The sequence below is a fragment of the Arvicola amphibius genome, chromosome 2 (assembly GCF_903992535.2).
Source record: "Arvicola amphibius chromosome 2, mArvAmp1.2, whole genome shotgun sequence".
NCBI lineage: Eukaryota > Metazoa > Chordata > Mammalia > Rodentia > Cricetidae > Arvicola > Arvicola amphibius.
This window is the reverse complement of record NC_052048.2, coordinates 79608124-79752302: the sequence shown is the minus strand read 5'-3', so window position 1 is coordinate 79752302 and position 144179 is coordinate 79608124. Positions and strand designations below refer to the sequence as shown.

Sequence of the window (144179 nt, the reverse complement as noted above, 5' to 3'; positions counted from 1 at the left end):
CCAGTTGCATGACAAAGTCAATAGTCTGATTTTCGGGGCATTTAAAGATTGGAGTAAATATCCAATATGCCTCACAGAGCTTTTCCAGAAACCCATGGACAATTCATCAGGTCATTGAGTAACTTAACTACCCTGTATAAGTCTTCTAACTGACTCTTTCAATCCTCCCAGTGTTTGGCAAAAAAAGTGTCTAATGCCCCTCTTACCTTAAAAGTTTCCAACAGGCTGATAAGGGCCTGTGGCTTCTCTTGAAAATGGAGGATTGACGTGGTGTATGTGTGTGTGTCTTCCAATTATACAAGTCACTGGTAGAAAATGAAAACATAAACCATGAATGATTAAGGAACTCCTCCACCTTCCCAAGACTTAACATCATAATTGCTGAATACCATACAGCCCATAGGCCATGCACCTATCTTTTTAAAAAGGTAGATGGCACCAGAACAATGATTGCCAAGGTTGTCCCTCTGGCCTCCATATGCACATGACCACATGTGTATGTGAATCCCTTGCCCAAGGCTCCTGTAGACAGTAGAAAGGATTTCAGTTATTTATTTCATCACTTGACAAGCAATTAAGAACACACAGGTGATGTGGAATAACTTTCGGGGTGTTAGGAACCAAAGGATTTTGAATTGCAGCCTTGCAGTTCATTTACCCAAGGTTACAGAACTTATTTCAACTTTCAGTATCTCAGATCCTGCATATAACATAAGGAAATGATTATGTTGTCCTCACATAGTTATTATGAGTTTTATAACCATGGGGAATATGTAAGAGCATGCTTGGCATGCTGAGAACTTATTGAGCAGATATTTAGGAACAAGAAATAAGAGCAGAAGAAAAAGGTCAGTCTAGTTTCCACTAGGCACCTTTGTTCATCAGTAGGCATTTCTACACACTAAGCACTGGAAGATGGGAGTATAACAGCTAGACAACACTGCCAGTATTTATAAAGAATTGGAAGAGGCCAACAGAAAAGCAAACAACAACAATGCAGTATAATAAGAGGTAACTGAGGTAGGCATCTGGTAATTGGGCAGGCAAGGGAGGCTTATCACAGGAAACATTTCCTCTACAGATTATGTGATAAAAAGTAATCCAGGCTAGATGAGATCTAGAGTCAGGGCTCCAGTTATAATGGTTGGCTAGAGTGGCTTTGGAAGGGCAATAATATCCTAACTTGTCTTCAAAGTTGTATTCTGGAGGTGGAAAAAATGGTTTAACAGTTAGGAGTGCTTGCTGCATTTGTAGAGGAACTGAGTTCAGTCCCCAGCACCCACATTAGACAGCATACAACTGCCTGCAGTTCCAGCTCCAGGAGATCTGACACCTTCAAACTTTAATGGACACGGACGGACACACACACACACACACACACACACACACACACACACACACAAAGAAAGGAAGAAATAAAGAAGGAAGGAAGAAAAGAAAAAAAATAAGCCAAATAACAGTATGACCTAGCATGGTGCCGCATGGCTTTAGTCCCAGCACCCATGAGGCAGAGGCAGGCAAGATAATTATGAATCTGAGGGCAGCCTAGTCTATATAGCAAGCCTGAGGCCAGCCAGGACTACAAGAAATAAATAAAAGAAATTTGGGGTGTATGTTTATGTGTGTATCTGTATCAAGTTAGCCTCAATCTCACAATCCTCCAGCCTCCAACCCTCAAGTACATCACCATGGTTGGCTAAATATGGGTTCTAATTGCTCTCTGTAATCTCAGATTTTTACTGCTTCCAGAGGAAATAAGTTAATGTAAGTGAGATAGACTCTTACGGATGACATTCACAATAGAGAAACTTTGGAGCAAATCATGTGAGTATCAAGATATCAGGCCAGGGGTTATGATCACAAGGTTACTGCATGTCTCACATGCATTGCACCGTGTATTTGTCCTTTGGGGTCAATTCTGTAGAGACTGGGCTTGAGTATATTAAGGATAATTTAATCTAAGGACTCTCATATCCTAATTCATGCATATTTTAGGAAAGAAATCACTTTCATAAACCATCAGAAGAATCTTAGAGCAAATTTACAGACAAAAAGTAGCTTAAGCAGGGCATCTTGATGTACACTTGTAATCTCTTCACTTAGAAGGCAGAGTCAGGCTGGGTGTAATTGGCATATGCCTTTAATCTCAGCACTCAGGAGATTTCTGAGTTCGAGGCCAGCCTGTCCTCGAACTTTTAGAGAAAGTTCCAGGACAGCCAGAGCTACATAGAGAAAACTTGTCTAAAAAATAACAACAATAAGAAAATAAAACAAAAAACCTAAGCAAACAAAAAAGAAAGTAAAGGCATGATCAAGAGTTCAAGGCCAACTCAAGGAATGGAATTAGAATCTGTTTTTAAATTGTTAACTTTAGGAGAAAAAATAAAATAAAGAGAAGGCAGGGGTTAGGAATATGGAAGGGAGAAAGAACGAATGAAGTAAGGAGAGAGGGAAGAAAGAAGAAGGAAAGGAAAAGGAAAAAAGTGGGGAAGACAGAAAAAGAGAAGGGGCAATAGGGAAAGACAGTGATTGCTAAGAAAGGTACGGGATTTCTTTAAAGGGTAAAGAAAATGTTCTAAAATCAGATCTCAGTGATCATCACACAAGCCCATGAATGCAAAGGAAAACACCAAACTATAAACTCCATTTTGGTGAATTCCATGCTGTAAGATTTCTATCTTGATTAAAAATTTATTACAGCACTTGATATGGTCAAAAGACAAAAAGCTATCTGCTATCTCGAATGAATTCTGACTAGGCAGATTTTCTTTTTCTTTTTGTATTTTTCATGCTTTTGTGTAGATAGCAAACTTCATAATTTGTTATGACTGTTGATTAGCTAAATGTAAAATGCCTAATATAGTGCCTAACACATAGTAAACACTCAGAGTGTGGTATTTATGAATGTTCTGAAACTAAAAAATAAATCCTGGCACCACAGCTCAGGGGACAGCTCGAAAAGAAAGTGCGAAGAATGTAAGAGCTGAAGGAGGGGGAGGAGTATTTCAAAATGCAGATTTCTGTGCTTGCATAGGTATAGCACTCAGAAACTCACAGTAGCTATGGTTCTTGCAGAATCTGGCCCAAATTCCAGCATAGATGATTCCAGATCCCTTTCATTACTAAGGAGCTACCAACAGTTAATAGCTGCTGAAGGAAGGAGAATGTCACACCTGTAAACTTCTCAGATGGCCAACAACCTGAGATCAGGCCAGGGACCTAGAGGAAAACCAAATTCTGGTCTGCTAATGGAATGTAGCAACAAAATGCCTAACAAATTTCTGCTCTGCCCACAGACCAGTGTCTTGCTCAGCTACCATTCAGAGAAGCTTCTCCCCCCCCCCCCCCCCAGTAGATAGGAATAAATACAGAGACCTCCCGCTGGTCAATGTGCATAGAGTAAGAGACCTTGGAACACCTGGTCCCAAATGGGATTGCTCCATTAAATTCCTCCCCTTAGGGCTTAGGGAACTCTGTAGAGGAGGTAGCAGAAAGATTTTAAGAGCCGGAGGGGATAGAAGACACCAAGGAAAGCAGGCCTTCCTTAACACAGCAGGACTGGTGCACAGGAGAATTCAGAGACTGTGGAAGCATGCTTAGGGGCTGCACAGGCCTGGGCCTGATGGGGTCCCAATGCTGAGCACATTCACAACCCAGAAGCTATCTTTAATTGATAAACACTAGCAAATGAAATTTTTTCCCCAATGGAATCTCACTTGGGATAGCAACTACTCATGAGGTCAGGTCCCATGACCAATAGTAGATGGCCAAACTGAAATGGTTGCTTTTTGGGTTTATTTATTTATTTATTGGGCTTATAATGCTTTGTTTGGGCAATTTTCTTTCTTTCTTTCTTTTTATCCTACTGGTCTTTTGCTTACATATTATGATTTCCTATTTTGTATTTTTGTGGAAATTCTGTTTGCCAATGTGACTTTGTGTCTATATTTGTTTCTTGCGCTTTTCTTTTCTCTTTGTTTTTCTGTCTGTTTGTTTTGTTCTACTCAAGTTGTTTTTTATTTTATCTATTATTATCATTATTATTTTATCCTTGCTTGTTTTTTAATGCAAGAGAACAAGAAAGGGTGTGGATTTGGGTGGACAAGGAGGTGGGGAGGATCTAGGAGGAACTGGGAGAAGGAGAACCATAATCAGAATCTATCGTATGAAAAAAAACCCTCTATTTTCAGTAAAACAAACAAACAAATGGAAAACAGAGGCCTTGTTTATAATGTTCCTCACAGACTCTGTCAATTCAGAACAATATACTTGAGTATGTTTAGCAATTGTTGAATTAAATAACTATTAAACCATATAATTGTTGAATAACTGGAATACATAAAAGCAAAAAGTATGAAATCTATTACCTACTTTCAAAATGCTTTCTATAGACACAATGAAAACATTACTAGATACATTTAAGCTGAAAACCTTGAGCTGGGGAGTCAGTGGGTAAAGTGTTTGCTATGTAAAAAGCCTGAAAACCTGAGTTTGATCCCTAGGATCAATCCCAAGACCTAAAACTAATAAGTTTTTAAAAAGCAAACATACACCCACTATGTTATATCCACAGTCCCTGGTGCTTTGAGACAGTCCTGAACATGTGGTTCCTTGTACCTGTCTCTTGAGCTGATTTACAGGCAATATAACAGAAAGCATAGAAAAAAAAAAAAAACTTCTATAAACTCAGCTTGGGCAAAGCCTTGTTGTCAAGTGTGATAACAGAAGTACAAAACAACAAAACACAATAATAGTACTTCATCATAAAGATCCTTTTGCTGCAAAGGAACTACTGAGAAAGTCAAAAGTAAACATTAGCTTCAACAGTATATGAAATTTGACCTTAAAAAAAAGGGAGCTGAGCAATGGTGGCACACACCTTTGATCCCAGCACTCACGAGGCAGAGGCAGGTGGATCTCTGTGAGTTTGAGGCCAGCCTGGTCTACAGATTGAGTTTCAGCACAGCCAAGAACAGCTAAGGCAACAGAGAGAAACCCTGCCTTGAAAAAACAACAACAAAAGATTCCCCAAAATAACCACAATAACAACAACAACAACAACAAAACATGGAAAACTCTTAATTATCTAGGCATGAGGACAATATGCAGATTTAGGAAATGTTCCATATTTTCAAACATAATAGCATTTTGAACACAAATATCCAGCTTTAATACAGAAAGTAAATCTAAGCTGGGTGGTGGTAGTGCATGCCTGTAATCCCAGCACATGGGAGGCAGAGGCAGGCAGTTCTCTGTGAGTTTGCTGCCTGGTCTACTGAGTGAGTTGCAGGACAGCCAGGGCTGCACAGAGAAACCCTGTCTCAAAAAACAAAGAAAGAAACAAACAAAAGTGGATATGGAATTTTGTCATCACTCTTGAGGATTTTAAAATATAATTTTGCTACATTTATTTATTTGTGTGGTGGATGGCAGCACATTCACATTCTATGGCAAATGTGTGTAGGTCAGAGCACAACTTGTTAGAGTCAGTTGTTTTCCATCTTGTGGGTCCTGGAAATCAAACTCAAGCTGTAAATTTTGACAAGTGCCTATACCCGTATCTTGTTGGCCATTATCTTTTAAATAAAAGATTTTATATGAAAAAAATAAAGAGAAAAGAAAGTAAAAATTAGCCCATAGAAGAAAATATTTGCAGATAATACATCTGACGAGATAATCATCTAATATATATGAAGAAGTCCTACAACACAATAATAAAAAGATAAACATAGTAATTAATAAAAGTCAAATAATCTGAGTAGACATTTCCCAAAGAACATGTAAGAAGAGCCGATAAGCAAGATAAAAGGTGCTCAGTTCCATCAGCTATCAGGGAAGAGCAAAGCCAAGACACACAGATCCCATGTCATATCCAGCAGGATGGCCATGACCAAGGACAGAACAAGCCACAGCAAGGACATGAAGGTCTGGGCTTCCCTCATTGCTGATGGATTAGATGGAGTGGCCTTTTGGGAAAATAGTTGAACAGTTTCTCAAAATTGTTAAGAACGGTGTTATTGTAAGACCCAGAAATTCTAATCTGGTATGTCCAAGGAAATATCCCAAATAACTGAATACATATAGTCACACAAAAATCTGTAAACCAACGTTCATACAGCATTACTCATAGATGATAAGAAATGAAAATTCCTAAATTTCTGCCAACTTGAAAAAGAGATAATTGCCGGGCGGTGGTGGCGCACGCCTTTAATCCCAGCACTCGGGAGGCAGAGGCAGGCGGATCTCTGTGAGTTCGAGGCCAGCCTGGTCTACAAGAGAGCTAGTTCCAGGACAGGCTCTAGAAACTACAGGGAAACCCTGTCTCGAAAAACCAAAAAAAAAAAAAAAAAAAAAAAAGAAAAAGAGATAATTAAAATTTGGAAATAAGTGGGAAATTATTCAGTAATAAGAAGCAATAGAATACTGATTTATGTTATAACAACTATGAACCTTGAAAAACTTACATAAATGAGATAAGGCAGCTAGCCATGAAAGGACACACACTGTATGATTTTACTTGTATATAGAGAATGGACACACACAAAGAAAAGCACCATAGTGATTGCCTAAGGGTAGGATGATGGTTTCAGCTGTGTGAATATACTAAAAATAAATGAAACAGCTACACAACAGTACCCTTTCCATGAATGGATTCTATGGTCAATGAGTTATATCTCAGGAAAGTTGACTTTCCGTTTTTTTTGTTTGTTGTTTCATTCTTTTGACACAAAGTATCACTCTGCAGTCCAGGCTGGCCTTGAACACATGGCAGCGTCCCTACATAACTTACCCAATGCTAGGACTGTGAGTGTGACTAGAACACTAGCTTTGTGGGTTTTGTCAATGATGTTCTTTTTTTTTTTTTTAAAGAGCATAATGGAAGACAAACAAAACAAAACAAAACAAAAAAATAACCACCTAAAGTGTAAAATCAAAAGGTTCATACTTCAAAGTAACTTTAAGGTAGCAAAACAGGGAGTACAATGTTTCTGTTTTTAGCTCTGATAGTTCTTAATTTTAGCAAGATCTCAGGCCTGCAATACTATGCTGAAAGTATTTCATCCTCATAGATAGAAGATTGGTCCTTTTCACGAGAACCATCTTTAATGTGTTTATTTTGTTTTAAAAAATGAATTATCCATTAGGTAAACATAGTATCATTCTCCTATTTATTTTTATGTGATGCTTGTTTTCCTGATGTGTCCTACTAAAAGAGAATTATAGTTTTATTTTAGTAGTTGTGGTAACTATGTAAAGATAGACTTTTTCCTGGCCTATGGCCCTCACAATGATAGAGATTGGGTTACTACCATGGTATAAGACCAGACTGCTTGGGGTTGGAGAGATGGCTTAGCAGATAAGAGTGTTTGTCTTCTAAGCAGACAGGGTTCAGTACCCTAGCACACACATGTTGACTCACAAAATCTGTAATTCCAGTTCTAAAGGCTCCAGTGCCCGCTTCTAGCCTCTAAGAACACATGTGGTGCACATGCATACGTGTAGGCAAACATCAATACACATAAAATAAAAAAATCCAAAAAAATCAGATTATTTTGGGCTCTTAGTCAATGTGAATTTATGAGGAGTACTAAAACTCAGTTGTACAAAGCATAGAGAAGGGGAGAGGGGCTGCAGAGAGGGCTCAGCAGTTAAGAGCACTTGATGCTCTTCCAGAGGAGGGCTGTGTATATGTTCAATTCCAAGCAGCCACATGAAGGCTCACAAACTTCAGTAACTTCAGTATTAGGGGATTCGATGTTATCTTCTGACTGCCAAAGACACATAAGTGGTGCAGAGGCATACATGTAGGCAGAACACCTATACATGTAAATAATAAAAAAAATTAAAAAATGATAGAGGTATAGTAGTACTATTTCATGTTAATCTGAGCACTAAAGGAAATGAGTCATATACTTAGCACACTGTCTAGAACACAGTTAAAGCTAGAATAATAATTGTTGTTATTTATTTATTATAGTAACAGTAACAGGGGATTGACATTATTAAGAAATGTGTGAACAGAGCTACGGAGATGCCTGTCAGTAAAGTGCATGCATGAGGACCTGAATTCGGTCATCAGCACCCATGTAAAAGCTGAGTGCACCTGTTATCCCAGCATTGAAAAGGAGGAAAGCAGAGAACCTCTGGGGCTTGCTAGCCAGCCAGTCTAGCCAATCAGTGAGCTTCAGCAAGATATGTTATCTCAAAAAAGGTGGAGAAGCAAACGAGGAAAACTTCCAACATTGACCTCTGTCTCCATTTGTGCACACATGTTCACACAATAAAATGGGTGAAAACAAGATTACAGTGTGGCTGAGAATTGAGTAATAGAATCAAAAAAGCAAGTATTCCTGAGTTTGATAATTAGGTAAATATACTATATATTTAGTCAATGTACTTGGATACTTTTCACACTTACTGATAGAATATTCTTGAGAGAAGCTTGCTATGCATAAACGGTGATGGTGCTTGAGTATTTTTAAGAGACCATAATGTGAAAAAAAAAAAAAAAGAGACCATAATGTGGCTCAAGTAATGCTGCAGAGCCTGGAATTTGAAAGGGAGTGTTGGAGTCTCTGCTCTTCCTGTGAGGATTATCCCACCAATATTCGTATACTAGCAACCATTTTAGAAGTTTGTTTTTTTTTTTAAATCACTTTTATTGTGTGTGTGCCCATATGAGAATGTGCCGTTGCATGAGTGTGGAGAACAGAGACCAACCCGTGGGAGTCCTTTCTCTCCTGTCTCCTATACAAACAGAAATCAGATTGTTAGGCTTGTCGGCAAACACCCTTACCTGCTGAGTAATTTTGCCAGCCCAGTATTCTAATATTTTAAAGTCTATATGTGTGTATACTTTGTGGAGGTGAGGTGTTGGGAATCAAACCAGCATTTTCTAACTAAATAATCTATCACTAACCTATATACTTACCTCCAAAGATCACTTTAATTTCTGCTAGTACTAGTAGTACTAGTAGATTAGTAACATTAGTGCTAGTAGATGTGAAATAACTAGACAGTAGATTTTAAGATGTAAAAGACTTAACACCCTGGAGTTTATTTGTATACTTTAAAAACGGGCATTAACTTTTATCTGGATTAGCCAGACTCTAGCTTTCTAAGTTCTCTGAAGACTCTCATTGTCCTCTCAAACGTTTACTCCTGACATTCTGAAGTTATCACAACAGGCAAATTCTCTGGAGTGTGTCAGTGTTATACATTTCTAGGTAGCCAATTTTACATCTAATCTATATTCTTAGGATAAACAATGTCAGAGAAAACTGACCAAGCAGAGCCCTCTCCATTTCCTATACTGCGATATGGGAGAGCAACTTCTCCTCACTGTGCCTCCTTTTCTTCAGTTTCCTCCTCCCCATCTTCCTCTGGGGACTGAAGGATTTAAGACACATTAGTGCTCTACTACTGAGCTACATCTCCAGCCCTCGTTTTCTTCACCTTAAAATGAGACTAATACTTACTTACAGAGCCAATGAGGATTAAATGGATTCCCATATGTAAACTGCATCAGGCACATAGTACAATGTTGCTTTAGTTATTGTTACTGTGGCAGTAGTGAGAAAAAGGTCAGAGTTTCTGGAGATGCCTCAGGACTACAGATAGTTACTATACTTGTTGAAGAGAAAGCATTTGTTAAAGTGTGATCTTGAAATTGTACTTGAGCTATTCTCTAAGGGTGGAGAGAGTGTTGTGGGGTATTGACCAGAGAAGACTGATAGGACATGGGTTAAGTCAATAGAAAGTATTTATTAGCCATCTGGCAATGACATTGGGTGTTCAGGGTCCCAGTGGAGCCCTGAGTTTTTCTCAAAGTGAGCCTTTAAGGACAAAAACCATGTGCTTGGTTGACATAGTTCAGTTAATGAGAACAGTTGGCCAGAAGTGGAACTACAGACTCTAAAACGCAAGGTTAGTACATTTTGAAACTTTCCCAGAACTATATGGGCTTTGATGGATTGGGCATTTGTTTTGGTTTTGGCAGGTGGCACTGTCTATGTTGAGTTCTAAGCCTGAATGATATTGCCATCATGGAGTTGTGCTTAGGTCTGAGACCTGTTACAGTAAGTGCGGCTAAGATCTGCTGGTTTAGTATTGGTAAGAGTCACAGGCTGTGGGAGAGAGGGAAGGTATGGATGTGTGGGTGGGGGAATGAAACAATGGGGAAATAAACATTGAAGCATTAAGGAGACTAGAATACAAGAAAAGCAAGAGACATGCTGCTGATCCCTGCACTAAAACTCTGTGTTTTAATTTCCTCGAGGCATTGATTTAAAATATGCTCAGAAATTGTTACTACCTTCAAGCATGTTGTTTAAACCTGTTTAGTTATCAGAATTTCAACACTTGTCTTCACTTCTATCAGGACAGAGGCTGGTTTATAGAACTGATGTCAACAATCTCATAGTTAGAGGACTGCCACTAGCACTTAACATAAGTGTAAACTTGGTAAATCATATCACATGATTTTACCACTTGTGAAAAGGGGACAATTATTGACCTCAAAAGATGTGAGGATAAAGTATTCCTAGCACCTGCTACTTAAGAGATACATTTTCTTTTTACACTGTGTCAATGAAAAAGATTTATAAACTATGTTTTTAAAGGTTCCAAACTAATATCAGTGTTTTCAAGCCGTTACTAAATTAAGTATGTAAATTAATTTTCCTCCCTTCACACATAATACGCAGTGTAGTTTACAATAATTTTACTTGTGCACATCTTTTGAACGGGAGAGGGACAGGAGGTCGGGATCTTCAAGAAAGGGTTTCCGCTGTGTGAACCACAGTGCTTTCCCGAACTTGCTCTGTAGGCCAGGCTGACCTCGAACTCAGAGATTTGCCTATCTCCGCCTGGAGAGTGTTGGGATTAAAGGCTTGCGCCACCAGCTCCCGGCTTTTGAGCACATTTTACTAACAGCACTCTCTCTTAAGCCTTGGGTAGCCAGATACTGACAGATCGGTTAATCAGACTAGATCGTTTCCAAACACCGCCTTTGGAGGCTTGCCGGGCGTCCAGTGCTGCAGTCGGGCGTTAACAGCTCTTAAAGCAGGGTCGCAATGACCGGAAAAGGCGCGCAACCTAGATAGTTCAACTCGTCTTTTTCATTAGTTCTGCCACCCAAATTCACAGTTCGATTAGGGCAAGCCCGGAATTCCGTTCCACATTAAACCGAACTGCCTCGATTCGCTACGAAGGGTGGAGGATAGCTCCAGAAACCTAACTGCTAGGGATGTGCAGTCGAGCCGCCGCAAACTGCAACCTACGGGTGGTTAGTGTGGCACCTCACCCCCCCCCTCCCCGCCGGAAGTTTTTGAGGCTCCAGTTACTAGGTCTGGGAGTCACCTTGACCCTCTCAGAAAGGTGGAGAAAGTCCTCGGCCGGAGACGGAGTGAGTGAAACCCAAGACAGAGAACACTTTCGTGACAGAAGGCGCCCTCACATTTCCCTGTTTTCAGGGGTCGCTAAAGACCGAGAGTTTTAGGGTGACAAGAGCAGGTGGCAGAACTCCGCCCAGCACACGCTCCTCTACCTCCAGCGAGCACGCTTCACTCTCTCCCTGAGATCCCGCCTCTCAGGCGCGCGCGAAGAGTTGCTGCGCGGTGCACGCTGGGAGTCGTGGTCCAGCAGTGGATAGTCGCCTCAGGATGCTCGGCTGTGGCCTACGTGCCCCATGGTGCTGTGCGGCGCAGGCCGCTCCCGGATGTGTGCCTGTCGCCGGAAGAGAAGGCGGCCCCCCTCTCTCGGCCCGGCCATCTTGTGGGAAGAGCTGAAGCAGGCGCTTTTGGCTCGGCGCGGTCCGCTGCAATCCGTGGAGGAACGCGCCGCCGAGCCACCATCATGCCTGGGCACCTACAGGAAGGCTTCGGCTGCGTGGTCACCAACCGATTCGACCAGCTATTTGACGACGAATCGGACCCCTTCGAGGTACTGAAGGCAGCAGAGAACAAGAAAAAAGAAGCCGGCGGGGGCGGCGTTGGGGGCCCCGGGGCCAAGAGCGCGGCTCAGGCCGCGGCCCAGACCAACTCTAACGCGGCGGGCAAACAGTTGCGGAAAGAGTCCCAGAAAGACCGCAAGAACCCGCTGCCCGCCATCGTCGGCGTGGCCGACAAAAAGGAGGAGACGCAGCCGCCGGTGGCGCTTAAGAAAGAAGGTAAAGCCGGGCGAGGCTCCCGGTGCGGGAGCGCCGGGCTGGCGGGCGGACTGGCGGGCGGGCGGGACGGGGGCGTGCGCCGTCGCGGCGTGTGCACTGGAGGGACCGCGGAGCCCACGCCGCCCGCGGCCGTGGCCGTGGCGGGAGCCTTCCCGCCTCGGGCCGACTGAGCGTGCTCCGGGAGGGCGGCCCGGGCGTTCCCGCCGATTCGGCCCGGGCGCTCGCCGCCTGCCTCTGCCGGGCACGTTTTCTGATCGGCGTGCTCCTGGGTGCCGCTGCCCGCTCTGGGCTCCTGCCCAGCCATCTTGTCCCACAATGGCGCGGACCCTCGTGGACGGGTCGGGGCTCGGAGTGTCCACTCGGGCTGCGTCTCAGTTTGGGGCATGTTCGAGTGGAGGAATGGGGCTGTTTGGGTCGCATGTGTGCTTTTTGGTTGCATCCTGGCGCTCGCGTGCCAAACTTAGTGGGACTTGCTGGCGTGAATGGAACTGGTGGAAAGGAGAGGAGTTTGGCCCCACGCGTTTTAGAGGGACTTTTGAAGGAAGACCGGTCACTAGCAGGACCGTTCTCGTGTCGCGATCCCTTCTTCCAACTCCCTTGAGCCTCCTGGTCCTAGGGCTTTTCCGAGTGCCCAGCCTGGCACGTCCCGGCAGCAGAGCTCTTTGGAGTCTGCAGCTTTTCCTCCGCACGTGCGTGAAGCGTGGTCAGGTCTTCATTGGCGGTTAATAGTCTCTTGCAGGGCGCTGAAAGTTTTGTAGTGGTTTTGATTTTAGCATTCTTCCCCAGTCCTGGCTAATTGTGGGTGAAAAGGCAAAGCAATTAAGGGTCAAGAAAAAGTACAAAATCAGTAGCAGGTAGGTAGGTATACAATTTAAGCTGTGAATCTTTGAAGTTGCCATTATGTGGTAACGTTGCCCCTTACTGCCACGTGCTCATGAAGGGAATTGTTTAGGTTTTGAATTAAGGTATCTTTTTGGGCAGGGGTCTTTTTGTAATGCGTGGAGTAAACATCCAATACCTAGTTGATTGAATCAAAGGAAAACTTCTTGTGCTTAAAAATGATAGATTTGGAAGGGCAGCATAGCTGGAATGTTAGAAGAACTTCACGTGGGGAAAAGTTCTCAGCCGGTTAAGCTTCTTGACATCACACAATTTAAGGTATTTAATTTTTGTGTTAAGGAACACTGGCTGGTGTATTTTAAACTGTTTACCTCCTTGAAACACACTAGGTTGATGTGCTCACTCATTAAAATGTTCAGCGCATTAATCTTAATTTAAATTACTCAGGTTTCACCACGAATCCAATATACAATCTTACCTGGAAACTAAGATCGTAAGTCATATGTGTAGGGAATTTGTATTTATGGCCAGGATAGTTTGTCATTTACTTAAGTCCTTCGGAAAACTTCCACCTTACTGATCGACATTTTTCCTTAGTATTTCAGAAGGGTTTTTTTTTTTTTTTTGATGGGGGGGGTGATATTGAAGGTAGAACTCAAGACCTTGCTCATGCTGGGGAAAAGCTGTGCTTCCTTGGTCCTCAACTCTTAGATCACTCTAAAGCCAGAGTTACTTAAAGTTACATACAAGAGTAAGAATGTCAGTTCTGTGTATTGGATGGTAGTTGGTACCTTTAAGAAAGGAATTGTTAATCCATGGTGTGTCCCGGGTCTTGATAACACAATATTGGAATGTTATGGTTTCCTTACATGAATTTTTTAGTTTTTGTCTATCTGAAGAACTTTAGAGTTAAGTGTAGATCAGGTTTTTGGATTAAAAAAAAAACTGGATTGTACCACAGTTAACACTTAAGGTATAAATAGGGTAAGTACATCAAAAGAAGCTTACATGCCTTAAAAAATCATTAGATTAATTTACTTTTTGTGGTGATATTGGTAGAATCCAGCGTTTTGCGCACTAGGCTCTCACTAAGCAACACTTGCATGATGAGTTTAATAAGTTTTTCTGATTACGGGGCCTCGTTGAATATTGGGTGGGGATCCAAGCCATTGTTCCTTGGGTGTGTTTAGCTTGGTTATCATTACAAGGACTGAGTTCCATAGCTCCACCCTAACACACTGTACCTCTGATGAAATTTATGTAAATGTCTTGGTATAAGGTCCACATTTAAGGCTTGTCATAAGAATTTACAGAGAATAAACTTTAAATATTAACTGCACGACTAGAGATAATCTGAACAAATTGGTATATCCTGATGGTGTTCCATTTTCTTTAAGTCACATAACTTAATATTTTACAAAACAATTTTGTGCTGTTTTTAGACTGTCAAAACCTATGGTTTAGTAATTATGGTTTAAGCATACCTGAAATGGTAGGCATATATTGAATCATCAACTTGTCCTTAAGACTATCAATAATTCAATTCATATTGGCTCTTTTTGTTAGTCTCCTACGTTATCAGAAAAAAATGGAGGCAGAAAAATTAGTTATGCTTCCAAAATGTCACTTAGTGCCATAAGTTCTCCATTTTCTTTTTTTGCGGGTGGGTACTGTGACTGAACTCAGGGCTTTGCGTGTTACTAACATTCTAGACAGTCGCACCCTTCAAACTGCTAAATGAAGACCTTTGTGTGATTTGTGAAGATGCTTTGAAAACAGATACTTGAAAGAGCAGACCTAGAAAAGCTTTCTGTCCATACTAATAAGTATTTCCTAAAGGTTACATAATAGTGTTAATGTTAGACTTGGAAATATGTAGAGATTTGTATGTATGTACTTGGACTTTGACTGTTAATGAGGAAAGCCATAGTTTTTCAGATTAAATAGCTCTATTTGCTTGTTCGGGGTGGAGTTGGGATGTGGCCTCTGTGATTCAGATTGGCCTTGAACTTGCAAACCTGCCTTGTCGCAGTCTTTTCTAGTGTTAATATCGTAGGCACCACGTGTCCACCTCAAATAGCTATTTTAGAGTTGTTTTTTTTTTCTGACTCAAGAGTTCTTTATTGCCCCCCTTCAGATTATATAGAAAAATAATAGTGTGAATTTCCCCGTTTTCTGGGGGGCATATTTAGTGCTTGGTTGTTTATGAATGGATACTGGTATTAGCTTTGAATTCTCTAAAGCCAAAAATATTTGTACGTTTAAAATTTGACTGAAATATTTGCAAGTTTAAAATTTTGTCATGGGAGACTTTGACTTTTTAGAAAGTAAGGTGTGATGGTGCCCAGTGATTTCCAAGTCAGTTATGGCATGTAGATAAAGTTTGAGATGTGTACTGTTGAATGAGAATGTCCTGAAACAGTTTGTTATATGTGGTTGATGCCCATCAGCCTTAATAGTCTAGGCTAAACTTTTGTATTGTAAAAATGATTTGCTTATGCTGGTTATTTGTCATAAGGAATAAGGCGAGTTGGAAGAAGACCTGATCAACAACTTCAGGGTGAAGGGAAAATAATTGATAGGAGACCAGAAAGGCGACCACCTCGGGAAAGAAGATTTGAAAAGCCCCTTGAAGAAAGGGGTGAAGGAGGTGAATTTTCAGTTGATAGGTAAGCCTTAAACAAGTTTCTCTTGCTTTGTCCCCTTATAGTAAAGCTGTAAATTGGGCATAATTGCCAGGTAGTAGTTGGGGTGTTTGCTTAGGTATATTTCAGAGAAATGAGAATATGTGTTTTTGTATTTACATTTATGGATAACATGTTCTAAGTAATAGCTCTTACTAGTAAATATTTTAGTTGAGTCAATGGCCAATTTCTTTTCCTTCCTCTGTTTAGATACTGAGTTTAAAAGGACAGTGCTATTGTCTGTCACTCACTCATGCAGGCTAGATAAGAGTATTGGTAAACACAAGTATGACTGAGTCAGTGAGTCAAAAAGTGTGTACAGCAGCAATGCTTTAGAAATAGCAAAAGTTTGTAATTCTTACTTTATATGACTAGAAATAAACTTTGGATTTTTACACCATGCATTTAGTTGTTGGGTTATGAACCAGTAAGCATATTCTATATTTTTGAGTATTGGAGTGAATTTTTTCTGTTTCTGAAAATATCAGAGATAAAGTTTTTAAATTTGTTTTGTAGACCGATTATTGAAAGGCCTATTCGAGGCCGAGGTGGTCTTGGAAGGGGTCGAGGAGGCCGTGGACGTGGAATGGGCCGAGGCGACGGATTTGATTCTCGTGGCAAACGTGAATTTGATAGGCATAGTGGAAGTGATAGATCGTAAGTTTTACTGATTGTTGTATGTTTTAGATTTAAATGTGCTTATTTAATAAAAACAAAATTTGAATTTCTAGAACTAAAGAGTATAATGTTAACTCAGTTTTGTTAGTTCTTTTTCGCATTACAGTGGCCTGAAGCATGAGGACAAGCGTGGAGGTAGCGGATCTCACAACTGGGGAACTGTCAAAGATGAATTAACGTTGGTATTCTGATTTTTTTAAGTTAAATAATTATTTAAATTAAATAATAAACCAAAATTCTAATTCTTATTATTTAAATAATAATAAATCAAAATTTAAGTTACTAGAGGCTTATTAATACTTAAGTTTTGTTCCTGAGATCATTGAAGTTCTATCTCAAAGCTATAACCTTATAATGTCTTATGGGATGTTTATATTAAAATAAAAATAATTAAGTATATTAATAACTTTATTTTTGTCATGGATATATGTAGCTTTTTCTGAAGCCCTGTGATGAAATGCTGGGGGTATTGTGATATTATGACTTTAATAGTTTGAACTCTAGCTGTTGTAGTTTTCTCCTTACAAAATTTGATAAGCCTTCCACCTTTTTTGTTTCTGGATTTTTTGAGGTGGATCGTCCAGGCTAGCCCTGAACTTGTTGCGTAGGTAGTTACAAGTGTCCATTTTTGTGTCTGACAAAGCCTTTAAAGAATGTGTGAACTTTAATAATTGTTTTCTTAGAGGTCTACTGGAGAGTAAAATGGATTGAAAATTAGTAGAAATACATAAAGGATATAAGAGTTTTACTTTGCTATGAAGGACTTTTGGCTACATGGTAAATGGACCTAGATGCCTTTCTTTTTCTTTCTTTCCTTAGAGAGTCTCCCAAATACATTCAGAAACAAATATCTTATAATTGCAGTGATTTGGAGCAATCAAATGTGACTGAGGAAACACCTGAAGGTGAAGAGCACCCAGTGGCAGACACTGAAAATAAGTAAGTGGTTTTGTGTGAGGATGTAATGCTCCAGCTAACATGGAAACTTGTCTGCCTTTTTACCAATAAAGTAGCTGATTTAGTGGCAGTTATTTGATAGCACAGACATGAGACTTTCTTGCTTTGAGACATTGTTTTACAGTGTAGTTTAGGATGGCCTAGAACTCAGTATTCTCTTGTCTCACCTTCTAAGTCCTGGGAATACAGGCATGTACTACCATGCCTGACTTGGTGATGGTTTGGTAGTTTTACTGTTTTTGTATACCGTAGCAAGGTTAAGGAATATATGTATTTTAAATAAAATGTTTAAGCCCTAATCACAAAGATAACCTGTTGTTACCCAGGGATGAAGGAAAAGGAACAAAGTACTTTGCCTTTGAACTTTAGGAAGGGTAATTCTAGTGATAGATTCTGAGATTCTGAATAGGTAGGGTGTGTGAAAAAACTAAACCAAGCAGTGTGGTGGTGCACTCCCTTTTAACTACAGCACTCAGAGGCAGAGGCAGCTGCATTTCTGAGTTCAAGGCCAGCCCAGCCTGGTCTACAAACTGAATTTTAGGATAGCCAAAGCCACACAGAGAAACCCTGTCTCAAGAAGAACCAAATTGTTGGTATAAGAGGTATTTGTAGTGTTTAGTCATAGTTCAAATAATCTCAGCATTTTCAGTTATAAATACTAAAGCAAGACAGAAGTTGAAAAACAACCTTGTAAAAAGTAGGTTCAAACTGAAAAGCAATGAGAAGATGGTTTAGCTTGTTAACATTTAAAAAAAACTTCGTGTGTGAGCCATTTGCTTGTTTGTGTGTTAAGTGCACTGCATTTGTGCAGTACCTACAGAAGCCAGAAGAGGGTGTTAGAGTCCCTGGAACTGCTGGACTATTAACTCATGCTACAGTAAACAACAGGGTGTGGATGTACTTTTGGCATAGTGATTTTATTTTTGGGGGATATCTGTGGAACTCAATCTACTGGATGTGACGTGAGCATTGCTGTCTTGAAATCATGGCAGCTTTTCCTTAACTAACTTATGGGGCTTGCCAGGTGGTCTGAGAACCCGTACCTTCTCTGAGTATGTATAAGCCATTATTGATTGCTAAGGTATGGGGGAAGCACTTCTCTGTTGGTATTATTGCTCATAGGCTTTCCATGTTCCTGTAAATAATGAAATGCATTGGTCCACCAAGCAGGTGGAATAATTTTCTTAACTAATGGTACTTGATCTGAAGTGAATATATGTTTATTCATTTCTACCCTGGAAAAGTTAAGCTTAGCACAATATATGCTAAATGGCAAAATCGTTGGATCTGTTTGTAGGTTTTTATTCTTTAGTGAATCTCTATTTCCATTGTGGTTGTATTGATGTAAATTTCTGAGGGTATTTTCTCTGCATCCTCACCAGCATTTCTTGTTAATAGCCATTTGTGTCTAGGGTAAGATTATCTCATTGTGATTTTGATGGTGTTTTTAGTCAGGGTCTTATGTAGCTCTGACTGCCCTTAATAACTAACTATATAATGGAGGATTGCTTTGCTTTTGTATGCTTCTTCCCAAGAAAAGGGATTACATTTGTATTTAGTCATGTCCAGTTTGCATCACTAGGACTCTTAACGTCAGTACCTCATACATACTAGGTATTCACTACCATCTGAGTTACACCCCCAGCCCTGTGGTTTTCATTCAGTTTAGCACTGATAATTACTGATGTTGAACTGTTTCCGTTTTTTTTTTTATTCTTCCATTTTGTGTAACAGTCCTAGCTGATATAGAACTCACTTTGTAGAGCAGGCCCGTCTTGAACACAGGCTGCCTCTGCCTCCTAACTGCTGGCCAACCCTCATTTACCCATTTGTAAAAAAATGTATGTTATGTTTTTTTTTTTTGTTGTTGTTGTTGGGCTATTTGTATTTGTTATATACACTCTCTATTAGTCACTTGATGAATGGGTTACAGGTATGTCTTTTATTTTTAATCCCATTAGTCAGATTTTGCTTTTGTTTTCTTGGGCGTTCTTTGGCTGGACCAATTCCCTCAAGTATTCCCTCCATTTTTTTGAATATTTATTTATTTATTATGTATACAATATTCTGTCTGTGTGTATGTCTGCAGGCCAGAAGGGGGCACCAGATCTCATTACAGATGGTTGTGAGCCACCGTGTGGTTGCTGGGAATTGAACTCAGGACCTTTGGAAGAGCAGGCAATGCTCTTAACTGCTGAGCCATCTCTCCAGCCCCCGTATTCCCTCCATTTAAACTCTTAGTTTTAATTTTATGTGTATGGATGTTTATCCACATTCATGTGGTACTTATGGAGGTCAGAGAAAGTTATTGGATCTGGAGTTGTGAGTGATACACTGTATGTAGGTGCTGAAGTTTGAATCTGGGTCTTTGGGAAGAGTGGCTAGTGCTCTTAACTGCTGAATCATTTCACCAGTCTTGTTGGGTTTTGAGATAGGGTCTCACTGTTGTAGTGCTGGCCAGGAACTCACTATGTAGTCCAGGCTGGCTTTAGTTCACAAGGAGATCTGCTTAACTGTCTCTAGTGTTGGGATTAAAGGTATGTGCTACCACACTCCCTGTGCAAGTTTTTTAGCTGTTGAATTGGGACCTCTGAGGCTACCTCCCCCCCCCAAAAAAATGAAATGTGAAGTGCTGTTTTGGTGAACAACTGTTAATGGTGAGAGGAAGAATTGTATTTTGTGGGCTTGTTGGAATAAGGAAAACAATCCTTGGAATATATGAAAGTAAATGGGATTAGATGCTTGTTTGAATTAAGAATTTGGGTATGTGTTTTACTTTGGAGGGGTAAACATAATGCGGATTAATGGTAACTCACAAAACTAAGCACATCTTTTTCCTGTTTTAAACATATTTGAATTGTTTTTAAGGTGATCTCAAGACTGTAAATGTTGCTCAGAAGGAAATGATACATTCATGGGCTATAGAAAGTATTCCTCTACTTGGGACCCAGGAGCAATTAGGGATAATTGTTCTAATAAAGATGATGGTCATCACTTCAGAGTAGTTTATTCTTATAAAGTAGGGGGAAATGGAATTAATCTTTTATTTTCAGGATAAGTTTTTGTTTGTTTGTTTGTTTGTTACCTTGTTTTGTTTTCAAGACAGTGTTTCTTAGTCCTGGCTGTCCTGGTACTTGCCTTGTAGACCAGGCTGGCCTCGAACTCAACTGAGATCCACCTGCCTCTGTCTCCCAAGTGCTAGGATCAAAGACGTGTGCCACCACCGCTTGGCCAGGATAAGTTTAAGAAGCAAAACTTAAGTAGTGTTTAAAGGTAGGTGTCATGGACTGTCAGAACTGGCGAGTCATTAGGAAAGTTTTCCAGAGCTTTAGTTCTGTCATCTGTAAAAGTGACTTGGTAGCCTTGATATCCAATATCCTGTCAAGATTGAATGTCAGTTTGTTTCAGGAAGATGTAAGATAGACTGTCCAAATATAAAGAATTGCATAAAGATATTTTAGCAGTGATACTAAACTAAATCACTTGCTATCTTTGGAAGGAAGCAGAGTTCCCAAAATAGCAAATGATTTGTTTAGTGACATTTGGATTTAGGATAAGATAATGGATTCCTAGGCCTATGCTTTATGTAAAAGAGGAACAGATAATTAAAATAGTTAAGATTTAGGAAAAACTTTTGATATAAATATTGAAACCACTTTGTTTTGTGGACAGCTCCATTACTAGTGAAACCTCAGTCTCCTGTCCATGTGTTAGACGTTGGTTTGAGAGTTGGAGTTACATTTAGATTTGTAGAAATCAGGCTTGTATACTTTGCTAGAGTGCTAGTTACTAAAGTAGAAGAGCAACAGATAATGGTCTTCTTTATAGATGAAATGAAAATGATGGAGTTATGCAGTTGGTTCAGTCAGGAAGTTATCTGCTGCTCAAAACTTTTAGACCGGACTTCAGATTCTCTAGCACCCACATAAAAGCCAACCTTAATCCTCCCGATGGGTATGGGAAGATGTTATAGAGCCATCCAACCTAGCCAGTTGGTGAGCTTCAGGTTCAGTGAAAGATGTGGTCTCAAAAAATAAACGAGTGATCATGAAAAATACCAATACTGACTTTTAGCATACCTTTGCGTGCACGTGCATGCATGAACACAGATATGCACCATACACAGGAGAAAATAGACCATGAAATTAATTAATGAGAGGGTACAGTATAGTTAACAAATGTGTCTTATGGGTTGAAGAAAGCAAGTTGTAGCTGGGTGGTAATGGCACACGAACACCTTTAATCCCAACAACACTCAGGAGGCAGAGGCAGGCGGGGATCTATGGATTCAAGGCCAGCCCGGTCTACAAGCGTGTTGCTGGGTTATACAAAAACCTGCTGTTCTCTGATAGTCTTTGTAATGGGTCCTAACAGTCAGGGTCAATTTTCTTGTTATAATTTGAAATATATTTAATTAAAAAAATGTGTATAGGTGTTTCGTCTACTTGTATGTATGTATGTGTACTATGTGCTTGTCTGTTGCCTATGGAGAAGAGGTCTCCGGATCTCCTGGAGCTGAACTGCATATGTCTGGAAGAGTAGCCTGTGCTACTGTCATCTTAACATCTTAACCTCTTATCCGTATTTCCAGTCCTCCAAATATTTTTCTACAAAGTAGTAACAGTCATCAGACATAAAATTTAAATGTATTTTTCACAGGGAGAATGAAGTTGAAGAGGTTAAGGAAGAGGGTCCAAAAGAGATGACTTTGGATGAATGGAAAGCTATTCAAAATAAAGACCGAGCAAAAGTAGAATTTAATATCAGAAAACCAAATGAAGGTGCTGATGGACAATGGAAAAAGGGATTTGTTCTGCATAAATCAAAAAGTGAAGAGGTAAGTTGAAATCATTTGAATTGTGACTCAAATTCTAATTTTGTTACTTTGTTTTGCAGGTAACTTTTTTTTTTTCCAAGACAGGTTTTTTTTTTTTCCTGTTTAGCTCTAGCTGTCCTGGAGCTTGCTCCATAGACCAAACTGGCTTCACAAAGATAACTCCTGCCTCTGTCTCCCAAATATATGCACCACTGCTGCCCAGCTAATACAGATAACTTTAAAGCTTTAGACTTACTTTAGTGTAGGTAACTTGCTCAGAAAAAAAATAACCAGAACTCAGAAAATGTTAGTATTTTCCTTTTTATGGAATGGTGTCTTAAGACTGATTAGAGTTTCTTTTACCTAAGAAATATGAAAACTAATGCAAATACTTGAGAAAGTCATGCTGATGGTGGCTTATGTGAATATAAATTTAACCAAATTATTTCTTGCAGCTTTGGCTGGCCTTCTGATACATGTATTTATTCATGTCATGAATTGGGCTGTCAAAATCAAATCCTGCCATTCTAAGGTACAATTAAATGTTAGGAAGACAGCCTGAGATTGAATAAGATTTATTCACTTCTTTTTGACATTGGAGATTGAACCCAGGACTTGGAACATGCTAAGCCTCTGGCACTCAGTTTCTTAATACTTTTTAGATTACTAGACATAAAAATGGCTGGGACCAATATGGGAGACACTATTAAATTGAGGTTAAATAGTTGGTTTTCTAAGTTTAGAGAAGGGATGGTTTTTAATATTTACTTCATAAAAATATAAATGAGGAAATTGTCTTGAATATCAGGTCTTAAAAATACATTTTGTTTCATTAGAATGAATATTTTCTGACACAGATCTAGATTAACTTTAATATATATTCTTATAAAGAGATAAAACAATTTAAAACTTAAAATCTATTGGTTTAACTACTATTGACAATATATGCCATTAATATGAGTATTTGTTTCCATTTTTTTAAAGTTAGAATGAATTTTATTTCTTACAGATAAAAAATTGCTAGTGTCATATGAATAGATCAATATAGGTGGAACTCCTGATTGAAGAATAAAAATTATTGTAGGAATTTCCATTTAAAGTAACACATGGCTTATGTTAATTTAAAAAATTTTTTACCTAGGCTCTGGCTGTTTCCATTGAAATCTAGTTGTAATACTAAAAAAAGAAAGCTGTAGAAATTCATAATTTTAAATTGCATGCTGTTCTTAAAAGTGTGGTAAGAGCTTAGCAGTACCCTTCCTCTACTGTTTTTCAGTGTACGAATTAACCGAGTTAAAGCTGTATCTGCCTTGTGAATGCTACTTTACCATTAGTTAACTAATAGCTCATATAGAAAAACAGCATAGTGTGGGTTTGGTACTGTGGTTTCAGGCATCTCCTGAGTTTTAGTATCCTCTGCAAATATTGGGGACTGCTGTATCATGCAAGGTAAGATATGATAAGAAAATTGTGAAAATTACAAAGTACATAATTGCTTCTGAAAAAATTGGAACTTTGACTATCTTATTTATCAAGTTACATATTTGGGCTCATACATTTATTGTGCCTTTGTGATGTGAATACTTATGTTAATATGGGCTTACTGATTTATTTCATATCTGTGTGACAATAGCAGGGTGGTTCTGAGGTTATTGCCTGCAATTCAGAGAAATTTGTGATAAGGGAAATGAATTCTTATTTCAAAGTCTCTACCTGACCCCCAGATGAATTTATTGCCTGTAGAGCTAGAAGTGGATATATTCATTCACACAAAGTACAGAATTGTTAGTTGGTCTTTTTTTTTTTTTTTTTTTTTTTTTTTTTGGTTTTTTGAGACAGGGTTTCTCTGTGGCTTTGGAGCCTGTCCTGGAACTAGCTCTTGTAGACCAGGCTGGTCTCGAACTCACAGAGATCCGCCTGCCTCTGCCTCCCGAGTGCTGGGATTAAAGGCGTACGCCACCACCGCCCGGCTGTTAGTTGGTCTTTTAAAGAGAAAGTACATTTAGAAAATTTTTTGCATTACTTAATAGTAATTACCATTTTAGGCTCATGCTGAAGATTCGGTTATGGACCATCATTTCCGGAAGCCAGCAAATGATATAACGTCTCAACTGGAGATCAATTTTGGAGACCTAGGCCGCCCAGGACGTGGTGGCAGGGGAGGACGTGGTGGACGTGGGCGTGGTGGACGTCCAAACCGTGGCAGCCGGACTGATAAGGTGATTTTAAGATGTGTTTTTCTGTTTTATGCAATTTAGAACTTGTAAGAGATTGCTGACTAGATATGTTTGGAGGGTGTGGTGGATAAACAGAACTAAAGAAAGAAGTGATTTATTTTTCAAGATACAACATTTTGCTTTTACTCTGTGGCTCCAGCAGGCATGGAACTCTGAACTATGTGGCCAAGGTTGTCTTTGAACTCTTTGATCTCCTGTGGAGTGCTGGTACTAGACACATGCACTACACCTGGCCTTAGTTCTCTTTGTTTTAAAGGACCTTAATGATAGTAGTGCTGCCAATGAGGTGAATTAACCATACTATTGAGTTCTTATTTGTGCTTGTCAGGGTGTTGTGTTAGGTTTTTTTTTTTTTGTTTTTTTTTTTGATACTGGTATAATTTATTTATACTTGGGGTTATTCTCACTACTGAGTAAATTGAGATACAGAAAATTCTTTGGATTGTTACTTTTCCTGAAACACTAGTCTATGCCATGATATAAGAATGGCATGTAATTTCTGTCCTCGCTGTCTGTCTGTCTATCTCTCTTAAATGGGTGCTCTACCAGACTGTTCCCAAATTTGCCATCAGGCTTCACTGTCCCAAAAGACTGTCTGTAGGTCTTTATATCATGTCTGGCTCTCAGACAAGTTCTTGAGGATTTTGAGTGATGCCCAAGGAGTTGATTTGGAATTCAGAATTGCCTGTTGACAATATTAGACATTAACTATGTCCACTTTGAAAAATGAACCATAGAATCCTGAATTCATGGTATATACATTATTTTATTTTGGGTGCCTGTTCTCTCTCTCTCTCCTCTCTCCTCTCTCTCAACTCACTGTAGACCAAGTGATTTTTGCTGTCCAAGTGCTGGGATTGGCAAAGACGTTGTCAAAGGTGGCGGGGGGGGGGGGGGGGGGGGGAGTTTGTTTGCAGAAATGTATCAATCTGTGGTAGAACACTTAACCCAGTAATATATAAGCTCCGCACCTGATCCCTCACATGTCAGATAAATAAATTGGAGAAACATTGCAAGTGTGTGCATAGTTTTAATCTGATTTATAATTTTATTTTTAAAGTAAAAGCTTCGATCTATTTTTATGTGATGTTTTAACCTGAAGACTTAGAATTCAGTGTCTGAATATAGGCTAGTAGGCTATTTTTTAAGATTTGAAAATTGTGGTTAATTTTTTGATTTTTTTTTTTTTTTTTCTCCTCAGTCAAGTGCTTCTGCTCCTGATGTAGATGACCCAGAGGCATTCCCAGCTCTGGCCTAACTGGATGCCATAATACAACACTGGTTCCTTTGCGGACCCTCCTGTTCAAAGCTTTTGCATGCTTAAGGATCCCAAACAACTAAGAATTAAAAAAAAAAAAAGACTGTCATTCATACCATTCACACCTAAAGACTGAATTTTATCTGTTTTGAAAACGAACTTCTCTAGCTACACAGAAGTAACAAATATGTTAGTCAGTTTTGTATTTAGAAATGTATTGGTAGCAGGGATGTTTTCATAATTTTCAGAGATTATGCATTCTTCATGAATACTTTTGTATTGCTGCTTGCAAATATGCATTTCCAAACTTGAAATATAGGTGTGAACAGTGTGTACCAGTTTAAAGCTTTCACTTCATTTGTGTTTTTTAATTAAGGATTTAAATGTTCCCTCAATTACAAGCTGGTTTTAAATATTAGACAAAATACTGGTTTTAGTATCTGCTATGCATTTTCACACATGGTCAGCTGGGACATGTAAACTTCTGATTTACCAGATTTTATGCTGCGTGGAATACTAACCACTGTGTATTTTAACTATATATTTTTATTTGGGAGTTAAAATTTTGTTTTTCACATTTTATGATAGCTGATATATACTAAATCTTTATACAGAATTATCAGTACTTGAACAAACCCAAAACACATTGGTTTATTAATTCTTGGCTCATGCATGGTTTATTAGGTTAAAATTATACCTGATTGACTTATATTTACTTTTAAAATGTGTGGCTTCTCCATTTTAAAAGTAAAACTAAACACTGCTTTTGGAGCTTGTGTAAGTTACTTCTTGTTAAAGACACAGCCTGTGTTCAGTGAAATAGTTTTGTGGGTGGGTTTATGTTCCCTCCAACAAGGCGGTGGGGTAAGTTAGTTTGGTTAATACCTAATAGTTAAACTTGTATAAAATAAGAGTTTGACCATTTGGTCTTTGTGTATGAAAGACCCCAAAATCAAGATGGTTATCTGTAACCAACAATCTCTTATTGTTTTATAAAAACCAAAGGGCACTTATTGGTTAGTTTGCTAAGATGGAAAACTATCTTGTATTTCAAAACCAGCTTTGCTTTTAGGTTGGAACAGCAACACCATGCATAAAATACAAAAGTCTTGTCTATGATTTTGTCCTGGGTGGATAGATAAATGCTTCACAGAAAGTGTTAAGTATCAGTTTCCGTTTCCTTCATTAGAAAATTAGGTAATTAATGGATACTTTGAACAGAAGCATCTTCGCTTGTTAAAAGTACGTACATGGAATTATCATAAAACATGTTTTCTAGGATATTTTTATTCACATTTATTAATTAACCAGGGGAGGAATTTTATTCAAAGCTTTAAGACTTATCAGTTGTTAGTATTTTCTTTTAAAATCTCTGTTGTAATTTTAGAAAAATGGATATTTCATTCTTACATTTCCTAGTTAGATGACTGGTTTTTATGCACACCTCTAAAAGATATTGTATAGGTCATTTAGTTACTCATTTAATTGCATTTACTTATGGTTGCCAACGAATCTGACAGCTTGGAAAGAAGGTATTTTTTTAAAATAGACTTGTGCTGATACTTACGCTGCACGTGTTCTGTACCAAGGCTTCAAATGTTCAGACACCCCTCTGTAAGGTAAGGGTTAGTTCATGTGGACTTGTTGATCCTTTGAGACTGCAGCATATGCACCATTAAGTCAGTATGTTTAAACTTTAAAGTGTCTTAATTTACTTTTTAACAGTAACATCTTTATAAATCCCATTTTCCAGCAACATGTATAAAACACCACCTCTTAGAAACACGGTTTTACTTACTGAGTCATTATCACTAGAAAACATATAGTGGCATTTACAACATTGTTGCATGCTTTCAAAGTAGGTTGAATTGGTTGAGGTAGTTCTGTTTCTATCTGATACCTGTGAATTCCTTTCAGTTCCACTTTATGTCAAGAACCAAACGTAGACTTTCTGTTTATTAAAAACAGCAATTTATTTTCATGCTCATTTTCTGAAAGATATAAAAGCAATCACATGGGAGCCCCTTTGTATGTTTCCTGGCTTCCCTTTTCTTGATCTCTGCACTGTCAAGATGCTACTTTTGAGATTTCGAATGTTTCGATAATGTGCGATTTTAATTTGAACCTGCTGAGTCCTATATTTGCGAGTAATAACTATCGTAATAGCAAAGTTGGATAATTTAGTAATTTTAAGAGCGGATATAATAGTTGTCTTAAATGCTTTTAAATATAAATGGCATCAGTTGAACTTTTTAGGATAGTTCCAGCTTGGATTAAAGGGAGGATATAGTTTATTAGTTGAATACTATTTGGAGTTTTTCAGAGATCTTAAATGTACCAGCAGGTACTACAGTTCATTTTATTCAGTTCAAGGCATGTAATTTCCAGAGCTGTAACTATATTTGGTTTGTTTTGGGTATGGGTTTGAGGAGAGATTACTACATATTCCTTCTGATTGTTATTTTTATAATTACTAAAGGTGATGATGAAATAGAAAAAAATGTTATACTTAGTTTGCAAATGAAGTGTAAGTAGTTTTTGTTTTTTAAAAACATCTTCAGAGCAATAGCAGGTGTAAGAAACCAGGTATTAAAAATTAAAAATGAGAAGCTGCCAGAACATTACTGATGTTGACTTTGAAGGTAAGATAAAGCAGGCACAACTGTGGACCGGCGATCCAACAGTGAGCTAACTGGTATGGTATACCTATGATGCATGTCATTTTGCTTCCCTATCCCCACTACTTTAGTGCTGGTTATTGGTGCTGGGCAAGTATGCTGAGCTATAGCCACAGCACCAGAGTAAAGGAAAAGTTTAGGAAATATATTCTAGCCCAAACCTTTGTGATTGTAGTGAGATTACTATGTAAATATTCAATCTGAATGTCATATCTCCACATTAACTAAGAACCCAGAAACCAGACTACTAGTAAGCTTTGAAGAGTGTCTAATAACAATACAGTCAAGTATTACCTTATTGAATGGCCTTAGTAATTATCTGCATTGGCAAAACTAGTCGACAGGTGTTTTTAAAGGTTTATTTGAAATGCTAGGGATTTGTGTATACTAGACACACATACTGCCACCAAGCATTCCTCTACCTTGTCAAGTTTTGTTGGGATAAATAGCTGCTTTCCGAAGTGTGAATAGGTTTTGCTAGCTATACCCTTCCTGACTTGACTGCTGTTCCTGATCATCCCAGGCCAGAATGTAAAAGCTCCTTTAAAATAAAAGTTTACCTCTATATGCCCATTAAGTCATGCTACTATTAAAACAGTCTGTCACTTTAGTCCAAAGTGTGGTTGGGTATGATGTCTTATCTGGTAGTCACTTATCCATGGTCAAAAGTCTGTAGAGGCAATATCTGCTAGTTTTTTTTTTTTTTTTAATTTATGTGAGTGTGTCTGTGTCAGTGTCTTTGAGCATGCCAGAGTGTAAATGCCCATTCAATCCAGAGGAGGACATTAGATCTCTTAGAACTGGAATTTGAACTCCTGCCTTTAATTTTGCTGTTTTTAAGCAAGATATTGTAGCTTGCATTGGGTGAATTGATTATAATTGTTATATTTGTTCTCCCCAAAATTTAGTAATGTCTTATTCGTTGAAATTTATTTTCATACACATAAAAATCTGTAAACTCCAAGTTAATTTATTTGAGTAGGATTTTGTCGGGGACTAAATGTTTCTAGCTAGTGAGTACCAACTGAGACAATTTAAAAATTTTTTCTCTATATTTTTGAGTACACACAAAGATTCTTTTACATTTGGAATCCACAGAGATTTAACGTTTGGTTTGGTGGCAGTTTGTGCCGAAGTTCTTGACGGGACTCTTTTAATAATTCAGCATTTAGTAATGAATAAAATATTAGATTTAATAAGGCGTGTGATAGTGTTGTCCCACTACATACATGAAAATGCTTAGATCTCCATGATTTGTGAATTAAATGACTCTTTAAAGATAGGCAATTTGATGAGATTTGAGTGTTTTTTTCTTTTCTAGAGACAGTCCTCAGGATTGAAACTGAGCATCTCCAGCCTTGGTTTTTTGAGTGGCTTATAGATAAGCATAACTGTAACTTGCTTTTGCATATTTCTGAATTTCAGAATTTTTATTAGTTTCAGGTTGATTTCATATACCCCTGTAAGTGTATTTATGAAGGGTTTCCTTGTGTGTTAACATACAACTTTGTTGTGTGGAAGACCTGACCAGTTCATTACCCTCTTGTCGACGCTGAGGTGGAATAGTAAATCATATTCTCAGTTATGTAGTATGTGCCTCAATTACTGTGTTTTGTTTGTAACAGTTTATTAAGCCTTCAAAAGCCTGTGATACTTTGTCACTATAGCAGAAAGAATCTTGGTTAATTTTTATTAGTATTGATAGGTATAGCTTCTATGCATCCCATTTTAAAAGGTATGGGGTAGAGGTAATCTTTTCCAAAGTAGAGGACATTTCCAGTAAACTTGACTGCGAAGCTTTATCAGCACTTTGTAGTTACAGGAGAACATGAATGGTTTCTTTTTTCAGCTTCATCGGCCACTTGATTGAGAGTTAAGTACAGTTTTAAAGTAATCACCTCCCTGAGAAAGGTGGAAGAGATAGAAACATGGCAATTTTCTGATCACAGGAATTGAACCTAAAAATTGAGTTATCCGAGGTTGAGGGAAAGGAGTGTTTACTGCAGTTTTGAGGGAATATAAATTGGTCAGAAGTCTTTGTTGTGATGGAAAAGTTATTTCTGCTTCTATGTGAATATTAGTGAAAGGGGGTGATTAGGAAGTGAATTATTAACAGGGTCTTTAAGTATTTAAGGTACTTACACAGTTTTTAAATACAGGGTTGCAGTCTGTTCCTGGCTGGCCAGGAACTATGTAAACAAAACATGCTGGCCTTGAGTTGTAGAATTAAAAGCATGAGCCACTGCACTGGACTTGGTGTTCTAGTGAAAATATTCTTGAAGGTTTGTGAGAGGTTTATGAGATCAGTTGTCTAGAGTTACTGGATATCCATTTTCTGAAACAGTAACCACAAAGTAGTTTTGATAACTAGAGTGAAAAGAAAAAGACAAGACTTTTTTTTACTGACTTTGAAAAGCTTCTTCATGGCACAAGATTAAGACATGTCTTTTTGACTTAAATAACTTAAGCCATACTTCAAAATGTAGAAATTGGGTAAAATTAGGAGGGGGGAATCTTCTCCGTTAAATAGTGTTTAAAAGGCATGCTAGGGTTGGTGGTACTTCAAACTGAGTTACAAGTAATAAGCTGAAGGCTAGTTTTGTTACATAGCAAGGACCTACCTTCAAAGCCAGCTTTCCACATCTCCCACGTTAAAAAGCATGATTTATCAGTGTGATAAGTTTGATTTTGTCAGCTTGTAACAAGCAAGCAGAGTTGTCTGGGAAGAGAATTGCTCATATTAGTAGTCAAATCTGTGGTGACATTTTCTTGGTTAATGATTGATGTGGGAGCTGTCATGCCTGTATTTCTAGGTTGGTTTTTTTTTTTTTTTTTTAGCATGCCAGCGAACAATTTCATGGTGTCTTGCTTCAGCTCCTGCCTCTAGGGTCCTGTTCTGACTTCAGTAATCGATGAACGGTGATTGGAATGTATAAGACAAACCCATTACTCTCAAGTTTGCTTTTGGTCAGGGTTTCATCACAGCAACAAAATAAACTAAGATGGTTACAGTGAAATGTTGCTGTGACAGACAGACAACTTGTTGCTTTGGGGGAAGATTGTGGACATGTTCATAGTTTAAAGGGCTGTTGTGCGGGAGTTTGGAGTGCTGAGAACAAGTCAGTAAGCAGCCTTCCGCTTCAGTTACGCCTTGGCTTCCTTCAGTGCTAGTCCATGATTTATGGTACCAATAAAAAACAGACATACAGAAGTTGGTCCCAATAGTAGAATTTGAGTCTGCACAGGCAGATCGAATGTACTTGTATGGGCATGTTCACTTAGAGTGGAAAGCACAGGCATTGCATTGTGCTCTCCCTTCCCACAGCCAGACTTACCAGGTGGTTCTAAGCCATCCTATGGTTATGTGTATGAGTGTTTTGCATATTAAGTATGTGTACCATGCATGCTCTAGTCATAGAGGAACAGCTACCATCTTAGTGTTGGGAATGGAACCTGTGTTCTTTGCAAGGGCAAATAGCTCTAAACCACTGCTGTTTATATTGTATGTTTTTAATCAGTTTTATGCCCTATCTTAGTCTTAGGGATAGCAAAATGTGAAAGGCAAGTCCTACATGCTGCTTGCTAGCATGCACAAGACCACGAGTTTTATTGCCGAAAGAAAATGTAACACAGAAGCCAGTGGCACAATGCAGTTTAATTAGCTTTTGTTTAGAATTAAAAATTATATAGAGTCAAATTCCTTGAACTCTACAGTATTTTCATTGTACAGAAACACTAGGTTTCAAAGGACCACCATTTTAATTCATTGTTGAGAAATACTGTGTTCTAAAGATACTAAACTGCTCTTAGCTATGTTGATGAAAACTTGAGTGTTGACCGTTAGAATTTTATTGAATATTGTCCAGCTGCTCTGATTAATACTGGCTAATTTGTTCTGTATTCTTTGCTAATATGGTGAAAATACTTTAGTACTTAGTTTACATTTCTTTAATTACAGTTGACCACAATTATGTACTTCGTGTTATCGAAGTGCAGCCTTTCATGCCTATTTGTACGAGAGCCTTATTAGGAACCATTTTCTATTTGTGTTTCATAGTATTATTTTGGTGTAAGCTGTGAATTCCAGCTTGATTCTTTCCATCACTCATGTTGCCGGGAAATCCAACCCAAGTTCTTAAATGTGTTTAGGCTGCTGCTATATCTGTTTTAGTCTGAGTTGCGTTTCTTTCTTAGGGAAGAAGGAAGGTTTTTATATGAAGCTCTTATCTGAAAATGCTTTATTCTGGAAGTTTTACCTTTTCAAGTAAAGCTTTCATAAACTTAAAGTGGACATGAGTCTGCAAGCTAGGATGAAAACAAACCTTGGGAGGGCTTGCTTGGTCTTTGCTATTGGAACAGGAAGCAACTTTCTGGTGACTCAAGAACAGACCCTGCTTAGAACTTTTTTTTCTTTCTCTAAACCCCTGCTCCAGGACATCATGGGTGAGCTGTAGTTGTAACTACTAAAGGGAGCTGAAAAATGGTGGTAGGGTTACAACTAGTGGTGAGAGGGTGTGAGATGGTTTGACATTCCACTTAACCTGAAAGATAAGAGTAGGACAAAACCCCTGGCTTTTGGGAAATTTCAGGGCAGTGTGAGAATTCCTACCTAAACTTGAGGTCTAGACAGTTTGTCTAACAAACTCCTGGATTTCACTCCCACACCTTCAAAATAAAACCAAAACATCCAAAATTTTTCATGTCCCTTAGTGTTGTACACTGATATTTCAGTTCATTTATGAATTAAAAAGTAGATTGGTGGGATATATTTTAGAATTTAAAAATACCAAGGGATAAAAGACTTGAAACTTGGAGTTTTATCTGGGAGTCAAGCAAATTGTAAAAATTACTTGGGAAAGTTTACCTGTTGCTCTGTCATTTGGTGAGCTCTCTCATACAGCAAAGTGAGACTGCTTAATGCACCTTAAAAGTGAAAGGTCCCTTATGTGGATTTTGTTTGTTCTTTGTAAAGCTTGTGCTAGAATAGCTGGTGGGAAGCAAGCAAGCTGAAATGGCCAACAGAAATGATGACAGATGACATGCACTATACTGGGAAGACTTTGCCAAGTTGTAGATTAAAGTGACATGGGAGTCTTGATGAGGGAAAGCATGGAGGAGGCATTGTTAGGGTTGGGAAACCTTGATAAGATTTCACTATTGTCTGGGGACCGGGGAGCAGGGAGAAAAGCAGTTTGGTAGGAGAAAACTGAACAATGCTGTAACAGGCTGGCTGGCTTCTGGGAAGGTATCCTTGTCATGGCAATCAACTAAGGGTACTTGATGGGTGCCGAGATGCCAAAGCTGATGGCTGGACAGTAATTAGTAGCGTAGAATAGAAATGTAATGGAAAGCCTAATCTTTTGAGAAGAACTACTCTTCCAGACTTTCCAGAGTAGCAGGAAGCAATGATTATGAGCAAGCTGACCAAATGTCTTTAACTTCTAGACTTGCATAGGAAACAAAGGCTGAAAACAGGTGGCAGGACTAGGCTTTATGGACACATTGCTAATTTGGTAGGTTAGGAAAGGAAGTATAGATTTGCAATAGGTAACTATTAAATGAAGATACCAAGTACAGACAAGTAGTCACTGTAGAGAATAGGATGGGGGTAGAATCAGATTTGGCATTTTAAGTAAAAAGGTTTTGGATCTTTTGTTCCATCTTTTTGGTAAGGAGAATTTTTAGAATGGCACTTGACTTACCCAGTGGTGATATAGAAGAGGGGGCTGAGTTAGGTCATAGTTATAGATAAAGAAAACAGCAAAGTGCAGGTTCTTGTGGATTGAAATTTTAGACCTGAGGTATCAAAGGCAGCAAGTCCCTATGGTGAAGCTAGAGACAGCTTGTCTGCACTGTCCCGATACTACCCAAGATTGTGACCACTGGAGTAATTATATTAATGGGATACACTGACTTTCTAGGCATCAAGTCTCATTACTCATGAGGGAGTCATACCCCATCTTTAACTGATCCAGAGTCAGCCTCTCACCACAGAAGGTGAGTGGGCGAAGAGAACCTGATGCAAAAACGGAGAGAGAGATGTGTTGGTGCTCCAGTTCTAAAGAATCAGTTGGAGGAGCCTCATGTGGAGAGAGATCTTCCATGTTGGAGGGTAAATAGCCTTCATGGCTGGAAAGGTAGTCCACTGGGGCAACTGTCAAGGAATTGGTCAGGTTGCCCAGTTTTGAGTCAGGTTCTCTCCTTCCTAGCATCTTGTATAGATTCACTAGTTGTCTTGTGTCAGCTGTGAGAGTTCCTGTAGGTAGTGGACTGGAGGCAATATATATTGTGTCTTCCTTGGGGGTAGAGTGACTTAGGATCCCTTGTCTTTTGGGGCAATAGGGTTGGAAGACTGGGGTCATTTGGTAAAGGACCTCATTGATGATCAGGGGCTCAGGCTCTTCAGGAGTGGGCCAGGCCATAAAGAGATTGTCCATGGATAGATGGGTCTTCTCCTGGGAGAAGGAAGAATGGATATATTGGTCACTTTGACAACTCTGGATTTTCAAAACATCATACTCTGTCCTGTCTCAGAGAAGCTGGACCTTTAAACTTTGGAGGGGCCAGACCCAGATACCCATGCCCCACTATCACCATTGCAAACTCCAGTTAAGGACAGACTCACTGTTTAACTTAACATTTAGTCTCTGAGTCAAGCTATACCATTTGATTTTTTTTTTTTTCTTCTAGTGGCAAGGGCATGGAGGCAGAGATGAAAGGCTAGAGGAGAGTCTGGAGAGAGGTGGGTTCTCTATTGGAGGTGGTAGAGTGAAATTAATATTGAGCCTGCTGGTTTGTTGCCCCCCACCCTTCATTGCTGAGAATCAAACTCAAGATTGGACATGCTAAGGCAAGTGCTTTACTACTGAGTCACGTCCCCTCCCCTGTTAGTACTAGAAAAAGCGGGATTTAGAAATGGGCAAAACTACTCATGAAGGACTTTTATTAAGGACAGCATACTGGCTAGCCTGGATCTCTGCCTCCCTAATGGCATCATCATGCCATTAAGGCCTTTAGGGCATGCTAAGGGGTTTGGGCTTTGATGGAATTAAGTGGTTTCAGATAAGGTAATGTTCTTGTCAGACTGGCATTTTAAACATTTGCTTGAATAGGTTTCCTGTAACAGGTTTTCATCTTTCCCTCTAGTCTTGATATTTTTTCTCTTAATTTTCTCAACATTTTTTTGGTCACCAGCACTACTTGTCTTTTTTTCCTTTATATATTTTACTGCCAGTTTTCAAGTCCAAGTCCTTGGCAGTTGATTAACATTTCTTCTACCAGGCTTTACAGCTCTTCCATTTTACTCTGTTCCACACAGTTTGCCTGGGCTTCCCACGGTAGAGTTCCATGCCATTACTCTTAGGCCTATATGAAAAGATTTCAGCCCCTAGTCCTCCTTTGTATCTGTTTCCCACTTTACTTCCACATAGTTTCTTCTTAGTGTCACCCACACGTAAGCTGTTTGGCAAGTTCTGAGGATGAGTCCCAGCTTTGATAGTCATGGGAAATTTTGATCAATCTCTCTCTGCCCCTGTTTTTCTCATTTAATAAATGACAAGTGGCACAAGAGAGAGTCTTGGTATAATTAGCCTCTGATTTGGCCACTTTTGGGGGCATGGCACGTGTCAAGAGAGAAGTGATGAGATTGAAAAGTTCCATGAACGGCTTCCATCGTTTCTTTTAAAAGTCAGTCCTCCCCTGATCATCCTCAAGCTGGTCCTGGCATGTAGGTTTGCCTTGGAACACGCATATATGCATGGTAGCTGTGCCAAAGCAAGGCTGCCACATTTGGGAGAGATTAACAGGATGGGAGAAGCTTTTTTACTAGGTGAGCTGTTCTGCTGCTGGGGCAGTACTGACAGACTACTCCCCTGCACGTCCTTGGAGCTGGCTTCTAGAATGTGTCAGGGAAGGTTCCTTTAACCTCATGGTTTAGGAACACCATGGGCACCAACTTTAGCTTGTATAAGACAGCATTCCAGTGATCCTCTCTATAGTTTGGCCGTTACCTTCAGAGCTTTAAGGTATATATTTCTAATTCTATTTTCTGCCTCAATCAAGTACAAAGTGCAATATGTTTTTTTTTTTTTTTTTTTTGAAACACTGTAGAGGTCAAACTATGTGGGCTGTGGGGTTGTCTTAAAGTCTTCATCAACTAAATTTATAAAGTCTATTCATAAATTTTATTTTGTGGGTATGAGTGATTTGCCTGCATCTATGTACTGTAACCCATGTGTGAAGTACCTACAGAAGACATCGGACCCTAGGAGTGGTAATTGTGAGCCACCTTTTGGGTGCTAGTAACTGAGCCCAGGTCCTCCTTAGCAAGAACAAGTGCTCTTAACCATTGAGTCATCTCTCCAGCTCCTAAAACTGATTATTTTTGCAAAGTTCATAGGTCAAATAGAAGACTTCCTATTCTCAACTTCACTCCAGAGGCAGCCACCATAATGGGCTTATGTATTTGGCAGACTTCTATAAAGGCCATCTCCCTCATACCCAGGAAAACTACGTTAAGCAAGTGTTACAAACTGACTTTTTAAAATTTTTTTGTGAGACTCAAGGATAGCTCACATTGCTCCTGCTTTAGACTGCCTTGTTCAGGGATTATATGCACATACATATATGCATTTGTGAGTTAAAAACTGTTAAGCATATACAAGTCTTGTCTCTCCTTTATACATGTTTTACTTGTACTTTATTGCTGTGATACATGTGCTTCTGCCATGTGACTTTGGGCATGTGTTTATGTGCCAGTTCTGCTATTTTACTGTCTAAACTTTTGCATATCTTATTTGGCATTTTGTCCAGCCTGTAGCATCTTTGTGTGCCTCTATTTCCCAGTCAATGTCCATAGGGAATGTGAAGGTCTGTGTTTCACCACCCCAGAGTTGCCTCATATTGTGTTTTAGGCTTAGACTGTCAAGCTCAGTTGATTCAAATCCTGGTACTTGTATCTTCTCTAATGCCAGCAAGGCACCTTATAAGGCCTTGTGGTTTAACTGTGTACTCCCATAGATGATTGTATCCAGTGAGGGCTAGTGTGTGGACCTGGTGAGCCTGTTCACCTCTGAGGTAAGGGCCACTAGAAATATTCCTCATCCTGTGTTTAAAGGTCTGTTGTATGGTGTAATGTCTTCATATCCTGCTTGAAAATGGATTTAGGATCCATTGTTTATCACAGTATTGGGCAAGTTATTTGGCTCTCTGCTTCAGTTTCTTCATCTGAATAATCAGGATAATACCATGACTTACAGCTGCCAATAAACTGTTGATACATGAAATTAAAAGTGCCTGCTTACATAGGAAATAATATGTAGGTTACATAGAAAGTATTGGTGCACTATAATTGTGTACTTAACTAGTACATACATAATATAGTGTATTGTGAGTATTCATCTATCATTGTCATTATTCTTGCTATTGTAATTTAATGGAAACAAAAGCCCCTCAATGGAAAGAAGTCTCCAAGTATGACTGTTCTTGGGAAGAAAATGAAAAGTGGAAAGTGGACATGGTGGATTATGCTCATAATCCCAGCACTTGGGAATCTGAGGCAGGAGGATATCTGTGAGTTTGAGACCAATCTGAGCTAGAAACACTAGCTCAAAAACAAAAGCTTCAAAAAAAAAAAAGTAAAAAGCATTTGACTCACATTGTTTCCTCTATAGTAATAAAATGTGAAATGCTGACACTTGGTACTCAGATAGTTGGGCAAGTTACCCAAGATGCACATATTACCATGTGTGCAACAGAAAGCAGGTCCTCCAGAACCAATTGCAAAGATGCTGAACTGCAGTGGCTTTAAAGCAGAGGTGATTAGGAGCAGTTCCTCTAAGCAAAGGCTGGGTCACTGGCTTCTGACTTCAGGGCTCACAACAACAGGAAAGATTGGCATGTGGTTTCCTTTCTTGCCCTTTAGATGCCACAACTTTGAGTTCTCCAGAGATACCCCATCTTCCTCCTCTAGGCAGTGACAAAGCCCCTTTTAGTTTTTCTTTGCAGTGCTCTTTCACTTGTATGCTGAGCTTCCTCTTCCATAATACCCCTTCTTTATGCAATGTCTTCCCACAAAAATTAAAACTCCTGTGTTCTGTGCTCCCACAGGATTGGGAAAGTCAAATTCATTTGCCTGTATTTGGAACAGTCAGTTTACAGGGTGCTGTTCCAAATGGCAAATGATCAAACTCTCTTTCTTCTTTTGAAATAAATTGAAGTAAGGAGAGCATGAAAGCTCATGGAGGCATAAAGCCTGGTAGGTCTTAAGCGCATGGGCTTCAGAAGTTCTCATGCATGGACTGTTTTTGAGTCCAGAAGCAAACAGTAATGACTCATTATCAACTCAGCTCACCCGCAGAATCTTATTCCTGGGAGGATTTCCTTAGATGTAGTCATCACTAGCACTATACTAGCTGCCAATGTGACTTTGTACCTTACCTCCACAATGGGGTACTTTTTTACCCAAGTGCTATTTGCTGGATCTGGAATGGTTCTGCAATACCATTGAGGTCTGAGAGTAGAGAGGAAAGCAAATGCCCTATAAATAAGAAAACAGTGATATTTGGTTAAATATGTGTCCAAAGGTACAAGTTCTCACTGCAGTTATTTAGGGGATAGGATTCTTTTGTATGGAAAAAGTAAAAGACAAACCCTTAAACATTGTCCAAGGCTGGATGACAGTAAGTTCGAGTTGCCACTTAGAAGTTGCTAAATAAACTAAAAAATGTTGCTCCACTTAGTTTTTAGTAATCGCTTACTATTTAGCCATGCATTAATTCAGCAAGTAACATTAAATATGTTAGTACAGTAACACATGCTGGGAATAGAAGAGCAAAGCTTGGGGATCTTGCTAATGAGCTAACTAAAGTATAGAGTTTGTAATACATATTTGTATTGAAAATATTTTTCGTTTGTAATGAATATTTAAAATAGTATGCAGAATAGTGTAATATCTTGAATATAATCATGTTTGAAATGCCAAGGAAAGGGTATTCTAGAGAAATATCTGTTAACACTGGTTACAGTTTGATCAGAAGAAATAAAGAGGTCCTGTGATGAGAAAATATTCAAGAAGCTTATAAATGCACTTGACAAACTATTGAACATTAAAGAATCAAAACCAGCCTGGCAGTGGTGAGACACACTTTTAGTCTCAGAGGAGGCAGAGGCTGGAGGATCTCTGAGGCCAGCCTGGTCTACGGAGAGAGTTCCAGGATAGCTATGGTGGTTACACAGAGAAACCCTGTCTCAAAAAGACACCCCCACCCATTTCAACCAATTTAAAGTATAGTTCAAAGACTGATAAACTTTCATGAAGAAAGGCCAGCTATGATTTAACTGTTAGTGGTTCTCAACCTTAATGCAGCCCTTCCATACAGTTCCTCATGTTGTGACTTCAATCACAAAATTATTTTCATTGTTACATCATAACTAATTTTGCTATTGTTGTGAATCATAGTGTAAATATCCAATATGCAACTTCTGTGAAAGGGTTGCTTGACCCCAAACTGGGTTACAAGCCACAGGTTGAGAACCACTGTGTTAGATAGCTAGATATGCTATGTGGCAATGGTGTGTCATAGCTTGGATGTGATTCTCTTTGACTCCTAAGATAAACTTTATCAAAGTATTTTTAAAAATTAATTAGTTGGTTTTGTCTTTTTATGTATATGAATGTTTTGCCTGGTGCCCACAGAGGCCAGAAGAGGGCATTGGGTCCGCTGGAACTAGAGTAACAGGCAGTTCTGAGCCACCGTGTGGGTGCTAGGAAATGCACCATTTGCCCACTAGAAGAGCAGCTGGTGCTTTTTAACTGCAGAACCATGCATCCAGCCTTTTACAAAGTCTTTAAGGAGCTTTGCTTTGGTGATATCTTTAGGTAGAGCTGCCAGACAAAGTGCACCAGCTAGGAAAATGCCAAGTTAGTTGTATTTGGAACCTATTACTTGGCATTGGTGATCTTTTGGTAGATCTGCCAGACAAAGTGCACTGGTTGGCAAAATGCCAAGTTGGTTGTATTTGGCACCTATTGGCAATCTGAAGAAAGCTTCACGTTGAAGAATGAAATGATTTTCCTTTGCAAAATAATGTTTTTTAAAATTAATTTTAAAAGATTTAAATATTTTATATTGGTGTGAGTTCACATGTGCTATCATACATGTCAAATCAAAGACCAACTTGGGAGTGGGTTCTAGGAATCAATGAATCCGTCATCAGACTTGGTGACAAGTTCCTTTACCCAATTTTTATAAAATAGATAGGTAAAATAAAGTCACCTATGGTTTGTTTCCAGATATAACCACCATTTAATACTCTGTTGTGTATCTTTGGGGTAGAGTGTTTATCATCACTTGATATTCTATTTCCTCCTTTTTCCTCATTTCAGGATCTTGATTTGTTGGAATGACAGTGAATGCAGCTAAAAGGCCATAAAGTTAGCCACTCTTGCCTCACTGAGTTCTGTCTATTGAGATATAACTGCAAGTATCATGTGTAGCCTTCAAGCTCTTTAAAAGACTGACCACTTTTCTTTTCTCCCCCGATTGTAGAATATAATTGCTGTAGTTTCCACAGCCGTGAGATCACAGGGTGAAAAGTCACACAGATGCTATAGGATGATATAGTGCAATATATCATCTAAATTAGGATAGTGCAATAGGAAATTTGTTTTTGTCACCTTTGGAGCTACCAAAGGAGCCGTTAACCCAGGTAAGAACCTGCTACGTGCTTATATAGATTCAGGCCAGTAGAGTACACACAACCAATTACATATTGAGAGCTTGTTAGGATGTTCTAATAGGACCATAACTACTCATACCCTTGATGGAAGAATAGTCCTTGACCTGGGAAAGGAATTCTTGGTGTGTACCTGTGGGAAGCACTGCGTAGAGTGACGAGGTAGAAGGAGACCTTCCTAGTTAGCCAGGTGAGCTGAGTCACACTAGTGCAGTGTCAGATGTCGCAGGCAGACTACCTGCTCCTCCTCAACTGTGTATGGAATATGTTTCTGTGTATGCATTATTTCAAAATGTAAAAATACTGTTTGCAAAATTTAAAAACTAATATTACATCGAACTTCAATATCTTTAGTGGATAAACAGTAAGTTATTTGCATGTGGTTTAGTCTCACTGAGTATAGCATGTAGGCTATTTGAAATATTTTCCTTATGACCAGTATATCAGTAAGCATATTTTCATTAACTATATAAATACATATATGATATATTTTGAATATATTTGGAATTTTAAAGTTAGAGGTAAACTTTTAAAAATTTAACATACATTCGGCTAAAAAGGTTGAATAAATTTATTCAACTACCAGTGATGTATCTACCTGACCCACAGTAGCAATGACTTATATTTTTAAAATACATTTACAGGACTGGAGAGATGGCTTAGTAGGTACTAGTATGTGTTGTGCAGGCATGTGGATCTGGTTCACTTAGAACTCAGAAAAACCAATTAAAATCAGTCATGTGTGCCTACAAGCCCAGTGTTGGGGAGAGGAAACAGGAGGATCCTGGGAGTTAGCTGGCCCACCAGCTTATCTTGAATGTCAACTTTAAGAGTCAAGGAAAGACCCTGAAAGGGAATAAGGCTGACAGCATAAAGGAACACATCCAACATCCTTGCATGCCCTCCACATATATATGCATAGCTGCATGTTTTCCCATATGTGCATATACGTATGTATAACACACACACACACACACACACACACACACTCAACACACGTATTAAATTGGGGGGGGGGATAACCAACTCAACTCACTTTTGCCGGAAGGAACGAACTGAGAAAATGCCCACCGTGATGATAGCAATGCAAATGCTTGATGCCACAAATGCTTTCCAGTTTGCTTTGCCTGGAAAGATAGCAAATCTTGTTATGGTGTTATCTTCAGTAAATACTTCAAAAGTCTGATTTTTGTGAATCATCTGGACCTTAACCCACAGTGCATGGGTACTTGGGTTTAGGAACAAAGCCAATTTAATTTTAACTATTCTGTTAGAAGGATACTATGAGGACCCAATTATATATTCAAAGAGGCACTCAAGCCCTACAAGGGCTTCCCTAGCTCACAAGTGTGGAAGGAGTATACAATGGTGTATATATGTCTCACAAGGGTGGTATTTCTACTGCATTTTGAAGATGAGTTGGCACTGTCTTCATGCAGGCGGTGTGGTGGGAGGGCAGCATATAGCTCAACAGCAAGTGTGAAGTGCTTGCAAGGAAGTCAGTCCAAGGAGAAAGGGCCTGTGCGAGAGTCCACAGTGGACTGGCTGTCTGTAGCTTCTTACCCTGTGGACAAAATTCCCTTTGGTTTCCTTGAGGACTTTCCCCAGCAGCAGTGAGAGCTGTCATCCATAGGACATAAGTCACTCCAGGCTGCAGGCTGCTTATTGGAGATGAGTTTTGGGAGTGTCTGTATGGAATTTCTGAAAGGAAAACACAGCTGTGTAAAGGAAATAAGCAGTGTGGGTACTCACTTATTTTTGTTGCATTGTTTGGTTTGAAAGAAGCATATTGCTGTTTTAACAGCATCAAAATTCATCAACACTTAGTACTCAATAGGCGTGGTCATTTATGAAGCCTTGTTACTATAGCAAACAGTTTTTTCATGATAAAGATATTCTGAAAGAATTGTTATTTTTGCTTCAGAAATTATTTAGTTGAAGCAATTCTTTTATTTTCTACATCTGTATTTTCATATATGTTTTTATAATTACTGAGATTAGTGTAAAACTATTTTTAAGAGAATAGATTTTTTTTCTTTTTGAGACAGGGTTTCACTGGATAGGTCTGTCTGTCTGTCCTGAAACTCACTCTGTAGGCCATGATGGACTTGAACTCCTAGAGATCCACCTGCCTCTGCCTCTTGAATACTAGGATTAAAGATGTGTCACTACCCACCCTAAGATAATAGACTTTAAAAAAATCTATAGCAATTAATGAAACATTTACTTGAAGGTCTTTTACATTTATTTTTTTATTAAAAATTATTTAATTTTATGTGTATGGGTGTTTGCCTTCATGTATGACTGTGTACCAAGTGTGTGTGTGGTGCCCTCAGAGTGCAGAAGAGGGCACCAGCTCTGAAACTTGCGGTGCATACAGTGGTAGGCTTCCATGTGCATGCTGAGAATTGGACTTGTATCTTCTGCAAGAGCAGCCCATGCTCTTAACTGCTGAGCCATCTTTCCAGCCTTTACTTGAAGATTTTAGACTGTGCTTTTGCTCTTCTTTTTGTTAGGCTCTGGTCTTGAACTCACAGTGCCTAGCTTCAGTTTGACATAAAACTATTAAAAACTAGAGACTTCCTTGGTTCCCAGGTGGCACTTCTTATGCTCTAACCTTCCTATAGCTTCTCTGCAAGACAGAGCGTGTGGAGTGGTGATGCACTGATGCTGTCTTTTGCCTGCAGGAAGCACAGGTAGTTGTAGCCTGTAGTAAACAAGCAGTCTTCTGCAGTGTTCTAGAGTGGGTTTTAAGGTGCCCTCTCAACAACTGGGGAGGGATGCTGAGTGTGGTAGTGCCAGCCTGTATTCTCAGCATGTGCGAATCAGGGGAGGGCTGGAAAATCAAAGTCAGAGGGGGTAGGGTAATCTGTAGCTTTGCTAAAAGTGTTTGCCTCCTATGCACAATCTCCTGGGTTTCATCCTTAGCATTTGCAAAGCCAGAAATTGAACAGCAGTATCTGCTGGCTCACTCAGCCTGTGCCTATGCTGAGGACAATAGAGGAAACTGTGTCTAACTTCATACATGGGCCCATGGACAGTCACAGATGCCTGTCGGCTGCTCTGAACACACAGCACCACTTCAGAGAATTTACCATGTGACAGGAAGAACAGACTCTGCCCACTAGTCTGTTCCTACTTATTATGGGTAGGTAGTAAGAAGGAGCCCTGGAATGTTCCTTCTGCCACACTGAAAAGGGCTGAGGCCTGAGCAGATCATTTCATAGGCACTATCAGGACAACCGCTGTATTTTACAACCTGTTGAGAAAAATATCTTGTGGAAAATTCCAAGGTCTGCTATAGCCTGGTGAAATAGCTTACACAAACTTAAGCAATATGATTAAGTGGGTGTGTGTGGGGGATTCCTATTCCTAAAGGAGGAGATTTAGTTTTTTTTTTTTAAAGGAAGAGTGTCTGTTGATTTTGCAGGCAGGCATCAGGGAGTCAGCTGTCCAACTGTGTGATATGTCCTGAGCTAGGGAAGTGAGATGAGACACAAGCAGAAAGGAGGGGATGACTATGGTGTGATGGGCTTGTTCATTTGCACATACATATTTGAAGAACAAAAATAGCAGCTGATGTGGGGAGGTGCGAGCGGTGGAGTCAGCAGTTTTGTTGGCAAAATAGGCTGAGTTGTGTAATGGGAGAAGTCAAGCAAGAAAGACTGGTCCTGCTGCCTCTGGGGTGATTCCCAGGAGAGATAAAGGGATCCCTTCAAGGCTCAGTGGGTTTCAGTGGGTGGAAATTTAAACGGGTGGTTCAGTGACAAATTCAGATGAATTTAGAAGGGTGTGATCACTGCTGACCATCTGAAAGACTGTAGCAATGAAATCAAGAAGACCAGGCTGAACAGATGCACTGATACTGGGAATGAATTCAACCACTTGTTATTCAATGAATACCATGCTTAGTAAGTGCACCTATCTCTCTGGCTGTGTTCTAGAAGAGAGAAATGGTGATCGAATTGCCATAGCTTGTGTCCTTGAATGCTTAGACAGTTTTGGACAAACAGCCAGACAGTTTCATGTGTCTTGCAGAAGGGAGGTGTGCTTACTGTTGGAGCACTAGCGCATATGGCCATGCCAGCAGATATCCAGACAACAGGCTGTGCACTGAGATGCTGGGGCACTTTCAATTCTTCATCTCACCTCACTTGTCCTTGTAGAGCTAGAGACAAAGAACTGATACTTCCACATATGTTTGTACTGCTCTGTGGGACTGGGTACCTAAACCAAGCAGACAGGGTTGGGCCCCTTTCTCTTGGCACTGGCAACATTCCTCCTGCTATCAGGTCCCTTTTCTTTCCAGATGTCTTGTTTCTTCTTGATCTTTCCCATCTAGAATGGATCTTGAATTTAGTGCTTTCTGGTTGCACTGTCCTACTGTAGTGTTTATTTAGACTTTTCCAGCTCTCGGCACACTGAAGGCTCTGAGAATAAGGAATGGGGCTTACTCACCAATATGTGCTTACTGGATTAAGTGGGAATATAATCTAGGCTAGTAAAAATCAGACTGTGAATCTTGCCTTTTAGCTTATTTAAAAATAGCGCTGTGTAGGCTCTAGAAGCAACAAATCTGTGACAAAATAAAGTAGGTTATTTTCAACATCTACAGCAACAGCTTCAAGGACCAACAGACCACATTGATCTTTGTGGCTGTAAATAGGCATTGCTTTAAGTGTTGCTGAAAGGAAAATAATTTTGGGGGCAAATATAACAGGAAGGATCCCAAATAGCCCATGAAAAGGCCAGTTGATTCGCCAGCCTTTAGAAGGCCTCTTAGAACTGTCTCATCCTGATGAGCCTGGTGACAGATTAGCCAGCAAATGACAGAAAGTCGACAGAGCTGTTAATTAAGAATGAGTCAACTCACAGACAGAGGTGGAAAGATCATTGAAAGTGCAGGTCCAAATAAAAAGACCCAAGCACGTTTTTGTGTGTGCATTAATTTCTTCCCTAGAGGAATATATACAGAGTAGCCCAAGATATTTCATTTTCTCTCAAAACTAATTATAAAAATTAACAGTGAGAGGCATCACTGAGGGAAATGTCAAGTGAGAAGACAACGTCTCTCAAGGTTCCTAGGCAAAAAGCTCTCTTGCATCAACGCTCTGGAGCCTGCCACTCAAGCAGTCTTGCATTCTTGAGCCCATAACTTGAGCCGATGAAGGGATGAAAATGCCCCTTCTTCCTACAAAATGTTCCTGAAACAGAAGGCCAAGACACAGCAAAAAATAAAAACAAAACATTTACGATTAGATCAAAGAACTGATGATCAGATCTTACAAGTGATTAATTCCATGAAGGAATGATTCATGAAACCATTTGAGATAATGCTCCTGCCAGAATTGATTGTAATCATTTTGCCTTTTGAGCCAAAAACACAATTATAGTTCATAAAAAATTATCTAAACTGTGCTGTATATTATCCATTCCAAGAAGAAAATAATATGATAGTAATTGCAAACATGAAAAGTTAAACATTATCTAAATGTTTTGGAGCTCAAGCATTTATATAGTTAGCACTGAAGTGCCTTTACTGTTTGTTTCATTAAATTGCCAGTTCTGCTTTTAGAATCAACCTCATCAATGCCATAATAATTCTGAGCTGTCTTAAGTGTCATAACCTCTTATTTGTTTAAGAACTCCTGCTAAACCATGAGTTTTGGGTTGCAAAGCTGGATTTCTTTTTGCCTTTTACCTGTCTTTATGTGTTTGTCCACCAGTTTAACAGAACCCACAAGTGTTACTTTTGTAATTTGCTTTGAGAAAGCATCTCACTGTGTAGCCCAGGCCTACTTCTTGCCTTAGCCCTCCTATTTTGGTCTTTGTGAGCAGGCACTATGAGAGCCTGGCCCATTCACTTCATTTCTTTATCTTTAACAGTTTGCTTAGCGTGTAACACATATTCAATAATTTTGCATGCGTGCATATGGGTGTCAATTTTTCATAATTCAACTCATTTCACAAGTGCTGACTTGGTACTAGCACTTGTGTGTAGTGAGGACATGCTCAGTTTGTGCTTTCCCAACGTATAAACAGGAGGCCCCTCAGCACTTGGTTTTCACACATACCACAGAGCTCAGGCTGCGCAGCAGAGTCTCGTTCCTTCCAGTATATTCTGTAATAGAGGATGCAGCCCATTTGCTCCTGGGCTGGGATATGGGACCAGGAAATAAAAAGGCTCTTTCTTTTCTCTGCGATGGCAATGATATGAGGGCCAGTCAAAGGTGCTGAGGAGAAGGACACAAGAGGTTTCTGTCACCCTCCAAATCCAAGCCACTAAACCAGAAGCTTGAGGAAAGATCCTAAGGTTCACCTTTGTGCCTGGAGTCACCCAGGGTGGAGCGGCAACCTCCTTGGTCCTCTGACAGTGCATGCACCTGAATTTCATAACAGATGTAGGGATTGATGTTCTCTGTACAGGAAAGGGAGTCATGTTAATACCCGCATCCAAATCATTCTTAGCTTTTCTTAGTTTGAAGAAAGAGCAGTCTGGACTGAGAATAAAGGGATGGACTAGGTTACAGTTTCCCAGCATCTTCCTTTTTTTAAAAAAAATATTTATTTATTTATTATGTATACAATATTCTGTCTGTGTGAATGCCTGCTGGCCAGAAGAGGGCACCAAACCCCATTACAGATGGTTGTGAGCCACCATGTGGTTGCTGGGAATTGAACTCAGGACCTTTGGAAGAGCAGGCAGTGCTCTTATCCTCTGAGCCATCTCTCCAGCCCCCAGTTTCCCAGCATCTTATTTTCCATTATTAGGTACCACTTCCAAGAGATGTAGGGTTTTTATTTATTTTTTTGATAAATTCTATCTATGTAGCCCATACTGGTTTCAAATTCATAGCAATCCTTCTGCCTCAACCTTCTTAGGCATACATTACTATGCCTAGTTTCTTCATTTAAGAGAACAGAGTAATTGTTCTTAAAAGGGAGATAAAGGCCTTTAAGAAGCTCTGATGAAGATTTAAACATATCTATATAAATACAAGCATGCAGAATATTGGATTCTACAAATGAGTCCCTTGTTTATATGAAGCCGCTGGAGTTTTGCAGATATAGCACCTCAGAGGCTTTCCTGTGGCATACTGGTTTGTGACTAAGGGGTGCATGTAGTGGAGTCCAGCCTCTGGTTCCTGCCCTTGGCTCTCTTCCAGTTAGATCTCAGTTGCCTCACAACTTTCAAGATTAAGGGGATTTCCTGGATTTCCTTTCTAGCTTTGGAAATGCTATACTTTGCAATTTTCTGTCAGTTATGAGGAAAGTAAGTGCCTCTTTCCACCCAAAGTCCTTACCTGTGAAGAACTGTAAGTCCTTATAACACTGTCCATGAGGTGCCTTTAAAATTTCAAATCTTGCTGGGCATGGTGGTGCACACCTTTAATCCCAGCACTGGGGAGGCAAAGGCAGGTAAATCTGTGTGAGTCCGAGGCCAGCCTGTTCTACAAAGGGGTTCCAGAATAGCTAGGGTTACACAGAGAAACACTGTCTTGAAAAACCAAACGAAACCAACCAACCAAAAAACACCCCCCGATTCCAAATCTTTTTTTCCTCAGCTCATTTTCAGGTGTGTGTGTGTGTGTGTGTGTGTGTGTGTGTGTGTGTCTGTGTCTGTGTGTGTGTATAAAGGGGGTTGGTGTGTCCAAGGAAGCTATAATAAGGAAGGCATTGGATTCCCTGAAGCTGGAGTTACAGACTGCTGTGGGTAGTCTAACATGGCTCCTTTGGGAGAGCAGGAAGCGCTCTTAACGTTCGAGTTATCTCTCTAGCTAGCTATAGTATCAAATGCTTAGTGAGTCTGGTGGCTTACTCGTGTACCATACTCTTATAATTAGGACTTAATGTCTTTTTGAGCTGCAGAGGCATTTTACCTCACACAGTTATTGCCTAATATTGCCTATGCGTGCGCTCGCACGCGCGCGCGCGCGCGCGCGCGTGTGTGTGTGTGTGTGTGTGTGTGTGTGTGTTACATGAAAGTCCATTAAATCATCCCACAACCATTGTTGGAAGAGAGCTTGATAAGATCAGATTTACATGAGAGTGGGCACCAACTTGAGCTCATAAACCAGAGAAAAGTGGAGAAGACACTTGCCACCTTAGTCTGCAGAGTGCCATGGGATCCCGGCTGAAGGGCAATTAAGGATACGGAATCATATGTCCTTTGGAAGGGTCTGGTAACTGCCTCTTATTTCCAGTGTTTGGTTAACTTTCTTGTCCCATGATTTGGGAAGAGCCAACCAACCCACTGTGCTGTGGAGATCTGGGAGTTCCTGATGAGCCTTGCAAAGCAAAATGTGAGCGAGGGCACTGCTATACCAATCGAAAGCTGTGGGATTTCCCCCTGTGAACTGCTTGCCCTCAGTCAAGGAGGAAAGATTGTCTTCATTGACATTTCCCTTTGACGAAGAGCAAAGCCTTCCTAGCAAACATCTTCCTGATTCTGATCTTAAGGAGATACATTTTTGGATCATTTTGTATGAACATCCCCCCCCCCCAGGGGTGTCTGCTCCCCACCTTCAGTGGAGGAAGTCCACACTTGGAAGACTCTCTTTTCCTTTGCAATGGGACCCAATTTCCAATCTTATTTCATGTCACTATGCTGACCTTATATTCACAACACCCTTGGGCAAAGGCCTTGTCTCTGTTTATAAGCTATTTTACGGACTTTTTTTTTTCCTTGCAGAGATTTAGTTTTACCTCAGGTGTGGGAGAAAGTAGGCATCTCTTCCACAAATAATGTAACTGAGAATCATTCTAGACACACCAAGACAAGCATGTGCGAGAGGGACACAGCTACTCCAGGTATCACGGACACTGAGATACGGTGGGCAGACAGCATAGACTGATAGTCTCTAGCTCCGCCATTCCACAGTCCAGGAATCACGTTTATTCTGACTCATTCCAGAACTTCTGATGCTGTCCATACAGCCAGAGTCAGAAAAAGCTCGTAAGGGGAATAACGTCTGAATTTGTGGTAAGTAGCAATTAGTGAATTTTTCAGTTCAGCAGAAAGTAATAGCAAACCAAATATTTCCAAGTTTCAGAACAATCTTAATGGGTTATTTTGCAACTTTATTCTGTTGCAAGAAAAATTTTTTTATTCAAATGCATTATTCAGAAGTGATTCTGAATATTTCATTTTATATCCACTTTATGGTATTTATATAGAATTATATGATTTCCCAAAGAAAGGCAAGGTTAAAATTGCCCATGAGGGATGAATCTTGATATATATATATATATTTGTTTTGTTTTGTTTTTTTCGAGACAAGGTTTCTCTGTAGCTTTGATGCCTGCCCTGGAACTAGCTCTTGTAGACTAGGCTGGCCTCGAACTCACAGAGATCCTCCTGCTTCTGCCTCTCGAGTGCACGCCTTTAATCCCAGCACTCGGGATGAATCTTGATATTACCTCCCAGTTTAGGCACTGTTTTTCCTGTACATGTGTCATTTGATTTGATGGCTATGATAGGCCCTGAGGGAAACTGGCATCACTACAGAGCCTCCAACTATCCCAGAAGCAAGCCATAAAGTTGCTCTCAAACCTGATGCTACATTCTGGAGCGTGAGAATGAATGCATGCCTTCAATTCGACCACTCAGGAGGCAGAGGCAGGAGGATCTCTGTGAGTTCTAGGCCAGCCAGGACTAGAGTGAGACCCTGTTTCAAACAATAACCAAAACGGATGCCTTCTTTTCTTACCATTTCCTTTCAGGGTTTGAATCTTGCTTTCCTGAGCAACCAAGGAAGTGCACATATACTTTTGGATGTATAGATATTGAAACCGGCAAAAATAATCAAACTGCTTGTCTTATAGCTTATAAATTTCTCTTCTATGAGATAAATGGTTTCTAAATGAAAAGTTCTAGATTCTCAGTGGCTTGCTCTTCTTTCTCTGGGTGCTCACTGTATGCAGCCTTGTATACTGGTAGAAGTCTGGGCAGGCAGGCCATATATGAGGCACCCAGTCAAGACCAGCTCATATGTTATTGTATAATACGATATTTTTCTCCAAGTAAACCTTATTAAGCAGGTTGTATACATCCCTAGAGAGGAGTAATGATGTTCATGGTGGTACAACAATGTAGTTTAGTGTTTTGAGCTCGTAAATCTATTCAGTTCTTATTTCTGACACATTTAGTAACAATTCTGTGGAAGCTAAATTATTTACTACTTGAAATATGCTGTTCAGAGCATTTTCTATATATTAATACAGTCAGTTCTCATAGCCACTCAGATGAGGAAAGATGGGCATAGCAGAAATCTGCCTAAGGTCTCCCAACTGTTAGAGAAGGAGCCGCGACTCAGACCTGGGTAGGCTGTCTATATAGCCAGACCATGAACCACAATACTGAACTTATATTTAAATTGCATTAGGTTCTCTCTAGTCCTTTTAATGTGCTTTCAGATACTCTTTCTCACTTTATTGCAACCCCTGACAGAAATGTCAGTTAGGAATAGAGATCCCCATTTTCACATAATAGTTCAAATGACAAATAGCAGGAGTGGGAATGAGGATCTCATGGTGTTGCCCTCTGTATGATGAGTTTAAAATAATGCCTCAGAATTATGTATTTTATAATTTCAAAATTTTCTTATATCTTATTTTGCATAAAAATAATGACTCAGTGCGCAAAATTGTTTTGAGTTAAATGACTTTACAAAGATAAATGTATCTTTAACAAGTTAGGTTTCTGCCATACTTATTTGGTTCAATTATTTTTTCATCTTATTGGGCATGGTGCTAGGGGACATAATTCTCCCATAAACATAAGCCTTCTTCAGTCAGTTGGTCCTCAAGTTAGTCCTGAGGACTGCCTTTTTGTTTTTTCAAGACAAGGTCTCACTATGTAACTCTTGCTGTTCTTGAACTCACTATGTAGATCAGTCTGGCCTTGAACTCCAGAGATTCACCTGTCTCTGCCTCCCAAGTTCTGGAATTAAAGGCATGTACCACCACATCTGGCTTACAGAACAGTCTTGATGGACTCTAGGTTCCCACTGTTTAGGATTCTAGTATAACATGTAACCCTCTGTAATTAAAGACAAAATTGCTTTGTCTCCCCAAATGTCTTAGGGCTTCTACTACTGTGGTATAACAACTTGTCCTAAGGCAGCCTGGAGAGGAAAAGGCTTATTCTATCTCACTATTTGTAGTCTACCACCTAAGGAAGTCAGGGCAGGGGCGCAATAAAGGACTCATTGTGTGGTTCTAGAAGCAGTAACTGAGCTATGGAAAAGTGCTGCTCACTGGCTTGCTCCCTACAGCTTGCTCAGTCTGCTTTCTTATAGCAAGAATCACCTGCCCAGAGGTGCCACCTGAGATGGGCCATCCCACATCAATTACTAAGACAAGACCCCACAGTTTTGCCTGTAAGCCAGTCTTAGGGAGACATTTTCTCAATTGTGATTCCCTTTTTATCTGTTCTCAGATAGCTCTAACTTGTTAACACGTTGACATAAAACTAGACAGCCTGTCAAACAAATGGGAATTTGGTGGCTCTCTAGAAGGAATGTGAGCAGTGAGATACCTGAAATCAGAGCAGACGTGTTGTAGGGAGGGATCCGCAGCCAGTGTGGGGGAAAGCTCACATTCCTTCCAGGTTCTAGAGCCCTCCATTCCACTATGTACTCTCGAACAGCAGAGACGGCTTTCCCGGGAGGCTGCCAGGTCACCATAATGTTGTCTATGTTCTCTGACTTAGCAGATACCCAGGAAGGAGCCAGCAACTCTTTGGAGGTGAGGAAGAAAAAGGACAAAATCAGAACAGATGAAGATAAAAATGGGAACTGGAGAGACATCGCAGTCAGTCAAGTGTTTGAGGATGCTGATTCAATCACCATTACCCACTGGGGAAAAGCCAGGCGTGGCTGGTGTGGTGCTGCACACTTGTACGCCCAGTCCTGCGGAAGTGGAGACAGGACGATTTCTGGGATGTCCAGCCAGTCTAACTAGCCTACCTAGTAAGTGAGAGACTTTTTTTTCAACAACAAAAAACAAGATAGATCGTGCTTAAGGAATAACACCTACCTAAGGTTATCCTGTGGCTACATGTGCACACTTGCATCTGCTCATACATGAACACACACACACACACACACACACACACACACTAAAATAACACACGACAGCTTATCCCAGCTAAGTTTTAGAAATCATCAGTCTTTCTTTAGGGACTTCCAGGTCAAGGTTTAAGTTCATGTTTTTCAGTCCATGGAGGATTAGCCTCAGCAGCTTGTTCTATAATCCAGGGTAGCTTTCATTGTGGATTTATTTTTATTTGTATTTACTTACTGAAATCCCTCAAAGTGCTCACTCTGCTAAATATAATATACACCTTTTTAATGACCGTCCACTTGTCACCTTAGACATAAATGTATCGCTGAGAAGTAGCTTTGCTCGTGTCGTATTCTCACAAAACACACCGTGATTTGTCAAACCTTTTCACTTAGTTTTCTGTTTCTGGAAAGGATTCATTCTCCTTCTTCATGTAAATCTAGCCCACTCCTTCCCACTTCTGCTAAGCCCTTTTCTCCTCTGCTCTCCAGTGACCAGCAAGAGTATCCTGACACAGGACACAGTGACACTCACTGCAGCACCTCTGTGCAAGACCATCCAGGATATACACGCACAGGACTGCTTGGCTAGGGAGTGTCCCTCTGACTGATCCCCAAAACAGATGGATGAGAGGGGGGTGTAGCCCTTGCCCATCCCGAGCAAGAAACTCTGCACACGCCCAGAAGGTAAGACAATGAAAGAGCACGTTGACACTTCACCAAGGGTAGCTAGCTACCCTCACCTCAACTACACTTTCTATTTCCCTTTCTGCTTATCAATTTGATATGTATAAAATCATACGTGATTAGAGATTTGACTTTCATGAGTCGAAACTACTCAGTGACTTTCCTTCTTTGGCTATTAGTAGAGTTGGCTCATTTTTCTGTGTGTTTCTGCCCTTTTCTGATTTGCAAGTAGCTTTGATGAATCTAATTACTATCCAATTTTCTACTCTTAAAGCAGTCAGTTAGTTCTCTGACAACTTTGTTATACAGTGGTACTGGTAAATTTACCACAGTTTTGATTCTGAGTCTTGCTTGTAAATTTCCACCACTCTGGGGGTATGAACACATTCAACTACATTTTCTTCTATTGGCCTTGACTTTTTATGCTTAGGTTTTCAGTCTGAAATATAAGCTAAAGGTTATTTTTAAAGAAGGGAAATGCTATTTATTTCTGTTTTCCAGGGATGGTGTGTTTACATTGTAGACTGTGCAGACACATCCCACCTGCTAATCCTTAGATATTCACCTTTTCTTTCAATTCTGGGGGCAGTGACTTCCCTGGGGCTTTACTTGTCCCATGGAAAAAAGAATTGGCTAATGGGAAGAGTAAGTATGATCAAAGCACATGGTAAACACAGATGAAAATATCATAATGAAACCTATGAATACACACTAATAAAAGTAATAGAAAAAGTCTTCTTGAATAGAAATGAAAGATATTTTATGCTAGCATTCCAATTAATAGTGGAAACATTACTAGCTAGAAAAAAGCCTTCATACCATAAAAATAAAATGTTTAATTGAAGAATAATAGAAAACTATAAAGCAAAAGGCTCTTAGTGACAACAAAAGAAGTTTCCTATGTACAGACATTTATTTTAATCTGCAGTGGGAGTTGGGAGGAGGGAAGGGGGAGGGCATTGTTGCCTTTTTAGTTTGTCTCTTTTTTACTTGTTTTAGAACAGAGTTATCACTTTCAAATGCTGCATATGCTTACCTGAAAGTTGGAACTATTGGCCCTAATTTTGAATATATGTCTATATAGATTCAAATAGCCAATAATTTATTTATATTGTGTGTCTCTATTCACAAGTGATTAGACATTAATCTTTCCTGTACTGTCTTTATTTGCTTTTATTAGTAAAATAAAATCAATAATAAAATAATTGATTGCATAAAATAGATTGGACAGCTTTCCTTATTTTCTATTTTCTACATAATTGCATAAAATAAGATTATGTGTTTTTTCAAGGTTCAATTGTAAAGTGGTTTGTGCCTGGGCATTCTTAAAAAAGCATAGAGGTTGGGGTAAGCTAGCTCTAGCTTTCGGAATGTTATTATGACTGCCTTTATTTTTGTGTGTGTTTTATTTTGTATATGTGTGTGTACTTACACGCAAGTGTCGAAGCATCTGTGTGGAGGTCAGAGGACACCTTGAGGAGTTGGTTCTCTCCTTTCACCATATGGCCTCAGGGCTAGAACTCAAGTCGTCAGGCCTGGCAGTTTCCTTTTCTGCGACTCATCTTGTCAGCCCGAGGAGATTGTTTTAAAATAAAATTTATTCATTTCATAAATATTGAGTGCTACAATTTGTGAGATCATTTGTCTGAGGTTGTCTTTTTCATCTCTGCTTTATCTAGAATTTGCTAAGCAAATCAGCTTGCATCTTGCAGAGTCCTTCAGCCTCTGGGTCATTACTCTTAACAGGCACCAGTCTGTGATTCCTTCCCTAGGATGTTCGCCATACTGCAGTCTTCCCTTCTGTCAGTCACCTTTCAGACTCCTATCTTTATGTCAGGTATGGTGACACACACCTTTAATCCTGGCACTCGGAGGCAGAAGCGGGTGGGACTTTGTGAGTTCGAGAACAGCCTGGGCTACAGAGTGGGATCTTGTCTCAGAAAAACCACAAAATGAAATTACTTCCTTAGCGTCAATCAGAATATCCTAGCTCCATGTTTCCTGAGAACCTCCTTGTAGAGTTCTGATGCTTGTAAGGTACCACCTAAGAGAAAGGAGGCTACTTTTTCTGTCCTGCTCTGTTGCTTGCTGGGTGTCTGTTCTTGGATTGCTTGGATTATTCTCATTAGTGGTTACTTTGAATGCATCAGTATCAAATTAAGGAGAGAAAAACACTTCCTCATTTGACCAAGAGTGAGAACATATTTTAATTTTCTACTTCATGTTCTCTGTCTCTGTCCTCTGTCTATGCCTGTGTGTCTGTCTGTTTGTATGTTCTCTGTGTGTCTGTCACATGAGCTGAATATATCTCTGTGTTTGTTTGTTGTATGTGTCTGTATGTAGTGTACATGTCTGTGTGTGTGAATGGTGTCTGTGTCTGTATGTATGTCTGCCTCTTCAGTCTGTATTTATTGAACAGCACAGAAAGCATCACACAGGGAAGGAATGGGATATTTAACAGAAATCTTTAACAGAGTTGTACAAGGGGTTGCCGCTGGCTCCAACTGATCCCGAATGACCCAGATAACAAACATCATTCTTTATTAACCAATATCCATAAATGGTTGCTTTCAACCTTCATAGTAGATTTTAGGAGGTGGCTTTCAACTTCTGTCTGTATTTCTGCTTTCAGCAAATGATACACATGCCATCCCTGGGTCAAGGGCATGGAAGAGTACATAATTTACAATTACACTTCTGCAGGGACTTAGGTGCTAGACATTTATTACATGGGAAATCCAAAACAAGTAAGGTTGGTTTATTATATTGTTCTTGTAAAAGGCAGGTTTGAGTACACAGTAGGCTAGCAGCCTTACGTGACTTCATGGTGTATTGTTAACTCTGGCTGTGAGGTCCAGTAAAAGTACCAGTCTCTTAACTACATAAGAGATATATTCAGAATATTGTATCCTCACACTGGATTTTACTTCACATTCCTGACCACAGTCTCTGACATCTGTGTGGGCCACTGTGCTCTCCAGGTTTTATGTCAACTTGATACAAAGTTGGGTCATCTGGGAAGAAGCGATCTTTTTTATTTTTTTAAAAAAGATTTATTTATTTATGTATTTTATATAGATGAGTGCTCTACTTTCATGTTCTGTTACCTGGTTGTAGGCCATTGTTAAGAAAATGCTGTACTATTGAGATACAGGCCTAGTCACTGGATTTTATATGTATGTGTGTGCATTCTGTACATGTTCGTGTGTGTATGTGTAGATGTGTGTGCATATGGCTGAGGACAGCCCTGGATGGTGTTCTTGAGGTCTCAAACACCTTTTGTTTTTTGAGACGGACTCTCACTGGCCTGTTATACACCAGGTAGGCTAGGCTGGCTGCCCAGCAAGCTCCAGGTTTTCATGTATCTTTGCCTCCCAGTACTGGGATTACAAACATACACTGTCATGTCTCCATGCCTGGCTTTTCAAATGTCAGTTCTGAGGATGAACTCAGGTGCTCCCGCTTGCGTGGCAAGTTCTTTATTTACTATGATATCTCCCCATCAACAGTGGGTTTTTGATACTGGATCTCAGTGTGTAGCTGAGATTGCTATGTAGCTCAGGCCATTCTCAAACGCAAAACCTTCGTGTTTCAGCCCCCTGACAGCTGGGATGAAAGGCCTGCACCAGCCACCATGGCTAATTTTGATGTAGCTCATCTTAAAAACAGCACAATACCACCACAGAATCCACTTTTAAAAAATTCTGTGTACAGGAGCCAGAGAGATGGCTTAGCATTGAAGAGCAATTGCTGCTCTTGCAGAGGATCCAGGTTTGGTTTTCAGGACTGCATGGCAGTTCACAACCATTTGTATGTAACTCCAGTGCCAGGGCTCCGACTCCCTAGGCACTAAGCACAGTTGTGCTATGCATACACATAGGTAAAACACACAAACAAACAAAAACAAATCAATCTTTAAAAAGTCTATGTACAGGGGCTGGAGAGATGGCTCAGAGGTTAAGAGCATTGCCTGCTCTTCCAAAGGTCCTGAGTTCAATTCCTGGCAACCACATGGTGGCTCACAACCATCTGTAATGAGGTCTGGTGCCCTCTCCTGGCTTGCAGATATACACACAGACAGAATATTGTATACATAATAAATTAAAAAAAGTCTATGTACAATACTTATCCACAGAGGAGAAACCTGAAATATGAAAAACAACAGGGGGTGTAGGATGCTAAGCAGGTAAGATGCTGGCTGTTAAGCCTGAATTTGATCCCTAAGATCCACTTGGTGGAAGGAGAGAATCCACCTCCAAAAGTTATTCTCTGACCACAGGCACACTGTGACATGAACACAAACACAGATACTAAATAAATAAATGGAAAAAATAAAATAAAATATTTATTTATTTATTTAGGGTTTTCAAGACAAGGTTTTTCTGTGGTGCCCTGGCCATCCTGGATCTTGCTCTGTAGATCGGGTTGGTTCAGAGATCTATTCACCTCTGCCTCCCAAGAGGAAGGATTAAAGGTATGTACCACAGTACCCAGCTTAAATAAGATTTTTTTAAAGGAAAAGAAAAAATGTACCAAAAGGGGGAGGGCGTTGAAGAAAAATTTTTGGTAATCCAATGATGCAAAAATGACCTCTGTTAATATGTCTATGGCTTCTACTAGGCTTTTTGTTTGTTTGTTTGTTTTTTGTTTTTTGAAACGGGGTATTGCTGTAGCTTTGGAGCCTGCCCTGGAACTAACTCTTGTAGACCAGGCTGGCCTCGAACTCACAGAGATTCTCCTGCCTCTGCTTCTCGAGTGCTGGGATTAAAGGTATGTGCCACCACTGTCCGGCTCTGCTTTTTGTTTTTAAGTATAGAAAGAAATCTGCTCATATAAATGTAGATTTAAAGTGGAATTATCTGTGTGCGTGCATGCGTGTGTGTGTGTGTGTGTGTGTGTGTGTGTGTGTCTGTGTGTGTGTTATCTCTCTCTGTATTTCTGTATGGCCTTGAGTTCCCTATGTGGACCAGGCTGTGTTTGAACTCATGAGGTTCTGCCTGCCTCTGCCTTCTAAATGCTGGGACCATGTATCCTTTTAAGAGGCTACTTTTTTGCTTGTAATGTAAATCTTCCCATGGAACAGTTAGTGACATGTTAGGGTGTGATTAAGACAGGCAAAGGTCAGACATACTTAAACAATCTGTTCTCTATTGTATGTTTAGGTCAGCTATATTGTACTGCTTCAAGGAAAATTTCTTTTTAAAAAATCTATTATTTATGTATACATGTTGTGCATGCACATATACCATAGTACAGGTCTGAAGGTCAGAGGATAACTTGAGGGAGTCAGTTCTTTCCTTCCACCTTGCTGGGTCTTGGGGATTGAACTCAGGATGTCAGACTGGGGCAAGTGCCTTTACCTGTTGAGCTATCTCGTCAGCCCTTAAGCAGTTTCAATGAACATCTGCATTTACACTTCTAACATTCTATTATTTCATAAGCTATTATTTGCAGTTTAAGCTTTACTTGCATTTTTTTCTTTTTTTTTTGAGACAGGATCTTACTACAGAATCTATACTGGCTTCTAACTTGCCAACATCTTGCCTAGGCCTCCTGCTTGGGTTACAGGTGTTCACTATCACACCTACCACTTATGGTGTTTCTAAGATAAAATTATTTCACAGTGTATGAACTTGGAAGGTTTTCCCTATAGTTAGAGAATCCATCTTTCCCTTCACGCTTTTTCCTTGGGTGCTTTTCCTACCAAACAACTTTTCATCTTCTTCAGGAAGGGAGCATTGCTGCCAGAAATGTGGCTCTTGAGCTGTCTTTGCAGCTGGGTGTGGTCAGGTGAGTAGTGAGGGCCAGCAAGTAGCAGCAAGTGCAAAGTTGCTGTGCACTGAGCTGAGCTCCTGCACACTGGGCCACTCCCTTCTGCCTCCTCTCTATTCTGCTGCCTGCAAAGAAACAGCTAGAGCTCTGGCAGCCTTTGGACCATTTCCATGTGAGGACAAACGTCAGCTTTGGCAGAGAAAAAGAGAGAGGAGCCTGGAGACTGACTGACGTCACCACCCTGAGCTATCATGTGAGAGGGCAAATGAGCCACAGTAGTAAGGCCTTCAGTCAGACCCACTCTGAGGAGCAATTCCTAACTCAAATGCTAAATCGAGCTGATATCCATGTTTACTGGTATTTTCTTCTAGCTATGTTCATCACATGTTCTTAAAATATAATCAAGACTTAATGTTGCATCTAAAACATCAATGTTTTGGGACTGGAGAGATGACTCAGCCATTAAAAGCACTGGCTGGTCTTCCAGTGGACCCACGATAGGTTCCCAGCAGCCACGTGGAGCCTCACAACCATTTGTAACTCCAGTTCCAGGGGATCTGATGCCCTTTCCAGCCTCCATACACACTGCATACAAATGTTATACAGACATCCATCCAGGCAAAAGAACTATACTCATAAAATAATACACCTTAAAATAATATAATCTTTTGGCAGAAATTTTTTCAAGCTGATGATTGCTAAACCTGTGTATATATAACATTATAACACTAAATTATAAGAGAGGGTCCAATTACAGTGTTTTATCCTGTTAAGATTTTTCTTTATCTTTTTTACAGTGCAGACCTTGAGACATAGCATAAGAGCCCTTTCTTAGCTAATCTTGGTCTTTTCTTTGAGGAAGTAATTATAGAAGATATGATTATAATTGTGAGACTCTATATCTAGTTGATATTTTTTCTTGAAGACAACTAGATACATATTTAAATGTATATAATAAAGAACAAAAGTTGATCACAGTTTCACTAAGGTCACAATTTCATTTTAATACTCAGTTTTTAAATATGTCTATTTTTTGGTTCAGAATTTAGCAATATATATTATTAAATTTGTAAAAACTAGCCTAATTGGAATATATTACTCTAGTATAATGTTACTAATACATATGTAAGATTGTAATCTTATAGTGGTTTGCAAGACAGTAAGTATAATCTCTATCTTATGAAGAAATTGAAGCTCAGAGGGTTAATTATAATTCATTTGCTCAAGGACATTGCCAAGGTAACAGGAAAAGGCAGCTGTTGACTCCAAAGTCTAAACTCTTGGCTGCTCATATCACACTCTGGCCTGCACCTGCAGGAAAGAGAAGGTGAGGGAGAGAGCTTCCCACAGGCAGTGTTAAGGTGACTAGGTACCTACCAGTGCCACACAGGTCCACTATGTTAATACGAGTGGGCGCAGAAGAGCCTTTTGAACTGGCTGCAGACACAGATGCAGTCCAAGCCCCAGTTCTGGGAATGACCCCGGTCCAGGAGGTGTGTGCTGTAATGTTCTGCAGTGTAATTTTTCTTGTTACCTCCTGTAAGGTCACCTGGTACTGGAGGATTTCCCCCCTTGCCTCTGAGGAACTCAGATTCTGCAAACGAACATAGGTACATAGTCTTACTCTCAGACAAGATCATGGATGCTCTTTGTGCTGGGACCACCCGACCCGGATGCAGGTGACTGACTCTAAGTGCTTTATTTATTTATATCTTCTCATCTCCACTGTACACTTTCATTCAGTGATTCACAATCTCACACCTTCTATTTAGTAAAAAAATTAACATTTTCAAAAGATAATTCTTTAAAACACTCTGATTTTTCTTTCTTCAAAATAAAGCTTACTGATGGTAAATACCTCATAGGAGAGCTCTGGAGTCTGACTGTAGCAGCACCGGCTCTGAGCTGTGAATTTACCAACACTCAGATCTTGGGGCAAGCACTCAGTTCCTCTGGATTTTTGTTTTAAAATTTGTGAAACATGCTCATTGGGAGACACACAGAGACATACTCAAAGAGATGCTCAGAGGGACACACTTATGGACAGACACAGAGAGACACTCAGAGAAAGCCAGGCATGGGTGGGGAGTGGTGGGAGAGGGTTCATTTTTGTTTGTTTGTTTTTTCAGACAGGGTTTCTCTATGTAGCCTTGGTTGTCCCAGAACTCTATAGACGAGGCTGGCATCAGTCTCACCTGCCTTTGCCTCCCAAATGCTGGGATTAAAGGTGTGTTCCACTGCCTCCTGGTGAGGATGCCTTTTTAGATATAGAAAGTGCAAGACTTCTTGAAACATCAAAACCACCACATTCAAGAGCTAAAGCAGCAAATGACCCTTAGGAACTTGAATTAGCCCTCTGTGCTAGGAACCTAGCTCCAAACTGCAAAATTCTGATTGAGTTCATTTGGGAACAAAGTCACACAGTAAGCAGAAACTGTTATTTTTCTCTTGTTTTGTACAATGGTCAAGGCAAATGGAAACACAGACCTGAAGAGCTGTGAAGTCTAACCCTGGCCATGCCCATTCCTGCCTACTGCAGTGGCATAGTTTTCTGGGCACAGTTGTCCATTCATGGCAGGAGACCATTTACTGGAAGACACACCTGAGGACCAGCAAATGCCTTGCGTACCAAGAGGCTGCATAATTTGATTTTCTATGCAGTTTATCTCTCAGAAGTGTTTGAGCATGAACAGCTGGTGCACTTCAATTCTTTCACTCTAAGTGAATAAATTGCCATCCTGATTGCAATTTGGATTCTGAGACATTTAGTACTGGAGAGAGAATGTTCTGATTTGCTGAGTCAAGTCTTCTTATTGGCCCACTAGCTACATTCTTACTGTAATTAATCAAAACTCAGCTTTGTATATTGCCGTTTCTGGAGCTTAGTTAATGCAAGTCTATTGGGGGAAACTTTCAGTCCATAAGTCCTAAATTAGATCTTAGCCTGGTCTGGTGTACTGGATGAAAACAGCGCTGATGGGGAGCCTTTGGAGAATATTCAGCATTTCCCCGAAGTTATCATTTCAGGTGTCCATTACGTCCATCACAGTCAATCTCATTGCCTGTTGTGAGGATTACATAAGCATTTGCTTGCTTTTAATTGTGTTCCCCAGATTTTTGTTTTTTTTTAAACAGGATCTCACTGTGGAGCCCTAGCTGTCTTAGAACTGACTGCATAAACCAGACTGACCCTCAAACTTTTGTTAGTGCTCCTATCTCTGAGGTTATAGGTGTGTGCCACCACATCCAGCTATGCAAATGTTTTTTAAAATCTGATGTTCTAACAAACATTGTATTAATAAACCTGGCCTTCATCAGAGGAGAAAAGCAATAGATGAAATAAATGCTTTTTGGGGAAGTCATCCTCTGGCAGGAATGGAGCTGTGTGAGCAGTTAACTTCTGAGCAATGACTTGGTGGAGAGAGCTTGGGACAGTGTGTGATAGATACACTTATCTCTGAACATATAGGGCCGGCAGGAAAGGATGCAGTGAGAGATAGCTGAGGGGGATGCCTTGCTGTAACTGACACTTGCTTTCATCTATAGTGTTTTTCTCCCTCTGCTGTGATGTGTTGTTCCCTCATGACACAAAATAAGGAAATGTAAAGAAACAGGGAGGAGGTTCAGGCTGCTGCAATTTACAGATGGAATCCAATCACCCTCCCAACCCAAAGTCGCAAAGCACCTTCTCCAGCTGTGGCGATTATTATGCATTCTGACACACAGCGTCAACAGAAGGCATGCATTTAGTAATTTGGGAAGGGTGGGGACAGGCGTTTTTCTTCAAGAGCCAGAAGGCTCTGAGTCACGGGAGACAAGCCGTGAACTCTGAAGATAGCCATCCTGACTGACTCTGAAGATAAACATATTCGTACTCCAGTGCTACTCATTTGCGAAGGTGATAAGGGAGAAAATAACATTTTGTTAATCACGAGCTTTACATTCCTTGTTATGTTTAGATCTTCTTGCTTCCCTTTCTGAGGTGTGAGCCTGGCTTAGAGCAGCTGAGCAACCAGCTCAAGCCGTACCTAGAGAGAAGATATTTGAGTCTATAGAACGCCCCCTGGTGGATGTCAGGGAAGGGCATTATCTGGAGTGTGCAGTTGCCAATCCTCGTAGGGTTTCTGATATCTGGATCCCTTCTAGTAGCACTGAGTACAAATAATAAAAAGAAGAAATCTAATCACAGAAAGGGAAGGCCATTAGAGTTTTGTTCATGTCAAAGGAGAGTAGCAGAAATCAAGACCCCTTTGAAAGCTCAGGCGTAGGACACATTAGCCACAGCTCTCCTTTCCTTTCGTTTCAGCTTTGGATCTTTGCTGGTTTTGTGCATGGGTGATGCTGGGGATTGAATACAGGCCCTGTGCATGCTAGTATGTGCTCTTAATGCTGAACTGTATCCCCACCCTCGAATCGCAGTTGGAAGCATCTTTGATTTTTCTCACGTCTCTGTGTAACATCTATTGCACACAGTTATTTTATCGCTCTGAAACATAATATCCCTATTTTCAAAATAAGGATAGTCAAAATTCTTGACTTTTTTTTAGCTGTCAATGAAATTTCTACTAATGTCATAAATGATCATAAAGTCCATATAATTTGTGAGTTAACTGAATACGGGGCTAGCAGGACAGCCCAGTGGGTAAAGGCATTTGCTGACAAGCCTGATCACTTGAGTTCAATTTTTGAAACACACATGGTGGAAGGAGAGAATAGACATCAATTCTATAAATGTCACATGGACATGACCCAAATAAATAAGTGTAAAACAACAACAACAACAACTCCCCCCCCCAAACTGGTACTTTCATTTTGGAATTTGTGACTTACAATCAGCAACCCCAGTCCAAAGTGTAGAAATAACAGAAAGGGTTCGTTTGTTTGCTTTCCTGAGATGAGGTCTCTCTATGTTGCCTAGGCTAGCCTTAAGTTCCTAGGCTTAATGATCCCCCTACTTCAGCCTCTTTAGAAGTTGCAACTACAGGCACATGCTAGCTGTGTTCTAATTTGGATTTCAAGTTTTAAGTACCACTCCACTGAAATCTTCCAGGTTTGTGTTCTCCCCTCCCCTGCAGACTATCAGCTCACCTTTGTGTCCTTATGGGCTTTCACAATGCTTGCCTCATAACAGGAATGTGATCCTGACTTTCATAATTACCTCGTGAATCTTTATGGTAGCCTCATGTGTTATACATTAGTATTATCTTAAGTTTACTCATGAGGAAAGTGTGTACGGGAGGTTAAAAACACCTTCCTAAAGAACACATACAGCTGCAACAGAGCCACACAGAGAGTACTGCTTGCTCATGAGGCCAGAGGTTAGCACTCCTGCCAGCCCTGACATGCCCCTCAACTGTCACAGAATAGAGTGGAGAACCTAGTTCATTAGGCCATCAGCAAGCACCCTTTTTTCCCAAGAACCCTAATCCCCAGCCATGCAAAACCATCTAGAGAACCTATCTGCTTGTCTGGCCAATGTTACTTATAACCCTAAATTTGACCACTTTCCCAGACACCACATGGAGGTTTTGCTTGCTTTTCAGATTGGAGGCTGACCTTCCAGCACTTCATCCTCAGATGCCAATAGAAGCTATGGGAGAAAAGGAAGGAGAAGAATGTTGTGCTGAAGGCATAGCAAACATAGAAGCTTTAAAAGCCAGAAACAAGAGCCAAGCTATATGGTACATGCCATTAATCCTAGCACTTGGGAGGCAGAGAATGGAGGATCTGAGTTTTAGGTAGCCTGGTCTACAGAGTGAGTTCCAGGACAGCCAGGGCTAAACAGAGATAGCCTGTCTTTGAAACAAAACAAGACAAAAACAATAACAAAAAGCCTAAAACACTTAGAAAGACATATTTCAAATTATATAAGACCACAGATGCCAACCCAAGACTACCTATACCTGATAAAACTATCAGTCATAATTGAAAAAAAAGAAAAATTTCCCATGAAAAAAAGAAGACCAAAGGGCTAAAGGAATTTATGAGCATTAAGCCAGCTCAATAGAGGATGCTGGAAAGAATATTATGGGCAAAAGAGAAAGAAGCACAGTCAGTCAAGAGGCTTGGGGGGGAGGTCAGAATAAATGAAGCTAAAACAGTTGTTATACATATAAGGACTAAGAAAACACTGAGCATTGCACAACCAACAAATGAAAAGAATTATAATTTACATTTTTCAATAATAACCCCAAATATTAATGGTTTTGGTTCCTCAATCAAAAGACAATAGACTCAAAGATTTGACTAGAAAACAGGAATCCTCTTTTTACTGCTTCAAGGAATCACACTTAACATCAAAGGCAGGTGAGAGAATGGAAAAAGGTATCCAAACAAATGGAACCAAGAAGCAAACAGGTCTTGATATTGTGATACCTGACAAAACAGACTTCAAACCAAACCTAGTCAGACAATATCAAAAATCACTTCATACCGATTTAGGAGACAATCCATCAAGGGGCATTAATAGCTGTAAGTATTTGAGCACTAAACAGAGGTACATTCAGTTTCACAAAACAAATATTACTTAGATGCAAAGGCACAGACTAACCACAACACAGCAATAGCAAGTGACTTCACTATCTCTGTCACCCAAAGATAGGTTATGCCAAAAAATAGAGAGACACTGAAATTAACTTTTATCATAGATCAAATGTGTCTGAAAGAAGTCTGTAGATTCTACCTGAACACTAAAGAATGCTATTATATATTTTGTGTAAGAAGTCCATGAAACTATATAAAATAGAGCATATATTAGAACACAAAACAAATCTCAATGAATATGGAAACATTGAAATAACTTCTTGTATTTTGTCTTACCAAGTAGATTAAAACTAGGAATCAACAGCAAGAGAAACTACAGAAAAACACAAACTAATAGAGATTAAACAACACACTGTTGAATGATGAATGTAATTCAAGAAATCAAGAAGGAAAATTTAAAATTCTTGAATCAAATGAATATAACTGAATCTAAGTACACATTAAAAATATTATCCACCAATATCAAGTAAGTTTCATTCCAGAGATGCATGGATAAGTCAACATATGAAACTCTGACAATGTAATCCACCATATAAACAAATTGAAAGAACAAAACCACATGATCATATCATTAGATGCTGAGAAAGCCTTTCCCAAAATTCAACACCCCTCCATGACAAAAGCCTTGGAAAGATAAGGGATACAGGGAACATACCTAAACATAATAAAAGTAATATACATCAAGTAGACAGCCAACATCAAAGGAGAGACTCAAAGCAATTTCATGAAAATCAGGAGCAAGACAAGGCTGTGCACTCTATATCTATTCAAAATAGTTCTTGATGTTCTAGCTTGAGCAATAAGGCAACTAAAGAAGATCAAGGAGAAACAAAATTGAAAAGGAAGAAGTCCAAATTATCACTCTTTGCAGATGATATGATAGTATACATAAGTGACCCCCAAAATTCTAACAGGAAATTCCTACAGCTAACAAACACCTTTAGTGAAGTGGTTGAATACAAGATTAACTCAGAAAAATCAGTATCCCTCCTATATAAAAGAGAAAAATAAGGTGAGAAAAAAATCAGGGAAACAACACCCTTCACAACAGCTACAAATCATATAAAATACCTTGCTTGGCAATGGTAGTGCATACCTTTAATTCCAGCACTCAGGAGGCAGAGAAAGGTGAATCTATGTAAGTTCAAGGCCAGTCTGGTTTACAGAGTGAGTTTCAGAAAGCCAAGGCTATATGGATAAACCCTTTCTCAAAAAAGGCAATCAATCAATCAAGCAAGCAAAAAAACAAACAAACAAAAAACAAAAAAATCTGGGTGTAACTCTAAAGACCTGTATGACAAAAACTTCAAGTATTTTGAAGAAAGATATTGGAAAAAATATCAGAAGATGAAAAGATCTCCCATGTTCATGGACCAGTAGGATTAACATAGTAAAAATGGCCATCTTACTAAAAGCAATTCTTTTTTAAAAATATTTATTTATTTATTATGTATACAATATTCTGTCTGTGTGTATGCCTGCAGGCCAGAAGAGGGCACCAGACCCCATTACAGATGGTTGTGAGCCACCATGTGGTTGCTGGGAATTGTACTCAGGACCTTTGGTAGAGCAGGCAATGCTCTTAACCTCTAAACCATCTCTCCAGCCCACTAAAAGTAATTCTTATTAAAATCCCAATGCAATTCTTCATAGATCTTGAAAGAGTAATACTCAACTTCATATGGGAAAACAAACAACAAACAAACAAACAAAAATTCAGGGTAGTTAACACAATCATGTATAATAAAAGAACTTCTGGAAGTATCAGTATCCCAGATTTTAAGCTTTACTACAGGGCTAGAGTAATAAAAATCTCATGGTATTTGCATAAAAGCAGACAGGTGAATTAATGGAATCAAATTGAAGACCCAAATGTAAATCCACACATCAATGGACACCTGATTTTCAACAAAAAAGCAAAAATTATATAATGGAAAAAAGAAAGCATCTTCAACAATGATGTTGGCATGTAGAAGAATGCAAATGGATCCATATCTACCACCCTGCACAAATCTCAAGTCCAAGTGGATCAAAAACTTTAACATAGAATCAGATACACTGCACCTGATAAAAGAGAAAGTAAAGAATATCCATGAACACACTGGCTCAGGAAACAACTTCCTGAATAGAATCCAGTAGCACAGATACTGAGAGCAACTAATAAATAGGACCTCACTAAACTGAAAAGTATCTGTAAAGCAAAGTACACTGTTGACATGAAAAAAAAAATGGTAGCCTTGGGCTGGAGAGATGGCTCAGAGGTTAAGAGCAGTGACTGCCCTTCCAGAGGTCCTGAGTTTAATTCCCAGCAACCACATGGTGGCTCACAGCCATCTGTAATGAGATCTGGTGCCCTCTTCTGGCCAACAAGGATACAGACAGACAGAACACTGTATACATAATAAATAAACAAATCTTTAAAAAAAAGGTAGCCTACTGAATTGGAAAAGATTCCATCAACTCTGTCCCATAGAAGGCTAATATGCAAAATATATAAAGAACTCAAGAAACTAGACATCAACAAACCAATTTAAAATGGGCATGGATTTAAACAGAGAATTCTCAATAGAGGAATCTCAAATAGCTGAGAAAAACTTAAAAGATATGTTCAATATCCTTAGCCACCAGGGAAATGTAAATCACCGCTACTTTTAGATTCCATCTTACACCTGTCAAGATGACTATGATTAATAACATAGGTGACAACACATGCTGGTGAGCATGTGGGGCAAGGGAAACACTCTACCACTGCTGGTAGGAATGCAATCTTGTTGAGCCATTGAAATCAACACAGTGGTTTCTCAGAAAATTGGGAATCAGTCTACCACAAGACCCAGCTATACCACTCTTAGGTATACATTCCCAAAGGGCCAAAGGACACTCCATCCTATCACAAGGACATTTGCTCATAGTGTTTTTATTCATAATAGTTTCAAACTGCAAACAGCCTAGATGTCCCTCAAATGAAGAATGGATAAAAAAGTGGTACATTTACACAATGGAGTATCACTTAGCTGTCAAAAACAATAACATCATGAAATTTGCAGGCAAATGGATGGAACAAGAAAAAAATCACCCTGAGTTAGGTAACCCAGACCAAGAAAGACAAACATGATACGTACTCACTAATAAGTGGATATTAGCAGTTAAGTAAATGATAATCATTCTACAATCCATAGACCCAGAAAAGGCTAAGGAACAAGGACGGCTTAAGGGGGATACAAGAATCTCCCTGGGAAGGAGAAATAGAATATATTTTGCTTGCAGATGAACTGGGAGTGGGTGGGAATGGGATCATTCCCAAAAGGAATCAGGTTTGGGGGAGGAATGGAAGGAGACAGTATGGGGAGAGATGACTGAAACTGGAGAACATTGGGTGGGTGAGCAATGTGAAAACCTAGTGCAGTAAAAACTCACAGGATTCTATAAGAATCACTTTATTGAAGACTCTGTCTTAGTTTATGTTTCTATGGCTGTGAAGAGACACCATGACCATAGCAACTTTTATAAAGGAAAACATTTAATTGAGGATGTCTTACAATTCAGAGGTTTAGTCCATTGCTGTCATGGTGGAAACACAGCAGCATGCAGGCAGACATGGTGTTGGAGAGATCTACATCTTGATCTACAGGCAGCAGAAGGAGACTGTATGCCCCAATGGGCATAGCTCAAGCACATGAGACTTCAAATCCTGCCTCCACAGTGACACACTCCTCCAACAAGGCCATACCTCCTAATAGTGTCACTCCCTATGGGCCAAACACTCAAACACATGAATCTGTGGAAGTCATTCCTATTCATACCACCACAGATTCCTAGTAAAGGATACAGAGATTTAATTGGCCATCTTCTGTAACCAGGCAAAGAGTGATGGGACTGGGACACCAGCCACAAAACCTTTGACCTACAATCTATTCTTCTGCCTGTAAGATGTTCTGGGGCAATAGAGATGCAGAACTTGTGTGGGTGGCCAACTAATCACTGTTCTAATTTGAGACCGAGCCATGAGTGGGAACTCATGCCCTATCATGCCTGGATGGCCAGGAATGGGAGTTGGGTGGTGGGAGTGGGGACTGGATATCCCAGAGACCTTGGAGCTTGGAAAACTTCTGGGCAGAGGGGGAGGAAGAATTGTAGGAGCTAGAAAAGTCAAAGACACCAAGAGAATGTGACCTACAGATTCAGCTAAGCAGAGTTAATAGGGGCTCACAGAGACTGAAGCAACAATCACCAGAGCCTATAGGGGTCTTCACTAGGTCCTTTGCATATATGTTAGGGTTGTTAGTTTAGTGGTGAGCCAGGCACTGGTGGGATTAAAGGTGTATACAACCTCACCAGACCTTAAGCTTTTCTTTAATTTCTTTTCACAAGTTGTAAGATTTAGCCCAGAAGTCTCCAATCCCTTTATTATAACTGTCAGGATTTTCTTTTATCTGTTTATCTCCTTGAACACAGGATTTAGCTCCATTCCACTTCCTGGTGCCTAATCTTTTCTGTCCATTTTGTATTTTTACTCAATCATCTTGGTCCTTTTGATTACAGGTCTTTGTAAGCATGAACATTAGTAACCACATGATTGAGTCAATACCAGGCTGTTTTGAAATTCCCTTTGCTAATGGAACTAATTCAAAACTTTAGCATCAGGCAGAGTTTTTGGACAAGGACAAAAAGTAGCCATATTCTTTACCAGGATATCACAAGAACGTCTCTAGGCCACATACTAAAATTCTCCTCTGAAACCTCTTGAGCTGATTGCCAGAGTTCAAATCACCCTCAAAACCAGTCTTCCATGCTCTTATTACTATGACCCATTAACTCCCACTTAAAGTGTTCAAATACTTTTCTAATCCAAAGTCCCAAAGTCTACATTCCTCCAAACAAAAGCATGGTTAGGCATATCACAACAATACATCAGTTCCTGGTACAAACTTGTCTGACTTAGGGTTTTTATTGTTGTGAAGGGACTCCATGACCACAGCACAGAAAAACATGCAATTGGGGCTGGCTTACAGTTCAGAGTTTTTAGTCTGTTTTCATCATGGTGGGAAGCATGGCGGCATGCAGGCATACAAGATGCTAGAGTGGTAGATGAGAGTTCTCCATCCAGATCTGAAAGCAGCAGGAAGAGACTGCTAAACTGGCCCTGGGTTGAACATCTGAGACTTCAAAGCCTGCCGTGTAGTGACACACCTCCACCAACAAAGAAACATCTACTCCAATAAGGCCACAGATTCTCATAGTTCTGCTACCTATGGCCGAACACTCAAGCACATGAGTTTATGGGGACCATTCCTATTCAAACCACCATAACATGTAAGAAAATTTTCAAAGAATAAATAAAAGATATTCTCCTTAAAAATGGTGAGATTAATTTTAATACTGTATTTTCATTAGTCTAATATAATCAAATATTACTTCAACATCTAACAAATTTTAAAATTGAGATATTAGGAAATAAATCAGTAGAACTGGTAAATTGAAAAGATAAACCATTAACAAATCTTTAGCCAAATTAACCAAAAGAAAGAAGAGACTCAAATAATGACACTAGAGAAGAAAAGAAGACATTTCAAGAATACGAATGAAATGCATTAAATCATAAGGACATATCTTGAAAAGCTACATCTCACTAGATTGAAAAAAATCTAAAGGAAATCGATGAACTTCTGGATATTTATGACCTACAAAAGTTAAACCACAATGAGAGAGTTAAGTAAAACAGACCTATAACGCACAATGAAATTGGAGCAGTAATAAAAAAATGCCTAGGTTCTTATGGATTCATTGCAGAATTCTACAATGCCTTTAAAGAAGAACTACAAGAAAAATTTCTTAAATTACTCTGTAAAATGGAAGGGAAAAGGAATTACAAACTTTTTGCAATGTCAGTCTACTTTAATACCAAAAGCAGATAAAAATAACAGCAAAAGAAAAGTATATGTCAACTATAGAATGATCTCTTTGATGAGCATAAATGAACAAAATTCTCAACAAAATATTGCAAACAGAATACAGGAACGTATCAAAAAATCAATCATCACAATAAATTTCACTTTATATCAGTGATGCAGTGTTTGTTCAACACATGCAAGGAACAGAAATCACATGATCATTGCAATAGATACAGAAATGGCCATAAAAAGCCAGGAGATTATTGGGGTGGAGAAAAATATCTCTCAATATAACAAAGGCTATATATGCAAACTTATTAAGATCATGGACAAGACAGGGGTATTCATTTTCCTGCCCTTATTCAAAGTCATAGCTAGATTAATAAAACAAGACAAGGAAATAAATGTAAATACAAACAGGAAAGGAAGAATTTAAAGTTTCCCTATTTGCAGATACTATGATTTAGTACATAAGATATTCTACCACAAAACCTTCCAGAACTGATAACCATGAACAAAGTGGCAGGATACAAAGTAAACATATAAAATCAGTCTTAAAAGGGACATCTAAACCATTCCCTTCAAGGCCTAGTGAAAATGGGGAAGGGGAAGCAGAAAGAATATGGGATGAGGAAGAGAGCTGTCAAACAGTCTTCTGGAAAAACAAGGACACGGCAATTGCAACCATGAAACAGTAGCTGTGGTCACCTGAAGAAGATATGTGTGAGATTAGGCCCATTAACATTCTATCAAGGATAGGGGAGGGACACATGAGTTCTCACCCCTCCTTAAGGAGCAAATGATTGATAGTGGGTTGCTGTGACAGGGGAGTCATTTTCTTCAGTGGTATAGCCACTGGTACATTGCTCAACCTTCAGTAAATCACACTGTATCCATGCTTATTTATGCATGCACCCTCAATTAAATTCAGTGGGTCACATAGTTGTGAAAGAAAACATGAAAGTAGGAGTAGGGCTAGTAAAAGAGAAACAAGGAGTTTAGCGGGCAGGAGTGGGTGGGCAGCAGACATGGGTGTGAATCTTAGCATAATACACTGTGTGTATTTATGACTTAAAAATCTCAACATTATATATGTATGAAATTGTCAAAAATAAATTAAAAATTATAACACAAACATATTCATAGAAGCACCACAGATACACAAACACAGACTCATAAACACACATGCATGTTCACACAGACATGTGGATGGGCACACATAAACACATGGATCACATGACAGAAAGAGAACTTGAACCAGATATCACAACTCTATCTAGATTAGAGGATGGACTCTTAGCCGGACCAGTTAGCACTCACATGACCTGTTCCCTGGATGGTCTGCTTCTGAGCTGACTGAATCAAGAATGAAATCTCATGGGTGTTGGCCAGACATGATTTCTATCTCAATTTGCAACTAGAAATGCTATAAAATTAAGGAGCTTTTCATGAAAATAAAACTCTATTTCCCCTTCTGTTTCTACTTTCTAATTTGGTAACTTTCTGCCCCCGATTGTTTCATTTTTGTCATTGGCCACATTCTGCTCGCTAACCAGAACCTCCTGCCTTTCAGCTGAAATGTGTCATTAGCAACTGGGGAAGAGCAACCTTTCTTCCCATTAGTAACTGTCTTTGGATATGCTGTGTCCATCTGTGATAGGGCAAGAACTGGAGCGAAAAGAAGAGAGAGTGGGCTCCTACAACATACCATCAACCTTTTACTGTTGCTCTTAATACTGGCTGGTTTTGTGTGTCAACCTGACACAAACTAGAGTCATCAGAGAGGAAGGAGCCTCAGATGAGGGAATGCCGCCATGAGATCCAGTTGTAAGACATTTTCTCAGTTAGCGATCAATGGGGGCTGGGCAGCTAGCTCATGGTGGTCCTGAGTTCTACAAGAAATCTGTGTGAGCAAGCCAGGGGAAGCAAGCCAGTAAGCAGCACCCCTCCATGGATTCTGTGTCACCTGCTACCTCCAGGATCTTGCCCTGTTTGAGTTTCTGATTTCCTTTAGTGATGAGCAACAATGTGAAAGTATGAGCCAAATAAACCCTTTCCTCTCCAACTTGCTTTTTGGTCATGGTGTTTTGTATTGGCAATAGGAACCCTAGGACAAATTAGTGCCTGGAGTGTGGTATTGCTGTGACCTATCTAGCCATGTTTTGGGGAGGATTGTGGAAGGACTTTGGAACTTTATGTTAGAAGAATTGTCGAGTGCCAATAACTCTCTGGGATGTTCTTTATGAGCTTGGAAGATAATGTTAAGACCAGTGTAGAAGATGGACGCCTGTCTTGTGTAGTTTCAGAGGGAAATTTAAAGACTGTGTCAGAGTCAATTGTTGCTTTTGAATTAAGATCCTGTGGTTCTGGTTAGTTGGGGCTGAAGAATCAGATGTGATTAACAAGATACCAGAACTATGAAAATGTAGTGATATTTCATTTGTATTTTAATAAATAAAGCTTGCCTGAAGATCAGAGACTAAAACAGCGGCTCTGGTTAGCCTTACAGACCAGGCAGGGGAAACACACACCTCTAATCCCAGAAGCTACACTAGTTTGCCATAGAAACCAGGGAGTAGTGGTGCATGTATTTAATCCCAGCACTAGTGAGGAATAATTTCCCTCTGCCAGGCCTTGTTCCTCTCTCCTAGGTAAGCACAGAGATCTATCTACCTTCCTACAATTATCTTTATCAGTAAGCATTTTGTCAATGCTTAGGGTCCAGGCATTTCCTGCTTAAGCTGCTGCTCTGGTTTTACCTCACTTAAAAGATTCTTAACTCCTTACACTCATTTTCACCTCCGTTTACTGATGATTTTAATTCTGTTTTTTTTCTCAAGGACAGCTGAAGAGGTAATTAACTGCAGCCCAGAGAAAGACCCACAACACCCACGATCAGAACGGCTGATAACAGCATAGCCTAGAACTGATAACTTAGAGGCCTGGGTGTCTTCTTTGCTTAGAGCAGTTAAGTCTAACTCCAGACCTAGGTCAGTTAGAAACTGCAGTGTCTGGTGTATGTGCTATCTGATCAGGAGCCATGACTTCTACCTGACTGTTTACATAGGTTGCCTAGTTACCTGGTATCTTCTATGCATCCTGAGAAAAGTGGCGCTCTGATTAGACAATCCATGCCCTATTCATAAATTTACTGAAATTAAACCTTTCTGACCACCTAAAATGTAGCATAGGGAACCAACCTTCCCCTCTAGAATTCCCTGATGATTTAATTCCTTTCTTAAGTAACTTTCTCAATTAAGGAGTTCACTAGACATGTACTAGCCACTACCATGGATCTCTCTCTCTCTCTCTCTCTCTCTCTCTCTCTCTCTCTCTCTCTCTGTGTGTGTGTGTGTGTGTGTGTGTGTGTGTATGAAAACCCTTATCTGATTTTTCTATGGGGCAAAAGAGTTCCAGCTTGGAATCTATAGGGTTGGGGAATTGCTGGTTTTAAGGATATATATGACTGGGAAGTTAGTAGTGGGTAGAACTAAGAACAAGGTAGAACAAGGGGACCAAGTTCAGGGTAACAATGAGAAATGATGCATTGGAGAGAGTAGAATGAAGAAACATGGTCAGATGATTCCCGTTGTGAGTAGATTTCTTACCTCTCAGAACTTTACCCTCAGATTTTTAGCCCCCCTTTAGCTCATCCTAGCGTCTTTAACTTGCACTCTGATACAAAGTCTTCCTCACCTTAGCACACCACTGTTCATACAGGCACATATCTACACACTGTACACCACCCTCTACCCATTCACAACCTCACACACTCAAATAAACACACACATTCCTACAGACATGCTCACCCAGTCACTCCCTTATAGTCACGAACTCCTATGTACATACTTACCCCATACATACTCATCTCTTATATACATACAAACACATTCACACATACATGACAATCTCATAATGCACCCACTCACGAATATGCATGTGAGCACACTTACACCTGCACCCACTCACACTCCCTTCCTAAAAGGGCTCCACCCACTCAGTACCTACTCGTTCCTCTAAGGCAAACACGCTACAAAAGTGCAAGACCAATTTCACATTTCCTTTCGTTCTGCCACTGTCTTCACAGGCTGGGGGATAGTTCTACTGTGGACTTCCTTGGTGCCCCTTTTTGCAGTTACAGGTTGTTCTAGTGTTGTTAAAAGAACTCTCACATGCCTGCTCTCGAGCCCTCCCGCCAGTGCAGCATCAGCTGGGCCTTATTATAAAACACCCAAGCTGGATGTCCCATTTACAAATATAGCTCTCAGTGTATCCTACTTTGACCATTGTTCTTGAAAGCAGCTTCATTATGAACTGCAATGTTAGTTTCAAAGAGAAGGGCTTGGTCATGATGCAACAAGTTATTTTTTAATAGATTCTCTTGCACTGGACACTGTGTGTGTGGTGGTGGGAGTTGGGGGGGAGGTTTGAGAAATAAAATATAGTACACTTTGGAAATGTGTCCTGTGGGCATGCAGCATATACAGTGTGTGTGGATAGTTGAGCTCATACAGTATTTTGACTCAACAAAGATGGCTCATCAAGTAGAACAAAAAGGTTCAGGGAGGCTCTCAAGTCCCCATCTCCACCTAGTGGCTGGATGACCCTAGGCATGCACTGTCTTTCTCTGGTTTTCCATCTGGTAGGCGAATCTAGATTCTATCTCCTGGGGGTGTGAGATTTAAATGAGGTAGTCATGGTATCTTTTAGCCCAGGAGCAGCTTTGGTTCTTCTTTGTTGTTCCTGCTGGGAGTGGGGGTCCTTTCCACTATCATTTAGGTTATTTTGGATTTCTTAAAACCTTTGCTCTTTGAATAACTGTGGGGACAATTCTTAAACATTAACACTCACAATTTTTTTTATCTTTTGTCCACCTCCCCCCCCCCCCCACCCCAGGATAACTCAGTTAGATAGAAAGTCTCTGCTGAGCAGGTTTGGAAGCATGGTGGCAAAATGAGAGGGTATAGTTTAGAGGCAGAAATGCCTGGTGTGGAAGTGCGAAAAAGAACGGATGTGAACTTTGGAGAAGGGAACTTGACCAGAGTTCTAATGACATTACGTCAGGAATCATGGAATTGTCTGAGCTCCAGGGCCATATGGAAGCCACAATGTTCTCATACTGAGTTAAGTATATACTCTCCTTGAGTTTTAAATGGAAAACTTACCTTCCAGAAAAGAGAGATCTGTTGTCTGTTAGAGCTGATGTTTTGTTTCATGTACCAGATGTCTAATGTCCCAACAGGCACTAATGGAGGGAGAGGTGAAAAGCACATTTTCACATAAATACAGGTATATACAGTAGAAAAATCTTTAAAAGTCAATAAATAATTTTTAAAATAGAATTATAGGCTAATTTCATTTTTCACTATAATCTAATATTTTGTTTTCTTTTATTTAAAAGCAAACATGTATCCTTTTGGCACATGAGTAAAAAAAAGATGGATACTTTGAAATGAAAAAGATAAAAAGTACTAAGAAAATTTATTTCCTAACTTTAAAATATATTAACTCATGTTTCATTTGTACATAGTATTTAAGTTAAAAACTCAAGGTATGTGTGATTACTTCTCTCTTTTTTATTGGAAGGTGGAAAAGTAGGCCACAAAGAAAATCAAGGTCCTGTAGGAACACAAACCACAAGTACAAATAGCAAGCCTTATCTTTACCCCAGTCCTGATCTTAGATTGACATGTGATTATTTGGTGTGATCTACTTGAAGCAAAGGCACATCTCATTTACCTAAAAGTCACAATGCAAATACAGTATCTGGGATGTGGTAAGCGTTGTTCTGTGATGAATGAGCAACAAACCAGGCCAGGCAATGCTATTCATTTGATGTCAAAACACAAGCTGAACAAATAGAATAAATAAGCAGCAACTGTAAGACAATGGTTGAATATAGTACAACTGCACTTGAGAAAGGCAAACACACTTGAAAAAGAGAATAATCGACCCCATGCTGTGTGTGTGTGTGTGTGTGTGTGTATTTTTTCTCTCCTACTTGATAAATTTGCCTTTAGCCTGGAGTACAATCAGTCAGTACAACCACAGAAGTCAGCTGCTGTCACTCCAACCCAGCTTCCCCCACAGGAAAACTTGCAATGTGTTTGAGGTGAGATTGAGCTGGGGTTCCTTCTGGAATAAAGTTCCTTTCAATCAGAACAAAATTTCTAGAATAGTAACATCTTCTACCCAGATAAAAAAAGCTAAACAGCCAGGGAGAGAATAGCAATGGGGAAAAGGAGGAACTAGGACAGTCCCATGATAGTACTGTCTCAAGGGCCTACTGGGCCCTTCTTGGTACCACTTCTCCTCATGTCTTGCTGGGACTGGAGATGTTGTGCAAGGGTTACCAAGGCACTAGGCTATCTACCACAGAACCCTGCTGTGTGATCTCTAGTAAACCGGCCCTTTAGCAGGCTTCCTTATCTGTCAAATGAAGTAGGTAGCTCTTTATCATGGGGGCTGTCTTGAGAATTTAGAAGAAGAGTGTTGCTACAGGGCAAACTGTCAGCAAATTTAGCTGTTGTCATTTTTCTCATTTGAAAACTGAGTGGCGGCACGAGTCTGGAACCTCTGAGGAAGTAGACAAGAGCCAGAGACCTTTATGGGATCAGGCCCAAGCCAGGGACCTCCTCAGGAGTGGGCCCAGACCAGGGACATCTATAGAAACAGGTCTGACCCAGTGACCTAGGCCTGAGCAGGCCTGAGATAGTGAACTTCACAGGAGCAGGTACAAAGGAACAACCACTGAGGGAGTAGGCCAGAACCAGAGACCTCTGCAAATCTGGGTGCGAGTCTGAGACCTTCGAGGGAGTAGACCTGAGCCAGGACCTCTGCCAGAGCAGGACCAAGGCAGCAACCTCATCAGAAAGTGCTTAAAGCAATCAATCTTTGTGGGAGCAGTTCCGAACAACCCCTGGAATTGCAGAGTGAACCACTGGAGCGCCAAGTGACCTCCAGGAAAACACAGTGACCACTGGGGTGACTGGAACTCTGGCTTGCACCATGAGGAGCAACCATCTGAGCCATGGATCCACTGGCACCTGGAAGATTGATCACCAGAGTCACAGACAACCCCAACTACACCAATTAGAGGAAAAGATGGGTAGACAAGGTAAGAACACATGCAACACCACAAAGAGCAACATGACACCAGTAAAAACTAGTGACCCTACAACAGCAAGACTTGAATAACCAAATATAAATGAAGCAGAATAAAATGACCTAAAAAATAACTTTAGGAGAATGTTTGAGGCCCTTAAAGAAGAAATGAAAAATTTCCTCAAAGAAATGAAGGAAAAGACAAAAAATTGGAGGACATCAACAAATCCCTTAAAGTAAACCAAGAAAAAGCAATCAAACATACTAAAGAAACTATTCAAGACTTGAAAACTGAAATTGAAACAATAAAGAAAACATAAGGGTATTGAAACAGAAATCATGAGGAAATGATCAGGAACCACAAATGCAAGCATAAACAGCAGAATACAACAGATGGAAGAGAGAATCTCAAGCACTGAAGATACAATAGAGGAAATTGACTTACCAGTCAAACATTAAATCTAACAAAAGCTTAACACAAAATATTCAGGAAATATGGGACACCCCGAAAATATCAACCTAAGAATAATAGGGATAAAAGAAGGAGAAGAAGTTCGACTCAAAAGCATAGAAAATATATTTAACAAAATTGTAGAAGAAAACTTTCTCAACCTAAACAAAGATATGCCCATGAAGATACAAGAAGTTTACAGAACACCAAATAGACTGGATCAAAAATTATTGCCACATAATAATTAAAACACTAAACATACAGTATAAAGAAAGAATATTAAGAGCTTCAAAGGAAAAAGGCCAAGTAACATATAAAGATAGACTTATCAGAATTACACCTGACTTCTCAATGGAAACAATGAAAGCCAGAAAATCCTGGTCAAGCATTATGCAGACATTAAGAGATCACAGATGCCAGCCCAGACTACCATACCCAGAAAAAACTTTCAATTACCATAAAAAGACAAAACAAGATATTCCACGACAGAACCAGATTTAACCAATCAATACCTAGCCACAAACCCATCCCTACAGAAAGTAGTAGAAGGAAAACTACAACCTAAGGAAGTTGGCTATATCCACAAAAACACAGACAATAGATAATCTCACAGCAGCAAATCCCAAAGAAGGGTATAACTGGATATCAACATGTAGAAGAATGAATAGACCCATATCTATTACCATACACAAAATTCAAGTCTAAATGAATCAAAGACCTCAACATAAAGCCAACCACAGTGAACCTCATAAAAGAGAAAGTGGAAAGTACACTTGAATACATTGGGACAGGAGACCACTTCCTATATATAACCCCAGCAGCACAGACACTGAGAGAAACAATTAATAAATGGGAACTCCTGAAACTGAAAAGCTTCTGAAAAGCAAAGGACATGGTCAACAACACAAAATGACAGCCTACAGAATGGGAAAGATCTTCACCAACCGCACATCAGACAGAGGACTGATCTCCAAAATATACAAAGAACTCAAGAAATTGGTCATCAAAAGAACAAATAACCCAATAGAAAAATGGAGTACAGACCTAAACAGAAAACTCTCAACAGAGGAATTAAAATGGCTGAAAGACACTTAAGAAAATGTGCAATATCCTTAGTCATCAGAGAAACAACTCTGAGATTCTATCTTTTACTGCTGTAAGAATGGCCAAGACCAAAAACACTGATGACAACGTATCATCACAACTGGAGAGGTTGTGGGGTGAATGGAACACTCCTGCATTGCTGGTGGGAGTGCAAGCTGGAACAGCCTCTTTGGATATCAGTATGATCATTTCTCAAAATATTAGGAAACAACCTATGTCAAGACCCAGCAATACCTCTTTTGGGTGTATATCCAAAGGGTACTCAATTATACCACAAAGACATAGTGCTCAATTATGTTCATAGCATCATTGTTTGTCATATCCAGAAACTGGATACAATTAAATTTCTCTCAAATGAAGAATGGATAAAGAAAATGTAGTACATTTACACAATGAAGTACTACACAGCAGAAAAATAATGACATCTTGAAATTTGCAGACAAATGGATGGAGCTAGAAAACATCATATTTACTGAGGTAACCCAGATCCAGAAAGACAAATATTATGTGTACTCATAAGTGGCTTTTAGACATAAAACAAAGAAAACCAGCCTACAAATCACAATCCCAGAGAACCTAGCCAACAATGAGGACCCTAAGAGAGACATACATGAATCTAATCTACATGGGAAGTAGAAAAAGATAAGCTCTCCTGAGTAAATTGGGAGAATGGGGAACCATGGGAGAGGGTTGAAGGGGAGGGGAGAGGATGGGAGGGAAGCAGAGAAAAATGTAGAGCTCAATAAAATCAATTAAAAAAAGAAAGAAAACTGAGTTTCTAAATGATTAAGAAACTTAGAATTAATAGTTATGGAAGTCAGGCTCTGAGCATGGGTCTGTTTGATCCTATAGCTTTGTATGAATTTTGCACCATGCAGTGATTTGGCTCTAAAAAGCTTGTGACCTCTATTAAACTTGAAAACTTGAATTCTTCATCAGGTGAACCTTTTCTGTGTCTCTTCTCTAATCCCCTTTACCCCCACCCCGTCTTCTATGTGTGTGTGTGTGTGTGTGTGTGTGTGTGTGTGTTTGAACCAAGAGCCTTTTTCTTCCCTCTCTCCTCCCACTAGGGCTAACATTGCCCTTTCAGCAAGGACAAGATGACAAAAGTTTCCATAAAGCATTCTGAAATGCTTTCATTTCTTCAGGACACGAGAGAGTGACACAGACACCGAGCCTTGTATCTGATAGACTATGCACAACAAATTAGAAAATACAGGCAACTGACACTAGCCACTCTGAAGTGCAAAGTAACACTGTCAAGTCCATGGTCTCATTGAGCCCTCTTCTGATATAGAAGGCTCCCATGATGGTATCTGCTGCACAGTTGTGCACAAGGAGGTGGGCAAAGACCATAAGGAGCTGATAACTGGCTAAGCTGAGAGCTGAGGCCAGCTCTTGCTAGCTCCAAAGATCCTGCTTTTCCCAATGCAGTGTCTATATTGAACAAAGATCTATACTGAACATTCCACAAATTACATAGTTCAGGCATTGACCATGTAGTTAGGATTGGGTGTGTTCAGTATCAAAATCAGTTAACTTGTTCATAGCAATAGTGCCTTTAGCTAATTACATATTGGCAACAAATTTAAAGGCATTGTTCACTAGATTGCTTGTTAAAGATCCAGCACCTAACGGATTATTACAGACTGGGAATCACATTCTGCAGTTCTGCTCTCTTTACAAACTCCAGAACAAATACAAGTGAAGTGTTAGTGGTGCTTTCCTGTGCCGGACTCAGAATGCCTTCTTTATGTGAGGAAGGGTGGATATGAGGGGCCAATGAAACTCTCTCTCTCTCTCTCTCTCTCTCTCTCTCTCTCTCTCTCTCTCTCTCTCTCTCGGGCTCCTTTCACTCCTCTCTGTTGTCACAATGGCCATGCCTCCTTAATTAATTTGCCAAATTAATTGAGGTGAGTAGCACTCAAACCTGTAAACAGAGTCACATACATAAAGGAAGGCCTATTCCTCATAGGGGAGCCTTCTGCTAGGTGTCATGAGTGTTGAGTGTGCACAGGTCTGGATACTTTTGAGCTCAAATTCATGAGTGTTTTCTCACTAGAAAGAAAACATGGCTTCAAGTCCCCAGAGTCGAGACAGCTTTTGATGGATGCTGAATTAGAGACTGTTTTTCAGAAGGTGGCATAGGCTTCCATCCTCCTCCCCTTCCTTAGTGGTCATTTCTCTGAAGACCATGACAGAAGTTAAATTTAACACCAAAGGAAGGGGCCTACGTGCAGGGGAGAGAGCCTTCACTCAGCTGGAATGACACAAACAGCCACACCTGGACCACCAGGGGACACCACACTCCTCTCCCGTTTTAGAAGCTGAGGCTACAGAAAAAGAGCCCCATCATAAGTCATTCACAGTTTCAGAGAGTGAAGCCAGTTACGTATGACTAGACTCTTCAAAGGGTTAAAAGGAAGAAGTGGTAAAAATTTTTTTTCACACGTTTAGGTTTACATCAGTTGGTGTTTCAAAAAGAAACTGATGACAGAGAGTGTGGTAAGGGGTGTAAACCACAGAGCTTAAAGTAAGAGCAGGAGCACAGGACAACCCACAGAAAGATCAAACCAGAGAAGCAAGGTGCAGACATTGAAAGGAAGCCTATGGGCTGAGGTAAGCCATGCCTGCTCTGCTCTGAACACAGCAGCCTCATGGAGACTGGTAACTTATTCATCACATGTTAGAGTTTCTAGCTTGCCTTAGAGAAGTTTGAGTTTATTAGGTAAGTACTAAAAAATAAGAAAAGAAAATTCTTTTTGATAACTATTAATAACTTGCTTTTCTCAGTAAGTCATTAATCCGTGTATAAATGACAAGGATTCATGTTTCTGTAGTTTATAGCTCAGACCCATGTGATGTAATAATGTAGCTTACAGATGTCTAGACCCATATACTATTTTGGATTTGAATATTAAATTTGACCCATTTGAAAAATCTTATCTGCATTGTGCAAACAAAAATATAGTAGACGAGGTATTTAAAAAATATTACTTCACACTGGAGGTGGTGGTGCATGCCTTTAATACTGGTGCTCAGGAGGCAGAGGCAAGGGTGTGATCTTTGAGTTCAGGGTCATCCTGGTCTACATATTGAGTTCCAGACTAAAGAGAACTATATAAGTGACCCTGTCTCAAAACAAACAAACAAAACCAACAAAACCCCCAACTATTAGGAGCTCAAAGACTGCAGCCCAATTATACAAGGCTGCTTCTCATAATGCATATTCCCACCTTTGCAAATAATCACTTAGATGTTCACATCAGCATTACAAAACCTCCAGCTGGGTGTGACAGTGAGCATTTTTAATGCCAGTACTTGGGAAGCAGAAGCAGGTAGAGCTCTGTGAGCTCAAACCCATCCAGGTATACATAGTGAGTTCTAAGTCAGCCAGTCAATTTGTCTTACCAGTTGTGTTGCTTGGCTTATCTGAGGCACTCCTGGCAGTGGTACCAGGATCTATTCCTGGTGCATGAGCTAGCTTTTTGGAGCCCATTCTCTATGGTGGATGCCATGCTCAGATTTGATGTAGTGGGGACGGGCTTGGACCTGCCTCAATTTAATATGCCTGGCTTTGTTAACCCATGGGAAACCTTATCCTTTGGAAGGAGTGGAGGGGGATGGGCTGTGGGGGGATTGGGGGTGAGAGGTAGGGGTGGGGGGAGGAGTGGAAGGGAGAACTGTGGTTGGAATGTAAAATGAAATAAAAAATTGTCTCACAAAACTCTAGATAGTAATATACAATTGATTATATTCATGTAATTTTTTCTTTGATTTAAATTTACATAAAGTATTGGACTAGGACCCCAGACCTGAGTAGGGCCCAGACCTTAGCATAACTGACTCCACGATGAAAATACCATTCAGGTTTTAAAATTCAACAGGTAGACAGTACCACCTGCTAAAACTAAATCAAAGTCCATCTAATTCTTAGAAAGTCTCACAACGTACTAACCTTGCTTTTTAGATTCTGTAGTTCTGCTTCTGTCTAACTGTTCTTGTTAACTGAAGTATGGTTGTGTGTGTGTGTGTGTGTGTGTGTTTGTGTGTGTATGTGCGTGTGCTTGAAAGTTCACTCTCAGAAAGTCTCAGAGCTACACTGGGATCCCGAACATGCAGTGTAGTTGCTGGTCAGTTAATAAAGATTTTTTCTCGGCTTAAACCCATGTTCTAGCAGTCTTCTCTAGTGAATACCCCACAACAATATGAAACGTTCTATACTATGTCACTACTCAAAACGAAACAGGATTCTTGTGAATTCAAAGAGTTGTTACTATTGGGAAGGGTTTTCTAGAACCAGCAGGGCAGCTGCACTTTAGAATTCACAGGAGTTGAGATAGCATGCACAAGAACTCCGCAAGCTCAACATGGACAAAGGACAAAGTGTCCCCTCTCCCCCCCACCCCCGCCTGCATGGAGAGGGGAGGGAGCATGAAGCCCCACCTCCTGCTGAAGCACAAATTGAACTTTATGGGTTTTTTAAACAAACAACAGGAAAAAAAGAAGACATAATTGTGTGGGTTAGTTATGAATGTGGTAGGAGCTGGGGACAGAGTGAATACGATCAAAACATATTACCCCAAACTCTTCGAGAACTAATAAAATGAAGAAACAATTTGTTAATATGACAGAAAGATTATTTAAGGACTTTTCTTTCAATAGAATGTTGGCTTATATTTCTGTGAAATTAACTTCTCAATAATTATCAAAAAGGAAAGGCCCATTCATTAGGTTAAAAACTTGAACTTGTTATGCTGTTCCTGGCTCTGGTCCAACGGGCTCCTTTGAGCAGGAGAGTGCCAAAGGCCTGCAGAAGTGCCATGCAACAGTTGAAAGAGGATTGTTAGACATTCCTTTTATTTTAGGATACTGTCTTCAGAAACTCTTTCAAACTTTTAGTATGGTTTATAATTTCTAAATTATCTTTTCTAATTTTCAAAGAACTAAAGCGATAAAATTTATCAAAGAAATGAGGTTAATTACTGGCTACAGCTTTGGGGAATAAAAGGTACTGAGAAAGTAAGAGAAGAAAGCACACATTTTACTAGATGGTAATAAGACAGTGGCTTGACTGATGGCAGACACCGGCAGGTTGGCCTGCTGTTAACCTTCTTAGCATCATAAACTTGCCTTCCCGAGTGGTTTCTGTACACCATGCACTGAAAGAGTCTACTCCAGGGAAGACTTTGCCTTTTCCAGTCCCCTCTTCCTGATTCCTCCCCCTTTGTTTTGGCTGGATGCCTACCTTCCTCTGGTGTTCGTGTTGTCAGTGGCTCACTCCAATTGCTCCAGCTTCCTTTAGAAAGATACAGCTTAGATGAAATCTGAAATTCATATTTTGTAAACGGCTGCAGATGCTGTAGGTCGTATTTTCCTTTGGCATTTGTAGCATTAACCTTGAATCAGATGAGATTTGTTTCACTGACATACCATGCTTCTGTATTCTTATGGAGTGGACTGTGTATTGTGTGACAGTTCAGTACAAGCAGAGGGTATGCAATGACCAAAGAAAGGAGATAAGACCCCTCTCTCACAGAATAGTAAGCGTTGAGCCTGGAGAGATGGCTCAGAGATTAAGAGCACTGGCTGCTCTTGCAGAGGACCTGGGTTCTATTGCCAGGACTCAACATGGTAGCTCACAACCATCTATAACTCCAGTTCCTGGGGATTCAATCAGATACCCTGTGCTGGCCTCTGCAGGCACCAAACATGCATGTGAACACAGAAATAATAAATCATGCAGAACAACCACACACATTACCAAACAACAACAACAACAACAACAACAACAACAACAACAACCTGAAAATAGTAAACATTTTCACACTCTACTGACCACTCTGAAGTACAGTTAAGGTGTTAATGTGCTAAGGGTGAGCCTGATGTCACTCCTTTACTCAATCTCTTCCTTCCTCTCTACCCACCACTGGCTCTAGTGACAAACACATGTTCTTACTCATTAAGGCAATCATGTAGAACAGGATGTATAGCAGAACTCACAAGGGTTTTAAGATACCTATTAGTAGCAAATTAATCTAAAGAGGAAGTAGTTTGGTGGTACAGTATGTCTTCAGCATGTTCAAAGCTTATATAGAAAGGATAATACAAAGACTTTTGAAAAGATTTGCTTTATTTATGTTTACGTGTGTCTGAGCACTTGTATGTGCACCATGTGTGTGTAGGAGGCCCAAGGAGGCCAGTCAGATGAGGGCATCAGATCCCTTGGAACTGGTATCACAAGCAGTTTTGTCACCCAGCATGGGTTCTCGGAACTAAAGCCAGGCCCTCTGTTGTTGAGGCCTTTCCCCAACCTGATACAGATAATTTCAACTTGAAAGGGCAATCTAGATAAGATGATCTTTTAAATTCTCCAGATCTACCATTTAATAAGAATGAATAATGCTAAGGTTACTGAATTTGAGATTTTAACCTAATATAATAGTTTCTCTTTAAAAAATACTCTAGAGATTAAAAGCCTATCTATTGGGGGCTGGAGAGATGGTTAAGAGCATTTGCTACTCTTCCAGATGACCAAGGTTTGATTTGCACTTACCCACACGGTGACTCACAATTGTCTGTAACTCAAGTCTCACAGGATTCTCTGTCTTTTGGCTCCCATGGACAACAGACACACACAGGACACAGCACAGGCTGGTCTGGGATTCTATCCTCTCTCTCAGCCTTCAGAGCACTGGGATTATAGGTATGTGCTTTCACGCTAGCCCCAAAATTTATCAGTTCTTAATGCCATGTGGAGAAATTTCTGTACCATACATAATTAGCATATGATGAATGCATTTCCTGAATGGTTTCAGGAAAAAATGTTAGTCATGCTCTCTTGAGTTTCAATATGTGGAGCCAATCCTTTTCTATTATCATAAGCCACTATACTCTACAAAAATTCATACTTCTACATTTTTTATCATATAAAGTGGTAGCACCAGGCTGGGAAAACAGCTCAGTGGGTAAAGTTCTTGTTGACCAAATGTGAGGGCCTGAGTCAAATCTCCAGGACCGGTGTAAATCTAGGCACAGGCATTTGTAATCCGAGGCTCCAACAGTGAGGAGGTGCAGGAGGCAGCAGAATGCTACAAGCTTGTGTGTGCATATGGGAACAACAAACACACCTTGTCTCAAGTGAGGTGTAATTGAAAAGTGGGGACTGCCATCTCTGACCTCCACATGCATGCCATGACATGTGTGCACTCCCAATACCCCCACACATGCACTATAGTCCTAATATATCAAATGGCAGTCTTTTCCTTGAGAAGTTCTAGTTCCACATAAGCCTTTGCGTACATACTCTAAGACCTCTTTCCAAAATATTTTTAATGCTAAAAAAGAAAAATGAGGAAGGGGAAGGAAAAATAAGGAGAAGCAAATTATTCATTGCAAATAGGTTTATGAAAGCCCGTGGCTTAAACTATTTAAAATCAGAGCCTGTGAAATTATTCAGCAGGTAAAGGTGCTTGCTGTGCAAACCTTATAACCTGAGTTTGACACTCAGAACTCACAGTGGGAGGAGAGGACTGACTCCCCAAAGTTGTTCTCTGACCTTCACATGTCTTCTGTGGCACACATGTACCTGCACTTACACACACACACACACACACACACACACACACACAGGCACACATGCACATGCACAAAACAGTAAAATAAAATTTAAGAGTTTGGAAGGAGCACAAAGATTGCTTGATGGGTAAAAGGGTTTGCTGAAAGTCTGACATTTGATTTGATCCCCAAGATTTGGGGGAACAACCCCTCCCCCATACCACACAGATAAATAAATAAATAAAGCTAAACAATGGAAATAAAATTCAGTACCAGGGGATCAAGATATTTCTTGTCTTGTGGTGTGTGTGTGTGTGTGTGTGTGTGTGTGAGTGTATGTGTGTGTACTTGTTCATATGTGTGCATGTGTGGGGCACACACATGTCTTTGCATGTCTTTGCATGTCAGGTCAATGTTAGGTGTCTTCCTCAATTGCTTCTCTACTGTTTTTTTTTTTTTTTTTTTGAGTAAAGTTTCTCATTAAACCTGGTGTTCTCACTGACTGATCACACTAGCTGACCAGTGCCCTCCAGAGATCCTCCAGTCTCTGTCTGTCAGTGCTGGGATCACACACGTATGCTGCCATGACCCTCTCTTTTTTATATTTATTTATTTATTATGTATACAATATTCTGTCTGTATGCCTGTATGCCAGAAGAGGGCACCAGACCCTATTACAGATGGTTGTGAGCCACCATGTGGTTGCTGGGAACTGAACTCAGGACCTTTGGAAGAGCAGGCAATGCTCTTAACCTCTGAGCCATCTCTCCAGCCCCCATGACCCTCTCTTTAGTGAGGGTTCTGAGGATCCAAAATCAGCCCTCACTCTACCTACTGACCCATCTCTTCTACCCCAGTCTTTCTTTTCTTCTTTTTTCTTTTTTTTCAAGCTCCATGTAACAGCTCTGGAACTCACCCTGAAGACCAGTCTTTCCTTGAACTCAGAGATCTGCTTTCCTCTGTACTCCTAAGTACTGGGATTAAAGGTGTGTACCACCACTGCCTGGCCTTCTTTCCTTCCTTCCTTCATTCCTTCCTCTCTCTCTCTCCCTCTTTCTCTCTCTCTCTCTCTTCTCTCTCTCTCTCTCTCTCTCTCTCTCTCTCTCTCTCTCTCTCAGAATTTATCAATTTTTAATGACTTATTTTATTTTATGTGCACTGGTGTTTTGCCCACATATATGTCTGCGTGAGGGTGTTACAGACAGTTGTGAGCTGCCATTTGGGTGCTGGGAATTGAACAACAGTCCTCTGGAAGAGCAGCCAATGTTCTCAACCACTAAGCCACTTCTCCAGCCCCTCCAATATTTCTTAATAAATAGAGAGATGGCTCAGTAATTAAGAGCATGTGCTGCCTTTGCTGGGACCAGGTTTTGGTTTCCAGCAACCATACGTTTGCTCAGAACAGTCTGTGACTCTGGCCTCAGGGAATCTGATGCTCTCTTCTTGCCTCTTGGGGGAAGGGAAATACTTGTACACACAAAATTCTAAAATGTAGACAGAGGGTATATACAATTTTCTGATGGAATTTCAATATGTATTTCTAAGCTGAAAGTTCTTAAGCTCCCTAATTTGTTGACATAATAAGATGAATCTGTGCAACAATGGCAAGAGCCCTTACTGATTTTCTCCCATTCCTCTTAAGACTATTACCATATTCCAGGACATGCTGTTAGAAGGCCGGTATCTGAGTCGATTGAGCGCCACTTGCCCCTCATCTTTCCACTGCACGATACATCTGCTTCCAGAAGCATTTAGAAAATTGATTCTGATGTCCCACGGAGGAAGAGGCCTCACTAGTAACCAAGACAAACCAAAATGTACCAGTCAGGCTTTATGATCAGCAATTGCTTTAAGTACTGACATGAGCTTCTCAGTTATTTGAAATAACTGTTCTTAACCCAATCTCATCTTTACCAGTAGTAGATGTGTGGACACCACCTACTAGATTTAAAGAAGACCAATGTGCCAATGACATGCAACACAATAGCCTCAACTTTGTACCTACAGCTCCTTTCTCCTTTGAAGTAGCTACACATAGAAGACTTTAGTGAGTTTTAAACAAATCTTCAGGTGCCAGAAAATGACACCTGGAAAACTGCAATCAAATTTACCTATGTCCAAGAACGTGAACGTAAATGGAAATGAAGAAGAGTTTCCAAGCTGGTTTTTTGCAGTGACACTGACTGTGAACTTGGATTCAGCTAAATGAGATGTTAGACTGATCCCAAGACTCAAGCGATTACAATTCTGACAACTGCCGTAGTCCTGATAGGTCACATTGTTTGGTCCAGTTAACCTGTAACCCAAGCACAACTGTATTTAGTAATATACTATACATGCTGCTTCCTACAGTCACTACAAAAGAACAAAATGTTCTAACATCAAAAACTCCAGACACATTTTAAGGCTGGTCTTATTACTAGAGAATATTCTGTGGGGATACTTGAATCCTGTTCTCATTTATTGGACTATGTCTCCTCCTTACCCCCTTTTTGGTACAACTGAAATCTTTTGAAATGAATGTCCATATAGAAAGCTTTTGGTCATACTCTTTAATTTCCCAAACCCTGGCTGTTATCTTGTCTCCTCAGGGAAGTTCTAACCTTTATCCAAAAAATCTTTGAACATCTGACCTCCATCCAGTGGAAGTATGGTATGAGCTCACAGTCCAGAGGTAGGAAAACTCCATCCTGGTCCCACTGTCTTTTCTATTTCTTGTTCACCTAGGCACAGTTGTACCTGTGATGGGATTATGGGATATATTGCAAAAAGGAAGGCCCCCCATATCCCCTCTTCTTGTGGATGCTCACACAAGCCAACTGTATTTTAAAATGTAATTCCTCCAAGGAGGAGTCCATTTATATATTATGATGTCCAAATGTGTGAGATTACAAAGGAGATGGGGTTTTACACAGCCATCTTAACCCAATTGTAGGGAGACTATCTTAACTGAGATCTTGGATGACTCAAAGAAAACTTTAAATGAGAATGTAGAACCAAGATATCAGGCCTCACAGTTCAAGTGACTGGAGCAGCTCTTAGTGACAGACACTGGAAATGGTATTTAAATTCTTGGTGAGGGATCTATTGCTGTTTCTCCTTAGCATCTAATAAACCATTTGATACTGCTGTAAGATAGAATACGCACAAAACAGCCACATAGCCTCTTACTCACTGTAAAGTGTAGTGGGTTTTCAGATAGGTATCTAGTCCAGGGTCCCAGGTGCAGGCCACAGTCCCACGTTCTCCTTCCTGGAGGCATGATAGGTTTCGAGGTGGCTCTGGAGCAACTTTACAAAGGAAGAGCAAGACTTGGTGTTTGAAATAGTCTGAAGGTGATATCAAGATCACACTGTTATTGTTTGCAGTATATTGATAATAACTTCTACACACCCCACAAATCTAGCTGAAGTCATTTTCTAACATGCTCAGATTTGCTCCCAAGGCATGGATTTTCTTTTATAATTAGAACAATAGTGATGAATATTGATCACTTCCTTTAGCCTAAGCCCAGTGCCAAGTGTCTTATATGCAGTTCTTAGCCAGAGCACTCCATAACACTTTTCTTGAACTATACCAATATTAAAGGAATCATTAACTGTATTTCCTAGCTTCGTTTCTCACTCTCAGCTCCCTTCTTGAAGTATTAGCCTATGAGCTTTGCCTTGGGCATAATTCCAGGAAAGTCCCTAAATATGGTGGCAGTTTCATGCGAGCCTCTCTGCGTGTCATCGTCACTCCTCATGGGTGGGTGGAGATGGAAGAACTACTTGCTGGGCAGTAAGCGAAGGGAAAGGAGGTGCTCAGTGATGCGTTGCCAGTCTGGGATGTAAGAGCTGGAAGAGATACTCTCCCATCACTTTAGGAACTTATGGCTTTGAGCCAGTTTTCCTAAACCAAGAGGGTGTGGCAAACTAGCTGTAAAGAGCCACACAGAGAGTAAGCAAATTATCCCAATGGTCAGAGAAAGAGGAAAGGAAGAAAGAGAAGAACTGAGAGAAAGAGAAAATGAAGGACAAGAGGTGGAGAGAGACTGTGAGTTCCTAAATAAGATCCTAATTCTGTTGATTTCTAGACTTTTCAAACTGAGATTCTCAGGCTGGTCTCACAATAAAATACTTAATGTTATGGGAGAACAGAGAAATCTGTCTGGTGTTTGGGTTTCTATTTATCTCATGTCAAACACACACCCACACCCACACACATACAAACACCAAGGCACACAGAGACACACACGTAGACATACAGAGATACACAGATACACACAGACACAGACACACAGAGATATATAGACACACAAAGACACACACACACAAACACAAAGACACACACAGACACACACATAGACATACAAAGATACACAGATACACACAGACACACAGACACCTACACACACACAAACACACACACATAGACATACAGAGATACACAGATACACAGAAATATATAGACACACAGACACACACACATATAGACACACACACATACACACACACACACACACACACAATGACCACTTTATAAGAGTTCAGAAAGGAATGCTCACCACCAACTGAGATCTCTGCTCCACACACATAGTACTGACTAGTTTGTGGACAGTACACCTGGCAGACAAATACGGTTGTGCCAAGGGGAAGGTTGGAGACTTGAAAAGTGGAGAAGTGACCATTGTGGGAATGGACTATTTTGCTAGACTTTAAGAGGACTAATTTAGAACCAGGATGATTCCAACAGCGGTGCTTGGGATTCAAAGAGCAGGAAATATTGACAGCTGACCCAAGTGGAATCACAGGGGAAGGCTTGACAGTCACTGTGCCTCGCTTGCAGGGATCTGCAGGAAGAGACAAATTCAAAACTCAGCAAGAAGGAAGACATCCATTTCGAGATGGAGAGTTTGTTCAGTCCCCATAGTAGGGTGAAATTAAAACTCATCAGATCACGGAACTGTTAATAACCTACATTGCTCCAGCAGCATAGGAAATGCTGGAGAATTAGAAGACAGTTATACTAAAATGTGTTTGAATTAAATGAATGCTCTTATCAAAACATCCATGCTATAATCATAACAAGAGGAAAGTAGGAAGAAAACAGCAGTGAAAAAACATTCTGGAATGCAGTTCTAAATTCTCTCAGGTGACTTTTCCTTATTCAGATTTCACACCAGACCATATAAAGAGAGCTTCTCAGGATAAATTACATAATTCCCATCACATTTATAATTTAAAATGCTTATTTTAATAATTATATTAAGAAAAACAAAGACAATCTTACAAGACTTTAGGGGCATATGTAGAAATAATTTCTTCTCTTAATATATCAGTTGTATTAAATGAGCATAACTTGTAATATCATTTTACACTAAAGATAAAATATTCAAATGTGTGGTTTCGTGATCCCAGCACTTGGGAGACTAAGATGGAGCATCATGAATTATTGACCAGACCAGGCTACAAAGTCAGAAAATGTAGCAAACAAAAAAACCAACCAACCAAACAAACAAACAAAGGAAAGTGGGTCCAATAACCTGCATTTTGATTTCTTTAAGCTGTAGGCCCCTGGGTAATATGGTTGAAATAAATGACATGTATGTTCCTCCTTTTGAATGACTCTTATGGCGTAGTTACTATCACCAATGTCACCTTGAACTCCCATTTAACTCACTTCCAAAAGCATTCCACTGATACACTTCACTAAAATGAACTACAAAATAGAGATACATTCTCAATTTCACATGTGATGTAAATCCCCCAGTGAAATCGTCTTTGGGGATAATTCTGTTATAGGATCAATATGCATAAAAGAGGAATTAGTGAATAAGTTATTATTTACCTTAAGTAAATGAAATGCTGAACAATCCTTTAAAAGAAAACACTCATTTTTATTTTCAAAGCTAAATGGAATCTCCCTTTTTTAGTTTTATTCTATGTCTGATCTTGATTTCTTTGATTATTCATTGTAATGGGCCAGAAGCCCAAATCAAACTCTTACTCAAGAAGCCAGGAAAATGTTGACATAACACACACATTATGCATATTTATAGACATGCATATGTATGTATCATATTCATATGATAGCTGAATTCAACCATGAATACTCCTGCTAAAGTACATTCCAACTCTTTATTTTATCATTTATGTGTGTGTGTGAACATGGGCCACAGTACACATTTGAGGCTAGGGTGTGGGCTTAAAGGGTTAAACTCAAGTGGTTAGGTTTGCAATGCAAGTGCCTTTACCTGCTGAACCATCTTTCTGGTTCTAAAATACATTCCATTATGCTTCAGGTTTCTTAGCCAGTTTCTCAAGAGAAAATATATGATTATATCCAATGTTAATTATTAAAATAAATAAGACAATACTACAGAGCCAAATTTATCCATTAAATGTTAAAAGACTCACTACAAAATTCACTTTAGAACACTTACCAGAGTACATGGTTCATTTGTACCTGAGAATTTAAACTACAATTCCTTCTACAGACAAGATTACAGAAATCTCTTACCTATATATGCTTTAATCAACAGCCACATGAATAAAAAATTCAGTCCCAACAAGCATCCTCTAAGAGTGTGTGCCATGAGCAGTCAACTCCAGAATGCAACTCGAGTTCTCCTTAGAAAAGAAGACAAATTCATTCATGTTAAGTACATTCAGAAAATGGAACCACCACTTTCCAGAACAATTCAAGTACTACTGTTTCCCCATGTTGTTAAGACTGTAAACTTAGGAAACTGAAGAATCATTAGCTACCTTCCCCTCCCATCTCAATGAACCACATTGCTTCTACCATAATTTTTTTCAATAATGGGCTGTGATGTGCAAGTGTAAGATATAATGGGCAGAGATGAGAAGGGGCTGGGTATCTCATTCTCTTCAGGCTGCTGCAACAGCTCCAGAGTGATGCTGGGAGCAACAGAAAGTTGAACATCAATGTCTCTGGAGAACCTGCTTCTCAGTTCACGGATGGCACTCTGGACTTGCTTTTCCATGGTATGAGGAGCAAGGCAGCTGGAGCACTATCCCATAGATACGTGCTGAGCTCTGGGATATGATCATCTTTCAAAGGTTCCATCTCCTCAACCACTGGGGATTAACATTTAAACACGTGGGTTTTGAGGGGACATGAACAAAGCAAACTTTGAAGTCATTTAAAACTGGGTTTAAATATTGTGGCCATATGAAATTACTTAACCTGTCTATACTTTACCACACATAAAACTTGTTTGTCCTCTTAAAAAGGCTATGTCATCACAATTAAACAGACCTCTTGATTGGTGGAGTTTTTCTAATCTCGTAGCTCTGAAAACAGTAGATTAAAAAAATGGCTCCCACTTGTGTGGTAGCATGAACACTGAATTCTGTCTTATTCTGATTATTTTTGCTACACTGTGATTGGCATCTTTAATGGGTTTTCATTATTGTAGTGAAAAGGTTAAAATACACTATCATAGAATGATGGAGGAGTGTCTATGTGTTACTTTCATTATTAATAAAGATACTGCCTTGGCCCTTTAAGAGACAGAAAATTAGGTAGGCAGAGTAGACAGAACAGAATTGTGGGAACAAGGAAGAAGAGTTGGGGAGACGCTTCAGGCAGTCGCGATAGGGAGTCTCCATGCTTCTCTCCAAGATGGATGCAGGTTAAGATCTCTCCTGGTAAGGCACCCCTCGTGGTGCTATATAAATTACTAAATATGGGTTAAAGCAAGATATGAGAATTAGCCAATAAGAGGCTGAAACTATGGGCCAGGCAGTGTTTAAAAGAATACAGTTTCCGTGTAATTATTTCGGGTGTAAAGTTAGCCGGCAGCCGGGTGGCGGGACGTAGCCCCGCCGCTTCACACTACAATAGAACATTAGCCAGCAATACTACAAACACTTGAAAGACATGAGCAGCAAGGTCAATTTTTTACTGAATATGATGGCACAAATGTGCAACCACAGCACTCTGGAGCCTAAGGCAGGTGTCTCATAGGTTTGAAGCCAGCTTGGACAAACCCCTGTCTCAAAATTACAACAACAGGGGAGCCTTCTCAGCTTGGTTGATCACCTTCCTGGACCTGGGGGGAGTTGGGAGGACCTTGGTCTTAACATAGAGTAGGGAACCCTGATGGCTCCTTGTCCTGGAGAGGGAGGGAGGGAGGGTATGGGTGGAGGGGAGGGAAAGGAAGGGGGGAGGAGGGGAGGAGATGGAAATTTTTAAATATAAAAAAATAAACCATGAAAAAAAAAAGAGGAACCAAGAAAAAATTTTTTTTTCTTAAGGGCTCACAAAGTAAAGTAAAATAAAAGCAAGTAACTTTTTTTTTTTTTTTAAAAAAATTACAACAACAGGACATCATTTTGATTTTTGTCTTGGTAAGTTTTATGTCAACTTGACATAAGGTAGAGTCATTTTAGGAGGACTCTCAATTGAGAAAATGCCCTCCCCCCCACCGCCGCATAAGGTCTGTCTGTAGGTAACTCTATGGGGGCATTTTCTTAGTTAATGATTGTTGCAGGTGGTCTCAGCTCACTGGGAGCAGGGCCACTTCTGGGCAGGTGGTTCTGGGTGCTATAAGAAAATAGGTCGAGTAAGTCAAGTGGAGAAAGCCAGCGAACAGTATCCTTTCATGGTTCCTGCTCCAGTTTTGGTCATAGCTTTTTTTCAGTGATGGACTCTGATGTACATGTATAAGGTGAAATAAACCCTTTCCTTTCCAAATTGCTTTTAGTCATGGTATTTTATCATAGTCATAGATAGAAACTGTGAAGAGAAGTAGGCTATTGCTCTGACAGATCTGACCCTCTTGTTTTGGGGAGGATTGTGGAAATACTATAGAACTTTGGACTGGAAAAGTCATTGAGCATCTAGAGCTTAGTCAACTATTGTGGGATCTAAGAAGATAGACATGGAAGCAGTGTAGATGGTGAAGATCCAGCTTGTGAAATTTTAGAGGGAAGCAAAGACTGGCAGTGTTGTTTGAGTGATATTTTGAATCAATAACCAGTAAGGTGTTGTAGAATATTAGTTAAAGATGTGCTACATTTATTTTTGCTGTGGAACACTTGTTTAATGATGCAAAGATGTGTTGCATTTGTTTAACTCTGTGAAAGCTGTGCTAGTTTGTTTGTCTACAATACCCGATTGGTCTAATAAGGAAATGAATGGCCAATATTCAGGTAGGAGAAAGATAGACAAGGCTGGCAGTCAGAAAGAATAAATAGGAGGAGAAATCTGGGAAGAGGGAAGCAAGATCAAGGAACAAAAAAAGGAGGAGAGGAGGAAGGAAGGGGCCAGCCAGTCATGGAATAAGAAGGAAGAAAAGATATACAGAAATAGAGAAAGGTAAAAGCCAAGAGGCAAAAGATAGATGGGATAATTTAAGTTAGCAAGCTTTCTAAGTCAGGCTAAGGCTGAGCATTCATAAGAAAGAATAAGATTCTGTGTAATTTCTTTGGGAGCTGGGTGACAGCCCTTCAAAGAGACCAAGAGTAAAAAACAACCAACAGCAGTAAGGCAAAAAACTTTGCTTTGTTGGTACAATTGGTACAATGAGCTGTGATTAAGAAGAGATCAACATCATTTAGGTGAAGTCTTCTGGGAGTATTTCCTCACAGTCAGCACACAGAAGCTGTGGTCCAGAGGGTCTAAGGCTACATCTCATTCTGGCAGCTGAACTTGGTAATATATATGAGTCATCCAGGTGGTACTGGTTTTGAAGGTGTGAAGGGGTCACTGTGACCAGCGGAGGCCTGTTACTGTGTGGCAGGGCAGGAATTCCTGAAGAGAGGCAGGAGAGTTCATTAGTGAAGGTAAAAGCCTCAGTTGTAATCAAAGTCCTAAGATTGAAGGGGTCATGGAGAGAAGTCGAGGCTTGACACATATGCAGAACCAGAGTCCCTGAAGAGAGCCCAGAAGAGGCTGTTGGTGAAGGTGCAGCCCAGTTTCAGTGCAGATGCTAGATGGCCATGGACAGCAAGGGCTCTGTGTGAAGTCGGTCTGAGTGAATAAGGCACAGTGTGTGCTGTGGCAAATCCTTTAGAGTCTGGAAGTCTGTGAGTCACATCATCTGACACTGTTGGATTTTGGTTTTGCTTTGATATGATTTTAACTGTGCCCTGATTTTTTTTCCTCAGAGTAAGAAAGTATTAAAGTTATTTTTGATTTGACAGGCGCCTACAATAATAAGACTTTGGAATTTTACAAAGAGCTTGGATATTTTAAAGAGACTTAACTTTTAAGTGTTTGAATTTTTAAAAACTGTGAGATATTTCAAGTTTTATACTGTAATATGGATATTGAGATAATCAGGATGAGCAAGAGAGGGAAGGTTATGGTTGAGCAGTGAAGTGTTCATTTATGAAGTTGACTAGGGTCAGTTGTCCTTGTTAGTTTATGTCGATTTGGTGCAGGCTAGAGTTATTTGGAAAGAGTGACTATCAATTGAAATATTCCCATAACACAGCTCATGTTGGTGAGGATGTGGGAAAAGTGGGACATTTATCCATTTTTGGTGTGAGTGCAAACTTGAACAACCACTATACCTGAAGAAGCTAAGAATAGATCTAGCTCCAACTATACTACTCTTGGGCCTATACCCAAAGGACTCTATGTCCTATTACAGAGACATGTGCTCTGTTCATAGTAGCTACATATTGGAAATGGCCTAGATGTCCATTAACTGATGAATGAATAAAGAGAATGTGATGCATTTATACAACAGAATTATTATTCAGCTGCTAGAAATAAAAGCATAAATTCACAGGTAAATGGATGGAGTTCAGCCAGAGTGAGGGAACCCAGATCCCAAAAGACAAATATGGTATTTATTCTCTTATAAGTAAATGTTGGCTTTAAAGCCTTCACTAGGAAGTCTACAATCCATATAACCACAGAAGTTAGGTAACTAGTAAGGGACTTAGTGGGGAAGGGAGGATTTACCAAGGAAGAGGAAATAGAATATATAGTTTTGGAGAGAGAGTGGGGAGAATGGAACAGGAGGATTAAATGGGAAGAGGAGAGAAAAGTGGGCAAGGGGGGGGACTAATGAGAGGGGCAACACCAAGAGCCATTTGATGAGGTATATGAAAACCTACTAACGTATAAATTTCTTAAACTATGTATGTACATAAAATAAATCTAAATGAGTCACCAAATAACAGGAAGACAATGGCCCAACTAGACATATTTTGGCACCAAGTGAAACTCAAGTGACAGGAATGGGTTACATCTAATTGAGTTGTTGGCTAAAGGGGCCACATGGACACCCTCAAACAACTCAGGCAAAGGCTATTGGTAGCTCTCCACAAACTGATTGTAATGCTCTTTGGCTGACGACAACACTTACATATCTCATTAAACATGAAGAAGTTGAACTGGTATCTAGCTATAGACTTTACCCCTGCTTACAGGTGTTCACAGTACTGGAACGTATTCTGTGTGGTACCAGAGGAGAAGAGTAAAGAGCAATGCAGTTACAAATTCTAAGGGTACAATTGTGGCCTGAGCAAGTTATTCTGGTGCAATAAGGGTGTAAATGTTATGAGAGTAAGACACCACTCTCTGATTAGATTTAAGGCCCACTCCATGAGATGTAACCCATGCCCAACACTGCTTATATGGCCAAGAACCTGAGATTAGAGAGGGCTTGTGTTTAGGGGAAATGCATTATTGTTCTGCTAAAGGAGCAAAACAATAAAACGACTTCTAATGACATTTTACTATCCCAATGGCACAGTGCCTCACTAAGCCATTATCAGTAGATGGAAACTAATAGAGTCCCACAACTGGACAATGTGCAAGGAGTGAGAGACTTAGGAACACTCACCTAAATGAAATGTCTGTATCAATCCCCTCCCCTTAGGGCTCTGGGAGCTATGAGGAAGGGGAGATGAAAAGATTGTAAGAGCCAGTGGTGGTGGAGGACAATGAGGAAACAGTGTCTTCCAGACACAGCAGGAAGGATGCACCTTGAATTCACAGAGATGGTGGGACCACGCACAGGGCCAGCACAGGTTCAAACCAGACAGGGTTCCAATGCTGAGAAGGGGAGGTGGACACCATTTTCTACCCCTATTCAAGAAGCTATCCCCAACTGATACCCATTTGCAAAGGATAAATGCATTTTCTCCATTGGAATCTCACTGGGTATAAGAGGGTAGACTGAACGCCCAGCAGTAAGTGGCTAATGCAAAATGAACTCAATGGTGCCTTTGTAGACTTTTTTGTTTTTCATATTGTTTTGTTTGGGTATTTTTTATGTCTTACTGGTCTTTTGATTTACATTATGGGTTCTGATTATGTGCTTAAGTTTTTGTATCTGTGTATTTCTTATGCTTTTTCATTGTTTTAAATTCTGTTTTCTATTTTTCTATTTGTTTTCTGAACAGTCAGAAAACTGTGGTATGGTAAGGAGGGTCTGGGAGAAGAAGAGGGAGGGGAAATTGTGATCAAAATATATTGTACAATTTTCAAATAAAAAAAGAAAAAAGAAAAAATTGTCTGTAGGCAAGTCTGTGGTGCATCTTCTTGATTAATAGTTAATGTAGGTGGTCCCATGTCACTGGGGGCAGCGACACTACTGAGCGGGTGTTTCTGAATGGTATAATGATTAAAGTTGATGGTGCCAATGCCACTGGGTGTAGTGCCACCTCTGAGAAGGAGGTATTGGATGGTAAAAGAAAGCAAGCTGAGCAAGTCATGCGGAAGAAGCCAGGAAGCAGCGTAACACAGGGATGTAAACAGAAGCTTTGATTGTCCCTGAAAATGAGGTAAAAAAAGTTCCGTTTATGAGAAGTTCAAACCCCTCAACAACCTTCAAGTAAATGAGGCATCTTCCAATAAAATGAAACCTCATATGGGCTGTAAACATCCTTTACACAGCCTGCCTCCAAGGTCAATCTCAAAACTACAGCTCTCTCTGAAACACAGAATGAAAGACTCTGTCCCTGACTCATCACTCACCCCATGGCTTCCAGATAGTGAAAACAATGTTCAGAGGGAGGCCAGTGAACGTCCCCAAGCAGCACCACCAGGAGAGGCAGGAAGGTACAGCAGGTGCTCCCAATCAGTCTCTGCACACTCACCCCAGAGACAAACGCAAAACAGGCAGCTTCTTGGAGTCTGTCCTTGAGGAGACTATGAAAAAAACCAAAACACTTGGTCTTCCGGAAGTAGTGATTTCACCCAGACATGAACACTCTGTATATTCACATTTGCTTCCTTCTGCTGTACTGTGGTAAGTTGAAAGAAAAAGGTGGTATTGTGAGGACAAACAGGCTAGCGGTAGCTTCTCAGGCCCATGACTTACCAGGTAAGCTGTCCACCGAGGCCACTGCCTATTTCATTTTCTCTTTAGTCCTGGATTGTGTTGCTTTCTTAATCATTTTCAGTGTGCTGGAATTGTACATTTCCCTGAACAAGGTAAAATATCGTACATTAGGCATTGAAAGAAGCCCTCTCAAAGGTTAATAGGTAACTGTTATGGGCTGCTGTCTTTTCCTCACTCCTCCACCTTCTTGATAGGTGACATTTTTGTTCACCGCTGAACTAGCAAATGTTGACTCTGAATGTGCACTGGCTTGCTGTGTTACAAAGACATGCTGTGACTTAATAGCAGAGTCAAGGAAGCCTGTTATAAAAACCAAACCAAACCAAACCAAACCAAACCAAACCAAATCTTTGATAACTTTCAAGGTTCTAATACAAAATTCCAATGACTCAAAACTTAGAAAAAACACAAATACTTTTGTGTAATTAAAATTTTTTTTTGAGACATGGCCATATGTAATCTAAGCTAACTTCACGCTCATTGCATGTTGAGGACGATCTTGAACTCTTTGTTTAATCTTTAAAATTCTTTTATCTATCTATCTATCTATCTATCTATCTATCTATCTATCTATCTATCTTCATCACCATTCTCATTCTCATCATCATCTATTTGTGCATGTGCACTTGTGCCACGGCAAGTGTATGGAAGTCAGAGGACCACTTGTGGAAGTTGGTTCTCTTCTTCCAGTTTGTGCATCTCAGGGATTGAACTGAGGTTGTCAGGCTTGGTGGCAAGTTACTTAACCCACTGAGGCATCTCATCAGTCCTAATTTTGAACTTTTTATCCTCTTACCTCCCCCTTCTAAATGCTAGGATTACAGGCCTAAGCCTGTACTTGTATGTGTTTAAATAATCAAAATACTAAGAAAGTCATGTAAAAGTTTTTCCATAATAGAGATACAAAACAATTTTATGGAATGTGTTCAGTTCCAAGATATTTCCCGATTAAAATATAATTTTTGGGGGCAGGCTTTGTTTCTCTGTGTAATTCTACCTGTTCTGAAACTTGCTTTGTAGACCAGGCTGGCCTCAAACTCATAGAGATCTGCTGCTCTGCCTCTGCCTCCTGAGTGATGCCTGACCTCCCATAAAATATTTCTTTTAACCAACATTAAAATTATCAGATTAGAACAGGAGAGATGATTCAGCTGTTAAGAGTACTGGCTCCTTTTCTAGAGGATTTGGGTTTGATTCCCAGCATCCACATAGTGGCTCATGATCATCTATAACTAACTTCAGTTCTAGTTCACACCCTCTTCTGGCCTCTACAGGCTCCAGGCATGGATATGATGTACAGATATACATACAATCAAAACATTCCCACACATAAAATAATAAAATGATCAAATCATATACTGCAAAAGAAAAAATATATTCAGGTGCAGTGTGCTGCAAGTAACCTGCCTTCAGCTTCTCCTCTGGCTGTTCCCTTTTTTTTTTCATCCTTCTCCTCCTGAATAGACAATCCAAAAGTTTTAGATTCTCCAAAGTTCTCTGATACTCCTCTTTTAACATCTGCAGATACTGAGGGTTGGACCTTGGTAGTGTAAAGTTTTCTCTAGTCACTACTGAAAACAGCAACAACAACAAAACCCCCAAACCAAAAAACAAACCCACCTCTCCTTGGAGTAAAGACGGAGATGGTATAATTTTGAAACCATTAGAAGAAAGTGATGGTGGCAGGGATCTTTCCATTATAGGTATTACAAATTATCATTACTTGTGTTCTCTTTGCTTGAGTCTAAAGGCTTACAAGTGTGGGGGCCGAGGAGGGGGTTGTTTTAACATCTTGTTTTACCTCTGCTCTAACAGCAACAGGGCGGTGAACATTTCCTGCTGGGAATGTTTCAGCAGCCTGTGCAGCCTCATCTGAGTTTGCAATTTGTATGTCATCCCTGACTCTTACCAGGCAAAAGCTGGACACCTGGGGAACCATCTTTATTATGTTCTTGTCTGGCCCAGAAATACCGCTTTAAAAAGCACACCTGGCCTCTTTTCTGATGCAGTATCTCCTGTTTGACATACCCCTTTGGGTTTTTTGTAAAGGATATGTAGACCTGCACTGGTCAAGGAGGGTTGTCTGCTTCAATCACATGATAGTTAAGTGTCATGATACCCTAATATCTATTCTTTTAGTGTGTTCTTTCGTAATTTTCCATATGGTGTGACAAGCATTAGTAAATCAAAATTTTCAGCTATGTAAAATTGAGAGAGCTAGACTCTTCTACCTTCTTCTGAAATTAGTAGGCAGTTTCTAAAGCCACCATGTAGCCAGCAACCCTTCTTCAGAGTTCAAAGTTTTCTCTTTCTCCCCAGAAGCTGAAACATCACTGATGTGAACCAAATTTGGCACACACACCTGTCTTCTGTGTGCAGCTACTGAGGTGCCATTGGATTCCCACTTATCTCACTGTCTCCAGTTCTAAGATAAGTTCCTTAGCTTTTACATGAGAATAGGGATTTTCCTTTCTTGCTTGAGTTTAGGAAATTCCCTAATGCTTTCTTTTTTGTTTGTTTGTTTGCTTGCTTTCTTGCTTATCTTTAGCCCTTTTAGGATCTATTTTTCATTTATCCTTAAAAAAATCTTGCTGTATTAATTCCTGAGATACATGGATGGCTTGCCACACATGTCAATAAATGTAATACAGTACATTAATGGAATCAGGGAAAGAAATCACTTGGTCATCTTAATAGAAAAGGCTTTTTAACAAAATCCAACATCCTTTTATGATAAAAACCTTCAAGATATCAGGAATGGAAGGAATATATTTCAATATAATAAAGGCTACACACAGCAAACTTATTGCCAATGTTATGCTAAATGGGAATAATACCTCAAAGCATTTCCTCTAAATCGGGAATGAGACAAGGGTTTTTACTTTCTCCACTCTTACTCAATGTAGTATAGAACAATAAGACATGAGAGGGAAATAACAGGGAAGCAAATAAGACAGGAAGAAGTCAAGGTGTATTTGTTTGCAAAAGACATCTACACCTGAGGAAATTTAGCTCTGTTTGATGGTCCTCACACTGGGGAGGCAGAGGTAGGCTTATCTCTGTGAGTTAGAGGTCAGCCTGCTCCACATGGCAGTTCCAGCCTAGTCAAGACTTAATAGTGAGGCCTTGTCTCCAACCAACCAACCAACCAACCAACCAACCAACCAACCAACCAACCAACCAGCCGACCAACCAACTAACCAATCTAAAAACTCCACCAAAAAAACTCAGGATGGATAAACACCATCAGCAATATAGCAGGATAAAAAAATTAATAAAATATTAGTAACCTTTCTATATACTTATGACTAACATGCAGACAAAGAGATTGGGGAAACCATCTCATTTAACACATACACACACACACATGTGCTCAGGATCACATGCATTTACACTAAACACACTAATAGCACACACACTAAAACAAACAGTAACAAAACAAAAAATCTCACCTTAGAATAAGCCCAAGTAAAGAATTAAAAGACCTCTTCAATGAAAGGCCTGAAACACTCAACACTCAAGAAAGGGACACTAGAAGATTGGGAAGACCTCCCATGTTCCTGGATTAGAGGAATTAACCTTGTGAAAATGGTGACACCTCCAAAAGCAGACTCCAGTTTCAGTAATGCCACCAATCAAATTCCACTGACATTCTTCACAGAACAGAAAAAAACCTTAAAATTGTTTGTAAACACAAAAGTTCCCAGATAGCCAAAGCAATCCAGAGCAAAAAGAATAAAGCTAGGTGTGCTACCTTTCTGATTTCAAGTTGTACTCCAGGACTCTAAAACAGCACAGTATTCACACAAAACAGACATGATCTGTGGAACTAAGGACACAGATTCTATCTCACACAGCCACAGTCACCTACTTTTTCTTTTAACAAAGATGCTCGAAATACTAAATGTGGACAAGTCAGCCTCTTCAACAAGTAGTTCTATGAAAACTGGATAGCCACATGTTGAAGACTGAACCTAGGACCTCTACAAAAATCACCTCTAAACAGACCTAAGGCCTGAGTGACAGACCAGAAACCCTAGAATTGTTAAGAAAAAGGTAAGAAAAATACTTCCAGACATGGGCATAGACAGGGACATCCTCACCTGGATTCTAGTCATGCAAGGAATAGACCTGATGAAATGTAAAAGCTTCTACTTAGAAAAAGAAATAGTTAATCAAGTGAAGAGACAGTCTACAGAAGTCTTTGCCAATTATACACCAGAGTATTAGTATATAGAATGTATAAAAATAAAAAAGAAACCTAAGCAATAAGAAATCAAACAACCCAGTCAATAAATGGGCTAATGAAAAAAGCATAGAGTTCTGAAAAGATGAAGTACAAAGAACTATCAGGCATATACAAACTGTCCGACATTACCAGATACCAGTGAAATGCAAATAAAAACCACATTGAGATTCCATCATCACTGAGTCAGGATGGCATAAGGAAAAAACAAACAAACAAAATAAAAAACAGACAACAAGGAGAGCTAGCAAGCGGTTCATAGGTTAACAGGGCTCCTGTGCAAATCTGATGACCTGAGTTTGATTCCTGGGTCCCAAAGTGGAAGGAAACAACCGATGCCTATGCATTCCCCTTCACCTCAACACGCTAACTGTGGCAGGTGTGCACATGGGTACACATAAACACATGCTACTATCACTACTACTACTACTAAAAGATTTAAATGGCCAAACTAGGTGAGCTGGTATACACATGCAACTTTAGCATTCAGGAAGCTGAAACTGGCAGATCACTACAGCACAGGAGTTCAAGGCCAGCCTGGGAAGCACAGCAAGAAGTTCATCTAAAATAAAGACATCAATGAAATGATTTCTAATGACGTCCTGCTATAAATACATACATACATACATACATACATACATACATACACACACACACACACAGACATATATATGTATGGGACTTATCTAGACCCTCTGCATATATGTTATAGTTATGTAATTTGTAGGGGTGAGACCCCCTAACAGTGAGAGCAAGGCCTGTCTTTAACTATGTTGTCTGCTTTTGGGACCCATTCCTCCTACTGGATTGCCTCATCAGCCTTAATGGAAGAGGAGGTGCCTAGTCTCACTACAACTTGATATACCATGGCTGAGAGCCGTGGGATGCCCACCTGTATCTGAAGAGAAACAGTGGAGGAGGGGATGGGTAGTTGAATGGGGGGGGGCTTGGAAGAGGGGAAGGAGGTGAAACTTTGTGATGTAAAAACAAAAAAACCCAAATCAAACAAAACAGAAAAAAACCGCAAGAATACAAAAAAAAGAACAAAAGAAAATGACCACAAATAAAACCAACATTTATTAAGAAAATTAAATCATAAGGTTGGGGAAATTGCTTAGTGGCTAAGAGGTGGAATTGCTCTTGCAGAGAACCTGAGTTCAGTTCCCAGCACTCACATCAGGCAGCTCACATCAATCTTGAACTCTAGTTCCAGGGCAATGGATACCTCTCGCCTCTATGGGCAACTGCACTCATGTGCACCTACCCAATCCTCACTACCACAATACACACAATTGAAAACAACATAATAAATCCTTTTTAAAAAGAACATCAAATCCCCTACAAGATGCTTCTTTCTCGGTTTGTTGGACAGGCCTCTGTGTGATACCTCAGGACTGAAGTTACATGATCAACATGTGGTGGCATGAGGTTTATTTCTCCCTCTTGAGCCCTAGGAAATCCTGACAAGTTTGCTTCCCTTGTGACATCACCCTCTGCCTGTTCATAAAGTGAGGTGAACTTAAGACAAACAGCCATCCTACAAGGTTTTTCTTTTTTTTTTTTCATTTAGAGGTTAGATTTTAAGTTTTTTCCTCTTTTTTTATTACTTTATAAATAACACCAATCAAAATTCCCACTTTCCTTCTTCTCCTCCACACACCCGTCCCCCCAACCCCCTCCAGTTCTGAGGGAGGGCAAGGCACCCTGCCCTGTGGGAAGTCCAAGGCCCTCCTTGTTACATCCAGGCCTAGGAAGGTGTGCATCCAAAGAGAATAGGATTCCAAAAAGCCAGTACATACAGTAGAGACAAATCCCAGTGCCATTATCATTGGCCCCTCAGTCTCCCCCAATTGTCAACCACATTCAGAGGAACCAGGGTCCATGCTCATTCAGTCCCAGTCCAGCTGAATATGGTGATCTCCCACTAGTTCAGGCACACTGTCTCAGTGGGTGGACCAACCCCTCGTGGTCCTGACTTTCTTTCTCATATTCTCCCTCCTGCTCTTCAACTGGCCTTGGCAGCTCAGTCCAGTGCTCTGATGTGGGTCTCTGTCTTCATCCGTCACACTGAAGTTTCTGCCCTAACAACCCTCTGCCTGATTAACCAGTTCCTTTCCTTGACATTATAATGACAAAATACATTCTGATTATTCTAAATTTGGCATCTTTTCTGGCTTGACACAGCCCTGCCGCTCCATCAACACTTTGTTAACAAGTTTCCATAATGCAGAGCACATAATTTAGTAATTAATCCTTGCTTTACTGTACAAAGTAACTCTTACCATTTCTAGACTGTGGTGACATATGCAGTAATCAAGATGACACCGGCATCTTAAGAGCGGACTCAGAGTATGCATTCCTCTTGCTCCTCCATCACTCCAGATGCTTGCTAACCTAACAGCAGCTCCGCTCATGCTGCCCTTTGCAGTTCTCTGGCCTATACAACTCATTTATTTTCAGTGAGCCTCAGGCTCCCATGTCAGTGCCACGAAGTAGTTAGCTCATAGCTGAATTGGATGATGTATGCTCTTATCATTTCATTCCAAGCTTTCCAAAAGAGCCCCCTGGGTAGCGACTGGCCTAGTCAAGAACTGAGAAGACCTACCTGGGAAAGAAGCTGCAGTCTCAGCTGACAGTTCTAGCTGTATGGCCTGTCTACCGAATGAGAAATAAAACAGTCCCTGATTCATAGAACTGTTGTTGGGTTGGAGAATCTCTTAAACCCCGTGCCCATAATACAGAACAAGCTGAAAAGGAAAAAAAACACCAGCACATTTTTTTCAAAGACATTGTTAAAATTCAGGTAGGTATTCTGAACTTTTGATCTCTCTCTTTAAACGTTCTTTTAGTGCCACTGAAAGATTAATTTGGTTAAAACTAGGTGCTGTCTCTTCGTTTGCTATACTCTTAAGTATATCTCTGATTTTAACTTTGAAGGAGTGAAGTAAATCTATCAGCTACAGTGCCCAACAAAGGTAGTGAGAAAAAAAGACATTCAATTCATATTTTTATCTTAAAAACAACAAAAAATCTTGCCACCGCATGCAAAGAGTACTAAAAACTTCCAAGAGCAAAGGAAACCGTTGTTCCAGATCTCTTCTGAGATTTGGTGGTTATGTTTTAAAAGCAGCGACGGTAAGAATTTGCTAGAGAACAAGCCAGGTGCAGCAGGAGAAAGCGAGCCCATTACTGAGAAATTATTGTAAGATGATTTTTCTCCTCTAAAGTCAGACTGAGGTTCAGAGTTTGCCATCCTATCTAACTAATCATCGTGACTCAAGGCACGAATCTGAGCTTACTGCTGTGCCTAAGGAAGGGATAGCGGAGGACTCACCGAATCAGGCATGGGGGATGCAGAAGACAAGCGGCATTGTACCCATTCTGAAGATCAGGAATCCTCTCTCTCTCTCTCTCTCTCTCTCTCTCTCTCTCTCTCTCTCTCTCTCTCTCTCTCTCTCTCTCTCTCTCTGTCTCTCTCTCTGTCTCTCTCTCTGTCCCTCCCTCCCTCCCTCCTTCCCTCCTTCCCTCCCTCCCTCCCTCTCTCCCTCCCTCCGTCTGTCTCTCTGTGTCTCTGTCTGTCTCTGTCTCTGTCTCTGTCTCTCTCTCTCTCTCTCTCTCTCTCTCTCTCTGTCTCTCTCTCTCTCTCTCTCTCTCTCTCTCTCTCTCTCTCTCTCTCTCTCTCCTCTACTTCTAAGACAGTACCTCACTATAATGAATCCGTGATGATGTCTGACTTAGTTTCCTGAGTATGGGACTGGTCACGGATGGCCCCCAGGTATGGCTCCCCGCCAGACCCCCGTTAAGAGCACCAACCATTATTCTCATCCTAGGGAAGCCTGCGAGGCTCAGAATAAGGACCAGTCAGTATATTAGGGTGAAGAGAAGTCCGACAGTGGACCACGGAGTCGGGACGCCTCCTTACCGGGTTCCTCGTTGCCACTAACCAGAGGTATTCATTCCCGCGCACAGGACGCGGAGAGGGATCCCGGAAACCCCTGGCCGAGCGCCGCGCCACCCGCAGGAGTCCGCGCCGTAGCGTGGTCCCCTATGCTGTGACCACGGCAAGTACCCCGGTGGGGGTGCCCGGAGCTTGGGGAAGTACCTCCTGCGCTCTCACCACGCCCTCCGCGAGCCGCAGAGGGAGGGTTTAAAACTAAGTGTGAAAGAAACCTATGCGTGTGACCCCGGCACTAGCGCCCCGCGTGCTTAGCGTGGTTCTGAGAAAAGAGGGAAACCGCCAGGGCGAGCGGCGTGTGCCAGAAAAGGACAAGGCTGACGCGCGAACCGTCCCAGAGCCTCTTAGCAACTCATTAACTAACATCTCATTTATTTAAACGTCCCTTTAAGAACATTCAAAACAGAAGGGGGGCTTACAACAAAATACATTTGGTAAAATATTTCTTATCTGTGTTCATACTGAGAATCTAACATGCCTAACTAAACGTTTTTCTTTCCCTCATTATCAGCCGATCAATAAAGCAGAACTTCCGAAGCACTTGTGGGCGTTGCTGCTGTCCCAGTGTCCTTCCCAGTCCGCTACTCCTGGACCTCCGGCCCCGCCCCCCATCCCAGACCACGGGCCCGACTTAGACTTCATTTTTTCTGCCTTCTAATTTGCCTGTGTAAAAGTTGGTAAAAGTGCACCTCTCGAATCTACAATTTGCAAGTAGATTGTGCCCCATGTAATTTGCGTTCTCCAGTAAGTTATGTGAGAGCTACATATACAGCTTTTAAATGTCAGAATCCACACTGCTTTGTAACAGGAGTTGTGGAAATCATTTTTAACAAAGTTAATGGAATTGCCTCAATCTAAAGTAAGTATGTAAAACTGGTGTAGTGTTTCTCACCTCTAATCATAGGCAGGAGGGCTTCAGAAAGTTTCAGGACTGCCTGAGTTATAGAATTAAGTCACTAATTAGTTTTACAGAAACAAATATTTCAAATTTGATGATTTTTCAATAAGAGTGTTCATAATATGCTACTTAATTTTTTCTGCAAAACATTAAAAACCCAAATATATAAGTTTTGTGGTGTCATTGAAGTAATTTTATCACCAAGTGAGAATAAGCTAAATAAATAACGAATAAGCAAATACACAGTAGCTTCGGGTTAGTTGAAAGGACAGTTGGTGATATTAGAGACTATATATAAAAACTATGGTGGCCAAATATTGATGATAAACTCTGTGGTTTATGGGTTAGGTTCTCTCTCTCTCTCTCTCTCTCTCTCTCTCTCTCTCTCTCTCTTCCTCTCTCTTTCCCTCCCTCCCTCCCTTCCTTCCTTCTTTCCTTTTTAAAGACTAATTTATTTAGTATATATACATTGTTCTATTTGCAGGCCAGAAGAAGGCATCAGCTCTCATTATAGATAGCTGTGAGCCACCATGTGGTTGTTGGGAATTGAACTCAGGACCCCTTGAAGAACAGGCAGTGCATTATAACCTCTGAGCTGTCTCTCCGTCCCGAGTTAGGTTATTTTTCAATAATTGTATTAGTTTATTAATTGTTCATCTATGCATATACAATGAAAAGCAGCTGAACGTATATGGGAACTGTGGTCTTAAAAGTCCCTCTTTTGCTGGTCAGTGGTGGCGTTAGCCTTTAATCCCAGCACTCAGGAGGACGAGGCAGGCGGGACTCAGTGAGTTTGAGGCCAGCCTAGGCTACAAAGCAAGTTCCAGGAGAGCCAGAGCTGTGACACAGAGAAACCCTGTCTCAGAAAAACCAAACCAAACCAAACCAAACCAAATAACACAAAAAATTCAAAGCAATCCCTTTTTCTTCTCTGAGAGAGTACAGTCTAAAATGCCGAAAGACACTGGTTACCAACCTCCATCTACCGTACAGCATTACTCTTAGATGCCCATTGCTTTAAATGCCACTGAGACATTTTATTTACCTCAGAAGTAAGACATGAGAGTTTAAGAGGCAAGTTTAAACATGTTCGTGAAGCAAATTCGTCAAATTGTGAGAATACAACCTTCTTTGGTTTTTCTTTCTCCAGGGGCAACTCAATCAGATGGTCTTTCTTACATAACATAGAAGACTGCTCCCCATCTGTTTCTGGACCTATTTCAGGGCTTGGTCAACTAGGACTTGTGCTAGTAGTTATGCATAAGAGTGCTTCTCTCATCCCACTCACTCCCCAGGTTTTCAGTTCCTAAAGCATAAGGATCCTGTGTGCCATATCTGCTCTCTTGCCTTCAGCACATGGCATAATGAAGGGCACAGGGTAGGAAGCTCAATAAAGGGTTACTGAGCTGAATGAGCTCTTTCAAAAGATCTCATTCTCTTTGGTCATCCCAAATCCTAGGTATTTATTTTAGATTTTCAAAACTTTCAACAGAGTTAAAAGGCTGTTGAACAACAATAGTCTTAGCAAGTCTGGGACCCTTGCATCAGCGCAGATCTTTCTCTTTTCCTCCTTCCATTCTCCTTCTCTCCCTCCTCACTGTAGGTGGCTGCTTACTAGTGAGAGAGGAAGAGAGGCTTGCTGGGGTGCTGTCTAAAGAGCAAGTCTAAGGCACTGGAGGTGGTTCGTGCAAGGCAGCAGGAACCCAACATGTGAATCAAAATGTCAGCCTATGCCTGTGACAGGGCTTTCTGCAAATGAGAAACTCAGCTAAGTGCATAACCACAGTGACACTGACAGAGGCTTTTCTAGGAAACTCTAGCTCAGTTTCCATTTCTGGCATGTTTTTATTCCTTCAAATGTTTATTTTGGCTCACTGTTGACATTAAGCTTCTTGAATGTCTTTACTTGGGCATTCTAAGAGTAACTGAGTCCTCTGCCTAAAATGTCCCTAGGATAAATATTAAGAGGTGCTTTCCAACATGGAGATTGCAGATATTAGCTAGTGCTGCTACTAATAAAGCATGGTCGTGTGATGGTTTGAATGAGAATACCCCCATTGGGAACCAGACATTCAAATATATAAGCCTGTGGGGGCCATTCTCATTCAAACCACCATAGAAGGTGTCAACACATGTTTAACATTTTATGAACAATGAGACCCAGATCTAAAATCCACTCCTGCTTGTTGCCTTGCAACAAAATAGAAAAGTTTTATTATTTTATTTTTATTTTTAAAAATAAAAAGTTTTATTTTTAACAATACTCATTAAATTATTGGTTTTACTCACCACTCTAATGTGTTAATTTAACATAACTCCTCAATATGCTTGTGATGTCAAATATTAGAAAGACTATATATATATAATCTTTTGGCTTTTTGAGACAGGGTTTTTTTTTCTTCTTCTCTCTTTTTTTTTTAATAGAAAAGCTGGCCAAAAACAAGCCAAGCTAGGGCCAGACATTCTATTTATTTATTTATTTATTTATTTATTTATTTATTTATTTATCTATTTATTATGTATACAATATTCTGTCTATGTGCACGTCTGCAGGCCAGAAGAGGGCACCAGACCTCTTTACAGGTGGTTGTGAGCCACCATGTGGTTGCCGGGAATTGAACTCAGGACTTTCGGAAGAGCAGGCAATGCTCTTAACCACTGAGCCATCTCTCCAGCCCTGAGACAGGGTTTCTCTATGTAGCACTGGATGTCCTGGAATTCACTCTGTAGACTAGGCTGGCCTTGAATTCAGAGATCTGCCTACCTCTGCCTCCCAAATGCTGAGTTTAAAGGTATGTGCCACCAATGCTCAGATAATATATGTAATCTTACATATACATATATGAATAATCAGATTCTAGTAAATTCCATTTTAAAATATAGTCGTAACATTTATTTATTTATGTATTTATTTACTTTTTATTTATTTTCTCTCATACCTCCTGAGAGCAGTTTCTTCTCTTCCTCTACCTGCTTCGCCACCCCCAGACCTTACCTATTCCCCAGAGACACTCCTCCTCTGTTTTCCTTCAGAAAATAGCAGGTCTCCCACAGATATCAGTTAAACTCAGAATAACAAGATACAATAAGACTGGGCAAAACTCTCCTAACAAGGCTGGATGAAGCTGTAAGAGGAAAAGAGTCCCAAGAGCAGGCAAAAGAGTCAGAAATACCTCCACTCCCACTGTTAGAAGTCCCATAAAACCACTAAGCTAAAAATTTAGCATATATGTGAGAGACTTAGTTCAGACGCATGTAGGCTCTGATGATTGTTGCTTCAGTCTCTGTGAGCCCCTATGAACCCTGCTTAGTTGATTCTGTGGGCCAAGTTCTCCTGGTGTCATTGACTCCTCAGACTTCTACAATTCTTCCTCCCTGTCTTCACAGGAGTACCCAAAGCTCCAAGGTTTCTCAGATGTCCAGTCCCCACTCTTACCGCATCCCCATTCTTGGTCATCCAGGCACAGTAGAGAATAGGTTCCAACACAAGTTGGCTCTCAAATTAGACAAGTTATTAGTTGGTCAACCCCACAAGTTCTGCAGCTTCATTACCCCAGCACATCTTGCAGGCAGGACAGATTGTAGGTTGAAGGTTTTGTGGCTGGCTTAGTTTGTACCAGTTCCAACAATGGAGTCTCCATATCCTTTACTAGGAGCCTGTGGTGGTTTGAATAGGAATGGCTCCCATAGTCTCATGTGTTTGAATTCTTGGTCCATAGGGAGTAGTGCTGTTAGGAGGGGTGGTCTTATTGGAGGTGGATTTGAAGTGTCATAAGCTCAAACTATTCCCAATGTGGCACATAGTCTCCTTCTATTGCCTGTAGATCAAGATGTAGGACTCTCAGCTACCTCTCCAGCACCATGTCTGCCTGCATGCTACCATGTTTCCATGACAGTAATGTACTAAACCTCTGAACTATAAGACATCCTTATTTAAGTGTTTTCCTTTATAAGAGTTGCCATGGTCATGGTGTTTCTTCACAACAATAGGAATATAAACTAAGACAGAGTCCTCAATAAGGTGATCCTTATAGACTCCTGGGAGTTCCTATTGACTTGGTTTCCACATCGCCCCTTCCCCAGTGCCCTCCAATTCTAGTTGTCTCTCCCTATGCTGTCTCCTTCCATTCCTTTCCCAAACCTATGAACCCATTCCCATACACCCAGTCCACCTGCAAAAAAATCTGTTCTATCTCACCTTCCCAGGGAGATTCTTGTATCCTCCCGTAAGCCCTCCTTATTCCTTAGCCTTTCTGGGTCTATGGATTGTAGCATGATTATCATTTACTTAACAGCAAATATCCACTTATTAGTGAGTATATACCATGTTTATCTTTCTGGGTCTGGGTTACCTCACTCAGGATGATTTTTTTTCTAGTTCTATCCATTTACCTCAAAATTTAATGATGTCATTGTTTTTAACAGCTAAGTAACACTTCATTGTGTTCATGTACCACATTTTTTAAATCCATTTTTTTTGGGAGGGACACCTAAGTTGTTTGCAGTTCTGAGCTTTTATGAATAAAGCCACTATGACCATAATTGAGTAACTATCCTTGTGATAGGATGGCGTGTCCTTTGGGTATATGCCCAAGAGTGGTATAAGTGGGTCTTGAGGTAGATGATTCCCAATTTTCTGAGAAACTACCATGTTGATTTCCACAGTTGCTCAACAAGATTGCATTCCCACCAGTAATGGAGTAGTGACCCCTTTGCTCCACACTTCACAAGCATAAGTTGTCACTTGTGTTATTGATCTTAGTCATTCTGACAGGTGTAAGATGGAATCTAAAAGTAATTTTTATTTATGTTTCTCTGATGGCTAAGGATGTTAAACATTTCTTTGTTTCTCAGCTATTTAAGATTCATCTATTGAGAATTCTTTGTTTATATCTGTGCCCATTTTATATTGGATTATTTGGTTTGTTGATGTCTAGTATCTTGAGTTCTTTCTTTATATATTTTACATATTAGCCCTTATGGAATGGAGTTGGTGAAAGTCTCTTCCCTTTCTGTAGACCGTTATTTTGTTGTAGCAACAGTGTTCTTTGCATTACAGAAGGTTTTCAGTTTCATGAGGTCTTATTTATTAATTGTCCATTTTAATACCTGTTCTATTGGTGTTCTGTTCAGGAAGTTGACTCTTGTACAAATGCATTCAAGGCTATTTACCACTTTCTCTTCTTTCAGGTCCAGTGTATCTGATTTTTGAGATCAGTGTATCTGATCTGAGGTCTTTGATCTACTTGAACTTAAGATTTTGGTAGGTGATAAATATGGATTTGTTTGCATTTTTCTATATGCAGACAGCCAGTTAAACTAGCACCATTTGTAGATGGATTCTTTTTTTCCTCCATTGTGACTTTTTGTCTCCTTTATCAAAAATCAAGTGTTCGTTGATGTGTGGATTTATGTCTGGGTCTTTTATATGATCCCACTGATGAGTGTGCCTGTTTTCTTGTCAATACCATGTGTTTTCTTTTATTATAGCTCTGTAGTATAGCTCGAAACAGGGTGTTGGTACTTCTAGAAGTTGTTTTGTTGTTCAGGATTATTTAAGTTATTTTTGTGTGTGTGTGTGTATATGTGTTTCCATATCAAGCAGAAAATTGTCATTTCAAGTTTTGTAAAGAATTTTGTTGGAGGGCTGGAGAGATGGCTCAGAGGTTAAGAGCATTGCCTGCTCTTCCAAAGGTTTTGAGTTCAATTCCCAGCAACCACATGGTGGCTCACAACCATCTGTAATGAGGTCTGGTGCCCTCTTCTGGCCTGCAGGCACACACAGACAAAATATTGTATACATAATAAATAAATATTAAAAAAGAATTTTGTTGGAATTTTGATGGGGATTGCATTGAATCTGTAGATTGCTTTTCATAAGATTGCCATTTTTACTATGTTGATCCTATTGATCCATGAGCATAGGAAATCTTTCTATCTTCTGTTATCTTCTTCAATTTCTATCTTTTAAAACTTGAAGTTTTTAATCATACAAGTCTTTCTTTTGCTTGAATAAAGTTACTCCAGGATATTTTATGTTATTTGTGGCTGCTATGAAGGGTATTATTTCCTTAATTTCTTTCTCAGTTTGTTTGTCATTTCTATATAAATGGGTTACTGTTTTTTTTTTTTTTTTTTTTTTTTTGTTAATCTTGTAGCCACTTTACTGAAGGGGTTTATCAGCTGTAGGAGTTCCCTGGTGGAATTTTTGGGTCATTTATGTAAACTATCATATCATCTGCAAATAATGATACTTTGACTTATTTTTTTCTAATTTGTATCCTCTTGATCTTTTATTGCTCTAGCTAGTACTTTAAGTATTATATTGAATAGATATGGAGAGAGTGGACAGCCTTGTCTTGCTCCTGATTTTAGTGGAATTGTTTTGAGTTTCTCTTCATTTAGGTTGATGTTGGCTGTCAACTTGCTGTATATTGTCTTTAATATTTTTAGGTGTGGCCCTTGTATCCCTGATCTCTCCAAGTCTTTTATCCTGAAGGGCTGTTGGATTTTGTCAGAGGCTTTTACAGCATCTAATGAGATGATCATGTGCTTTTTTCTTTCAGTTTGTTAATATGGTAAATTACATTGATTTATTTTTATATTCACCCCTGCATCTCTAGGACAAAGTCTACTTGGCCATGGTGGATGACCTTTCTGATGTGTTCTTGGATTTTGTTTGCTAGTATTTTGTTGAATATTTTAACATCTATGCTTATCATGGAAATTGGCCTCTATTTTTTTTTGTGTAATTTGAGAATCAAGATTACTGTGGTCTCATAAAATGAATTTGACAATGTTCTTTCTGTTTCTATTTTGTAGAATGATTTGAAGAGTATTGGCATTAGCTCTTCTTTGAAAGTCGGGTTGAATACTGCACTAAAACCATTTGACTCTGGGCTTTTTTCAGTTGGGAGACTTTTGATGACTGCTTTTATTTCACTAGGGATTATAGTTCTATCTAAATTGTTTATCTGCTATTGATTTAACTTTGGTAAGTAGTACTTATTGAGAAAATTATCCATTTCTTTTATATTTTCTAAATTTGTGGAGTATAGGTTTAAAAGTATAACCTAGTGATTTCTTTGGATATCCTTGGTATCTGTTGTTATATCCACCTTCATTTCTGATTTTGTTAATTTGAATATTCTCTCTTGTCTTTTAGTTAGTTTTGATAAGGGTTTATCTATCTTGTTGATTTTCTCAAAAAAACCCCACCTCTTTGTTTCATCAATTCTTTGTATTGTTCTCTTTATTTCTATTTTATTGATTTCAACTCTCCATTTGATTATTTCTTGCCACTCACTTCTCTTAGTTGTGATTATTATTATTATTATTATTTTGTTCTAGAGCTTTCAGGTGTGTTGTTCAGTTACTAGTATGATATTTCACCATTTTTTAAATGCAGGTACTTAGTATTATGAACTTTGTTTCTAGCACCACTTTCATGGTATCCAGTAAGTTTGGGTATTCTGCATTTATTTTCATTGAATTCTAGAAAGTCTTTAATTTCTTCATTTCTGTTTTGATCCATTTTTCATTCAGGAGAGAGTTGTTCAGTTTTGATGAATTTATAGGCTTTCTGTTGTTTCTGTTATTGAAATCTAGCTTTCACCCATGGTGGTCTGATAGGAAACTGGGGGTGTCTTAGTTAGGATTTCTATTGCTGTGAAGAGACACCATGACCACAGTAACTATTATAAAGGAAAAACATTTAACTGGGATGGTTTACATTTTGAGATCTTTAGTCCATTATCATCATGGTGTGACATGGTGGTGTTAAGGCAGACATGGTGCTAAAGAAGTAGTCGTGTGTCATAAATCTTGACTTGCAGGCAACAGGAAGTGGTTTTTCTCACTGGGTATGGCTTGAGTATGCATAAGACCTCAAAGCTCACTTCTACAGTGACTCACTTCCTCCAAAACACCTAATTCAACAAGGTCAGACCTGATAGTAGTGCCACCCCCTTTGGGGACCATTTTCTTTCAAGCCACCACAGGGGATTATTTCAATTTTCTTGTACCTGTTGAGACTTGCTTTGTGATTGATTACGTGATCATTTGGGGGAAAGTTTCATGAGGTGATGAAAGAAAGAAAATTTTTTCCAGAAAACCTGCCAATTTTACTTATAAATAAAACTAATTCTTTTTATTTATTTATTAAAAATTTCCACCTCCTCCCATCCTCCCATTTCCCTCCCACTCCCCCCACTCCCTCTCCCCTTTGCTTTCCAGTCCTAAGAGAAGTCAGGGTGCCCTGCCCTGTGGGAAGTCCCCCCATCCAGGTCTAGGAAGGTGTGCATCCAAACAGTCTAGGCTCTCAAAAAGCCAGTACGTGCAGTAGAATCAAAAGCCGGTGTCATTATCATTGGCTTCTCAGTCTGCCCTCATTGTCAGCCACATTCAGAGAGTCCGGTTTGATCACATGCTTGTTCAGTTCTAGTCCAGCTGGCCTTGGTGAGCTCCCATTTGATCAGTCCCACCATCTCCATGGGTGGAAAGGAATATTCTTTAGCATTTGAGCAAAATGTTCCGTAGATATCTGTTAGATGCACTGGATTTTTAACATCTATTAGCTTCAGTATTTCTCTCTTTAGTTTTTGGGTGGATGATAAGCCCATTGGTGAAAGTCAGGTATTGAAGTGAGAGGGTCAATATGTGATTTAAACTTTAATAAGTTATCTTTTACAAATGTGGGTGCCCTTGTATTTGGGGCATAGATGTTAATAATTGAAAGATCATTTTGGTAAATTTTTCCTTTGATGAGTAATAAATGTCCTTCCCCATCTCTTTTGATTAATTTTGGCTTGAAGTCTATTCTGTTAGATACTTGAATGGCTGTACCAGCTTGTTTCTTAGGTTCATTTGTTTGAAAAATCTTTTTCCAACCCTTTATGCTGAGGTAATATCTTTTTACTGGGCAATTGAATTCATTGGTATTGAGAGAAATCAATGACATAACTGCTAATTCTTGTTATTTTGTTCTTCTTGTTGTTGGTTATTTATATGTGTTACTCCTTTCTTTTGGTTTGATGTATGAGATTATTTATTTCCTGTGTTTTTGTGGGTGTAGTTAACCTCCTTGGGTTGAAGTTTTCCTTCTAGTACCCTCTGTAGAACTGAATTTGTGGATAAATACTGTTTAGATTTGATTTTTATAATGGAATATCTTGTTTTCTCCTTTGGTGAAAGTTTTGCTGGGTATAGTAGTTTGGGCTGGCATCTACCACAGGGTCTTTTAGAGTATGCAGGACATCTGTCTAGACCCTTCTGATTAAATTTTAGAGTCTCTACTGAGAAATCTCGTATAGTTCTAAAAAGACTACTTTTATTTGTTACTTGATATTTTTCCCATTCAGCCTTTAGTATTCTTTCTTTGTTCTATATGTTTTGTGTTTTGATTATTACATGTTGAGGGTACATTCTTTACTGGTCCAATCTAATTTGTACTCTGATAGGCATCTCCTTTTTTAGGTTAGGAAAATTTTCTTCTATGATTTTGTTGAATATATTTTCTGGTTTTTTGAGCTGGGATTCTTCTCCTGCTTCTATTCCTATTATGCTTAGGCTTTGTCTTTTCATAGTGTCCCAGATTTGCTGGATGTTTCATATTAGAATTTATTTTAGATTTAACATTTTCTTTAACCAATGTATCTATTTCTTCTATCATATCTTCAACATCTAAGATTCTTACTTCCACTTTTTATATTCTGTTGGTGATGCTTGCCTCTTGTAATTCTTCTTTGCTTACATAGATCTTTTTAATATAATTCCCTCAATTTGTGGTTTCTTTATTGGTTTTATTTCCATTTTCAGGTCTTGAACAGTTTTACTACTTCAATAGTTTGTTCATTTTTTGGCTTTTTTTTTAAAAAGGGATTTATTCAGTTCTTTAAATCATTTTCATAAAGTTGATTTAAGGCCCTTTTCTTGTGTTTCAGCTGTGTTGGAATATTCAGAGTTTCCTGTAGTAGCTGGGCTCTAGTGGTGACATTTTGCCTTGACTGTTGTTAACTGTGTTCTTATGTTGGCATCTAGGCATCTGGATTTGGGATGATTATATGTCTAGGTGCCAATTTTTGAGTTTGTCTTTGTTGGATGGGTGTTCCTTGGTTTCTGTTTCCTCTCTGGTTTTTGGATTTTGTGGCCTCTGATTGAGCAGGGAGTCTTCATTTGAGTTGGGGTCTGGGACACAGTGCTTTAGAAAGAGAGGGCATCTGGAGTAGGGTAGAGGGGCACCAAGAAAATGAGGGAGAATCATAATTGGACAGTCTACCTTGGTTTCTGGTGGCTGGTGTGGCCTCAGGCAGTCAGTAAGGCCTCTTGTCATAACTTCTTTTTAGAAAACTATTTGGTATTATATTATTTGTGTTTGAGGGTGGGGCATGGGACTTGCATGTCACAGTGTGAGTGTGAAAGTCAGCAGGACAACTATGTGGATTACTTTTCCTTTTCTGCCTTTATCTGAACTGGGAACTGGGCTTGGGTCTTCAGATTTACACCGCACAGAGTGGCAAGTTCTTTTACCTGCTGAGCCATCTCACTAGCCCAAGTTATAACTTCTCACAAGAGAATAACCCTAGCATTATCACATTTAGCAAGAATAGACATTGTCTGTGGATGAACAAACCACATAGAAAATTTTTGGCTTAGAGAGGAGCAATGGGTATGCTAGAGGTGTTTAAATTGCTAAAGGCCTCACTGAATAAAAATGTAGGTCAAAGAGTAAACTGAGATTAAGACTAATTTCAACACTGAATGTACAAGGCCCTATATCATAGAAACTTTGTTTACACACTGGTTCTGCTATTCTCAACAGTTAAGTCTAGATGTATGAATTACTGGATTTGTGCCCCCTCACCACCCATACCCAGTCTTCAGGAACAGACATGCTGGTGACATAAAACATTAAGAAGTTCTAATTAAAAGGAGCTGTAAATAATCATATTAAAGGAAAATTTTTTACAAACATTAGGTGTGGTGGTACATGTCTTTAATCCCAGCACTCTGGAGGCAGAGACAAGTGGATCTCTGTGAGTTCAAGGCCAGCCTACAAAGCGAGTTCTAGGACAACTAGTGCTGCTGCAGAGAAAAACTGTTTCAGAAAACAAAACAAAACAAGTAAAAAATGTATATTCTATATGTTTTGATTTTGTTTGTGGAGTTTTCTTTTGCTGATGACCCAACCTTGGCCAAGTGCACACTACGCATGTGATCTATTACCTACCTACATCCCCTGTTTGGGCTTTTTTCCACTCCCACTTTCCTTTCCTCTCACCTTTCTCCTCCCTTCCCTTTCCATCACCTCCCTTATCCCTTCTTTTCTCCTCTCTTTTCCTTCACCTTCTCCACTTCCCTGACCCTTCATCTCTCCTCTCTCAGTGCTCTGTAGAACAGTTTGGTGAGCACTGACATTTTTTTCTACATTTTGTCTTTCTTTTTTTCCCAGTGTATATTTCTGGCTTATTTATAAAAAATCATGTGTTTCTAGGTGTGTGGATTTATGTCTGAGTCTTCAGTTTGATTCCATTAACCAATATGTCTATTTTTGTGCTAATGCTAATACCATGTCTTGTAGTACAACTTGAATTGGGGGATGATGACACTTCCTGCAGTTATTTTATAACTCAGGATTGTTTCAGTTATCCGTTTTGGTGTTTTTTTTCCTATGAACCTGAAATTTGTCTTTTCAATATTTGTGGAGAATTGTTTTGGAATTTCGATGGAATTTTGAATCTGTAGATTGCTTTGGGAGGATGGCCATTTTTATTATTTTAATCCTACTGATCCATGAGCATGGAGCTATTCCATCTTCTGATATCTTCTTCAATTTCTTTCTTCAATGTTTTAAAATTTTTATCATATAAGTCTTTTGTTTTCTTGGTTAGAATTTCTCCAAGAACTCCTTCCTTCCCTTCCTCCCTACTTTCCTCTCTCTTTCCCTCCCTCTGTCTCTGCAGCTATTGTGAAAGGTATTATGTCTCTGATGTCTTTCTTAGTCATTTGTATATAGAAAGGCTACTTATTCTTGTTTGTTAATATTGCATTCTATCCTGCTACTTTACTGAAAGTATTTATCAGCTGTTCAAGCTTCTTGGTGGTGTGTTTAAGGTCATTTATGTATATAATCATATCATCTGCAATACTTTGACTTCTCTTCCTTTGTATCTCCTTCACCCCCTTTAGTTGTCTTATTGGTCTAATTAAGACTTCAAGTACTGTATGGAATATGTATGTAAGTGTGGACAAACTTGTTTTATTCCTGATTTTAATGGAAATGTTTTTAATTTCTCTCCATTTAGGTTGATGTTACCTGTAGAATTGCAGTAAATTGTCCTCATTATGCTAAGATAGATCTGGTCTCTCCAGAATTTATCATGAAGGGGTGTTGTATTTTGTCAAAGGCCTTTTCTAAAGGTATATTGAGATAATTATGTGGGTTTTGCTTTCAGTTTGTTGGTGGGGTACATTACATTTATTATTTCATGTATATTGGACCAACCTTCCATTTTTGGAGTCAAACCTACTCGATCATGGTGAATGATTTTTTTTTTTTTTGGTTTTACGAGACAGGGTTTCCCTGTAGTTTCTAGAGCCTGTCCTGGAGCTAGCTCTTGTAGACCAGGCTGGCCTCGAACTCAGAGATCCGCCTGCCTCTGCCTCCCAAGTGCTGGGATTAAAGGATTTTTTGATATATTCTTTTCTTCAGTTTGAAAGTATTTTTTAAATTGTTTTTTTGAGCTATATATTTTTCTCTGCACCTCTCCCTTCCTGTTTCCCCTTCTGCCCTCTCCTATGATTCCTATGCTCCCAATTTACTCAGGAGATCTTGTCTTTTTCTACTTAGCATGTAGATTAGTTCCATGTATGTCTCTCTTAGGGTCCTCTTTGTTGTCTAGGTTCTCAGGGATTGTGACTTGTAGGCTGGTTTTCTTTGGTTTATGTCTAAAAGCCACTTATAAGTAAGTACATATGATATTTGTCTTTCTGGATCTGGGTTACCTCACTCAATATAATGTTTTCTGGATACATCCATTTGCATAAAGATTTCAAGATGCCATTTTTTCTGCTGTGTAGTACTCCCCTGTGCAAACGAACCACATTTTCCTTATATATTCTTCAGTCATGGGGCATTTAGGTTGTTTCCAGATCCTGGGTATGACAAATAATGCTGCTATGGACATAATTGAGCACATGTCCTTGGGTTATGATTGAACATACTTTTGGTATATACCCCAAACAATTTGAAAATGTTTTATTGAGAATTTTTGCATCTATAAGAAAAATTGATCTGTAATTTATAGATGAAGACTGTTAGTTTGTTTTCCAACTGCCCAGACCTGGTTAATCACACAGAAACTATATTAATCCCAACACTGTTCTTCCAATGACTCAGGCATATTTCTAGCTAGCTCTTACATCTTGAATTAACCCATTTCTATTAATCTGTGTACTGCCATGAGGTTGTGGCTTATCAGAAAGGTTGCAGTGGTATCTGTCTCCTTTGGCAGCTACATGGACTCTCTTTGACTCCACCTACTCTCTCTCTATATATCTCTGTTCAGATTTCCTGCCTGGTTTTATTCTGCCCTGTCATAGGCTGAAGAAGCTTCTTTATTAACCAATGGTAATGGAAAATATTCACAGCATCAGAGGGGAATCCCACATCATCTCTACTTTTCTGTCTAAATAAAAAGGAAGGTTTTCACTTTAATATAATAAAATTACATATAACATAAAAAGGTATCAAGCAAGAATTACAATTTCTTTGTGAGTCTAAAGTTTCACATCTAATTTATCTTTTATCTAAAGAAAATCATAGCTATAACTATCTGTCTTCAACTCTTCAAAGACCGCAGAAGGATATAATATTATCTAAGTAAACAGGAAACGCATTGTAAGCAACTTCTAAAACTTTAGAATTGACAGGGACATCTTGCTGCCTTCAGACATGTCTCATTATTATTATTATTATTATTTTTTTGGTTTTTCGAGACAGGGTTTCCCTGTAGTTTCTAGAGCCTGTCCTGGAACTAGCTCTTGTAGACCAGGCTGGCCTCGAACTCAGAGATCCACCTGCCTCTGCCTCCCGAGTGCTGGGATTAAAGGCGTGCGCCACCACCGCCCGGTGACATGTCTCATTATTGAGATAAGTCTAAGTTCTTACAACATTTTAAATGCCATATTCTGTATATAGGTCTTTGGAGTGCTGAAAATTATTTATCTAACTGAAATGCATCTCTATATACCTAGAAAACCTAACTAACCTAATTAAAAGTTTGGCTATTATAAATGATTATTAATCTGTAATTTTAACTATACATTATATTTTTAAATGAGCTGTATAAACAGAATACCTTAAAATAAGTAGAAATACATATATACACAGTATAGCAAATCAACTTTAAAATTATATCACTAGTCCAAAGTCCGTAACAATGCAAAACGTTCCTCTCTAGATTATATCTCCCTTTAAATGAAAACAAACATAAACAATCATTTTGAGAATTTGGGCATAGTTTTCTCTAAACTGCTTCTTACTGCTTATTGAGCAAAGTATTTTTAGGGTTCATGGAGACCTTTTTTGGGGGTCTTGTTCCATAAAACCACATTAGCCTGGAAAAAATCCACAGGTTCCCATCCTCTGTGGAAAGAAAAGCAGACCCTCTTTTCCAAAGCAACATATCCTTAGACCCAAATTTTGAAGTCAAGATACCTTTAAAATATATACGTTGGTTTAGCTTAGCAGGTCCCAGAATCAAACGTCAAAAAATTCAAAGAAAAGCCGGGCGGTGGTAGCGCACGCCTTTAATCCCAGCACTCGGGAGGCAGAGGCAGGCGGATCTCTGTGAGTTCGAGGCCAGCCTGGTCTACAAGAACTAGTTCCAGGACAGGCTCTAAAAAAGCTGCAGAGAAACCCTGTCTCGAAAAACCAAAAAAAGAAAAAAAAATCAAAGAAAACACAATAATATGCATAATCCAGACTCTTCGTGTATTTCCCATCTTTACATGACTTATTTTTACTCCTTTAATCTATGAATGTCTGTACTCTTTTATATTACTTTTACTGTCTCTTTAAAGACTTTGTTTTATTTTTAAAACTATTTTTTTCCTTTTATAACTGTCTAGACTCTTTTACTTCTCTCCCTCAGGGCTATGTATGTTTTTTAAACATTCTGTGACCCGCTCAGAGGTTTATTTTTGTTGGACTCTGTGCTTATTGTGTATCTGTAATCATTTTCTGGTCAGGAGCACCTTTTTAAAAAATGCTAAGCAGGTGTGACTAGAACCAACTCCACAGCCCTACCTGTTTGCTCTGCCCAGTCTAACATGGTGAAGGTATGTTCACTGCCTCTGTAAGCCATGCTTACTACCCCACCTGCAAGAACATAGCTGGTCTATGTCACTATTAAGCAACTAGTAGCATGCTGCTCACAAACAACATTTAGGTGCAGGACTCTTGAAAACTCAAGAGCTGTTCATGCTGCCAACATGAACCAGGAAGCCAGCTTTTAAAGAAGTTGCACCTCTTTGCTTTCAGCAATCAGAGTCTATCTGAAAAAAATGCGGCATGAAGAAGCTGTGCTTGGCTCTGGTTTTTTGGGGTCTAGAAGCCCGCTTTTTTCTTTTTTAAAAGCTTTTTTAGGTCTTATGTGGATCAGTGCCCCAGACAGTGGCTGCCATTTGAAGAGTGAGGCCCAGCACCAAGGGAGGAGGGAAGGGTCACTGAGAGCGGGAGTGCAGGGACTCCGCAAGGGAGTGACCCAAGCAGCGACAATTCAGGTGTTCCAGCTGGCCAGCAAAGGGGATGGTGATGGCGGGACATGGACCAGCTAGGGTGAGAACCAGCCCAACTGTGGGCTCTGTAAGCCTGTGTGCAGTGTCCAACTAGCTCATTTGGTAGAGCATGAGACTCTCAATCTCAGGGTCATGGGTTCATGACCCACGTTGGGTGCCATTTTGTAAATGGAGACTGCTCATTCATTCCTGGCCACACAGAAACTACACTAATTATAATACTCCTTTCCAATAGCTTAGGCACATTCATGGCTAACTCTATATCTTAAATTAACCCATTTTTATAATTCATGTATCAGCATGAGGTTGGGACCTAGCAGTAATGTTCCAGTGTTGGCATCTTTCTCTTTCAGCAGCTACATGGCATCTTCTTGACTCTGCCTACTCTCTCTATATTTTTCCAGTTTGGCTATATTCTGCTCTGCCATAGGCCAAAGCAGTTTTATTCACTAACCAATAAGAACAACACATATACAGAAGGATATCTCATATTAGTAATTCTCTTCCTTTGTTGATCATTATATGGTTTGGGTATCAGGCGACTGTGTCTTCATAAAAAGAATTAGGCAATGTTACTTCTGTTTCTATTTTTTTCCTCATATTTTTATTAAAAATTTCCATCTCCTCCCCTCTTCCTCCCCCTTCCCTCCCCTCCCTTCCACCTATACCCCTACTCCCTCCCTCTCCAGGGCAAAGAGCCATCAGGGTTCCCTTCACTATGTTAAGGCCAAGGTCCTCCCAACTCCCCCTAAGTCCAGGAAGGTGAGCAACCAAACTGACAAGGCTCACAGTGAGCCCGTCCATGCTGTAGAGATCAAGCTCATTGCCGTTGTCCTTGGTTTCTCAGTTCTCCTCCACCGTCAGCCACATTCAGAGAGTCCGGTTTGGTCGCCTGTTCCATCAGTCCCATTCCAACTGGACTTAGTGATCTCCCATTAGTTCTGTCCCACCATCTCAATGGGTGAATGCATCCCTCACGGTCCTGACTTCCTTGCTCATGATCTCCCTCCTTTTGCTCCTCATCAGGACCTTGGGAGCTCAGTCCAGTGCTCCAATGTGGGGCTCTGTCATTTCTCCATCCATCGCCAGGTGAAGGTTCTATGGTGATATGCAAGATATTCATGAGTATGGCAATAGGATCTGGACATTTCTGGCTCCCTCTCCTCAGCTGCCCAAGGAAGTAGCTGGGGGCATTCTCCTGGACACCTGGGAACCCCTCTAGAGTCAAGTCTCTGCCAACCCTAGAATGGCTCCCTTAATTAAGATATATAATTCCCTGTTCCCACATCCACCCTTCCTATATTCCAACCATCCTATTCCCCCAAGCTCTCCCTATCCTCCACTTCACACTTTTCTCTCCCCATCCCCCCATTCCCCCATCCCACCCCACCCCCAAGTTCCCATTTTTTGCCCAGCAATCTTGTCTACTTTCAGTATCCAGGAGGATAACTATATGTTTTTCTTTGGATTTACCTTCTTATTTAGCTTTTCTATGATAATGAATTATAGGCTCGATGTCCTTTAGTTACGGCTAGAAACCAATTATGAGTGAGTACATCCCATGTTCATCTTTTTGGGCCTGGGTTACCTCACTCAGGATGGTGTTTTCTATTTCCATCCATTTGCATGCAAAATTCAAGATGTCATTGTTTTTTTTACCACTGAGTAGTACTCTAATATGTATATATTCCACACTTTCTTCATCCATTCTTCCACTGAAGGGCATCTAGGTTGTTTCCAGGTTCTGGTTATTACAAATAATGCTGCTATAAACATAGTTGAACAAATGCTTTTGTAATATAATTGGGCATCTCTTGGGTAAATTCCCAAGAGTGGAATTGCTGGGTCCTGGGGTAGGTTGATCCCGAATTTCTGAGAAACCGCCACACTGCTTTCCAAAGTGGTTGCACAAGTTTGCATTCCCACCAGCAATGGATGAGTGTACCCCTTACCCCACAACCTCTCCAGCAAAGGCTATCATTGGTGTTTTTGATTTTAGCCAATCTGACAGGAGTAAGATGGTATCTCAAAGTTGTTTTGATTTGCATTTCACTGATAGCTAAGGAGGTTGAGCATGCCCTTAAGTGTCTTTTGGCCATTCGAACTTCTGTTGAGAATTCTCTGTTCAGTTCAGTGCTCCATTTTTTAATTGGGTTAATTAGCATTTTAAAGTCTAGTCTCTTGAGTTCCTTATATATTTTGGAGATCAGACCTTTGTCTGTTGCGAGGTTAATGAAGATCTTTTCCCAGTCAGTAGGCTGCCTTTTTGTCTTAGTGACAGTGTCCTTTGCTTTACAGAAACTGCTCAGCTTCAGGAGGTTCTATTTATTCAATGTTGCCCTTAATGTCTGTGCTGCTGGGGCTACACGTAGGAAGCAGTCTCCTGTGCCCAAATGTTGTAGAGTACTTCCCACTTTCTCCTCTAACAGGTTCAGTGTGTTCAGATTGATATTGAGGTCTTTAATCCATTTGGACTTGAGTTTTGTGCATGGTGATAGATATGGATCTACTTTCATTCTTCTACAGGTTTACATCCAGTTATGCCTGCACCATTTGTTGAAGATGCTTTCTTTCTTCCATCGTGTACTTTTAGCTCCTTTATTGAAAATCAGGTGTTCATAGGTTTGTGGGTTAAGATCCGGGTCTTCTATTTGATTCCATTGGTCGACTTCTCTGTTTTTATGCCAGTACCAGGCTGTTTTCAATACTGTAGCTGTGTAATAGAGTTTGAAGTCAGGGATGGTAATGCCTCCAGAAGTTCCTTTATTGTATAAGATGGTTTTGGCTATCCTGGATTTCTTGTTCTTCCATATAAAGTTGGTTATTGTCTTCTCAAGATCTGTGAAGAATTTTGATGGGACCTTTAAGGGGATTGCATTAAATCTATAGATTGCCTTTGGTAGAATTGCCATTTTTACTTTGTTGATCCTCCCAATCCAAGAGCAAGGGAGATCTTCCATTTTCTGGTATCCTCTTCAATTTCTTTCTTCAAAGACTTAAAGTTCTTGTCAAATAGATCTTTCACTTCCTTGGTTAGAGTTACCCCAAGATATTTTATGCTATTTGTGGCTATCGTGAAAGGTGACGCTTCTCTGATTTCTTTCTCTGCTTCCTTATCCTTTGTATATAGGAGGGCAACTGATTTTTTGGAGTTGATCTTGTATCCGGTCACGTTACTAAAGGAGTTTATCAGCTGTAGGAGTTTTTTGGTGGTGTTTTTGGGGTCACTTATGTACACTATCATCATCTGCAAATAACGAAAGTTTAACTTCTTCCTTTCCAATTCGAATCCCCTTGATCCCCTTGTCTGTTTCTATTTTTTCAGAATAATTTGAGGAGTATTGGCATCAATTCTTCTTTGAAGGTTTGGTAGAATTCTGCACTGAATCCATCTGGTCCTCAGCTCTCTTTTTGGTTTGGAGACAGTTAATTAGTGCCTCTATTTCACTATGGTTTCTAGGTATGTTTAAATTGCTTATTATGATCTTGATTTAGCTTTAGTAGGTGATATTTATTATAAAAATTTTCCATTTTAAAAAAGTTTCCAATTTGGTGGAGTACAGATTTGTAAAGTATGTCCTACGGCTCTCTGAATTTCTTTAATGACTATTTTTTTATATTACTCTCTTCTAGTTTTATTAATTTGGACCTTCTCTCTTTGTTGTTTAGTTAATTTGCTTAAGGGTTTGTCCATTTATTGAATTTCTGAAAGAAACAATTTTTTTGTTTCATTGATTCATTCTATTTATTTGTTTTTTTCTATTTTATTGATTTCAGTACTCAGTTCTATTATTTCTTGCCATTTACTTCTCCTGCATGTCATTATTTCTTTTAGTTTGCTAATATAAGACATCCAATTTTTTATGTAGCCACTTAGTGCTATAAATTTTCCTCAACATTGCTTTAATAGTGTCCCATAAGTTTGGGTATGCTGTGAATTCATTTTCATTGAATTCTAAAAAAGGTTTTTAATTTTTCTTTATGTCTGTTTTCTCTTGTTTTTCATTCATCAGAGAGTTTTCCAGTTTTCATGAATTTGTAAACTTTCTCTTGTTTCTGTTGTTGATATCTAGATTAATCTGTGACATTCTGATGGTATAGAGGGTGTTATTTCAATTTTCTTGTATTTGTTGAGACTCGCTTTGCGACTGGGTATGTGCTCAATTTGGGGGAAAGTTCCATGAGGTGCAGAGAATAAGGTATACTCTTTTGTGCTTAGGTAAAATGTTCTGTAAATATTAGTTTTTGTTGCCTGGGGGACCAGCCTCCAGCAGCACAGGGCTCAAGGGGAAATCCACAAGTCTGTGATTCAGTGCATTGCAACTTTCTTAACTGGGGGGGAGGGGGGAGAGCTAAGGGAAAAGACACACACTCTCTGGATGGATTTCTTCTTCTGTAGTCTTTATTCTATGCTCTATATCCTCTTTTCTTATCCCTTATCCAGAAATGTCCTTTCTGTCTCTCTTGATGTTTTCCTTCTAACGCTATCATTTTTCTTTCTTTATAGTTTATATATCCCAAAAAATCTTTCATGCAATATAAAATTACAATGTGGTTACATTCTATTTTTTAAGTGAATGATGACAATGGTTACAGCTAAAATCAAGTTTTTAATTTCCCTTACACAATTAAAACAAAGTTATCTCAAAAAGCCACATAAATTACATCTAAGTAGTTTGGTATAGATTAACAGAATGTGAGCAAGCAGGGTATTTTTCTCAGCCACTTCTTTTACTGGCAGGTAGCATATTGCAGTCATAAGAAAAGAATCAATCACTTTATTGCTAATCTTGAAAGATAATCTTTTAAGGAATCTTAAAGGAATCATAAACCTAAACTTTTTAAACATAAAAAACAATCGGTGAGCTTTACCTTAAATCTTTAGGGTGCAGATCCACTCATCAATATTTTTTTATATTAGGAGATTGAGGGCAAAATAAGTATCTTTGATCATCAGCTAATCCTAGCAAGAAAAGTACACCAGTTAGTAATAATTGAGCTGTTTTGTACTTTTGATCCTAACCTAATGAATCTATAACTCAGCTATGTGTCCGTGTGAACTTTGATTGTTTTCTAGGGTTTTGCATCTCAAAGCTTTTTTGATAATATCAAAACATCTAATCTAACCTGATGTGATCTTAAGGGTTTGTTTCAGCTTTGATGCACACTGAAACCTGTGAATGCATCTTTCAGCATTAAAATTAAAATTAAAAGAATTTGAGCCAGCCTGGCTGAACTGTGATCTATATAGCTCCTTAGATGAAACTGATAGACCTTAGCTGTGTGACAAATATAAATATAATATATTATATCTATTATATATTGTATAATTTACTGTATTTATTGTATTGTTTATATTGCATATATTTTAATCATCCGAACTCTGTTTAAACTAGCATTATTGTTATCATCAATTAAACAGTACAGCTTAAGAAGAAATCATCTTCATAATAACTCACAGGTAAAAACACCTAGTACAGAATGTTTCCATGAGATAACATACTGCACTGCAGGCAGTGGGGATCTCCCCACACCCATTGATACCATGCCAGAAACCAGAGACAGGTGGCCTTGGCAAACATGTAAAGGAACAGTAAAAGCAAAAGACATTCTGGAGTCTGTGATCTCTGGGCCTTACCTATTTCAGATTTATACATCAGGGATTTGTGTCCTGGTGGCCTGACACTTTAAATTTAATTGTCACCTGCTGCTCCTCTGACATGGCCACTGGTAATCTGTTAGATCCGTTTGGTTTATGATGTCATTCAGTGTCAGGATTTCTCTGTTTAGTTTTTATCTGGATAACCTGTTTATCACTGTGTAGGGTCAGTATGTGATTTAAGCAGTAGAATATTTGTTGGGTGTCCTTGTGTTTGTTGCATAATTGTTTAGAATTATGATATCCTTAGAGTTTGTAGAACATCCATCCAGCCCATTCTGGCTTCCAGAGTATCCATTGAGAAGTCATATGTTATTTTAGTGGGTCTGCCTTTATGTAATACTTTGTCTTTTTCCCTTGCAGCTTTTAAAATTCTTTCTTTGTTCTGTATATTTAGTGTTTTGATTTTTACATGCCAAGGGAACTTTCTTTTCTGGTCCAACATATTTGGTGTTCTGTATGTTTCTTGGACCTGATAGGCATCTTTTTATTTAGGATGAGGAGATTTTCTTAAAAATATTTTCTGTGCCATTAGTCTGGGTTTCTTCTTCTTCCTCTCTTTCTATTGTTCATAGATTTTTTTCTTTTCGTAGTGTCATATTTCCTGGATGTTTTGTGCATGGAATTTTGAAGGTTTAATATTTTCTTTGACTGAGTTATCCATTTCTTCTATCTTGTCTTCAGTGCTAACCTTCTCTCTTCCTTCCCTTGTATTCTGTTGGTGAATTTACCTCTAAGATTCCTGCTTGAGTTCCTAACATTTTTCATTTCTATTTTACATAACTTTTGGTTTTCTTTAGTGATTCTAGTTTTATTTTTATATCTTGAACTGTTTTCATCATTTCATTGCATTGTTTTGTTTGTGCTTTCACAGACTTCATTAATGACTTATTCGTATTCTCTTTAAGGTCCTTCCTTCCTTCCTTCCTTCCTTCCTTCCTTCCTTCCTTCCTTCCTTCCTTCCTTCCTTCCTTCCTTCCTTCCTACTCTTTTTGCTATTTGCTCTTTGCTCTTTGTGGGTCCATCAAATAAATACACAGAGACTGATTCTTACTCATGAATACCCAGCCTTAGCTTGGCTTATTTCTAGCCAATTTTTCTTAACTTAAATGATCCTATCTACCTTTTGCCTCAGGAATTTTACCTTTCTTTATTCTATATGCCTTTCTTCCCTTCTCACTTCATGGCTGGATGTGTAGCTGGGTGACTGGCCCCTGGTGGCCTCCTCTCTTTCTCCTTTTCTCGCTCCCTCCTTTTCTCTCTTTTCATTGTTTCTGCCTTCCGCTTTTGCCTATTTATCTCTCTTGCCTAGCTATTGGCCATTCAACTCTTTATAAGACCAATCAGGTGTTTTAGACAGGCAAAGTAACACATCTTAATAGAATTTAAAAAATGCAACATAAAACACGTCTTTTCATTATTAAATAAATATTCCACAGCATAAAAGAATGTAACATGTCTTTAATGTTCCATTAACACTTGAACATATTCATAATAGGTATTTTTAAGTTTTCTTGTGTTTTAGTTATGTTGCATTTTTCAGGGCCTAATGTATTATGGTTGTTTGCCTCTGGTGGAGCCATATTGTCTTGGGTGTCATTGTGTTTTTGTGGTGGTATCTAATCATTTGAGTTTTGCATGATTCTAATTCTAGGTGGTTTATACTGTTGACGCCTGGTCTTGTCTTTGTTGGGCAGACGTTTTGTTCTTTGGTTTCTACTGCTTTCTCTGGATTTTAGTAATGTGTGGTGCCTGTGGGTTGCCTGATAAGTAGTGCTTCTTAGTCTCTGCCAGGGGTAGCCACTGGGGTTCTTGGTAGAATGTTTTCTAGATATTGGGAGTTGACATTCAGGATTGGGGACAGGCTAGAAGAGGGTGCTGAGAATTTCCACAGGAAGGGGAGAAGCTGAGTCTATCATGAGGTTTGGTGAAGTCCCAGGGAGTGGTGGCAGAGAGGGAGGACAGGCTCCTGCAAAGGTCTTTTATAGGGTTGGGGTTGACTCTGGGGATTTAGTAATTGAGGACAGGAAGGAGGGTGCAGATTATCTACTTAATTCCCAGGCTAGTGTGTCCAGTAGGTTCCCAGGTGGAGAGTACCTTCAGGCTGGTGGCTAAAGGATTGGGTGTGCCAAGAAGGGATACCCCCCCTTTTTTTTTTTAAAGAATTGTGTTTGGTTTGGGGTGATTTTTGAAGAAGAACTCAAGGAATTGGCATATATTTAGAGGGAGAGAATTCTTTTTTTTTTTTTTTTGGTTCTTTGAGACAGGGTTTCCCTGTAGTTTCTAGAGCCTGTCCTGAAACTAACTCTTGTAGACCAGGCTGTCCTCGAACTCAGAGATCCGCCTGCCTCTGCCTCCTGAGTCCTGAGTGCTGGGATTAAAGGTGTGTTCCACCACCGCCCGGCTAGGGGGTATCCCTTTTTTTTTTTTTTTTTTTAAAAAAAAAAAAAGACACAGACATTCCACAGGGGATCTTGTGAAGGTGCAGCCATTTGGATGTCGAAGAGTGCTCAGACATCTTGGTATCTGACTTCCAGCCTCCAGAACTGGAGGAAAAATAAATTTCTGCTGTTTCAGCCACCCCAACAAATTCCTACCACCTCAACTCCCAGGGTTTCCTAAAGGCCAAAAGTACATGAAAAGGTACTCATTAGTCATCGGAAAAATGCAAATTAAAACCACAACAAGCTACCATTCCCCACCTACTAGAATGGTTATAATTAAAATATCTGATGGTACAAAAAATTAGTTACTACTATAATTACTGCTATACTCAATAGATACTTATAATAGGTTGTCTTTGGCACTGTTCTAGAAAAACACATCACAGAGATAAAAAGACAAAACAAAACAAAGACTGCCCTAACTTCTTTGAACTTACAGACTCAGAAGGAGGATAGAAGTCTAGACCAGTCAAAAGAAATAATCCATGCTAAGCACTGTGATTGTGAAGGTGGCTTTGGGAGCACACAGCAATATGATCTAGGCTAGATTAAAGGCAACAACAACGATAATTAAAAAGAAGGGAGAGCGTGACAGGCCTTTTCTGACAGAACAGGACTGAGACACGTGGCTTCAAAGCAGGTGAGTAATTAAGCTACCGCAGAGATTCTGCTCAAATAACTGATTGACATTACCAAAAGGCAAGACCCAGTGTGTTTGGAAAGACAAAAGGTCCTCTGGGGTATTCACTTCCTTCCTCTTCAGGATGATCCAGTTCTGGTCCCAACTCACGCTCAGCAGCATAGACGACTTCAATTCAGGTTGGCTTCATGTGAAAGCTGCAAGCTCCAGGTTTCCAGGAACCTCATGCTCCTTTTAGTACTATACTACCACCTTCCTGAGACTGTAAATAATTTTTGCACAGAGTCCCATATTTTCATGGTACATGTATTAAATAGCATATCCAGCCTATTGCTAAGAGTAATCATAAACCTTTGCAATTTAATGTGTTCCTTAATGAGTCTCACCTGGATACTCTGTAGGTGGCTCAATACCCTGGATAAAGAGGTTTGTTTACATAATAGAATGACAAGTCACAGTTCAGAAAAGATGTATATTTGATACCCAGAGAGGTTTTATGGAAAAACAAACATGACTGTCAGGGTTTCCTTGCTGTGAAGAGACAGTATGGCCATGGCAACTTTTATAAGGAAAATGTTTAATTGGGTCTGGCTTACAGTTCAGAGACTTAGTCCACTGTTGTCATGGCGGGAAGCATAGTGGCACACAGGCAGACATGGCGCTGGAGAGGTAGCTTCTACGTCTGGATTGGCAAGCAGCAGGAAGAGAGAGTGAGCCACTAGGCCTGGCTTGAGCTTCTGAAACTTCAAATCCCACCTCCAGTGACACTTCCTCCAACAATGTCATATCTATTCCAGCAAGGGCACACCTCTAATAATGTCACTTCCCATGAGTCTATGGGGCCCTTTTCATTCAGACCAGTATACATGTCGTAGAGAGATAATGGGAAATCTGACCTGAAACCAAGGTTCCTGAGTTAGCCAAGCATAATCATCACATTTTTGAAATGATTCAAATTGGCAGAACAAATGTGAAGGCCATACAAAGAATTTCCACATTTCCCCAGGTTACCTGTTTTATTTTACTTTATTATTATTATTATTTATTTTTTTTTGGTTTTTCGAGACAGGGTTTCTCTGTAGCTTTGGAGCCTGTCCTGGAACTAGCTCTTGTAGACCAGGCTGGTCTCAAACTCACAGAGATCCGCCTGCCTCTGCCTCCCGAGTGCTGGGATTAAAGGCGTGCGCCACCGCCGCCCGGCTTACTTTATTATTTTTTAGAGAGATTTTGTCACATTTGTTTTATTCTGTGCACAAGAATTTTTGGGAAGAAGCTCTGTCCACAAATATTTACTAAAGTTTCAGTGACTACAGAGAATTTGGACTATTGCAGGCCCCAGAGCATAATTATAATTTCTATATTTTTAGTCTCCTCAAAGAGCCATACCTTGCCCACATCAGTGTCAGATGCAATATCCTGATAAACAGATAAAACCCTTGGGATACGCTGTGGGACAATGGTCTTTTATCTTGTCACTTGTATTATTTTTAATAAAATGCTGATTGTCCAGTAGCCAGGCATGAAGTATAGGCTGGGCAACAGCGACCAGGCAGGAAATAGAGGCATGGCAATGAGAATTACAGGAAAAGGAAGTTTGAGTCTGCAGGCATGACCCAGCTGCAGAGGAAGCAAGATGTGCTTGCCTCCCTGAAAATGGTACCAAGCCACGTGGCTAACAGAGACAAGAATTATGGGCTAATATAAGTTATAAGAGTTAATAAGAAGCATGAGCTAATAGGCCAACAGTTTATATTTAATGTAGACCTCTGTGTGTTTGTTTGGGACTTAACAACTTCTGGAAAAGGGCAGGACAGAAACCTCTGTCAACAGCGATATATATGCTTAACAAAACTTTATTGTCTACTGAGGGAGGTTTGAAGAATGCCAGGAGACAACACCCAAAGACTGTAGTTGAGATTCTCCCATTTTCAGAAATTATCTCCCAGATGGTTCTATCAATATACTAAAAACCAAAAAAAGCCTTGATTTTTTAAAACATGTTCTTTGTCCTGTTACCATAAAGCTCCATGAAACTGCTTCCACGTTGGAACATTGTATCCCAGGCCATGATCATTTAAATTTTGGTTCTAGAACAAACTTTCTCTTATTTCCTTTGAGTGAGAGCTGTATTTTTATATGGATGATTCCTTATTATTCTCTCTCTCTTTTTTCTTCTCCTTGAACTCACCAAGAGAGGCTGCTTGCAGATGTAACAGCCTGTTACAGTTATCTATAAAATCTGTATGTGTTTTAATGTAAATAAAAATAAACCTTTAAATGTTCACAGTATAGCATTAAACACAACAAACTTAAAATTATTCTATATTTCTTTTTATAATCTTAGGTATCAAAATTTTGGTGACTGTCCCAAAAGCACTTGACAGAAAAGTCTGTCATGCTTCCGTATATGCAAGGTTTGGTCCAGGTTCAAGTGTTTCATTCAGTGGTAGACTCTGGTTTTTTAATGATTTATTGTGACTGGATCTGGATGTGTGTCACAGGTGTGCTTTCAGTAATTATTCCAAGACATGTACATGTATGTGTGGGCACAAACACACACGCACACATACACACACACATCTGTTGATGTTTATATTGTCTTGGTATAGCTTTTATATTTGTTGTGATTTATGTATTATTACTACTAAGAAGAAGGATCTGTATTTACATGCCTACTTAAAGAAACAATTTGAACAGCAGCCCCTGGGATTCACTGAGGACCCTTTAGTGCATTGCTGGATTAGGCACATGGGTAGGAATGAAGGGACATGTTTTCCAAAGCTGTATCTCTCTATGACCACACACTAGTTGGTGATGCTGGGCAATACTCGGTTTCCTTTGCCATAAAATGGTGGTGATAACATGTACCTCCGAGGCTGACAGGAAGGATAATTAAACAATGGAGGTGAAGAATCTGGTGTGAATGAGCGTGTGCACTGAGATTTTGTTTCTGTCAAGTTTATGTATTAATGGTAATGATGCCTGGTACCTCAATAAGCCTATTTACAGTAGGAGGTGTTGGAGTTGACACTTAGGTAATTTCTTCCTCACTTTGTAGGAAGAGCTATCTGGTTTCTATGCAAATACAATGCTTTCTCTTTTACGTGCTACACCACATCAAACTCAGTACCGTGCAAAAGATTTTTGCTTATGTAGTCCTAGGAAAGAAAGCTTGCATCCGTTGGCTTGACAATTTTGCTTAACCATACTTTATTCACATTCTGAAACTTAGTTGGGCGTTTTAGGGGTGGTGGTGGTTTTCTCTTAGTTGATACTTGGTATCTTTATCCAGGAACAGTGTTTTAATCAGAGACATAAAGTCATGACTAGGACCATTTGTAACTATAAAAACAACAGGCCTTCCAGCCTATTTCAGACTTCCAAGCAGGATGTTCGGTGAGTTGATAACATGAGCTAGTGTCTCCTCAAAGGCCTCTAAGACCATGGTGTTTTATGGCTTTTCAGCTTGATTTCATTTGTTCTATCACCTGTAATTGCAAGGATGTCAATGGAAGAGGAGTTGGAGGGTAGCTTCAGGTTTAACCCCCACATATGGTTTCCTTAGGCTGTGGTCCTGTTCAAGTTCAAGCACTTTAGAGTACAAAGTTAAACACTGCGAGTTGTTGCTAACCATCATTAGCACAAAATCATGTACATTCTAAAAGACAAACATGAAGTTTTTCTTTAATTTTTTTTTGTGAGAAATGGTATCACTTGAGAATCTCACTTATAAATAACAGAAGCTAGATTCTAAGTGGCAAAAAAATAGATGGTAAGATGAAAGTTTTGAGTATGACTGAACTTTAAGGAACTATTTATAGCTGACCTCCAATCCCAGCACTTGAGAGGTAGAAGTAGGAGGGTAGGTGTGAACTCAAGGGCAGCCTGGTCTACACAGCAAGCTCCAGGCTAGCTGAGGATACACAGTAACATATTGTCTTAAAAATTATGTATTTGTTTTTATGAATATGCATGTTCTGTCTGTATGTCTGTATGTCTGTGCGCCACGTGTGTGAAGTACCCACAGAGGCTGGAAGAGACTGTCTGATCCCTTGGGGCTGGAGTTACAATGGTAGCAAGCTGACATGTTAATACTGTCAAACAAATACCTGTCCCCTAGAAGAGCATAAGTACTCCTAACTGCTGAGCCATCTCTCCAGTCCTGTAACTGAACTTCATTTTATTTGTTTAGTTTTTTTAATGTAATAGAAGTAATAATATGCCTTCTCAGTGGGGAATTACTCCACATGCTTAGCGATGAAGGACAAGTTCTTTACTTAAGGGCCTGACCAACTGGGGCTAGCAACCAAATAAGAGTCTGCTCCAGCTGAAGATTTCATTAGATTTTATCCACCTTAGGCCTAGGGATCCTATACATGTGGTCATCAGAAATTCCTTTCGGGTTTGGCCCCAGGTTACACTTCCAAACAATTTAAATAGGGACAGGAGACTGCAAGTCTGGGGCTGTAGGCAGACAGGAGATTTACACCACAAAGACATTACATATTTCCAGAATTATTTTAAGTATGCCATTGTAATAACGAATAACAAATAGGGTCACCTGGTAGAATTATGTTTTTCTTGATAAGAGTACAGCAGTTCTAATGACAGACCTGGACTTAATGATGACTGTGACTTTACACTGCTGCCCTCTGAGCTGCTCTTTAGAGGTATTCATTTGTACGGAAATCAGGGCCTAATGGCTGCTCAATCCTGGTGAAAATTTACACCCTAGAATCCCAAATTTCCCTTGTTGCTAACAGGCTGGTTTAGCATAGTACTTACCTTTGGGATATTTTAGAGACAGTGTTCTCTTAGCTAAATTCCACTTGTGAGACTTCATGTCTCCTAAGCAAATCTATTAGTAAATCCCTTATAATATCAATTTCATTATTTCTGAGTTTCTTCTACATCAGGGCAATGTTATGCCCTGATATATAAGTTCTGGTGTCCGTGAAGGCTGAAGGCATTGGATCCCCTTGGAGCTGAAGTGACCAATGACTATGAGGCCACATGGGTGCTAGGAACCACACTCAGGTCCTCTGAAAGAACAGTCTATGCTTTCAACTGCAGAGCCATCTCTTCAGTCCCATAATGGCACTGAGTTTTAATTCCCTAGCAGGAAAGCCCTCTCTTCAGATTTCTCAGATCGGAAGTCAGAGCTTCAGTGTATGTATTCAAGAGAAGCAGTTCTTTCCACATTCCTGGTGACGTGGTGATGTTCCTATAGTTCCCCCTTTCTGGTTCCCTCCTTCCTGCCCACACATCCCTTCCATGTCAGCCAATCAGCTAGCTTCTGTTGACAGGTGTGGCGTAGACACCTATTTCAAGAGAAGTTTATTAAGGCTCTCCTTCAGGACTTTCACTAACGATTGTGTGCATTTGCCCCATGCTAGATCCATCAAAGCCTCTCCTTAGAAAATTTGGAGTTAGGCGTGTGGGGGAGAGACTCTCCAATGGCACACTAGAGATCCAGTTCCAAAGCTGCTGTCAGTCTTGTTTTATCCATATGGCCAGAACAGAAGAAGTAGGCTCTGCAGTTATCAAGCAGAATAAACAGACATATAGAAAACATAAAAAAGAATGGAAGTTCTAAATGGTTTAGGTCCTTAGTTTTGTTAATTATCGCTGGGTTTTGCAGCTTATTTGTTTAATTTCAGAACTCCTAAGGCTGAGGCAGGACAACGAGAGGTTTGAGGCTAACATAGATTATTTAGAAAATCTCAATGATGTAAAAGAAACCCAGGGTAATAAAATTGATGTCACAAATGATTTTCCAATAGATTTGCTTAGGAGACATGAAATCACAAAGTGGAATTTAGCAAAAGAAGTACTACCTCCAAAATACCCCAAAGATAAGCACTGTGCTAGCCAGGACTGTTAGAGACAACAAAGTTTAGGCTGCTGGGATATAAATGTTCACCAGAATTGATCAGACTTATGGAAGATTCCATTCCCATAACAAAGACAATTTCCATTTAAGCCACTGTGCCAATTTGGATGAGAATGGCTCCCAAATATCTGAATGCTTAGTCAGGGAGTGGAACTGTTTGTGAAGGATTAGGAAGTGTGTTTGCTAGAGGAGGTATATCACTGGGAATGGGCTTTGAGGTGTCAAAAGCCCACACCAGACATATTCTATCTCTCCAGTGGGAGAGACTATCTCTTTAATGGGAACCCTTGTCTATTTCTTTAATGGGAACCCTAAAAGTCCAGCTTCTAGAGAACCCTCTCAGGATTTAAAGAAGGTCTCCACAATAAGGAAATAGTTACTAGAAATCTGTTCAGACTCTAGACAACTGGAGCCTTAAAGTTCCAGCCTTTAAGACATCTGCTCAGGGTTCAATTAAAGACATCAAGAATAGCTAAGGGGTGGGGCTAAAGATCTGAGGGTAAAGAAGTCTACTCACAACAGGTTCCATCTATCCATAATTCTTTATTCTTCTCTCTTTAATTCATCATTTCTCATTGTTCCTTCTTGTTCTTCATTGTTCTCCATTGCCCGTTACAAATGTTCTCAGTTATATATATCCTTAAAACCAGAAAATCCCCAGCCCTAGAAGGTTCCAGGGCCAGAATTTTTTTGCTTCATAGAAAATCAAATAAGGGTTTTCACACACACACACACACACACACACACACACACACACACACACACACACACACAGAGAGAGAGAGAGAGAGAGAGAGAGAGAGAGAGAGAGAGAGAGAGAGAGAGAGAGATCCATGGGAGTGAGTAGTACACATTCAGTGAACTCCTTAATGGAGAAAATTAGTTAAAAAAGGAATTAAATCATCAGGGAATTCTAGAGGGGAAGGCTAGTGTGCTATGCTACATTTTTATGTGGTAAATAAATAAGGTAAAAGGTTTATTTTCAGTAAACTTATGAATAGGGCACAGATTGTTTAAATCAGCGGGCCACTTCTTTTCCTTCAGTATGTATAGAGGCTACCAGGTCACTAGGCAACCTGCAGGAAGCTGATGGCTCTTGATCAGATTGCACATACACCAGATGCTGCAGTTTCTATGGGCCTAGGTCTGGAGTTTTGCTCTAGGCAGTAGAAACAAAGAAGGGACCCAGGCCTCTAAATTATCAGTTCCTGGGTATGCTGTTATCAGTCGTTCTGGTCTAGGGTGTTGTGGGTCTTTCTCTGGATTGCAGCTGATTAACACTTCTACTGTCCTTAAGAGTAAAACAGAAGCCATAAACTTCCTAAACTAAAATCATCAGTAAACTGAGGTGAAAGTGAACCTACGGAGTCAAGAATCTTTTGAATGAGGTAAAATCAGAACAACAGCTTGGGCAAGTAGTAATTCTATGTCCTTGTATATCTGTGACTATCTTAGATGGAATGCTTTATGCCTGGACCCTAAGCATTGACCAAATGCCTGCTGATTAAGATAATTGCAGGAAGGCAGATCTCTTTGCTTACTTAGGAGAGAAAAACAAGGCCTGGCAGTTGGAAACTGTTCTGAACTAGGGAATGAATCACCAAATAAAACAGAAAGGGAGTTCAGCTACAGCAAAAAAATCTACAACAGAGGACAACCACTTATTCACAAGGCATTAACGCCAAAAAGCCTTGTCTTTTGGTTTAGCTTTTTACCAGATCCTTTGGTTCTGATAAATTGCTCAAGAAAAGATAGCTGAGCAATTGCTGTATAATGTTGTGGCTTGGAGCACTCTCTCTCTCTCTCTCTCTCTCTCTCTCTCTCTCTATTTCCGTCTGTCTCTGTCTCTGTCTTTCTCTCTCTCTCTATTTCCGTCTGTCTCTGTCTCTGTCTTTCTCTCTCCCTTCCTCTACCTGTGGCAGGTGGATTGGGATGTCGAACTCCCAGTTATTGCTCCAGCACCATGCCTGTCTGTTTCATGCCATGACAATGAACTAACCTTCTATAAGTGTAAACAAGCACCAATTAAATGCTTTTTAAAAATAAGAGTTGCCTTGGTCATGGTGTCTATTCACAGCAATAAAACAGTGACTAAGACAGTAACATACTTGTCACAGATAAAGGAAAGTCAGCAACCCCCTAGTATTGTAGTATATAGTTCAGTTGCCCATTACAATCTCGATAAAACTGTACTCCATCTACACTCTGAAGAGCAGTTTCTGGTTACCCACTGAATCCATCAGGATTAGTTTAAAAGTTCCAGTGAGATGGTTCAGCCAGTCGAGGCTCTTGCCTCCAAGCCTGATTGATGACCTGAGCTTGATATGTAGGGCCTATGAGGTGGGAAGAAAGAACTGACTCCTGCAGGTTGTTCTATGACTTTCACATGAATACACACATACACGCATGCCCGCACGCACACACACATACACAGGATGGGGGAGGAGATAAATAATAAGAAATAAAAGGATTAAGGCCTAATGGTGGACAGACACGGGTGGAGTTCTCTGAGTTTAATGCCTGCAAAGTCTACAGAGTGAGTTCCAAAACAGCCAGAACTACACAGAGAAACTTTGTCTCAAAAAACCAAAAAAACAACAACAAAAAGATTATTCCAGATACAAATAGCAAGACCTCTAATTACAGAGATTTAAAATAGGCAAGGCATAGTGGCAAGCACTCATAGTCCCAGCTACTTTGGAGGCTGCTGCAGAAGGATCTTGAGAAATATCAGAGTAAGATTCCATCTCAAAATAAAGGGACAAACTCAATTTCAAGTTTAAAAGTCCAAAATATTAGTTAGATTAAGGAAGTTGGTCCAGAGAAACTCCTTAAATCATTGGCTGTTTCTTTTTGCCCCACTTAAAAATTGTGTGTGTGTGTGTGTGTGTGTGTGTGTGTGTGTGCGTGTGCCATTGTATGTATGGTATGGAAGTCAATGGAGAACTTCCAGAAGTCAGTTTCCCTTCACCATGCTGGTTTTGGGGATCAAATTCAGGTCATCAGGCTTGGTAACAACTGCCTTTACCTACTGTTATCTTACCACCCCTGCTCAAGCATCTTTGGTATATGGCTTCTAATTTCCAGGTCACCTTATGGATTTGGATG

At 39.8% G+C, this 144179-nt stretch overlaps 2 protein-coding genes across 5 annotated transcripts; one reads left to right on the top strand and one right to left on the bottom strand.

The window, feature by feature from the left end:
* Positions 1 to 11747: 11747 nt before the first annotated feature.
* Serbp1 (SERPINE1 mRNA binding protein 1) lies at positions 11748 to 25984 on the top strand. 4 transcript variants are annotated; one of them, XM_038320658.2, is made up of 8 exons: positions 11748 to 12169; positions 15528 to 15678; positions 16210 to 16350; positions 16478 to 16549; positions 17236 to 17310; positions 21988 to 22165; positions 24190 to 24363; positions 25583 to 25984. In XM_038320658.2, exons 1-8 carry the CDS (start codon positions 11857 to 11859, stop codon positions 25637 to 25639), a joined length of 1161 nt encoding a protein of 386 aa, XP_038176586.1. In that variant the 5' UTR covers positions 11748 to 11856; the 3' UTR covers positions 25640 to 25984. The 4 variants fall into 4 exon arrangements, with proteins under 4 accessions (XP_038176586.1, XP_038176584.1, XP_038176585.1 ...); XM_038320656.2 differs by having other exon boundaries at positions 17191 to 17310; XM_038320657.2 differs by having other exon boundaries at positions 16460 to 16549.
* Positions 25985 to 31921: 5937 nt separating this feature from the next.
* Positions 31922 to 109819, bottom strand: Il12rb2 (interleukin 12 receptor subunit beta 2). Its single transcript, XM_038320654.1, has 18 exons — positions 109707 to 109819; positions 101518 to 101621; positions 101172 to 101345; positions 94728 to 94837; positions 92773 to 93057; positions 91402 to 91516; positions 90338 to 90522; positions 89877 to 90019; positions 85918 to 86068; positions 77176 to 77255; positions 60954 to 61170; positions 52592 to 52792; positions 47372 to 47470; positions 47127 to 47285; positions 42616 to 42753; positions 42089 to 42179; positions 38755 to 38854; positions 31922 to 34772 (listed from the first exon to the last, which is right to left on the bottom strand). The coding sequence occupies exons 4-18, from the start codon at positions 94801 to 94803 to the stop codon at positions 34242 to 34244; spliced, it is 2571 nt and encodes an 856-aa protein (XP_038176582.1). The 5' UTR covers positions 94804 to 94837; positions 101172 to 101345; positions 101518 to 101621; positions 109707 to 109819; the 3' UTR covers positions 31922 to 34241.
* Between the last annotated feature and the right edge of the window lie 34360 nt (positions 109820 to 144179).

What these genes read in the sequence shown, in the direction of transcription:
- Serbp1 (XM_038320655.2), top strand. Translation starts at nt 11,857, where the DNA reads ATGCCTGGGCACCTACAGGAAGGCTTCGGCTGCGTGGTCACCAACCGA. An exon ending in GTGGCAGACACTGAAAATAA is followed by an intron (nt 17,311 to 21,987) that starts GTAAGTGGTTTT and finishes TATTTTTCACAG; the next exon opens with GGAGAATGAAGTTGAAGAGG. An exon ending in GTGGCAGCCGGACTGATAAG is followed by an intron (nt 24,364 to 25,582) that starts GTGATTTTAAGA and finishes TTTTCTCCTCAG; the next exon opens with TCAAGTGCTTCTGCTCCTGA.
- Il12rb2 (XM_038320654.1), bottom strand. Translation starts at nt 94,803, where the DNA reads ATGGCACACACTCTTAGAGGATGCTTGTTGGGACTGAATTTTTTATTC. An exon ending in GGGTGACTCCAGGCACAAAG is followed by an intron (nt 47,286 to 47,371) that starts GTGAACCTTAGG and finishes CCTTCTCCTCAG; the next exon opens with CACCTTTGACTGGCCCTCAT. An exon ending in GTTCGTTCCTTCCGGCAAAA is followed by an intron (nt 38,855 to 42,088) that starts GTGAGTTGAGTT and finishes TCTTATTTATAG; the next exon opens with GGCATTTGCTTTCCTCTCTA.